A 144,179-nucleotide genomic window follows, 5' to 3' on the forward strand; every position below is an offset into this window, starting at 1 on the left:
ATGTATATATGCGTGTGTGTTTGTTTAGTCCGTGCCAGCAAGACTGCCTGTTTAGCATACCAGTTGGTCTGCTCAAGTTGAGTTGGTGAGACGGGTCAGCAGTGTTCAAACAATGGCCGGATGAGAATAAACAGCGCATGACCACTGGACGTATGGGAGGGAGATCGAGATGAAGTTCTAGTCCACATTTAAAAACTGACTCACTTTCTGCCTCCCAGACATGGGGGTGAATCATTCCAGATTAAGGGGCCATACAATTAAAGTCCCTGACACACATATTGGCTATTTTCTTTCCAGCCCATCCCTACAGCTTCTCGTCAAAAACAAACTCTCTTTTTCTTTCTTTCTCTGCCCACCACAAAATTAAACTCAGGGCTGATAACGTTTTACTGTACATTCGACCACCAACAATCTCAAGCAGTATTTTTCTGTTTCGTCTTACGTTGCCATGTGCACAGGGTTGTAAGCCAAATGAACACACACAGACAGATACAGTATACACACACACAGCACGCAGTACACACTCACACACACACACACCACACCACACACACACCCACACACACACACACACACACACACACACACACACACACACACACACACACACACACACACACACACACACACACACACACACACACACTCACAGACAGGGTTGAGCGCAAATTAAAATAAATGTAGAATTTATCTGTGGAATTTAAAGCTAACCCCTAACCCTTCCAATTCAAACTGGTTGTGATAGGAGTGAGTGGGAGTGAAGTAAAGTGTGGGCCGAAACATGCTGAAGCAATAATACTCTCTAACGTGTTCCATCTCTGATAAAGCACTGTACCTGGTGCCACTCTGGCTACCCCTCCACCTCATACAATCACACTGCTAGACTACAGCACTCTCCCAGACACACACAGTCACTCAATCCCCAAGCACATAGTCACTCCATCCCCCATATGCTGTACTCACCTCAAATACACAGCCACACATACAGTGCACTCAAATACATATTCACTCACCACACTGCAAACACACACAGAAAGAGACATAAGCACACTACACTGTTTCAGTTCTATGCCACACAATTACACTCACTCTAACAAACACACATAATCAAAGTCAAACATTTTATACCTTTATTTAACTACGCAAGTCAGTTAAGAACAAATTCTTATTTTCAATGACAGCCTAGGAACAGTGGGTTAACTGCCTTGTTCAGGGGCAGAACAACAGATTTGTACCTTGTCAGCGCAGGGATTCAATCTTGCAACCTTTCGGTTACTAGGCCAATGCTCTAACCACTAGGCTACGCTGTCACCCCAACATGAAATAGCCTACACATGCATGCAGACACAGCCTATTTATTGTACCACTTATGGTGCTGTACAAAGGTATGTTACACATTTTGTTCAAAGTGGTTCCTCGCTCTTTGTCGGTTCCTAATAATGGATGAAAAGACCTTAAGAGCGGTCGTATATCATTCATATAAAACGTTTTATATCTATAGAGAGGACCATATGATAATGAGGAATTCCCTCTCTCCCATCCAAGATAGGGCTGAGAGATGGAGATGAGTAGACAGGAGGTTTAAGTCAAAGACAGCTGGCCTGGCCTCTCCACTGCTGTGCGGTATGCTGCTGTGATGTGGCTATGAAAGGTTAGGCTTCTGGGCTGCAGAGGCTACCAAGAGGGGACGATTGGCGATTGGCCCCAACATTATACACTGGGTTAGGGCCAGGTAGGGTCTGTATTTTCATCAATAACTAGAGTACGGGCAGGGCTAGGGTATCACTAAATTGATCATTAACATTTTGAAGCTGAGCCATTTGCTCTTGCTCTGCTGCGTAGTACAGTCATATCTGACTAAGATCATAACATGGTGTATCAGAAGTGCTTCAACCATGTCAAATATGAGACAGGAGAGATTATTTAAAAGAAAATAATGATGTTCCTTGAGTTTTGTCTGAGTTTAGAGAGACAAAAAGTAGCTAACAGCTAACTGCTCTCTCATGTCTCTTCATTGAGCAGAGCAGCCCAAGTGGAGCTGTTGCTATAGATACTCACAGACTCTGAGCTCCATGAGCAGAGCGCATACAGAGTGAGCTGTGCGCAGGGAGCGAGTGACAGACAGAGAGTAGCAGCTAATGGATTTACTAATGGGGGAAGATATTTCGGGTTTCAGGCAGGGCTGGGCCTTTAAGCAATCCGGCCTGGGTAGGGTAGAGCCTGAACGTCGCGGGCATGGGCTTAAAATTCATGCCTGTGCAGGGCTCTACGTCAAGCCACAGTCAGAGAAAAAAGCTCCAGCGTAGCCTTCTTATGCAATACTCAATTAACCGACCCGTGGGATACCAATGTTCCGATATGGCTTTGATGCACATGATGATCGATGAAGAACACAAGGATGTAAGGGTTGTTGTAGCAATTTGTACAATATTTTACGGATTTTCAAAACATTATTGTTATGAATTCCAATTTTCTGTGGCTAACGTTACCTAAGTGGCTAACGTTAGCCACCCAAAAATGTATTTCATAAATTTTGAAGTCAGGCAGTAACACAACAACATGTGAAATAAGTCAATGGGGTATGAATACTTTCTGAAGGCACTGTATGGGGTTTAGCGTGTGTGTGTGTGGGGGGGGGTCTCTTTTATATCTTAGTTGTTTGTCGTGCTGATAGAGGCAAAGGCAGGTATAATGTTTGCCCTGCTTGTCTGTTTCACATTACCCTTCATGGTTGCTTAACTGTACTACATTTAAGACGGTATTTTATGTGCTTTTGACCCCGGGAAACCTTTTCTTCCGGGAGAATGCATTTTTTTCCTTCCCTAATTTGAAATGCTTGATCTTCAACACACCTGAAGCAGCAACGGGAGAGGCCTGCCTTTATAGTGGAAACATGCATGTTTTATGATTTCTATCTCACATCTTTGAAATCCATTTAAAGGGCTGCTCTCTGATACCATAATTGTATCCAACTGGGTGAGTTTGAAGTGTTTTTTACACTAGAAGCGAAGAGAAGTGCAAAGAAGATCAATGTTTCCCTGTAATTCAACATGACAGTATCTGAACCAGTGGTCCCACACAGCCTGGTCTCATAGACTAGACGTAACATAGTAAATGTAAATCCGGGACCCTCAGATTAGTAGTAATTAGTATGATATGTTACGTTTGTGATGGTTACATAAGACAGAAGGTTACTTAAGTCTAAAACAAAAGTAGGATGGCTGGCCGGGGTGGATGGGTAGGCATATAACGCAAACGTTCAAATCTCATCACGGACAATTTCAGCTAATTAGCAACTTTGCAACTACTTACTACTTTTTAGCTACTTTGCAACTACTTAGCATGTTAGCTAACCCTTCCCCTAACCCTTTAACCTAACACCTAATCTTAACCCTAACCTTAAACCCTAACCCCTAGCTTAGCTAATGTTAGCCACCTAGCTAACATTAGCCACAACAAATTGGAATTCGAAACATATTATGCATTTTGCAACTTTGTAAAATATTGTACGAATTGCAATTCGTAATATATTGTACAAATTGCAATTTGTAACATTTCACACAAATTATAATTCGTAACATGATATGAAATGGATAATGGACATCCACAAATTAATACATACCATACAAATCATTACATATCATACTAATTGCAGTGTACCGCATTTACATTTGCTATGCTACATCTACCCCTGAGTCCATGTTGTCCCACAAGGTTTGATCCATGAACTCACATATCCATTTATGAAAACAATAGTGTTTTAGTGGTCTCATTTGAACAGGAGTCCCCAAAGCTCTGTGCAGACCAGGCTGACTGGCCAGCCAACAAAACCCATCCACTGAGACACATGACCCTGGTCTGCATTATTACTGTATTATCAGAGGTACGCCAAAACAATCACCATGATGGAACAGATAATCATGGTCACTGGCTTAGTCACCACTATGGAGAATGACAAACTTCCCCCTCTCTGTCTAGCCATTTTGCCCCATGCCATAAGTCAATTCCTTAGACAAATTGAAACCATTTTACTGGTCTGGCAAGTTTAAGCCAGCGGGCCGACAGGGTATGTGCGTTGTTGGGAGGACAGGAGGTGAAAAAAAGAGAAAGAGATGGTGTTTCTTCCTCTTCATGGAGTTTGAGACACTGGCCTGTCTGGGGAATTCATTTCCTGCTGGGCTGCGATGTAGGTAAGAGGTGGGAGTTGGGTTTCCTGCTTTGTGCTGATGTAGGGGCGGGCCGTGGGGTGGAGGAGGCTGGCTGGAGGGCGGGGGTGTATTTGGGGAAATGTCTGAATCGGCTTCACAATTTGGTGAGAAGAATGATGTTTTGGAGGGGCGAGGGGGTTGCGCAAACATGGCTGCAGACCTTTTAGGACCTAATTTTGTCTCACTGATTTTCAGCACAATGATGACTGATTCTTGCCCCTTCGATCTCTCATATAGACAGGTAAACCAGGGATGGCTGGCTGGACAGACAGCATTTAGAGAGCTTCATAATGAAACACACACTGCCATTGTGAAGTGGCCTTGGACTTCTTTGGAGAAACCATAGACCTCTGAGTCTGAGGTCTGAGTCTATCCCCCCAATCTATGATGACTGGCCTGGATGTGTGGGAAGGTTGTGCTGCTTCAACTGAATCAGAATGTAGGTTAGATCAACAACATGGGGACTTTCACCACTATACAGCAATAATTTGCCAGACACACAGTGCCACCTGCTGGCCAAACACACTGTGTGAGTGCACACATGCGCACATACACACGTTTGTTTTCATTGAAAGCCTTAAAGACATGTTCCGGTACTTTAGCGACTAAGTAATTTTTAAACCTCCCACTTTGGGCTGGATGTGTCAATGTCTAGTTCATACTGCTGGAGCTGCAGGAGCTAGGAACACAAGCATTTAGCTACACCCGCAAAAACATCTGCTAAATATATGTATGCGACCAATAAAATTGGATTTGATTTGGTGTAGTTCATACATGTGTAACAGCTGTCCAGCGAAGACGAGATGACTGGTTTCGGCACCAGTAGTGTAACAGATGTGATCGTACTTCGTGACTCTCTTGCATTGTGTTTTTAAAGAAAGGACTGTCCAGCCAGCGATGCCAGTTGATTTGTGTTTATTCTGACTGTAGACACAAGGAAGCGCGTTAGATGTGCAGGACAACAATATGTTTATGGCTGTAGATTTCTTGATTTGTCACTTGCATGTCAATATTAGACTGGGTATTTTGTAATCAAACATCATAACAATGACAAAAATAGTACAAAATACAATAAATGTAAGTACCTGACAATAGACACAAGGAAGCACATTAGATGTGCAGGACAACAGTATGGCTGTAGATTCATGATTCGTCTGTTAGCATGGAAATAACTGTGAATTAGCAGGGAGCTGATGTGACCATTACAATTAGAGCATGCTAGCCAACTCGCTCTTACAGCAATAACATACAAAAGCAGATCCCAGGATTCCCCCAACATCTAACAGTTACCATACACATATACACTGTATATACAGTGCCTTGCAAAAGTTTTCACTCCCCCTGGGCATTTTTGCTATTTTGTTGCATTACAACCTGTAATTTAAATGTTTTTTTATTTGGATTTCATGTAATGGACATACACAAAATAGTCAAAATTGTTGAAGTGAAATGAAAAAGAAATGTTTTCATTAAAAACAGAAAAGTGGTGCGTGCATATGTATTCACCCCCTTTGCTATGAAGCCCCTAAATAAGATATGGTGCAACCAATTACCTTCAGAAGTCACATAATTAGTTAACTAAAGTCCACCTGAGTGCAATCTAAGTGTCACATGGTCTGTCACATGATCTCAGTATATATACACCTGTTCTGAAAGGCCCCAGAGTCTGCAACACCACAAAGCAAGGGGCACCACCAAGCAAGCGGCACTATGAAGACCAAGGAGCTCTCCAAACAGGTCAGGGACAAAGTTGTGGAGAAATACAGATCAGGGTTGGGTTATAAAAAAATATCAGAAACTTTGAACATCCCACGGAGCACCATTAAATCCATTATTCAAAAATGTAAAGAATATGGCACCACAACAAACTAGCCAAGAGAGGGCCGCCCACTAAAACTCACAGACCAGGCAAAGAGGGCATTAATCAGAGAGACAACAAAGAGACCAAAGATAACCCTGAAGGAGCTGCAAAGCTCCACAGCGGAGAATGGAGTATCTGTCCATAGGACCACTTTAAGCCGTACACTCCACAGAGCTGGGCTTTACGGAAGAGTGGCCAGAAAAAAGCCATTGCTTAAAGAAAAAAATAAGCATACACATTTGGTGTTCGCCAAAAGGCATATGGGAGAAGGTACTCTGGTCAGATGAGACTAAAATTGATATTTTTGGCCATCAAAGAAAACGTTATGTCTGACGCAAACCCAACACCTCTCATCACCCGAGAACAACATCCCCACAGTGAAGCATGGTGGTGGCAGCATCATGCTGTGGGGATGTTTTTCATCAACAGGGACTGGGAAATTGGTCAGAATTGAAGGAATGATGGATGGCGCTAAATACAAGGAAATTCTTGAGGGAAACCTGTTTCAGTCTTCCAGAGATTTGAGACTGGGATGGAGGTTCACCTTCCAGCAGGACAATGACCCTAAGCATACTGCTAATGCAACACTTGAGTGGTTTAAGGGGAAACATTTAAATGTCTTGGAAAAGCCTAGTCAAAGCCCAGACTTCAATTAAATTGAGAATCTGTGGTATGACTTAAAGATTGCTGTACACCAGTGGAACCCATCCAACTTGAAGGAGCTGAAGCAGTTTTGCCTTGAAGAATGGGCAAAAATCCCAGTGGCTAGATGTGCCAAGCTTATAGAGACATACCCCAAGAGACTTGCAGCTGTAATTGCTGCAAAAGGTGGATCTACAAAGTATTGACTTTGGGGGGTAAATAGTTATGCATGCTCAGGTTTTATGTTTTTTTTTGTCTTATTTGTTTGTTTCACAATAAAAAATATTTTGCATCTTCAAAGTGGTAGGCATGTGTAAATCAAATGATATAAACGCCCCAAAAATCGATTTTAATTCCAGGTTGTAAGGCAACAAAATAGGAAAAATGTGGGGTGAACGCAAGCCACTGTACACATCAGGCCATGTGCACAGTGAACTCTTACACATTATAAATATGGAAATAGAATACAGTATTTTAGAACGTGACTTACCACTTGAACGTCAATATCAGAGTGGGAAGAATTTAAATTTGCGATCTCCCCCTATCTGCAGGCATGACCAATAGCATAACACCTTATTGATATGTAAATTCAACCAAGCAGAATGTGTACATAAACATCAAATACATATTTCTGCTCTGTCAAGTAGAAACATAACCAACCCTGTTACACATTCATAATCAATGAGCAGAATGACTGTCTTACCACAATTAGCCACACAATCCCTAGTTTGAAAGCAACTGTTTTCTTGAAATTGTCCCGTGACATTTTCCTTACATTTCCCCTATATGTGACAGCCCCCTAGCAATTTGTGTTCTAGCCAATGAGCTTCAGCCCCTTGCATTTGAGTGACAGCTAGCAAGAGGCCTGCCCAGTGTTAGCATTTGAGGTTGCAGGCCAGGCCCAACGACTCAGTGTTCGGCAGGGAAAGCAATGAGGTGATACACATATCTGCACATAGTACGCAAATTTTCAGTTTTCCCCTCCCCACTCAGACCACTCCCAGACAGTCCTAACAAAAATCTTGCTTGAGAAATTGCTCTTTCCTAATTTTTGGTTCTTTTTTATAATTTTAATTGAAAATAATCACTGTAAGGTACTTAATTGTTACCCAGGAATGATTTGATATTGAAATAAAACCGGCTGCATTCGACCTTTAACAGGTATATTCTGCCTGCCGCTGTAACAGAAATTGAACAGAGGTAGAGAGCACACACTCCTTGAAGTTCTACCCATCAGTGATCAAAGGCCTTGATGTTGAGGAGGGAAAATTGGCAAGTCAATTTTGATCAAAAAAATTGTAATCCAACTGCTGGCTGGCTTAAGGCTAAAACCCCATCCAGTGTGTCGTGTATGCCAAAGCCAAACAATATTGCGGCCAACATGCCAGCAATGCAAGCCTCTCAAGGTTTCTTGCTTCCTAAAGAAGTGTTTTTGTTGTCACTGGCAAAGCACCTATAAAGGTTATGATGTGAACTGGTGGGACCAAACATTTAAAATGTCCCAGATTACAAAGTTCTTTATTCCACATGGTAGAGAATGTCCATTTATACCTCTAATTGTATCTCCACTATTTTCAACCTTGTGCCCTGTTATTATGCCCCTGGGTCATGTTCAATAAGGGCACACAACAGAAATCATTTTTAAAAAAAGTTTTGCAATGGGAAACTAAAATGTGCCTTTCTTATTGGATAAGTCCAGGTAGTCCCTCCCTGTTTTAGTCCGTCGTCTTCCATTTGGTGCTTAATGAACACGTCCCAGTGTATCACAGCAACCTTTCCATCTCTGCAACAACGCAAGTGCTTAGGCCAGGCATGTAGAGGGATGGTGGTGAGACTAGGGGCCCGAACCAAGCTGGTGGCATTATTTTAAAGAGTGTGAAGAAAGTGGAAGAGAAAATCATTAAAGCTCTTTAGCTGAAGGCCATTAAGCCTCGACAAAAGAGATTCCAATAAAATGTTTAATTGGTTGAAACAAACACAGATGAACTATACAGCTTGATGATAGTGTTAGTCAGCCATTTGAAACAAACCAAGCACTCTCCATGGTGCTTTGGTCTAGAACATGCAGAATGTTGAATGCCATGCTACAAAAGACCATACAATGCTGATATACAGTATGTAGACTCTGCAAGATACAGAAAATCATCACATACACTGGATCATAGCCTGCCTTATCTTTTATTTAGGAACATTATCGCTTTCTTCTATCTTAGCTAAGTAGTGTTAAATGACACGTGAGAGTGGCTAGAGCACTCAGGACCACCGCATTAATATGAATCAGTCGGTCTAGCTCTGACGAATCAGAGCAAGCCCTGGGCCCGGACTGAATGGTTGTACATAAACACATCTACTGAGCTGTGTGGAGCAGAAAAAGACCACTCTTCCACCTGTCAATCTGGTTTAATGACGATTAGAGATACTATACAGGAGCCTTCAGAGAAGAACTCAACTTGCCAGGTCTTTCAACATTGGAAATGGAGCTAAAGGGGAGTCCACAAACACAATTGATTTAGTTTATTCCTGAAGGTCATGATGCCCTGTTGCCTGGCCTGCTTTCCAGTCTGGGATGAACAATATTAGATAAAGCCATATGGTCTATGATGCCCACTAGTGGACAAAGCAGGAAAAACAGGCCTCAATGGAAACTGGTACAGAAAATCCATATGCAGAAATGTTATCCAACCAACTTGCTAAAATTACAAGTGTGTGTTTATGTATGTACAGGACAGATGGAGACTGACAGAGCAATGATTTACATTTTATATTTATAATTTTACATTTTCTTAAATATCTATGATAAAAAGGCCCCACCCCTTGCACATTCATGATGATGATAGAGCTGAAGCTGAGCCCTTAACTTCCCACCATGGTATAAAATCAAAAAGAAGATTGATTGATACAGATCAAGAAAAAAAATGAAATTCTTGAGTCTCGCAGAATTGGGGGTGGAAGGAGCACAGATGGTACACTGGGATGTCCTGAATCAGGGCTAGGGGGTGACAGGAAAGGATGGGGCATACAAATATTGGTTAAGGGTATAGTAATTGATATAGGGAATGTCGTTGGGTTGGGAGGGTTGAGTTAAGAGTGGGTAAATGGCTCTAGTAGATGTAGTCCAGGGTTGGGCAAGTGTGGTTAAAATGTTCCACGGTTTGGTAAGTGTGTTAAGATGGCTATAGGTAGGAGATGGATGCGTGTTCCAGGGCTGAGTTGCGTCAGGGGAGTTCTTCAGAGGTTGTGGTTGTTGAAGATGATTGTAGGGCGGTCTGGGATTCTTTCATTCTCCCTCCAATTAACATCCCCGTCAATGTCTAAATGAATCCTGGGAAGAGGTGCTGCAGGAGCAGGACAGCTCCCACCACCATGAGGCCACAGAAGAACAGCACCAACCAGATAGGGAAGGATCCTGGGATGGTGAAGATACAGGGAGAGAGAGAACGAAGGAGGGTGAAAGAAAAGACAATACTGCTCACAATGCTAAATCAATGCTACCAATTCAAACCACTTACTTCGGTTTCGTACAGTGTGCATCTGACAGCGGCTGTCCACAGCCACACTCAACATGGCTGCCTCGTTGTTCCCTTTGAGGCTCTGGCCTTTGAGAGTGTCAGGCAGGAAAGCCAGATCGGTCACCACAATGCCATGGGACTCCTGCACATAGTACAACTTCTACAGAGACAATGAGACAAGATAAATAGGGAGTTACACAGGGATAAGCTAAGGCAGCTAATTATTTGTGTGTGTGTTTGTCTACCTGTAGTGAAAAGGCGACATAGATTGCTACTGATCCCGTCACTGTCCCAAGGCCGAGAAAGGTTCCAGAGTCACTGTGGAACACAGCGAGAATAAAAAAGAGCCACTGACTCCTGGTTAACAGGGAAGAACAAATATCTACAACAATTACATTTATTCAGGGATAGGCGGTATACGGTATTTTCTATATACACCGGTATTGATGCACAGACCAGTTTGAGTTTTTACTTTACCTTCTGTAACGGTATTTCAATGTTTGGTTTGTTAAAATGTGATACGCCACACCGTTTTTTTTATAGTTTACTCCGCAACTTGAGTCGTCCCTCTCCCCAAGCTCTGCCCCGTCACTGAAGGAGCGCAGTTGCTGTTAGACCACGAGATCATTTGCCGACAGTTCACTGCATGGTCAATGCAGCAGATGCAACAATATGTTGATGACAGTGATGCTGCTTTCCACTTTGCTTCTTAATATAAGTGTTCTATAATTACACTATTAGTTTGTATCTTACTGTCTGCAAACAGCTAGTTTGTCTTTTCTTAGAAAGTTGTGGCTAAAATAATCGTGTTAGCCGTTAATGCGAATCGCTAGTTAGCTAATAAATGTACTGAGTTAGAGCAAATGTAGCTAGCTAATACAGCCTGACACCAGTGCTGGTGTCGGCCTAAATCAGCATGTTGTTTATGTAACAGTATTTTCTAAATCAGAGAGGAATAGGCAAAGCATGAATATATTAGCTAGCTACATGAAGTAAGAGAAACTTCTAATGTAGCCAAAGTTTATAGGGTTCCACTCCCATGGGAAACACTGACCAACACTTTGGTTCCTACCCTGTCACAATAACGCCTCCTATTAATATTGAAACTCTCCAGTGAGTGTAGAATAATAATTTCCATGATTCAAACAGTTCCAACACCCAAGTGTTTTGATCTAAATCGCAATTGCAATACTTAGTTAAAAATAAGGCCTTGATTTTTTGTGCATACTGTGCACACCTATGTGGCAGTGTGGAAATTGTCAAATTAGATCAACTTTTGGTTGAAGTTTGATTGTACAGAATAGAGAAAGCCCCTTTGAAAATCACTTAGAATGTATGTGTAGCCACCCTAGGATCATGCACAACTCATAGCTAATTTTAGAACTTTTACTATTCAAAAACATATCATAAATGTGAGAAATATTGTGATATGATATTTTGGCCGTATCAGCCCTACATTTATGACACAGTAACGTCACAGAGAAATACCTGCAATGCAGCAGTTACGCAACCTTATCAGAGATTAACAAATAAGGCTCTTTCTCAATTCATCTTTGCTCAATTCCTCGCATCCTTTCCGATTTGCCTTCTCAAAATGCATTGGAAAAGAAGGTCTGAGGGGAGGGACCTTCTCCAATTCAGAAGGGGGCAAGGAAAGATTAATTGAATCCTAGGTATCATTCTCCATCCTCTCTCACCTGACAGCCAGGGTGGAGATGACCTCAGTGCCGCAGGGGTTCGTCAGCATGGGTAGGAAATTCTGGCCGTCCCATTTAGAGAGGTAGCATTGTGGAGGTTTTCTGTCTCGTTTGTGGGGGATCTGGACGGTGTAGAGCCTTAGGGTGTCTTTCTGGTCCTCGACTTTTCCAAACCTAAACGGGAGAGCGAAAAAACATATGTGGTATGCTAGTGTGGCTATTGGATCAGAGCCATATGTCGGTGATGTAACAGGGTATATGAAAATTCGTAGGAGAAAGGGGTATGTGCTTGCCTGCAAGACATATAGCGGTATGACTTTGCTGCTATCTGAGGCATCTTCTCATGCCAACAGAGGCTCATGGCCAGCTGGTTGCCACTCCATATACTGCAGGCAAAGTCCCGGCCCACCGTCACAAGGTGCTACACAGAAACACAAAATAACAGACACAGGTCAGAAAACACTTACAGTTTAGCTTGCACATTATGTTAATAACCTCTTCATTACTGTGATTCCAACACAGACAGATATCGAGGTCATATACTTATTAGCTGTTTAGTACCTTGTTATTTGGACTGATGTCCAAGTCTTCAATTTCACCCTCGTGGGCTTTGAAGTCCAACTTCTCTTTTAAGGAGGGGTACTGGTGAGAGAGCAGAGGCATTACAGTCAAGCTAAAACCTGCACAGTAACAATTGGGGAGAAGTCGCAACATGGCGGCTATTTTGGCATAACTTAAACTCACCTCCCACACTCTGATGTGTCCGTCTGTCCCGCCAGTCAGTAGGAGGCTGAGATCGGAACTGAACCTCACACACTTCTGGAGGGGGTCCTGGGGGTTGAGGTCCGACTGCACCTCCCCAAACGTGTCAACAGAGATCTGGGTGGTGTTATCATTCATCTCAGACACATTGCCCCTAGCAGCAGCTCCCTCACTACCCTTACCCCCTTTCCCAGCTCTTCTCCTAGCTGTGCCCTGCTCACTTCCACCCCCTGCTGGAAAATAAGGGGCATAGTGATGTGTTAATGTAAGGCAGTGTTGCCCAATCATTCTCCTGGGGACCCAAAGGGGTGCACATTTTTGTTTTTTCCCCCTACCACAAACATACGTGACTTAAATAATCAAAGGCTTGATTATTTAAGATGAATCAGGTGTGTTAGTGCTAGGGCCAAAATAATAATGTGCAGCCCTTTGGGTCACCAGGACCAGGATTGAGAAACACTGATGTAAGAGATTAAATGTAAGATAGGAATGATACAGTAAATGTATCTGTAAAGATAATTTGAACTTTGTGTATGAAGAGGTTTATAAAAGTGAATGGCAGGTTTTTGGGGGTGTCCCTTCCTTACCGTCTTTGGTTGCGGCCTTGCCCCTGGGCTGGCGTTGTCTGAAGCGCATGAGGCTGCATCTGCCGTCCTGCCCTGCGGCGATCACATCCCCGCCTATTGCCAGGTTCATGGTGGCACGCGTGTCTGTGTCATGAGAGTGCACCAGGGTGGCACAGTGCTGGCCTCCTACCAACTCCAAACCCAGGAAGTGCTGAAAAGACAGTCCCAACTTAACTTAGCAAATACTGTACAACATTACTCAGATTTAATTAGATCAAAATCAATTCTGAATCACAATGTCTACAATGTTTCTGCATTTTCACACTTACAGAATACATGCAATGTAAAAGGGTGTGAAGACAGAGAAGCGACTAAAAATGGAGAGATTGTGCCTATAGAGCAAAACCATTACATGATCACCTAAACATTCAGTAGCTTACCACTGCATTCTTTATGCCTGTCTTGGAACCGCCTCCCCCTCCTGCAGTGATCACCCATCCTGTTTTGGGGTCCACTTTGATTGTGTAGAGGGGGAAGGGGGCCCTATACAGGTCTGGCATCCTCCGTTTGCCCATGGCTCTTGAAGGAATCAATCCACTTCAGGGCAAATTCCTTGTCTGTAGAAACAGATGCATGAAAACTCAAAATAGAAGACAAAACAATATAATTACACAATAGTAGCTAGATCCTTGCTTTTAGCAATGCTGGTGTATTTATATACACTAGTGTTGCTTTCAATTGTATTTGGTTGCACAAAACAGTCCGTGGGAAGCCAGAAGTTAAATACAATTTTCGGACAACTTAGGATGCTGCACACCCTTGGCTGAACACGGTTTGCAACATCCTAAATTGTCCGAAAATGGTGGTGGAAAATTGTGTATTAAGACAGTACACATATTTTTCCTGTTTTAGAAGATCCTGACCCTACCATTACAGGTGTTTACACTGAGCTGGGTACATTAAGACCCTATGGAGCCTGCGTGAGATTTGGGCCAGAAAACGTACCTCGATGCAGGGATGGGATATGCCACTGTACTCCAAATTGTACCTTTATCCACACTGCTCCATTGAGAAGATTGAAATACTGCTAGTTTTTCTGGGAAACTGCCCTTCTTGGCTTCATGCTAGCTGAGGATGAAAAGTATATCAATCTTCTCGATGGAGCAGTGTGGATAAATGTAACATTTGGAGTACAGTGGCATATCCCATCCCTGCAATTAAGCAGGTTTTCCGACCCATATCTCGCGCCGACTCCAAGGTGTGTTAATGTAACCATGATTCCGTTACGACCACAGGTGTAAACAAGAGTAACTGTAGGGATGGTATCTTCTACCTGTCAAGCCTAAGGCGCTTGCTGCATCGTTTGCTAACTAACTAGAACAGGTTTTGTTATTTTAATGTTAGCTCGCTAAACATCCCATCGCGAAAGTCTTGTTAGCTAGCTAGCTACATAACTTGAAATCTTAACAATTGTCACTGCACAATAAATCTGTACAAGACAGTTTAACTAGCTAGCTAACTCGCCATCTAAGCTTTTAGCATGCCAGCCAATCATTAACGTTAGCTAATTGAGCTTGAATGGTGCACTGGGTAGTGTATGCTAATGTATTTGAGGTCTTGCAAACTCTACCTGTGTAATCTGCTCCGATTTCTCTTCTGATGCCAATTATTTCAATTAGTTGGCTATTATTCCCATTGTGAGCTGTCACTGGCTGCACATATCTAATGAAAATAACGCTAAAGTTGCTAGCTAGCTAGGTAGCCAGCTTGCTACTTCCCTACATACACGTCAGCAGCGTGCAATCTGAGCGATTACGTCATTACGTACACTGTACGTACACTGTCAGAAAAAACATTTGAACGATCCCTAGATAGACCACACCCTGTCGTTTCCAATGGGCGAAAAGTAATCATAGTGGGCAGAACAAGCAAGGTGGGCAGAGCCAAGCACGAGCTAGCGAAATCCTATTGGTGCGTTCTAGCATGTATTTGCATATTTCCGTTAGGTAACGTCTACTCTGTGAAGTGTGCGTGTGCAATAACTCAATTTGTTCTTGCGCTACTAAACAACGCATTTTTATACATGTATTTTTAACTTTGGCAAAGGGTAAAGTCTACAAAACTTGGTCCACTCTGTTCATAACAGATTCTAGTTTGGGGAACAGAAAACTGTATTAAGATCAAAATCCAAAATCCATCTCACTCCACCTTCTCACACTGCCAGCCACTGGGCTTCCTCTCATAACCATATTTGGTGGTGAGTGGAAATGCCAACCGGAGGTTTCAGATTTATATATCCGGTGAAACATCTATCTCATTGTTCTGTGACACTGTATTGATTGAACTGTATTGTTGTTGTTTTTTCTAAACACAATAAACATTTTAATAGCATTGCAAAACAAGATACAAATATTTGCAAACAAATGTTTTACATAGATGTATTCTATTCTACATAGATCTAAAACCTTCTGTAGATTATGGACAGCAGAAAAGATTTACACAGGCCTTTATTGGCCAAACAATGTATTGATAATAACACTTTCCTCGTGCAAATAATCTGTTTCTTCTTTATCCTCTGTGGCCAATGCCATGGGAAACAATATGCACATCTGATGTTCTATTCTGATTCTGCCCAACAGGGTCATTCAAATAGTTACAGTGTATTGGAGTATTAATCACATAAGAGGGATGATGAAAAAAATGGTCTCTCTAAAACAGTGATACTGAGAGCATGATTGTGATATTGTTATAGGACAATGTTTATTTATGAATCCAGAGAAAACCCTCACATGATGAGAGACATGGTTAGACACAATAAACAGGATTCATTTGTCACTCCCTTCCCTTTCCCATTTCTACTAGGAAGAGATCATTCTGAAAACCGGACTTGTGTAATAAGCTTTAGCAAAGCAATCAATTGTTATGCCTCTGAATAAAATCATGACATTACATAATCATCTGTCAACTGTTAAACGATGTACCCTAATCCATTGCCTCCCATAATCTGTGTCTAATTTTGCACACCATCATCATCTGTCCTACCTCAGCCTTTGCTGGTGGTAAAAAGCACTGCTTAATAATTATTGTTGGCTGTTCTCTGGGGAAATCTGTCTCTCCACGGCAACATTAGTCTTGGAATCCAGCAATTAATGAATCACTTGTACAGAGTGTTACCTACAAGCCTCATATATTTGAATGGGCTGCATCACTCTAGGCACATATCGGTAGCGGTAGGTTAATTCTCCAAGGTAAAATCAAGGGGTGTGTTTATGGGGGGAGCATAGTGACAAGGGAGAGGACCTTGTGATATGGGGTATCACACACCTCAAACTATAGAGGATGAATACAGGGGGAAGTATGAATGTTCAATTTGGGCCTGAGAGGCAGGGAGATGTTGTTGATGAGTTTGTTTCCTGTAAAAAATAAAAAAAAAGGTCAATGGTCTGGGTATTGATCACACGTTCAATACAGGGTTTCAGTGGAATAATCAATACAGGTCTAATGGCAGTGTCAACGAAAGAAGCCGATCTCGGGCAGGTTCGGCACAGCCAGTAGCGTTTCTGGGACACAAACTAATGACCAGACACAACAACCTGAACGCATCTCATAGTCAAAAAATAATAATGAACAACGACGCCATATGGTGCATGAACAGCCCTGGAGCACCTAGACTAGACTCAGTTCCTGCTCCACACACACACACACACCACACTGTTTGGCATTTTACTGCATTGTTAGGCGCTAGTAACAAGCATTTCGCTGCATGATTTTGCTATATGATTTTTCTAAACTGTGTAAGTGACCTTTGATTTGAAATAGGGTGGGCGTGAGCAAAATAAACTGATGTTGTGTAACGGACTGCTGCTCTTGTTTGGATTGTTCAAGCCGATGCGGGAACAGCTGTCGATAAGTACGCTATCAATTGTTCCCTCCCAAAGACTGGTTCAAGTGACATGCATATTTCTTTTACGGTGTTTGTTGGATCCAGGGGTAGGCCCAGGCTTCGAACCTTTTTTTCTTCTTTTTTTAAACCTTTATTTACCTATAGAAGTAGATCATTTGATGTGATAATGGTCAGAGTCAATTAGTGCACTCAGACATTGTGGTGGTATGGCCAGGAGGCGGGAAAACATTACGCGAGCTTTAATGGCAATTAATCAATAAAATGAAATCAAGTGTCATATTAGTTCATCCAGTCATAATGAATAACCATATGCTATTTACATTTAGTTATCCTATTTGGAATTGTCTGTCCCTATTTCTGACTTTGTTCATGGGAGGCAAGGGAAGGGTGGGTGGGGGGGGGGGGGGGGGGGAATCTAAAGACTGGGACGGGCTTATCAGGGGTAGAAAGTGAAGATCGAGGGCGAAAAAGCAGAGCTGTTCCGTGTTTTCTGCAGAAGGCGAGAGTCCATTGTACTCTATTACTCGTCGAGAGGGACATGTTCATGTTATTCTTATAACAAACACCCCAAATGCACTGTTTTGATTACAAGTGACATCTAATCCTTAAAAGAGCGAGCACCACCTATAGGAGATCGAAAGTGGCTTTTTCATGGCTCTGTAAACGGATGCAACAATATGCGGATGGTTTTTACAGCATCTGGTACAAAATCTCTGTTCACATGCGGCATTTTAAAAGGGATAGATAGACAGGAGATGCCAAACGTCGAGTCACTGGAGAATGAAAACCTACATTGAAAGATCACGTTCATCTTTGGCCATCACCACATGTTAAATGGATACAGAATGGGTAAATAATGACGCTTATTATTTTCAGTCATTCGATCATTTAAGTGGGTATGAAAATAGCAGTCCTCTAGCACCTTTTCAAAATAGAAATGTAGCCACACGATTTAACCCTGAAATCACAGGCAACAAACTCATCAATATGTGTAATGAGGGCAAGAAATATGTAAATATGATGTCCTTATACTGTAGGCTTGAAAACTGGGTTGCTAAATAATACGGCAAAAAAAGACTGTTAAGTATTTTAAATGGATAGTCTTGATGGTGTCATTTTGGACATCCATTTTACAAGTTCTATCGTTTTTCTCTTTTTCATAGAGCGCAACATGTAGCCGATTTCCTGTGTGCACTGTAAAATCAGAAGTCCCGCATAGTGCTCCGGGGTTATTATCAACTGAGGACAGAGGCGCAGTTTTCTCAAGCTAAATATTGGAAGGTAACGACAGACATTGCTCTCGGTATCAGTCTGTCAACTGCAAAGAAGAAACAAATCTAGGCCTCTTTTGCACAACTTGCACAGGCTGTCCATATTTCCCAGTAATTTTCTTAAAAATCCCTGTTTTTCCCAACGTGGATTGCTAGTCAGGCGTTATCTCAGGTGGAGGGGCCACAATTCATGATCAAACAGCATCCCATATTCTTCACTTCTTTTGAGTTTTCACCATGGAAACCCCATGTGAACATTGGTGACGACCTTGATACAATGAATATGGAGAGAAGGGTGGCAATGTAAACAAAGTTTTGTATTCGAAAAGAAACAAAGCTATATTATCACCCCCACTTTATTCTTAGCGAATTTTCCATGGGCTCACTTGAGGAAAATTAACATGGTCCAGGAGACCCTTTAAATCTCCTTTTGCCTTAGGCCTACATTTGGAGAACATTGGATTGGTGAATCAACTGACACTGTCAGAGGCGTGTAACAAATATGTGAGCAAAGCTATTCCAAAGTGCAGATCCTGACAATCAAGACACTACGTGGGATTTAAAGGACATTTGTGACACCTCATGGCAAAGGGTTCAGTTTTACACACAGGAGAATAAAAGGGAACCCAATGAGAGAGCACGATGTAGGCCTACGCTTGAACCTTACAACAGTATTTTGAAGAATTTTACACCTCCTGCAGAACTACAAACAGATTTCCACTTTTTTACGACGAGGTCACAGGAAGAAGAATACAAAACGTAGTCATTATTCATGATGCCTCGCAACAGGGCCTTCTCAGAGCCGGAGTACTCAGCAGAGTATTCGGCGGACTGCTCTGTGACCCTACCATCGGACCCAGGCCATGCCGTGGGGCGCACGCACGAGGTAACAGTTCGCAGCCAAGGGTGCTGCCTCTGCCTCCCACGCTTCATGCGTCTCACCTTTGCACCCGACTCTCTGGAGAACCTCTATCAGACCTATTTCCGGCGGCAGCGACACGAAACCCTGCTGGTTCTGGTTGTGTTTGCTGCCCTGTTTGACAGCTACATCATTGTCATGTGCGCTGTGGTCTACACAGGCGAAAAGCTGGCCTCTGTGGTGGTGGCATCAGTGGGCCTGGCATCAGACATCCTACTCTATGTGTTGTGCCGCTACGGCCTGCTACCCGACCGCATCTCGCGACGTGTGGTGCCCTACGCCCTGTGGGTGCTCATAGCGGCCCAGATCTTCTGCTACCTGGGCCTGAACTATGCCCGCTTCCACCAGGCCAGTGACACAGTGGGCTGGCAGGCATTCTTTAGCTTCTCCTTCTTCCTGACACTGCCCTTGCGGCTCACGCCCATTGTGCTGATCACATCCGTGTCGTGCGGGGTCCACACCCTAGTGCTGGGGGTCACCATTGCTCAGCAGCAGCAGGAGGATATCCAGGGGGCTGCCCTCGGGAGACAGGTGAGAGTGGGGATGGGGCTGATGACACACCTTGGGTGGGGGATGAATTGCAGCGGGAGTGAGAGTGGGTGAGTTGTGATGGGGATTGAAGTTGCAGATAGAGTGGGAGACAGGTAAGAGTGGGGGCTGAGGACACATGCAGGATGGGAAGGAAGTTGCAGGTGGAGAGGGAGACGGGTGAGAGTAGTTCAGGAAACACCTGAGGTGGGTGGACACATAACGAGTTGGATGAAGTTGCAGGTGGAGTTGGAGACGGGCAGGTGTGTGTGTGTGGGGGGGGGGTACATTAGATTGTAGGGTGGCAGGTAGAGAGAGGTGAACAGATCTTGTGAAGTAGCTCATAAAATAACTAGGAACAGTGCAACATGCCGTACTTGCAACTCAAGGAATGATGAGCAATTATTATGGTATATACAGCAGATTTAAAAATAGGCTAGATATTGATTATAATGACAGTGCAGGTAAGTCATACTAGCTTTCCTGATCACATCAAATGGTGTGTTGAAATAATTTCATCATGCAGAAGATTAGCCTCCAGTACTATTTATGTCACATTATGCCCTGTAATTGTCTTACAGCATCTACAATGAATAGACATTACTGATGAGTCTGCAAACAGGCTGACTATATCAAATGTTTCGGTGACAGAGCAGAGGCTGAGGTTTCAGTGTCTCTTACCAACTAAAAGAGTCTGAGGTAGAATTATCAATGGCAAAAAAGCCTCTGTGGTTTTGTCATTTGTCTATATTTGTTATTTTAGAGGTCATTCTCTTGTTTGACATCAATACTGTTCTCAAATGGTCCACAGTTTTTGGTTCCCAGTATGCTCATGTCTTTATCATAATGTCACATTAATCCAATGGGAGTCAGGCAGCCCAATAAAAGGCCAACCACCCTATCAGAGCTTCAATCTGAGCGAATCAAAGTGTTATTCAATGACAAAACAGTGCAGTATCCAAACTTTGTTTGAAATTTAACTCATCAGTATCCACCTCACTGGAACCTATAAGAGTTTTGTAATGGTTTAGAATGCTGGTTTCTTTTTGCCTGTCTGCCACATTCATGGCTGCAGCAATTCAGTAAGATACCACTAGCCTAGATCATGATAAGGCTACACAAGAGTCCTCCCCACAGCGTTCAGAGTGTGTGTGCGTGCGTCCATATGTCAAATGAAATTTGTATTTGTCACATGCTTCGTAAACAACAGGTGTAGACTAACAGTGTAAGGCTTACTGTGCATGCCTGTTTGTGTGTTTGTTATAGTGCAGGTGTTGTGTGCATGCTTGTGTGTAAATGTGTGTGTCTAATGACTCTGGCGTTCTCCAGCTGCTGGCCAACATAGTGATCTATGTGTGTGCCATCACTGTGGGCGTCATGTCCTACTACATGGCAGACCGGAAACACCGCAAGGCCTTCCTGGAAGCACGGCAGTCCCTGGAGGTCAAACTCAATCTGGAGGAACAGAGCCAGCAACAGGTGAGATTGACAGACTGAGACAGGGAGGAAGTGTTGGTAAAAACATATGGCGGGAGGACAGAGGGGAATATACAATATAGGGCAGGAGACAACATGTGCAGAGAGATAAAAGTGACAGAGGTTGGTAGGTTTGAGAGTGGGGGGCAATGAGGAGCGTGTGGCAGTGCCAGAGTAGTGCCCTGGTTTGAATGTATGTGATTCTGATTCAGACTTGTTTTATTTATGTTGAAGCCAAAGGGAATTTAAACAAAATTCTTAGTATCTACAGCTCCATTTGATCTACTGTTACAGTACACTTCACTAAGCTAATTACATGTATGTGTGTGTGTGTGTGCGCGCAAACACGCACACAAGTGTCTGTGTGTGCTTGTACATGTTTTGTCTGTTTGAGTTAGCACTGTGTCAGCAGTCATTTCCCCTCCCTCCCCGTCTCACAGCTGTGGCCATTGGGCATTCTTGATTGCTACTATTTATGGAACAGACGGTCACTGCTATAGAGAGCTCAGAAAGAGGGAGAGCGCTGAGAGGAAAGGGGTGATTATGGAAGGGAGGGAGAGAGAAGGAGGGAGAGAGAGAGAGAGAGACTCTCCCAGAATACTAATGGAGAAGCATGGGCTGCTGGGATACAAGGGCCGCCAGCCAATCAAGGAGCATCCGGTCGCTGCAGGTTACTATGGCGACGGGCCTCCTGAGACGATGTCCGCAGTAATCACTGCTGACTCGCTTGCCCATTTTTTTTGTCTCTCTCTGTCAGGTTTTGATAAGAACTTTTGAAAAACCCTGCCACGTTATTTGTTTTCCTCCCTCCACGTGTGTGTGAACTCAAGGCTTTTGTTTGCCTGATGCGTTTGTGATTTCCAATGTTTATGTTTCTGGTCTTGGGTCATCAAGGGTGGAATCTGTTCAGATGGACTTACGTGGCGATGAGTGATAGTTTTAGGCCAATCAGATTTGTGTATAGGGACAGTGCTTTTAACAGGGAGAAAAGTTATAGGCCTATATGTCTATGTACTGTGTAATACGTGATTATATATCATGTTTGTCCATTGGATGTTTATTATTTTATCAGGGAGTCATACTGAGACCAAGGTCTCTTTTACAGATAAGCCCTGAATTACAGAAATGACAAAATACACACATCAAAATGCAAGCAGAAAGAAAAACATGGTCATAAAAAACAAACACATTCATCAGTAATAAGCCTTTGTCAGGTTAAAAAATAAAAAATAAGGTTCTCAATCAGCTTACTGAATTTCCCTAGAGGCACCCAGATATCAAATTTAAGAACATTTTGAAGATTATTCCATAAATAAGGTGCAATGAAACTAAAAGCTGATTTACCTAACTCAGTAGCAACCAAAGGAATTTCCAGAGTTAGCCATCCCTGAAACCGAGTGTGGTAACTCGTATGTCTAAAGTTAGTAAAGAAGTTAGGTACAGTGGGACTTTTTGTAAAAAGACTTTCTAAATAAAAACATAGCAATGTATGTGACATCAGAGGGCCAACCAACTGTCGGACCCCAGTAAGACTAGCTGTCGCTAATGGGGATCCTAATAAATCAAAAGAATGCAGTGGCGAGTACAAACATTTTAGCCCGTAATAAAGCGCAGTGCACTATGTTAAACTGCATCTAACAGCTTTAATGAAGTGACAGCTGACTTCATATTGATGATGTCGCCATAGTCTAGGACCGATAGGAACATCGACTGAACAATCTGCTTTCTACTATTTAGCGAGAGGCAGGACCTATTTCTATAGAAGACCATTTTTATTCGCAGCTTCTTAACTCATCAATATGCTTTTTAAAAGACAGCTTTAAATCTAACCAGATATTTGTAACCAGGGACACAATCAATATGGACACTATCCAAACGACATGCTTCAATCATCAGAGTTATTTTTATGTGCTCTAGAGAACAATCTACACGTAGTTTTACCTGCGTGCAATACTAATTCCAGGTCAATAAAGTTTTTCTATAATACAATGAAGGCAGACTGTAGTTCAGACAGAGCCTGGTCAACGTTGGGGGTAATAGCATACACAACACTATCATCGGCATACAAGTGCAGTTCTTTTTTAAACATGTCGATATTGTTAATGTTAAAAAGCACAGGACCAGAATCGACCCCTGTAGGACACCTTTCGTAATATCCAGGAAACCGTATTTAACACCATCAGTAGATATACACATTGAGTTTTATCTGTCAATACATTTGTTAAACCAGTTACATGCAATCTGGTCTAGGTCAATTGAGGAAAGGCTCTGAATTAGCCATGAGTGATCAAAAGTATCGAAAGCCTTTGACAGGCCAATGAAGAGGGCAGCACAATGTTGCCTTTTATCCATACAGTTAACTACATCATTTATAACTAGGGATCTAGTAGAGATAGTGCTATGACCTGGTCTAAAACCCGACTGATGTACATTTAGAATACATTTTAAAAATAGGAAAGATCTTACCTGAGAATTAGGTCTTCCCTGTGGCTCAGTTGGTAGAGCATGGTGTTTGCAACGCCAGCATGGTGAGTGCAACGCCAGGGTTGTGGGTTTGATTCCCACGGGGGGCCAGTACCAAAAATTTTTTTTACAAAATGCATGAAATGAAATGTATGCATTCACTACTGTAAGTCGCTCTGGATAAGAGTGTCTGCTAAATGACTAAAATGTAAAATTAATCAAAGATTCTAATATTTTAGCAAGGCAAGAAAGTTTAGAAATAGGGTGATTTAATTATTTAGATCACAAGGGTCTGCACGTTTGTGAAGGGGGAGTACATGGGCCGCCTTCCAAACCTTGGGGATAGTACCAGATATAATTGTCAGGTAAAAAATATGGGTTATTGATTCAGTAATCAGTGGGGCAGAGATCTGCAGCAAGAATGTATCAAGAATATCAGCCCCAGCGGATTTTTTTTTACCAGTCTTAAGCAAGGCATTTAGCACATCACATATAGTAAATTGTTGAAATGAAAACAAAGATTCACTAGAAGTTGAGGCTGGCAGAGGAAGAGCAGTTGATTGACTTACCAGGGTCAATTAAACCACAATTTCTCGCAAATAAAAAGCCTGCTTGGATAATATTATGATTAAAGGCATCGCTTATCCCATTCTTCTCAGTTATGATGCCAGAGTCAGACAGAACTTGCTTAGGCAGGGAAGAAGAGGAATTTGTACGCTTCAGTGCATTTACTGTTTTCCAAAATTTTGAAGGATCACCAGCAGTCGGATATAGAGCTTAAAAGGTAGTTTGATTTAGCTTTCTTAATCGAGATAGTACATCTGTTTCGCAATTGTCTGAAACATTTCCAGTCCTTTTTCCTTGCTTTGGCCCAGGCCTGATTTCGCATCTGAATGAGCTCAGATAGCTCTGAAGATCTAACCCTTGGTTTTCTATCTTTGACTCTGAATTGTTTAAAAGGGGCTTGTTTATATGCCAGAGGAATTACATAAGGAGGATACATTTTCTAGAGCCAACTCTGGGTCAGGAATACAGGAGACAGTGGCTAAATCAGAGTAGAACCATGTAAAGGATTAGTATTTTGCGGTTTCGTATCTCTAATACATACCATGGGATGTGATTATAACATGTACAATGAATTCGGAAAGTATTCAAACTCCTTGACTTTTTCCTAATTTTGTTACGCTACAGCCTTATTCTAAAATTGATTCAATTGTTGTTTTTTTCTCATTAATCTACACACAATACCCCATAATGACAAACCAAAAACAGTTGTTTTTTTTTGTTGCAAATTTAGAAAAAATGTAAATGTAAATATCACAAATATCACAAGTAAATGTGGACAATTCTTCCAATATCTTCAATATGCACCTAGGAATTGGATAAGGACGCGCGCAGTTGTATCCCCAATGTGTCTGTCTTCACTTGTAGCCTGTGAGAAAGACCCGATCACATAATGGAGCATGCAGCACTCCATCACAATGGCCACTTGGTGCAAAAGGCATAGATTTTTTTAGGGTGCATTACGGCCACAAACGGGATGCTGCTGTGAAATTCTAGGCATTATCAAGTGCTTATCAAATTGTGAATGGGTGACTGATGTAGTGTGTACAGCCTGCAAAAAAACAAAGCAGAGCTCATGCCTTTCAAGCAACCTTTTTCAAATCATCATTAGAGTCGCATCATGCAGCCTTACAATGTAAACTCTGAAAAAAAAGAAACGTCCTCTCACTGTCAACTGTGTTTACTTTGAGCAAACTTAACATGTGTAAATATTTGTATGAACATAACAAGATTCAATAACTGAGATATAACTGAACAAGTTCCACAGACATGTGACTAACATAAATAGAATGTGTCCTTAAAAAAGGGGGGGGGGGGGGTCAAAATCAAAAGTAACAGTCACTATCTGGTGTGGCCACTATTAAGTCCTGCAGTGCATCTCCTCCTCATGGACTGCACCAGATTTGCCAGTTCTTGCTGTGAGATGTTACCCCACTCTTCCACCAAGGCCCTTGCAAGTTCCCGGACATTTCTGGGGGGAATGGCCCTAGCCCTCACCCTCCGATCCAACAGGTCCCAGACGTGCTCAATTGAGATCCGGGCTCTTCACTGGCCATGGCAGAACACTGACATTCCCGTCTTGCAGGAAATCAAGCACAGAACAAGCAGTATGGCTGGTGGCATTGTCATGCTGGAGGGTCATGTCAGGATGAGCCTGCAGGAAGGGTACCACATGAGGGAGGAGGATGTCTTCCCAGCTTTGAGATTGCCTGCAATGACAACAAGCTCAGTCCGATGGTGCTGTGACACACCGCCCCAGACCATGACGGATCCTCCATCTTCAAATCGATCCCTCTCCAGAGTACAGGCCTCGGTGTAACACTCATTCCTTCGACAATAAACCCGGATCCGACCATCACCCCCGGTGAGACAAAACAGCGACTCATCAGTGAAGAGCACTTTTTGCCAGTCCTGTCTGGTCCAGCGACGATGGGTTTGTGCCCATAGGCGACGTTGTTGCCAGTGATGTCTGGTGAGGACCTGCCTTACAACAGGCCTACAAGCCCTCAGTCCAGCCTCTCTCAGCCTATTGGGGACAGTCTGAGCACTGATGAAGGGATTGTATGTTCCTGGTGTAACTCGGGCAGTTGTTGTTGCCATCCTGTACCTGACCTGCAGATGTGATGTTCAGATGTACCGAACCTGTGCAGGTGTTGTTACACGTGGTCTGCCACTGCGAGGATGATCAGCTGTCCATCCTGTCTCCCTGTAGCGCTGTCTTAGGCGTCTCACAGTACGGACATTGCAATTTATTGCCCTGGCCACATCTGCCGTCCTCATGCCTCCTTGCAGCATGCTTAAGGCATGTTCACGCAGATGAGCAGGGACCCTGGGCATCTTTCTTTTGGTGTTTTTCAGAGTCAGTAGAAAGGCCTAAGTTTTCATAACTGTGACCTTAATTGCCTACCCTCTGTAAGCTGTTAGTGTCTTAACGATCGTTCCACAGGTGCATGTTCGTTAATTGTTTATGGTTCATTGAACAAGCACGGGAAACAGTTTTGAAACCCTTTACAATTAAGATCTGTGAAGTTAATTCGTAAAAATCCAAATATCTTTGAAAGACAGGGTCCTGAAAAAGGGACATTTCTTTTTTTGCTGAGTTTATTAACAATCAAAACATATAGCCCAATGTTTGTATAACAACTCAATTTACAATATTAACTCTAAATTAAGCATATAGGAATACCTATTTCTTTGATAACAGCTCATCACAGAAGAGCCGCATCCGCACTCCCTCAAAGAAAATATCCTTTCTATTTTTTTCAGCTTTGTTCAATTGTATTCTTCATACTATAAAATAATGCCATGGAATTCAAAGCAAATCTTGTCTGCTGAATGGACTAGTGTGGCCCACAGCCATTTGGAATAGCCAGATCAGGACCTAACATAAGGAAAACTCAGAGTATGCTATTCTGTTCTTCTGAAATGTACTACATTTTCTAAAATAGATCATGGATTTATTGTGAAGGTGTAGGCTATATTACATGGATTTATTAAACTTTTTAAAATGTCGATGTTCCGAAGGTCAGCATCAGTGGCTTGTATGTGTGGAAGCCAGGAGATGCTAAATGTGTTTATGTTAATTAGCGGTCAATTACTGTGAGACTGACACTTATTTGCTTGAAAATCAGCTGCTGACAAAATTTTATGACCGCCACAGCCCTAGTCTCTCCAGAGATGTTCGATTGGGTTCAAGTCCAGGCAGGGCCACTCAAGGACATTCAGAGACTTGTCCCGAAGCCACTCCTGCGTTGTCTTGGTTGTGTGCTTAGGGTTGTTGTCCTGTTGGAAGTGAACCTTCGCCCCAGTCTGAGGTCCTGAGCGCTCTGGAGCAGGGTTTCATCAATGATCTCTCTGTACTTTGCTCTGTTCATCTTTCCCTTGATCCTGACTAGTCTCCCAGTCCCTGCCGCTATTAAAAATCCCCACAGCATGATGCTGCCACCACCATGCTTCACCGTAGGGAGAGTGCCAGGTTTCCTCCAGATGCGACGATTGGCATTCAGGCCAAAGAGTTCAATTGTAACGCGTGTCGTGTGTGGAGGACCAAGACGCAACAGGGAAGTGTATACTCATCTTCTCTTTTTAGAGAAACAAAATAAACACGTATACAATTAACAGAAACGACACTAACAGTTCTGTCAGGTGACAAGCACAAAACAGAATACAACTACCCACAATCCACAATACAAACACACCCCTAATTATAGGACCTTCAATCAGAGGCAACGATAGACAGCTGCCTCCAACTGAAGGCCCCAACACCAATTAACTAAACATAGAAATACAAATGACTAGACAGAACATAGAAATAAACTAACATAGAACAATAACCAAAACCCTGGACTAATAAATCAAATACCCCTCTCTACATGGACACATACACACAACCACCCTGAACCACATAAAACAAATACCCCCTGCCACGTCCTGACCAAACTAAACACTAACAAATAACACCTTTACAGGTCAGAACGTGACATCAATCTTGGTTTCATCAGACCAGATAATCTTGTTTCTCATGGTCTGAGTCCTTTAGGTGCCTTTTGGCAAACTCCAAGTGGGCTGTCATGTGCCTTTTTACTGAGGAGTGGCTTCCGTCTGGCCTCCCTACCATAAAAGCCTGATTGGTGGAGTGCTGCAGGGATGGTTGTCCTTCTGGAAGGTTTTCCCATCTCCACAGAGGAGCTTTAGAGCTCTGTCAGAGTGACAATCTGGTTCTTGGTTACCTCCCTGACCAAGGCCCTTCTCCCCTGATTGTTCAGTTTGTATGAGGGGCCAGCTCAAGGAAGTCTTGGTGGTTCCAAACTTCTTCCATTTAAGAATGATGGAGGTCACTGTGTTCTTGGGGACCTTCAATGCTGCAGAAATGTTTTGGTACCCTTCCCCAGATCTGTGCTTCAAGACAATCCTGTCTCGGAGCTCTATGGACAATTCGTTTGACCTCACGGCTTGGTTTTTTCTCTGACATGCACTGTCAGCTGTGGGAACTTATATAGATAGGTTTGTGCCTTTCCAAATCATGTCCAATCAATTGAATTTACCACAGGTGCACTCCAATCAAGTTGTAGAAACATCTTAAGGATGATCATTAGTAGCAGGATGCACCTGATCTCAATTTCGAATCTCATAGCAAAGGGTCTGAATACTTATGTAAATAAGGTATTTCGTTGTTTTTATTTTTAATACATTTGCAAAAATGTCAAAAAAACTGTTTTAGCTCTGTCATTATAAGGTATTGTGTGTAAATTGACGAGGGGAAACAATTATTTGTATCTATTTTAGAATAAGGCTGTAATTTAACAAAATGTTGAAAAAGTCAAGGGGTCTGAATACTTTCCAAATGCACTGTATGTACTGTTTGAGCACATCTATTGGTTGAAGGGTGATAGAAGTAGATATAAATGGAAGTGGAGGCTTTGGGATGGCAATGGACAGTTTCCTTTGTTATAGAAAGTGGTTTGATCAGGTCACTGAATTTTTATTGATTCTGATTGAGTCATTGATTGATTCTGCTGCCAATCACACAAAAGGAAGTGCCTTTATTGTAAGCTGTGCATGCGTCTATTGAGGCTCTTTAGAGTCTCCTCATATCGACTGAAACCTCACCACTCTCCCTGTCATCCACAGGAGCGTCTCTTGCTGTCCATCCTGCCCAAGCATATAGCAGACGAGATGTTACAGGACATGAAGAAGAAAGAAGCCAGTCAGACTGGACAGAAGGAGATGCAGCAGTTCAACACCATGTACATGTATCGCCACGAAAACGTCAGGTAAGACTATAGACCTATGGCTAGGAGAACATAACTTATAGAGTATACTATGTTGTATAACACAGTGGCAGGATATCCAATAGGATGATGTGATGACTGCATGTAATCCCCTTTCTCCTGCAGTATTTTGTTTGCAGACATTGTGGGATTCACTCAGCTATCATCATCATGCAGTGCCCATGAGCTGGTCAAGCTCCTCAATGAACTGTTTGCCCGCTTTGACAAGCTGGCTGCCGTGAGTCACTCACACACACACACACACACACACACACACACACACACACACACACACACACACACACACACACACACACACACACACACACACACACACACACACACACACACACACACAGGCATAAATATATTACTTACTGACTAAAAATGTATATTTGATGGCATGTATACTAATCTTTTAAACATACTTATTTATAGATTAAAGTTCATTTAAATGAATAGTCACATCATTTCACATACAGATGAAATCACTTATTTGAATGTTCCAGCCTCTCCACTACCTCACTGTGTGTGTGTGTGTGTGTGTGTGTGTGTGTGTGTGTGTGTGTGTGTGTGTGTGTGTGTGTGTGTGTGTGTGTGTGTGTGTGTGTGTGTGTGTGTGTGTGTGTGTGTGTGTGTGTGTGTGTGTGTGTGTTTTGTGTAGAAATACCACCAGTTGAGAATAAAGATCCTGGGCGACTGTTACTACTGCATCTGTGGCCTGCCAGACTACAGAGAGGACCACGCTGCCTGCTCCATCATGATGGGCCTGGCCATGGTGGAGGCCATTTCGTGAGTGAAAATGTGGATTGTAGAAACTTGGTTTGTGGTATAGGCTGCCTGTGTCAAAGGACATCCTATTCACCCACTTATGGTCAAAGGTAGTATACTACTGTAGAACCTATTACTTTCATGTGCTGAAAACAGGTCTGACATCTACAGTATCTGGATAAATGCTGAGAAAATAATACACAATTCATATTTTCTACAAAGGTTTGATGCGCTTTTAAATCCAAACCTTTCAGTATTCCGATTGACTTCCTTTTCAGACGTGTTCACATCTCAGAGGTCCTTCTGTACTTGCGGTGAATAGGGTGTCATTTGAGATTTGCACATAGAGTAGGAATAATGTGATGTGCTGGAGGCAAAACAAATGGTAGGAGAAAGACTGGCTAGGGTGGTTCTTCTTGGCTCTGTGTCACGGTGACTGTGTTGTCCTGTAGGTATGTTCGTGAGAAGACCGGGACAGATGTGGACATGCGTGTGGGGGTACACACTGGCACTGTCCTGGGGGGCGTCCTGGGACAGAAGCGGTGGCAGTATGACGTCTGGTCCACTGACGTCACCGTGGCCAATAAGATGGAGGCGGGAGGAATACCGGGGTAAGAAGGAACTGGTTAAACCCCTCTAAGTTATAACATTTTCCCTAACTCTATTTACAGATCTTTACTACAACCTTAGATGATGCACAGGCAAGATTCACCTGCCTCATGCACTCATATTTGTCAAATGTGTTTCTGCCCAATACAAACCCTGTATACCAATACAAAATTAATTATTGCTAGCAATAAGTTATGAAGTCTGTAAGGAAATGTTGATGTACTGTATATAAAATAAGAGGGTGACCGCAGGAATTATTCAAAGTTTGCAATAGGGAGGACATAGGGTCAGCCCCCACCTGCCCTGCCATTGATATGCCAGGCTCTCTGACCTATAACCTATAACCCCTGACCTTTGCGGCAGGCGTGTGCACATCTCCCAAGCCACAATGGAGTGTCTGCACGGGGAGTTTGATATGGAGCCGGGGAACGGGGGCGACCGCTGTGAGTACCTGAAGGAGAGGGGCATCGACTCCTACCTGGTGGTGGTGCCCAAGGGCCCCCTGGGAAAGAACGGCATCAACGGGGTGGTGAGTATTGCCTCAGCACCTAGTTTTATTCAACCTTTATTCTTACAGGTTCCTCTCACTGAGATAAAACCTCTGTAAAACTTTATTTTACAACCAGGTAGTAGTTACTAAGAAGTAACTTTTGTCTTTAACTTTGGTACCAGTCACCAATTTAGTTGAATTCTTTGAGGTAATTACCAGCATAGTTTCCTAGTTAATACCATGAAAATACCAGGTAAGTAACAGCTTACAACAGGCTGTAAAAGAAAGCGTTACAAAAAATGTCAATATTTTTTTTCTACAGATTCCTCCTGTCAACACACCACAGTCACTGTAACACACCTCACATTCTCTCTCTCTCTCCTCCTTCCTGTCTCTTCGTTTCCTATCAGAAGTTGTCTGTGATGTCATCCAATGGGAACTCTCCATTGTTGATCAACACCACTGAGTGTAATGGAAGTGTCCACACAACCTGCACCACACCAGACGAGCCAGAGGAGCTGGACACACGGGTAACATATGACCTTTACTGTAACCCCTAACACACAGGATTGCAACTCTGTGTCCTACAGGTGCACAGTGTGTGCAGGCCTTTGTTCCAGTTTAGGATTAGTACACCTATTCAAATGATTAACTAATTATTGTCTTATATTTAGACCTCGATTTGTAAATTTAGGGGTGTTAGTGCTGGCTAGTACAAAAACCTCCAAATACTTTGGCTGTCTCCAAGACAGGAGTTGCTCCAACGTGTGCTACCTTCTCCACTTCAAACCTGAATGAAGAGTGGCTACTTCCAGATTCTCCACCCTTCTCATTAAGTGTGCACTTGCACACTCCCAATCATGGATCTAAAAGCATTGAATTGGTGTAAGTATTGGCTGGAGAGAGTTTCGACCATTGTTAAATCCATAAGAGGGAGTGTGCAAGTGCACACTTTAGAAGAAGTGTGGAGAATCGGGGTACATCCAGTGGGTGGTGTAATGACAGAACAGGAATGCCACCTTCTTGTGACTCCAGGTGGTGAACCCTTCGTTCCCCAACCCTCGGCGGAGGCTAAGACTGCGGGACCTGGCCGAGAGGGTGATTGATGCCCAAGAGAACGAACAGGAGCTCAACAAACTGCTCAATGAGGCACTGCTGGAGAGAGAGACCGTACAAGCGTGAGTAGACAGAGAGTGAGAGTGAGGGTGTGTGTAGGGTTACAAAATTCCAGGAACTTTAAATAAATTCCCTGCTTTTCCTGAAATCCTGTTTGGCGGATTCTGGATATCATGCTTATTCCCTCCTGATTCCGGGAATCCCCCAACCAGGCATTTTGGGAAAACCAGGGAATTTATTTAAAATTCACAGAAGTTTGCCAGCCTGTGTGTATCTATGTATGCGCGTGTGTGTGATAGTCATAGAGAAACACCCAGTAGCAGAGGGTGTGTGAGTGAGCCATGTGCAGCCAGGTATGAATCCTCTGTTATGTGAGCAGACAGACCGCGTGAACCCTCCCTCTGCCCTGTCAGTTTGAAGGGAAAACGCACCAACCGCCTGTCCCTGCGCTTTGTGGACCCTGAGCTGGAGACCCGCTACTCTGTAGAAAAGGAGAAGCAGAGCGGAGCTGCCTTCAGCTGCTCCTGTGTAGTGCTCCTGTTCACGGCAGCCATGGAGGTCCTCATAGACCCTCGGTGAGTTCACCTAAACCCCTCTCTCTCTCTCTCTCTCTCTCTCTCTCTCTCTCTCTCTCTCTCTCTCTCTCTCTCTCTCTCTCTCTCGTGTTCCTTATGTTCTGTGTGTTCTTGCGGTTGACAGGATGATAGCAAACTACGTGACCCTAGCTGTGGGAGAGGTCCTGCTGCTCGTCCTAACTGTCTGCTCTCTGGCGGCCATCTTCCCTCGAGTGAGTGCCCCTTCCCCCCGCTCCACTATCACACCTTGCTCAACATCCAACCAGAGAGCAGCTAGCCTTTCAGAGCGAGCAACAGTTAACCCACAGCCAAATCATAATTTATCATAGAACATTTTCCACAACATAAGAAATCTGTAGATATGAAGATATTTGTTGTGGTATACTCTTGAGTAAAAATAACGTAGTTGTGATAGTGGATCAACATACCGTAGTTAAATAACTTAGATGTCTTAGCATCTCATGATGCTGTGCATTTGATGTTACGTCAGCTGAATGTGGTAAAGAATGTGTCTAATCAGCACCCCATACGTTCGTTCTTTTGTCACGCATCAACACTTTTGATCTAACATCATGAGCCAGGTCATGGAAAGTCAAATGTATTGACTGCTACAGACAGTTATGTAGCTACCACTATCGACTGCTACTGTCACCCTAACAGCAACACTCCTCCCCCATCCCCACATTGTCCACAAGGGTTTTGGACCCCATGCACTGTATCTGTGCACCGTGTGCGCACAGATACACACACACACACACACAGACACACACACACACATACAGTGAGTGCATTCAGAAAGTATTCAGACCCCTTGACTTATTCAACATTTTGTTAAGTTACAGCCTTATTCTAAAATGTATGAAAATGTTTCTCCTCATCAATCTGCACACAATACCCCATAATGACAAAGCAAAAACAAGTATTCAGATCCTTTACTCAGTACTTTGTTAAAGCACCTTTGGCAGTGATTACAGCCTCAAGTCTTCTTGGGTATGACGCTACAAGTTTAGCACACCTGTATTTGGGGAGTTTCACTCATTCTTTTCTGCAGATCCTCTCAAGCTCTCTCAGGTTGGATGGGGAGGGTCGATGCACAGCTATTTTCAGGTCTCTCCAGAGATGTTCGATCGGGTTCAAGTATGGGCTCTGGCTGGGCCACTCACGGACATTCAGAGACTTGTCCCGAAGCCACTCCTACGTTGTCTTGCCTGTGTGCTTAGGGTCTTTGTCCTGTTGGAAGGGGAACCTTCGCCCCAGTCTGAGGCCCTGAGCGCTCTGGAGCAGAGTTTCATCAAGGATCTCTCTGTACTTTGCTCCGTTCATCTTTCCCTTGATCCTGACTAGTCTCCCAGTCCCTGCCGCTTTTAAACATCCCCACAGCATGATGCTGCCACCACCATGCTTCACCGTAGGGATGGTGCCAGGTTTCCTCCAGATGTGACGCTTGACATTCAGGCCAAAGAGTTCAATTTTGGTTTCATCAGACCAGAGAATCTTGTTTCTCATGATCTGAGAGTCCTTTAGGTGCCTTTTGGAAAACTCCAAGCGGGCTGTCATGTGCCTTTTACTGAGAAGTGGCTTCCGTCTGGCCACTCTACCTTAAAGGCCTGATTGGTGGAGTGCTGCAGAGATGGTTGTCCTTCTGGAAGGGGTTCCCATCTCCACAGAGGAACTCTGGAGCCCTGTCAGAGTGACCATCTGGTTCTTGGTCATCTCCCTGACCAAGGCCCTTCTCCCCCGATTGCTCAGTTTGGGCGGCCGGTCAGCTTTGGGAAGAGTCTTGGTGGTTCCAAATTTCTTCCATTTAAGAATGCTGGAGGCCTCTGTGCTTTTGGGGACCATTGCTGCAGAAATGTTTTGGTACCCTTCTCCAGATCTGTGCCTTGACACAATCCTGTCTCGAAGCTCTACGGACAATTCCTTTGACCTTATGGCTTGGTTTTTGCTCTGACATGCACTGTCAACTGTGGGACATTATATAGACAGGTGTGTGCCTTTCCAAATCATGTCCAATCAATTGAATTTACCACAGGTGAACTCCAATAAAATTGTAGAAACATCTCAAGGATGATCAATGGAAACAGAATGCACCTGAGCTCTATTTCGTGTCTCATAGCAAAGGGTCGGAATACTTATGTAAATTAGCTCTCAAGTGGCGCAGCGGTCTAAGGCACTGCATCTCAGTGTTAGAGGCATCACTATAGACCTTGGTTCGATCCCGGGCTATATCATAACCGGATGTGATCGGGTGTCCCATAGGGCGGCACACAACTGGCCCAGCGTCGTCTTGTTTAGGGGAGGGTTTGGCCGGGGTAGGCAGTCATTGTAAATAACAATTTGTTCTTAACTGACTTGCCTAGTTAACAATCTTTTTAAAAATAAGGTATTTGTGTTTGTTTTTTTATATATTTACAAACATTTCTAAAAACCTGTTTTGCTTTGTCATTATGGGGTATTGTGTGTAGATTGATGAGGAAAAAATATTATATAAAAATATAAGGTCACAAAATGTGGAAAAAGGGGAAGGGGTCTGAATACTTTCCAAATGCATTGTACACACATAAACAAACAGATAAACAACTACTATATCGAGGGCGAAATGCATGTCCATGTCAACATGTCTGTGCCTGTCACAGTACAATGTCAACCACATGAACACCAGAAACCACACACACTCACATATACAATTCACCCCAGAGCCTATTAAAAAGAGCTTTCAGTGCTACATAATGAAATGCTTTTACTTTAAGCTATATGGACCAGATTATTGTTCAGCTGATGAGAGAATGTACTGTACCCAATGAGATCAGATCTAACCTTGGAGATCTGAGTCCCCTCGCGCGACAGTAGTTCCACTCCAGTGACTATTCTTTATCTATGGAAAATCAATCCCTGCTCATCATAGATGTTCATAGAGAAGCCCTCTGGTTGGACTGATGCATGACTCCTAATGGCATGATTGATGGTTCAATGAGGAAAACCAATATGTCTTGTCCTCGGTTTGTCACAGCTCATCTGAAATGACCGTTGACAGATACAGCACTATATAGTAGTATACTGTACTGTCACTAACATGAAAGTCACTATAGTACAGATGTATGATCTTAATTTGAACACCCTGTTTTAGTACACCTTTATTTAACTTGGCAAGTCAGTTAAGAACAAATTCTTATTTTCTATGACAGCCTACTGTTGCAGGAGAACTTTCCTGCAATGCAGGAATTGTACAACTTGTAGTGTATTTGAGGTTTAGAAAGGCTTCTGCAGTTTACCACTTTGACATTTCAGACTTGATTTTCTCTTATGAGAAATGCATCAACCCCAACAGAAATGTCCAATAACTATAATCCACATAATCATTTTATTTTTTAATGCTGTAGCAAACTGCCGCAAATTAATAATCTTCATCTGTACAAACTCACTCGGAGAAATACCCTGACCTCTGCTATGGTTTCCATCTGATGATGCATTTGAAAACTGAACATGATTATGATGATGTTTACAATTGTATTACTTTGTTGGTTACAGCGAGCAAAGACGACCGTCACCATCAATCATAGTTAAAACATTTTTAATGTTCCGCCATTGCCCCACATATACCACAGGTGTCATAAAAGAGTGTTGTAAAACATTACTCAAAACCACATCAATACAACAATGGTGGTGGTGGTGGTGGTGGTGATGATGATGATGATGATGATAGATATTATTGGTAGTTCACGTGACTGGTTAATGATATTACTGTTGATGACCAACATGTTATTTTTCCTCCTAGGTTTTCCCTAAGAGGCTAGTGTCTTTCTCCACATGGATCGACCACACCCGCTGGGCACGGAACACTTGGGCCATGGCAGCAATCTTCATCCTCACCATGGCCGACATTGTGGACATGGTGAGAAACGTTCATCGTTAGTCCAGTAGAAAAAAATCACAACACTGAGAACAATGGCTTTCTGGTGTTGAATTATGCAGTAGCATGCCAACACACAAGCCTTCCAAAGAACCTGGGTTTGACTTAAGGGTCTGTTTTTGGTATTGACATGCATGCATACCGTCCATATGGAACAGCACGCATTGCAGTTAAATGTTTTAAATTCATAATAAAGCAACAAGATGGGAGTGAAACCAAGGATTTTTTAACGGGGTCCATGTAAGCTTGGAGGAAGCACTAGAACTCGATTGAGTGGTGGCTCGGGTCTTGCGTTGACATTTGGCCTCTATCCCCTCTCTGTCCACGCCCTGTAGCTGAGCTGTCCCCGTCCCTCAGGAAACGCCACAATTGCCCCTCCTTCCTCTGTTGTCCAATCCGGGGCAGAGGGCTGTCTGGACAACCCCAAGTACTACAGCTACATCGCTGTGCTGGCACTCATGGCGACCACCATGCTGGTGCAGGTCAGCCACATGGTCAAGGTCACACTCATGCTCCTCATCACCATAGCGACGGGCATCGTCAACATCTACAGCTGGAGGGACATATTTGACCGCTACGATATGGCCCGCTTCCAGGACTACAGGTGGATGTGGTTGTGGTGTTATAAGCTGTAGAACAGGTGTGGGTGGTGGTCATCAGTTTATGGATGTGTGGTCATCATTTCTTTTCAATTAGTAAAACTGGAATTGGAATTTCAGTTGACTGAATTGAAATGAAATTGACCTCAACCCTGATTGTCATGTTTAGTGTGATATTGCTGTTCTGTAAACAATGTGAGCATGCCGGTGATTTCTGATTATCTCTGTGCTCTGTTTTTAGGTCTTACCTGGTTCCTTCCAAATATGCCATGACTGTGATGATCTTCATCATGATGATCAGCTTCTACTACTTTTCTCGACATGTAAGTTGCTGTGGCAGAAATCTACTAGTTATATACCTTCCAACCTCACTAAGTCATCACTACCTTCTCTATTTTACACATGTTCTGCTTCCTCGCCATTCTTGTTAACCTCTCCACCTCTATTTGAACCTATTTCCTGTCTCCTGCCACCATGTCCCTGACTTTAGGTGGAGAAGCTAGCCCGTACTCTGTTCTTGTGGAAGATTGAGGTCCATGAGCAGAAGGAGAAGGTGTATGAGATGAGGCGCTGGAACGAAGCGCTGGTCACTAACATGCTGCCAGAGCACGTAGCACGCCACTTCCTGGGCTCCAAGAAAAGGGATGAGGTGAGACAGCTTCACTACTGTAGATGCAGTACCTGGTTCCCCCTTCATGGTAAGCATGCAGTGCCACGAAAAAGTATTTACCCTTTCTAATTTTCTCTACTATTGCATATTTTTGATTCTGAATGTTATCAGATATTCAACCAAAACCTAATAATAGATAAATGGAACCTGAGTGAACAAATAACACAACAATTACATACTTATTTTATTTATGTCATAAATAAAGTTATGCAACACCCAATGCCCCTGTGTGAAAAAGTAATTCCCCCTCACACTCAGTAACTGCTTGTGCCACCTTTAGCAGCAATGACTCGAACCAAACACTTCCTGTAGTTGATTATCAGTCTCTTACGTCGCTGTGGAGGAATTTTGGGCCGCTCTTCCATGCAGATCTGCTGTAATTCAGCGACATTTGTGGGTTTTCAAGCATGAACTGCTTGTTTCAAGTCCTGCCACAACATCCCAATTGGGATTCAGTCTGGACTTTGACTAGGCCATTCAAAAATGTTGACTTGTTTGCCTTTTAGCCATTTTCATGTAGACTTTGTGTTTTTTGGATCGTCTTGCTGCATGACCCAGTTGCGCTTCAGCTCACAGACTGATGGCCCGACATTCTCCTGTAGAATGATCTGATACAGAGCAGAATTCATGTTTTTTTTTCTATTGAGGCAAGTCACCCAGGTCCTGAGGCAGCAAAGCATCCCCAAAGCATCACCTGTTTGACCTTTGTTATGAGGTTCTTACTGTGGAAGGCAGTGTTTGGTTGTCGCCAGGCATAATGGGACCCATGTCGTCCAAAAAGTTGACTAAAGTTATACTTTTCAGTCATCTGTCCATATAACATTCTCCCATGAGTCTTGCTGATCTTCCAGGTGTGTTTTGGCAAAGATGAATCAACTTTTTGGACGACATGGGTCCCATTATGCCTGGCGAAAACCAAACACTGCATTCCACAGTAAGAACCTCATACCAACAGTCAAGCATGGTGGTGCTAGTGTGATGGTTTGGGGTCGTATCCATTTTTTTGTTATTTGTAAACTCAGGTTCCCTTTATGTAATATTAGGTTTTGGTCTGATAACATTCAGTATAAAACAATTTGCAAAAATATAGAAAACCCAGAGCTCTAAATTACTTTTTTTTTTTTTTTTTAATCGATTGAGATATAGACTACTGTATTGGGCCTTGAAGTATTCTATCTACTTCTGAAGCACACTTTGTGCCCTTGAAACTAATATGTAACTCTGTAAATGCATTTAGGACCATATATGACCAAAATTGTTACACTTTATAGCCCTGACCGCACCTACCATGTTGCTACAATGTAAGTACAAGGGCTGAGACAGTAATGGAATTTTGGATGAAAGTTATTAGTCAGTCAAATAAACGTGTTCACCGTTACAACCGTTCGAATAGCAAAACAATTATAATACATGTACGAAACATGTGAACACTGAGTGTACAAAACATTAGGAACCGCTTCCTAATATTGAGTTGCACCCCCTTTTCCCCTTAGAACAGCCTGGACTCTACAAGGTGTCGAAGGTGTTCCACAGGGATGCTAGCCCATGTTGACTCCAATGCTTCCCACAGTTGTGTGAAGTTGGCTGGATGTCCTTTGGGTTGTGCACCATTCTTGATACACAAGGGAAATTGTTGAGCGTAAAAAACCCAGCAGTGTTGCAGTTCTTGACATACTCAAACCGGTGAGCCTGGCACCTACTACCATACCATGTTCAAAGGCACTTAAATATTTTGTCTTGCCCATTCACCCTCTGAATGGCAGACATACGCAAACCATGTCTCAAGGCTTAAAAATCCTTCTTTAACCTGTCTCCTACCCTTCATCTACACTGATTTGAAGTGGATTTAACTGGTGATATCAACAAGGGATCATAGCTTTCACCTGGATTCACCTGGTCAGTCTGTCATGGAGAGAGAAGGTGTCCCTAATGTTTTGTACACTCAGTGTATATATATTTTTTTAAAGCACATTTTCTCCTCTGCTCCTAACTGCATTGTGCTGCTGCTGCAGGGAGTGGGGTGTTGCCTAGGAAACCGAAGCCTTGTTTGCTACAACACCTTGCATGTTTCAGCAAGGAGCAACACAGTTTCATCACATTGTAGAGTCCATGTTACAGCAGAAACTGACTCAACAGCACGAATGGCCGGCCATCCTGTCTTCAGTCAGCTGGTCGTTCATGTACAGTACCAGTCAAAAGTTTGGACACACCTACTCATTCAAGGGTTTTTCTTTATTTTTTACTGTTTTCTACATTGTAGAATAATAGTGAAGACATCAAAACTATGAAATAACACATATGGAATCATGTAGTAAGCAAAAAAGTGTTAAACAAATCAAAATATAATTTATATTTGAAATTCTTCAAAGTAGCCACCCTTTGCCTTGATGACAGCTTTGCACACTCTTGGCATTCTCTCAACCAGCTTCATCGGGAATGTTTTCCAACAGTCTTGAAGGAGTTCCCACACATGCTGAGCATGTTTGGGAAGACTCATCCCAAACCATCTCAATTGGGTTGAGGTCGAGTGATTGTGGAGGCCAGGTCATCTGATGCAGCACTCCATCACTCTCCTTCTTGGTCAAATAGCCCTTACACAGCCTGTAGGTGTGTTGGGTCATTGTCCTGTTGAAAAACAAATGATAGTACCACTAAGCGCAAATCAGATGGGATGGCGTATCGCTGCAGAATGCTGTGGTAGCCATGCTGGTTAAGTGTGCCTTGAATTCTAAATAAATCACAGACAGTGTCACCAACAAAACACCATCACACCTCCTCCATGCTTCAAGGTGGAAACAACACATGCGGAGATCATCCGTTCACCAACTCTGCGTTTTACAGAGACACGGCGGCTAGAGCCAAAAATCTCTCATTTGTAATCATCAGACCAAAGGACAGATTTCCACCGGTCTAATGTTTATTACTCGTGTTTCTTGGCCCAAGCAAGTCTCTTATTATTGGTGTCTTTTAGTAGTGGTTTCTTTGCAGCAATTCGACCACGAAGGCCTGATTCACGCAGTCACCTCTGAACAGTTGTTGTTGAGATGTGTCTGTTACATTTATTTGGGCTGCAATATGCGGTGCAGTTAACTCTAATGAACTTATACTCTGCAGCAGAGGTAACTATGGGTCTTCCTTTCCTGTGGCGGTCCTCATGAGAGCCAGTTTCATCATAGCGCTTAATGGTTTTTGCGACTGCACTTGAAGAAACTTTGAAAGTTCTTGCAGTTTTCCGGATTGACTGACCTTCATGTCTTAAAGTAATGATGTACTGTTGTTTCTTGTTGCTTATTTGAGCTTATCTTGCCATAAAATTGGCTTGGTCTTTTACCAAGTAGGGCTATCTTCTGTATACCACCCCTAACTTGTCACAACACAACTGATTGGCTCAAACGCATTAAGGAAAGAAATTCAACAAATGAACTTTTAACAAGGCACACCTGTTAATTGAAATACATTCCAGGTGACTACCTCATGAAGCTGGTTGAGAGAATGCCAAGAATGTGCAAAGCTGTTATCAAGACAAAGGGTGGCTACTTTGAATAATATAAAATATATTTTGATTTGTTCAACACTTTTTTGCTTACTACATGATTCCATATGTGTTATTTCATAGTTTTGATGTCTTCACTATTATTCTACAATGTAGAAAATAGTAAAAATAAAGAAAAAACGTTCAATGAGTAGGTTGTGCCCAAACGTGTATATATTCATTTATTTAATGGATATGACAGTTATTTAATTGTCATGATGGTCTTCATCCATAACCATCGGTTATATGGTAATTGTGCCAGCCCTAGTAAATACATATAGTAAATACATAGGTTTTAAGGCAGTCAATGTGAAGTGGGACCAATACATGTATAGTTCCTGAAGTTGAGAAATAGGTATCAGCCACGGTCACTGTGTGCGGTGATCAGCCCCCATGTTATCACAGTGGTAATATCAAGGCACAAGGCGAGACCCAAATGCAGACACAGGAGGCAGATGGTTGGAGTCTTACAATGTTTATTAATCCAAAGGGGTAGGCAAGAGAATGGTCGTGGACAGGCAAAAAGGTAAAAACCAGATCAGAGTCCAGGAGGTACACAGTGGCAGACAGGCTTGTGGTCAAGGCAGGCAGAATGGTCAGGCAGGCGGGTACAAAGTCCAGAAACAAGCAAGGGTCAAATCCGGGAGGACTAGAAAAAGGAGAATGCAAAAAGCAGAACGGGAAAAACGCTGGTTGACTTGGAAACATACAAGACGAACTAGCACAGAGAGACAGGAAACACAGGGATAAATACACTGGGGAAAATAAGCAACACCTGGAGGGGGTGGAGACAATCACAAGGACAGGTGAAACAGATCAGGGCATGACAGGTAAGGTTTGTTTAGCTATATTGCAATGGTTACAGCTGGAGTTATACTCTTGAGTTATCTATGTCTGTACATCTGTTAATCTGAAACATATGCCCCTTCCAGGAGCTGTACAGCCAGTCATATGATGAGATTGGGGTGATGTTCGCCTCCATCCCCAACTTCTCGGACTTCTACACAGAGGAGAGCATCAACAACGGGGGGATTGAGTGCCTCAGGTTCCTAAACGAAATCATCTCCGATTTTGACAGTGTAAGAATCTCATGAATGCATAATTTGATTTTGTGACTTGTAACAGTCGTGCAAATGTTGGAACTAGCTTGTTATAACAATGGAAGTACTGTATGTTATTACTCCCTATTCCCGATGCATGCCACTGTATGGGAATTAAAGATGCTGCCTAACACTTTGAGACTTGACCTTTCAACCCGTGACCTTTAACCTCTGACAGCTCCTGGACGAGTCTCAGTTCCGCTGCATCACCAAAATCAAAACCATTGGCAGCACCTACATGGCAGCATCAGGTGTCACTCCCAACGTCAGCAACGGCTACGCCTGTCTGAAGGTCAGCTCATTACCATGGTCATCAGCCATTGGGTCTGGGTCAGGGGAGGCTTAGTTTAGAGCATCTTCGACTGTTTGTGGTAGCAGGTGTAGAAATGTGATCTAGAGTTTTAGTACTGATCTTTTACAGAGGATATGTTAATTTTATGGGTGATGATGATCATAGTGGTGGCGGTGATCAAATTATATTCACTTAACTTGATGATGGTGATGAAGTTGGTTAAGGTAGAGGGCTCTGTTGTGCAGAAAGAGGAGCTGACTGACAGAGAACGCTGGCAGCATTTGGCAGATCTGGCTGACTTTGCTCTGGCCATGAAGGTCACGCTCATGAACATCAACTACCAGTCCTTCAACAACTTTATGCTACGCATAGGTCAGTGCTAACCTTTCAGCCATATTTTTTAAGGTGAGAGGAGAATGGAGAGCGTGTCCTAGTTTTGTACTGCATGCATATCATGTATCCCATACTTCCTCCTCTCCCCAGGTTTGAATAAAGGGGGGGTGCTGGCAGGTGTGATTGGCGCCCGGAAGCCTCACTATGACATCTGGGGCAACACTGTGAATGTGGCCAGTCGCATGGAGTCCACAGGGGTCATGGGTAACATCCAGGTAAGGCCTCTCCATACAGGGTGCGACGAGATGCAGGATGTGATAAGTAGTGAGGTGACAACCAGACAATCAGTTATAGCTGTAGCGCATTGGCCCGTAAGGTTGTTGATGTACCTGATTTCTGGTGAGGACTGAGCAGGAGCACTTGATAGCCTACAATGATTGATACATTGCAGTCACCTGCATGATCTCAAAACCACATATAGCAATCTGATACCCGACTGCACAGTCGATGATGTGGCATGAAACCATTGGTTGACTGAAATGTAGTCTGCCTGGAATGCAGCCATTGTCTCACAGATGGCTATAATAACACAAGAATAATCCTACTTTGTTTGATTACTATTTAGATCGTGTGATTTGACATCAGGGAATATCTTTAAGTGTATTACCAAATCTGGGCTGAAAACACATGTGTTGGCTGGATCTGTATGCATACTGAGATTCATCACCTAAAATTCAATGTGATTCTGCTTCCCCCAGGTGGTGGAAGATTGCTACCACATCTTGAAGGAGTACGGATTCCGTTTTGTGAGGAGGGGACCCATCTTTGTGAAGGGGAAAGGAGAGCTGCTTACCTACTTTCTGAAGGGTAGAGAAAAACAGGGATCCTTCATCAACGGCTCCTCGGTCACCCTGCCACACCAAGTGGTGGACAACTCCTGACCTGCGTGTCAACGCTCACAGAAACACAAACACACACACATAATCAGAAATATACATTCTAAGGTATAAGTGAGATCTGAATTAATGCTTATACCAACACTCCATCTTTCAGAATTGCAAAGTATGTAAGAGGATATGAACATCTTGCAAAGAGAGAAGATTTGTCCCGCCTCCCCACCCTGCCTGTTCAAATACTTTTTTTGCAATACTACAAAGCTTTTCAAAATAGTGCTCAGCTACTTGCACTACAGACTTATGAACACATATCACGCTACTGTATAGTCACACATATTTACACACATTCTTAGACAAACACTCTTTAGACACACATCGTCTGACAAACACACATTCATGTATTCACTACAATGCCATCACTCAAGCCAGATGCAGCCAGGCTGTGACTAAATGCCTCATTTTGAATACTTTCCCCCTTTTACAAAATACTTTATATTTGGAAAATAATGGATTTCATTGTGTTTGTTACAGTATCTCCAAACTGCTTGGAGATGAAGATGACCTGAGATAAGATGGTAGTGTTTGAAGGTTAATGCAGAGTGTATGTGTGTGCGCTGAATCAGCTTGCAGTGAAAGTTTTCTTTCTCACGTTTTTTCCGATCCGGAATCAAGTAATGTTACCATGCCCTCTTTCTGTTTGCTATGAATTTGGAACACATGCCTTCTCAGTTCTCTGCTCTTCCCCCCTGGGCTTACATTGGCACATTTCACTTCTTTACGGCATCTGAGGCTATTCTGACAGTGGGTACAGGTGTGAGTCCTCAGGTGTGAATTTGGAGACAGGTTGAATGTTTTTGTGTTTTTGGGAGGCATTGCAGGTGTGTGCATGCATGTTGTAAAGCAAGAGTGATTCATGGTATTTTAGAGTTTGTGGTCACCAGGTCTTTGTGAGTAGCTGACACCTGTGGCCATTATGGGTATTCTGGTGGGTAGAAATGCAGTGCCCTGAAAATGTATTTGCCCCTTTTCGGATTTTCTCTATTTTTACATGTTTTTGATACTGAATTAGCAGATCTTCAACCAGAATCTAATATTAGATAAAGGGAACATCAGTTTACAAATAACAAAAAAAATGCATACTTATTTTATTTATTTAAATAACAAAGTTATGCAACTGTGTGAAAAATGAATTGCACCCTTACACTCAATAACTGGTTGTGCCACCTTTAGCTGCAATGACTACAACCAAATGCTTCCTCTAGTTGTTGATCAGTCTCTCACATGGCTGTGGAAGAATTTTCACCCACTCTTGCATATAGAACTGCTTTAACTCAGCGATATTTTGGTATTTTCAAGCATGAACTGCTTTTGTCAAGTCCTGCCACAACATCTCAATTGGGATTAGGTCTGGACTTTGACTAGGCTATTCCAAAACTTAAATTTTGTTGCTTTTTAGCCATTTTCAAGTAGACTGGACTGTTTTGGATTAGATTTGACTTGGCCTAGTCAAAGTCCAGACCTAATCCCAATTGAAATGTGGCAGGACTTTAAATGAGCAGTTCATGCTTGAAAACCCACAAATGTCGCTGAGTTAAAGCAGTTCTGCATGGAAGAGTGGGCCAAAATTCCTCCACAGCGATGTGAGAGATTGATCAACAACTCCAGGAAGCGTTTGGTTGGAGTCATTGAAGCTAAAGGTGGCACAAGCAGTTATTGAGTGTGAGGGGGGAATTACTTTTTCACACGGGCATTGGGTGTTGCATAACTTTGTTTATGAAATAAGTATGTAATTGTTGTGTTATTTGTTCACTCAGGTTCCCATTATCTAATATTAGGATTTGGTTGAAGATCTGATAATATTCAGTATAAAAAATATGCATAAGTAGAGAATTAAAAAGGGGCAAATACTTTTTCACAGCACTGTATGTTTGTTTGTTTGACTGTATGTAAGGTGGATATGTGAACAGTATTGCAGATGCGGGTGAGTTTCCTTTGCTCGTATTGTATCCCCATCAGTGTCTTTTGTCCGAAATTGGATGAAAGCGCAATAGTTTATTCTTCTACAACCCTCTGTCTTCACTTGCCCCTTACACAAATTAAAACATTGCTGGCCCTTTAATTAATATTTTTATAACTAAGTTTCATTCATGCTGAGATTCTATTTAAAGTGAAGGGATAAAGGACTAACGAGTCTGAGTTGTACATACAGTTTACTGTTCATTAAATTAATTTATTGCAGATGTCAGGGACAGATTTCCTTTTTTAAACCAATGTAAAAGTGCCAATGTTGAAGGAATGGCTTTGGTCCCTGAATATGTGGCCAAAATGCAGGTCTTTGCTGTTTCTCTATTTGTATTTTAAAGAACCTCAGGCTTGGGAATAAAATGGCACTTTGAATGGTCTGTAAACTATCTGGGTTTGAGTTTAAAGATAAGTTAATAATGTATTTCATTTAAATTATTTGTCATTTTCAAGTGTATTGATTAAAAAAAGAATTTAAACCATTGTCTCTAATACTTTCTTTATTCAGTGTGTTTTGGGTAGGTCTGTTGTCTCCTCTTTTGATAGCATAAAGTTGTCATGTATGTGTGAGAGTATGATGTCTGATCCATTGCTTGTAGAAGTTGCAGAACCTAATGAGCACAATATGTTGAAAAGACATTTCAACTAACTTTGCTTACTGAGAAGAGGTCCCCTTTTTGATGTAGCTTGAAAAAAACAGAGGGGCAACCTGCAATTGCAACTTCCATTTTTAGACTTAAATTCATGATATATACGGGTGTATATAATAATAATCCATTGATTATTGAAGAATATAACATATTGTCTCATGAGCTTAGGTCAATTGTCATACTCCACCAGAACTGAAAATATAAGCTGTTTTACTCCAATGTTTGTAAACAATGTAATTTGAAACAAAAGCTGTATAGCCTCAACTGGTTAATTCTATTATTTTGACGTCATGGATGGTCAGTCCTTGCATCCATAGCTCTGTCTATGAATTTGAGTGGTTGCGTTGTGGCGCTGTTATTGTTAGAACTGCAGATTTACCCTTTTATCGTAAACAAGTTATTCTTTTCCCGATAGATAATTAATCAATTAAAATATAAAACAAATACATATACATTTAAAAAAGGTATATTAACTTGTGAAACAAACAAAGTTCAGTATGAACTTCAAGGGCACCACCTATAGACTACCCGGACACAAGGGAGTGTCGGAATTTCCGGTGACGTCACTGCGTCTCAATATCCATAATGGGTCTGCAGCTGTCTGAAGAGCAACAATAACAAGAGAAGCTCAGCGACAAAACGAGTTATTGTCTCGTCTCTGACACCTTTGCTAGCCCCAACTTCACATCATTCTGTCACCAACACTCTTGGTGAATTAACTCTGGCCTCCGCTTCCTCTGACTCGGAAACCGGCGGAGCGTCGCCGCCACCGCGGAAGAAATACCGAGCTTCGGTGGCGGAGGGAGCAGGGGGGCTTGGGGCTTCAATTGGGTCAGCGGCCCTGTGTACAGTTGTGGGGATTTTAACTTTTCCCAATTCTCCCGTTGCTCCTGTCATTCGATTCAATCCGCACAGTGTAGCCCACATCAACATTAATAATATGCAAGCCAACGGGGCAGGACAGGGTCAAGATTCGGAGCTGTCCTGCCTAAACAACAGTGCGCAAAACGGAGAGTCGTCCTCCGCCGGGGAAGCTCACACTAACGTTAATGGACTATCCACAACAAACAATGGGAACTCTGTCAGTAACAACGACGGTATCCCAGCCCCAGCAGCATCCAACAACACCGTGTCTTCGGATGCAAACTCCGTGAAAAAGAAGAAACGTCTTTCTCAGTCAGAGGAAGATGTCATTAGACTTATAGGGCAACATTTACACGATTTAGGACTTAAGTAAGTAACGTTAGCCAACGTTTGCTTCCTAGCTAGCTGTCAGCTGATGCTAAATCATGTCCTTCATAATAACCGCGAATAAAGCAAGTCATCATGTTGACAGCGACTAGTTCGGTGAGATAAACAGAGGGGTTTTGTAGAGGTAAATGGAATACAGCACGGGTCCTTTAGAAAATTGATGAAGGGAGAAAGATGGCCCATTACACAATTTAGCTCGTCTTGGTAGGAAGCTAGCTAACGTTAACTGTTACTTTGGGGGTCCAGAAATGGAACTCCATGAAATGACAAGAACATGCAGTTTTCTGGTTAAGTAGCCTAAAGAAACACCAATTCCCGAATCATCAGCCATATGCATACTTATATATTTTTAAGTGTAATTAAAAATATGCTTATAATGACATTACTCTTGGGAGTTGCCAAGACCATGGAAACTGGAAAATCTAGTCCAGAATGCTTTGAGAATGTTTGGTTACGCGATAGTATTTGCATGTCAATCAAGCCACAAGGTCACGTGAAATCGATCTGTTTTCATTAAGAATTTTGAAAATTGAACGGTCACAACATTTGCCTCCAACGTTAAAGATATGTCTACATATTTGATACAGCACAAGTCGAATTGTTTAGGACTTTTGCAAGTCATTGATAAAGATACAATGATCAGGCATTGTGATGTACTTGACCAAGTAATAAGTTAGTAAACATGATTCAAATGAATAACTTTTTTATAACCTGGTCAGGGCTCTTGACAAAATAAGAAATTTAACAAACATTTTAGTGTTGAATGCCTGTACATAAAATAATGCTATTTGCAAATACTTTGTATTTCTCCTTTGCATGTGCTTACCCTCCCACTCTCATCTACAGTCAGACAGTGGACCTGTTGATGCAGGAGTCTGGCTGCAGACTGGAGCATCCCTCTGCCACAAAGTTCCGCAACCATGTGGTGGAAGGAGAGTGGGACAAGGTGATGAAACCATTTTAGATGTTTTTATTTTTAATCATGTAACCTTGGAGGTAAACAACACATCTGTTCTGCTTGTTGGCTTATTTTATTAATTTCCCTCAAACTTTTTAAACAACAATTTCGCTTATTAAGTTGAAATGTACAGTAGTTAGAAAACAGAAAATAACCAGTGTCTATTATTATTTTTTGATTATAGGCTGAAAGTGACCTGAATGAGCTGAAAGCATTGATGCATTCTCCAAGTGCTATTGTGGTAAGCCCAACAGTGCAACAGTTAGTGCTGAGTGATTGGTGCATTTTGAGGTCGGTTTTGATTATATATAAGAAAAGAAAAGAAATTTTTTCAATTCTTGTTTTTTAACATTAAATGTGCTATGCATTGTGGGTTGAATGCTGTAACACAGAATAAAACAATTAATTACTGCTTATCACTTATTAATCATAATCTATTCACATTTAATAAAATATTTAAGTTTTTCTGTATGTTACATTTGTTTTAGGCCTATTTGATTGCTATTATTTCATTCCACGTCATCATCTCTATAGAGCTGATGCTTATGCTGTCTGACAAAATCACTATTTTAGTAGTTCTTCACAGTAAATAAGGCATACTTTTATGACTGCTACCAACTATCAATCTTAGATTTTGTATTTTGAGGTAGCGATACCACACAAAGCAACTGCTCTCTATCCATCTTGATTGTGTGTTCTTCTGTCTCTTGATTATGGTCATTGTAGGTAATTACCATGTTTTCTGCACCAAACTATGTAGAATATTGGCCTGTTGGAAACTCCCTACAACATTGCGCAGTTCGGGCTTGATCTGATTTATCTCTAGAGAAATTGCACTCAGAAAAAAACCCTGAATAAAATGGAATTCAAATAATTGAACTGACATCGGTCAATTAGTTGTTTAAAAAGCGAAAAATAACTGACATTTCGGTTAATCACTAAGCACTAGCTACAGTAGAATGTGGACAAGACATTGACAACTATTGCTTGTCAGAGTAAAAGAGTAGGATGTGTAGGCTACATTTTCTTCATAGACAACCATTTTGATATGTTTTAAGATGCATGTGCTTAACTCATAATGCACTCATATTTTCCTCCCGTCTGTCTTATTTTCTCCTCTATAGCGGATGAAGTTCCTGCTCCTGCAGCAGAAGTACCTTGAGTATCTGGAGGATGCCAAGGTCTTGGAGGCGCTGCAAGTCCTGAGAGCTGAACTCACTCCCCTCAAGTACAACACAGAGCGCATCCACATCCTGAGCGGGTAGCTACCTCTGATCAACAGTCCTAATGCCCTACCACACCATTAAGAAATGGCCTAGATCACAGAGATATAGCTAAGCCTCTTTTGAAATTGAAACCGCTGTCACTTGTAGTGCCTTTTAAAACTAATTTGATGCACGTCCATTGCAATGTGGCAACTAACTATCAGTGAGGAGTGTTTGTGTTGGAGTACAGCCAAATCCTCATTCAGTATGGTCGAAGATATGGATTTGTTAAAGACACATTTTTTGCTTCTCTTTGAATTTTAGCTGATTTTGAGTTAGACAGGGAATCCCATTATTCTAGCTGACTGTCTCCGTGGTGCTGGGGGTGAGTCCTGCAGGGCAGCCTAATACTGATGTCGTCTATTTCCAAGGTACCTGATGTGCAGCCATGCAGAGGACCTGAGAGCAAAGGCAGAGTGGGAGGGCAAAGGCACTGCCTCCCGCACTAAACTCCTGGACAAGTTACAGAGTGAGTGCCATCTTACACGCACACATACTCACACACACATACCACATCCTCACATTCAGCCTTCCCCCTGGTTTTAAGATGAGTGCACCTTTATTATCAAATGAATTCCTCTTGTTGGGTTCTGAGAATATGAAATATACTTATTCATGTCACCGAGGGAGAGTGGGAAATGTAGAACGTTTACATTCTGTCCGGATATGTTATTGTTAGCCATCAAGGATCCTATGGGAGGAGAAAAGACAGTCTGGTACGAGTCAACATGACATCCGTGAGTTGGGAAGGAGTGAGCACTTTGGTGCGGAGGTCAGGTCAGATGAAGTGAGGAAAGAACGGATATCACTAAGGTTCTGTCTAGCAACCGCGATGCATTGACTGTTCAGATGTGTAGGAGGAGACTCAGCATAGGAGGAAGGGTTAAATATCAGATCTTGGGTGAAAATGTCTTACGCAGCTGTATTGACCTAATGGGTGAATTAACTTGGTTTGAGCTTTATTAAGCGTGCGTGAGTTTTAATAGGTTCGTTTAGAACCTAACACTCTCCAGATTAGAAACAGAACTGATGGTATTTAAACACATATTTTCTTCCTCTTCTTATCCGAGTGACATTTTAAGAATAGACTTTCTTTTAAACAATGTACAGTGGGGCAAAAAAGTATTTAGTCAGCCACCAATTGTGCAAGTTCTCCCACTTAAAAAGATGAGAGAGGCCTGTAATTTTCATCATAGGTACACGTCAACTATGACAGACAAAATGAGAAAAATAAATCCAGAAAATCACATTGTAGGATTTTTTATGAATTTATTTGCAAATGATGGTGGAAAATAAGTATTTAGTCACCTACAAACAAGCAAGATTTCTGGCTCTCACAGACCTGTAACTTCTTCTTTAAGAGGCTCCTCTGTCCTCCACTCATTACCTGTATTAATGGCACCTGTTTGAACTTGTTATCAGTATAAAAGACACCTGTCCACAACCTCAAACAGTCACACTCCAAACTCCACTATGGCCAAGACCAAAGAGCTGTCAAAGGACACCAGAAACAGAATTGTAGACCTGCACCAGGCTGGGAAGACTGAATCTGCAATAGGTAAGCAGCTTGGTTTGAAGAAATCAACTGTGGGAGCAATTATTAGGAAATGGAAGACATACAAGACCACTGATAATCTCCCTCGATCTGGGGCTCCACACAAGATCTCACCCCGTGGGGTCAAAATGATCACAAGAACGGTTAGCAAAAATCCCAGAAGCACACGGGGGTCCTAGTGAATGACCTGCAGAGAGCTGGGAGAAAAGTAACAAAGCCTACCTTCAGTAACACACTACGCCGCCAGGGACTCAAATCCTGCAGTGCCAGACGTGTCCCCCTGCTTAAGCCAGTATATGTCTAGGCCCGTCTGAAGTTTGCTAGAGAGCATTTGGATGATCCAGAAGAGGATTGGGAGAATGTCATATGGTCAGATATAACCAAAATATAACTTTTTTGGTAAAAACTCAACTTGTCGTGTTTGGAGGACAAAGAATGCTGAGTTGCATCCAAAGAACACCATACCTACTGTGAAGCATGGGGGTGGAAACATCATGCTTTGGGGCTGTTTTTCAGCAAAGGGACCAGGACGACTGATCCGTGTAAAGGAAAGAATGAATGGGGCCATGTATCGTGAGATTTTGAGTGAAAACCTCCTTCCATCAGCAAGGGCATTGAAGATGAAATGTGGCTAGGTCTTTCAGCATGACAATGATCCCAAACACACCGCCCGGGCAACGAAGGAGTGGCTTCGTAAGAAGCATTTCAAGGTCCTGGAGTGGCCTAGCCAGTCTCCAGATCTCAACCCCATAGAAAATCTTTGGAGGGAGTTGAAAGTCCGTGTTGCCCAGCGACAGCCCCAAAACATCACTGCTCTAGAGGAGATCTGCATGGAGGAATGGGCCAAAATACCAGCAACAGTGTGTGAAAACCTTGTGAAGACTTACAGAAAACGTTTGACCTGTGTCATTGCCAACAAAGTGTATATAACAAATTATTGAGATAAACTTTTGTTATTCACCAAATACTTATTTTCCACCATAATTTGCAAATAAATTCATAAAAAATCCTACAATGTGATTTTCTGGACTTTTTTTCTCATTTTGTCTGTCATAGTTGAAGTGTACCTATGATGAAAATTACAGGCCTCTCTCATCTTTTTAAGTGGGAGAACTTGCACAATTGGTGGCTGACTAAATACTTTTTTGCCCCACTGTATCTCTCCCTCTCTCTTTGTTCCCCTCATTCCTATCTTATCACACTGTGCCTCATTCCCTCCCTTCTCCTGTCTGTAGCGTACCTGCCTCCCTCTGTGATGCTGCCTCCGCGCCGGCTGCAGACCCTGCTGAGGCAGGCTGTGGAGCTGCAGAGAGAGCGTTGCCTCTACCACAACACCAAACTGGACAGTGGCCTGGACTCTGTGTCCCTCCTCCTGGACCACGCCTGCAGCCGGTAAGGCTCTTCACTCTATACTCTGTCTATATTTACAGTGGGGCAAAAAAGTATTTAGTCAGCCACCAATTGTGCAAGTTCTCCCACTTAAAAAGATGAGGCCTGTAATTTTCATCATAGGTACACTTCAACTATGACAGACAAAATGAGAAGAAAAAAAATCCAGAAAATCACATTGAAGGATTTTTTATGAATTTATTAGCAAATTATGGTGGAAAATAAGTATTTGGTCAATAACAAAAGTTTCTCAATACTTTGTTATATACCCTTTGTTGGCAATGACACAGCTCAAACGTTTTCTGTAAGTCTTCACAAGGTTTTCACACACTGTTGCTGGTATTTTGGCCCATTCCTCCATGCAGATTTCCTCTAGAGCAGTGATGTTTTGGGGCTGTTGCTGGGCAACACAGACTTTCAACTCCCTCCAAAGATTTTCTATGGGGTTGAGATCTGGAGACTGGCTAGGGCACTCCAGGACCTTGAAATGCTTCTTACGAAGCCACTCCTTCATTGCCCTGGCGGTGTGTTTGGGATCATTGTCATGCTGAAAGACCCAGCCACGTTTAATCTTCTGATGGATGGAAGGAGGTTTTCACTCAATCTCATGATACATGGCCCCATTCATTCTTTCCTTTACACGGATCAGTCGTCCTGGTCCCTTTGCAGAAAAACAGCCCCAAAGCATGATGTTTCCACCCCCATGCTTCACAGTATGTATGGTGTTCTTTGGATGCAACTCAGCATTCTTTGTCCTCCAAACACGACGAGTTGAGTTTTTACCAAAAAGTTATATTTTGGTTTCATCTGACCATATGACATTCTCCCAATCCTCTTCTGGATCATCCAAATGCTCTCTAGCAAACTTCAGACGGGCCTGGACATGTACTGTTTTAAGCAGGGGGACACGTCTGGCATTGGAGGATTTGAGTCCCTGGCGGCGTAGTGTGTTACTGATGGTAGGCTTTGTTACTTTGGTCCCAGCTCACTGCAGGTCATTCACTAGGTCCCCCCGTGTGGTTCTGGGATTTTTGCTCACCGTTCTTGTGATCATTTTGACCCCACGGGGTGAGATCTTGCGTGGAGCCCCAGATCGAGGGAGATTATCAGTGGTCTTGTATGTCTTCCATTTCCTAATAATTGCTCCCACAGTTGATTTCTTCAAACCAAGCTGCTTACCTATTGCAGATTCAGTCTTCCCAGCCTGGTGCAGGTCTACAATTTTGTTTCTGGTGTCCTTTGACAGCTCTTTGGTCTTGGCCATAGTGGAGTTTGGAGTGTGACTGTTTGAGGTTGTGGACAGGTGTCTTTTATACTGATAACAAGTTCAAACAGGTGCCATTAATACAGGTAACGAGTGGAGGACAGAGGAGCCTCTTAAAGAAGAAGTTACAGGTCTGTGAGAGCCAGAAGTCTTGCTTGTTTGTAGGTGACCAAATACTTATTTTCCACCATAATTTGCAAATAAATTCATTAAAAATCCTACAATGTGATGTTCTGGATTTTTTTTCTAATTTTGTCTGTCATAGTTGACGTGTACCTATGATGAAAATTACAGGCCTCTCTCATCTTTTTAAGTGGGAGAACTTGCACAATTGGTGGCTGACTAAATACTTTTTTGCCCCCCTGTATCTGTCCTTTCTGTGTTCATTCCCTTAATTTGGCCGTCAAAATTGCCTTGCCTTGGACCGTAGCTGTAATGGTCTTACTTCCCAGTAATAGTTTGTTTTGCTTCTATTGTGGTTATGTTACAAAATTGTATGTATAGATCATATGTATTCACGCGCCATTGACTAATGTTCGTTTTCTGACGTTCACATTTTCTAACTGGGAAGGAAATTAAGTGCTTCCTTTAAACCAATGCAAAACCTTAGCGCATTGTCATTATCTGCCCTTGTTTAAAAAATAAATATTAGGTACCCACACTAGCTGGGTAGAACGTTCAGGGTGATAAGGTCTATTCCTGGAATTAACAAAAACGTATTCTCTCCTATATGTCCTCTCTCCCTGACGTCTGAGTGTTGTTATCTGCAGGAAACAGTTCCCTTGCTACACCCAGCAGGTCCTCACCGAACACTGCAATGAAGTGTGGTTCTGCAAGTTCTCCAATGACGGCACCAAACTGGCCACGGGATCCAAAGACACCACAGTCATTGTGTGGCATGTCAACACAGTAGGAACCTTTCTCATTACAGATGAACCATTATCATGCTGATAAGTTTTAGTAAACAGAGCATAAGAGAGGGGGATTTCAAAGGGGTGGCGGAGGCGGGAAGATGTGAACTTTGGGGGAAATTATTAGCTGAGGTGATAACTGTGCTGCTGATTGACAGGAGAGTCACCAGTTGAAGCTGATGAAGACTCTAGAGGGCCACGCCTACGGTGTCTCATACCTGGCCTGGAGCCCTGATGACACTTACTTGATTGCCTGTGGCCCCGATGACTGCTCAGAGCTGTGGCTGTGGAATGTACAGGTAACGTGGATTTACTTTTTATCCAGAAAGCTTGCTGTTGGAAAGGTCAAAAAGTCCTCTGCAAAGTTCTATTCGTCAATGATTGTGTTGCGGGTAAATTACAAATTACTTCCACATCTTACTCTCACCAGGATGAAAATGGTAGTTGTTATTGTCATGTTATTACTAGGCATTACATTGTTTTTAAAGGTTTTTAAAATAGTCCTCCCTGCTCACTCACCCATGTCTCTTGTCATTGGCCAGACGGGTGAGTTGCGGACAAAAATGAGCCAATCACACGAGGACAGTCTGACCAGTGTGGCCTGGAATCCAGACGGCAAACGCTTCGTCACAGGAGGCCAGAGGGGCCAGTTCTACCAGTGTGTGAGTGTCTTCCATCAGCGTGTGACCTGTCTGTCTCAGCATAAGGGCTGATTGAGCTATTGTGTGTGTTGGGACTAATCAGTGCATTGAGGTTGATATAACCTTATCCCCAGGATCTGGATGGTAACCTGCTGGACTCGTGGGAAGGAGTAAGGGTTCAATGCCTGTGGTGCCTGGGTGACACTCGGACCGTCCTGGCATCAGACACACACCAGCGTATCCGTGGTTACAACTTTGAGGACCTTACGGACAGAAACATGTGAGTTAGTCCCATCCATTGTCATATCTAATCATTGTTTCTATATGTACGAGGCCCATCCTGTGCTTATGCAAGTTCTGTCATTTTAATTTTGTGTTTGTGCTGCACTTCCACAGAGTCCAGGAGGACCATCCAATCATGTCTTTCACAGTTTCAAAGAACGGGAGGTTAGCTCTGCTGAATGTGGCTACTCAGGTGAGTGGTTTGGCATTTCTTTGGGGGGGGGGGGGGGGGGGGGGTTGGTTAGAATTACGTCGAGCTGTCTGAGAATGCACCGGTCAATATTCTGTCTGTCTGTAGGGTGTGCACCTGTGGGACCTACATGACCGGGTGCTGGTGAGGAAGTATCAGGGTGTGACACAGGGCTTCTACACCATCCACTCCTGCTTTGGAGGACACAACGAAGACTTCATCGCCAGTGGGAGTGAGGGTAAGGCACCGTCCTCTTCTAGTTGATGTGTCCAAATTATGGTTTGACATTACTTTCAGTATTATAACCACACTAACTCACTCACACATCAGGGCTGTTTATTAGCTCATGCAACAGAAATCCTTTTCAAACAGTTTGCAAAGGAAAATGAACATTTATTTTTGTAAGGCCAGGTAGTCCCTCCCTGTTTGTCTGTTTTCTTCCATTTGTTGCCTAATGAACATGACCCAGGAAAAGGTAGAGGCGAATGTGTAGCACTCACATGGTCTGGTTTATACTGTGTGTCCTCCATCTACAGATCACAAAGTGTACATCTGGCACAGGCGCAGTGAGCTGCCCATCGCGGAGTTGACAGGTCATTCACGTACAGTGAACTGTGTGAGCTGGAATCCTGTAGTGCCCGGTCTCCTGGCCAGCGCCTCAGACGACGGCACCGTCCGAATCTGGGGGCCCGCCCCTTTCCTTGATGTCCAGGACGCTGAGGGGCTAAGCGGTACGGATTTATTTGACTGGTCATCATACTTTAACTAGTGGCCTAGAGCCCTCTTTATATCTGCCATATGTTTTTGGGTTCAGTGTCTATTATTACCATAGCCTCTACACTGTAATTATGAGACACAGTGGTGTAAAATACAATTTGTAGAACAATTTGAATGGTTTTTAAGTCTATTGTGTAGGGGTGAACCAAGAAGTTAAGGTAATATACATGCAAGTGCTCTTGTATAATTAACTCTACATACGGCATTGTTGGGAGATTGGGAAAGCCATAATCAATCAACAATATAATTGTACTTTGGGTAAAAATATGTATCTTTAACATACAATCTGTAGATCCTATAGGATTAGACAGGTTCAGAATTTATGTGAAACAGCACAGTTGAAAAATATATGGCACATGGAAATCATACAAGGGCAGTTTACAGCGATAAGTGGGATGGACTGCGAGTAGCTGAGGGGTGGTTTTAAAAGCTCATGTTTTATAATAGTTATGACTGACCGCAATGTATAATAAGTACTATTCTATATAGATGTATTGTATATAAAAATGTCAAATAATTTTATTCTTGCTATGTAACTACTGTAAAAAGAAAAAAAAAGTGGCATCTATGTAAAACGTGTGTAGACTACATGTAACAAGAAAATAAAAAACTAAGAACAATGTTTATTTTTGTCATCTGAAGAAGGGGATGGGCAAAAATAAATGTTCAAAAAATAAACAATAAATGAAAATGCTGTTCTGTTTCTCTCTCTCCCTGAAAGAATGTTGTAGCATGGACAGCTGATAGTAACCTTGGAGCAGAAGACACTACTTCTTGAATCCAGGAGAAAAACACTAGACTCTAACGAACGAAGCAGAGAAACTATTGCGTTTTGACAGCTGCTTTCTGAAGGTTTGGCTCTGGGGCTGTGCTCCAGCGGCAGGTGCTAACGTCACACACGCGGAGATGTCAGACAAATCACAAATTAACTGATTACCAAGCAGCCACCTTGACTGACCTCCCACCTCCTCTTACCTGCCTCTCACCTCTTACCTGTGTGGCTCACAGTGTCTGATGTCTTTTGCACCTCCTGTGTTCAGCCAGGCCCCATCCTCTTTCGTCTTGGAGCTAACCCCAGGACTGCCACCTTTCACCTGCCTCGTCGAGAGTTTATTATTTATTATTGATAATATTTATTGTCATGATTAGTACGTTGATATATAGAGAGAGGGCTGTAGTGGTGGACAGTGGTAAGGGTATATACAGTGCTGTGAAAAAGTATTTGCCCCTTTTTAATTCTCTACTTTTGCATATTTTTGATACTGAATGTTATCAGATCTTCAACCAAAACTGAATATTAGATAAAGGGAACCTGAGTGAACATATAACTCAACAATTACATACTTATTTCATAGCCAAAGTTATACAACACTCAATGCCCTGTGTGAAAAAGTAATTGCCCCCTTACACTCAGTAACTGGTTGTGCCACCTTTAGCTGCAATGACTCGAACCAAACGCTTCCTGTAGTTGTTGATCAGTCTCTCACGTCGCTGTGGTGGAATTTTGGCCCACTCTTCCATGCAGAACTGCTTTAACTCAGCGACATTTTGTGGGTTTTCAAGCATGAACTGCTCGTTTCAAGTCCTGCCACAACATCTCAGTTGGGATTAGGTCTGGACTTTGACTAGACCATTCCAAAACTTCAAATTTGTTGCTTTTTAGCCATTTTCATATAGACTTGATTGTGTGTTTTGGATCATGTCTTGCTGCATGACCCAGCTGCGCTTCAGCTCACAGACGGATAGCCTGACAATCTCCTGTAGAATTCTCTGATACAGAGCAGAATTCATGGTTTGTTCTATTAAGTCAAGTCACCTAGGTCCTAAGGCACCAAAGCATCCCCAAACTATCACACTACCACCATCATCCATTTGGAATGGATTAGTCAAAGTCCAGACCTAATCCCAATTGAGATGTTGTGGCAGGACTTGACAAAAGCAGTTCATGCAAGAGTGGGTGAAAATTCCTCCACAGCGATGTGAGAGTCAGATCAACAACTAGAGGAAGCATTTGGTTGAAGTCATTGCAGCTAAAGGTGGCACAACCAGTTATTGAGTGTAAGGGTGCAATTGCTTTTTCACACAGGGTAATTGGTTGTTGCATAACTTTGTTAATACATTTTTTGTAAACTCGGGTTCCCTTTATCTAATATTGGGTTTTGGTTGAAGATCTGATAACATTCAGTATCAACAATATGCCAAAATCACGAAAATCAGGAAGAGGGCAAATACTTTTCACGGCACTGTATATCTATGTTGTTCTTCCAACAGGAAAGTCATTTTTTATTGGTTTATTCATTGCCTCTAATAAACCTCTCAACGTATATGAGATTGGAGTTTTCACACGCTGAAAATAATGACGTATTTTATTTCACCTCAAACTTTTAGCTATTTTTAAATGACAGGACTTACAGGCATTTTAACTGAATCGGATGGATATAAAATCGACAAATCTAAGTGAATCTTGGAGATGCTTGTATGGTTATAATGATTTATGTTTGTTTAGTGTTTTTTAACACAGTAAAATACCCTTTTAAATTGGATGTAGCTTTGTTTCCCCAAAGGATGGGATGGTGAGGTTGATGTGCATGTTGCTTAGGCCTCACTGCTGCCAGAAGAAACCATTTTGACCACCTGTGGTTCATAGCTAAATAGCTTTTGATTATATGGTGGCTATGCTCTTACTCTTCAGATTCCATGCTAGACCTAGTGAAGCACGTGCTGAGGCTAACTTTCTAATGGGAATGTTTAGGAGGTTATAAACTGAGCAAAAAAAGAAACGTCTCACTGTCAACTGTGTTTATTTTCAGCAAACTTAACATGTGTAAATACTTGTATGAACATAAGATTCAACAACTGAGACAAACTGAACAAGTTCCACAGACATGTGACTAACAGAAATGGAATAATGTGTCCCTGAACAAAGGGGGGGTCAAAATCAAAAGTAACTGTCAGTATCTGGTGTGGCCACCAGCTGCATTAAGTACTGCAGTCCATCTCCTCCTCATGGACTGCACCAGATTTGCCAGTTCTTGCTGTGAGATGGTACCCCACTCTTCCACCAAGGCACCTGCAAGTTCCCGAACATTTCTGGGGGGAATGGCCCTAGCCTTCACCCTCCGATCCAACAGGTCGCAGACGTGCTCAATGGGATTGAGATCCGGGCTCTTCACTGGCCAAGGCAGAACACTGACATTCCTGTCTTGCAGGAAATCACGCACAGAACAAGCAGTATGGCTGGTGGCATTGTCATGCTGGAGGGTCATGTCAGGATGAGCCTGCAGGAAGGGTACCACATGAGGGAGGAGGATGTCTTCCCTGTAACGCTCAGCGTTGAGATTGCCTGCTATGACAACAAGCTCAGTCCGATAATGCTGTGACACACCGCCCCAGACCATGACGGACCCTCCATCTCCAAATCAATCCTGCTCCAGAGTACAGGCCTCGATGTAACGCTCATTCCTTTGACGATAAACGCGAATCCGACCATCACCCCTGGTGAGACAAAACAGCGACTCATCAGTGAAGAGCACTTTTTGCCATTCCTGTCTGGTCCAGCGACGGTGGGTTTGTGCCCATAGGCGACGTTGTTGCCGGTGATGTCTGGTGAGGACCTGCCTTACAACAGGCCTACAAGCCCTCAGTCCAGCCTCTCTCAGCCTATTGCGGACAGTCTGAGCACTGATAGAGGGATTGTGCATTCCTGGTGTAACTCGGGCAGTTGTTGCCATCCTGTACCTGTCCCGCAGGTGTGATGTTCGGATGTACCGATCCTGTGCAGGTGTTGTTACACGTGGTCTGCCACTGTGAGGAAAATCAGCTGTCCGTCCTGTCTCCTTGTAGCGCTGTCTTAGGCGTCTCACAGCACGGACATTGCAATTCATTGCCCTGCCCACATCTGCAGTCCTCATGCCTCCTTGCAGCATGCCTAAGGCATGTTCACGCAGATGAGCAGGGACCCTGGGCATCTTTCTTTTGGTGTTTTTCAGAGTCAGTAGAAAGGCCTCTTTAGTGTCCTAAGTTTTCATAACTGTGACCTTAATTGCCTACCGTCTGTAATCTGTTAGTGTCTTAACGATCGTTCCACAGGTGCATGGGAAACAGTGTTCAAACCCTTTACAATGAAGATCTGTGAAATTATTTGGATTTTTACAAATTATCTTTGAAAGACCGGGTCCTGAAAAAGGGATGTTTCTTTTTTTGCTGAGTTTAGTTGTGGAGAACTTAGGTTGTGGAGAGGTTAGGTAGTGGAGAAGGAATTGCTTAAACTTGCTGTTTGAACTGGGTTGTATCACCCTTAACAGCAATGGGGTTAACTGGGTTTTCCTTGACTTTGATCTCATTTGTGTGTCCACCATTGTGCTGTTTTCATTTTACCTCCATTTCCCTCATCTTTATCGCTTACATTTTTGGTATATCCACTTTTTCTCTAGCTGTGGTGAAATTAGCATTTATTTGCTGCTTTGTTTGTTTTTCCTTTTCCTGATTTATGTATTCAATACAGACTGACATGTCTTTTGTTACTATTGTTTTCATTTGTTTCTCATTTTCCCTGTACTATCATTGGCCTCTTCAACCATTTATTTTTCCACAATTTAACATGTATGTATAATGCATTTGTATCAGATAATTCTGAACATGTACAAATTGTTCCTGTTGGACGGTCAAGCAAAATAAGCTTTTCTGATGTGCTATATATCTGTTATGGCATGTATAATGAGTGTAAGAACAGCGTATAGGCTAAGCATTTTTCTATGACACAGATCGCGCCTGCCCACAGGTCATTACAGCCACCACCAGCTTGTTCTATTACAGAAGACTGATAGATATAAAAAAATGTAGCCACACACCTCAGTACAGATCAAACACAAACAATCACAGATGTGTTCTAGGTTCAGCTTATGCAAGTTGTTCTTTTGAGACGTACCTTATTTTGGGGCTTCTTATTTCCCTCTCCTTGCTGTAAACGTTTGGCGAGGTGAGAAGCCATTATTAGGTTTGGAAGAATCCGTTTTGCAGTTAAGTGTTATTACAAAAAGTGATTGTACTGTTATGTAACGTTATGTATGCATATTTTCAATAAAGCATTCAGGGTTTTAAGACCGTGATGGCTTTAATGATAAACAGCTTACGAAACAGTTATTCTCAGAACATGACTTTGGACTACAGTATTAGCCCTACCTCAATACAATCTCACAAGAAAAAAAGACACCAATTGTTCTCTTTCAAGTTTATTTAAGAAACCGCACAAATAAAAAGTAATTTTAGTTTGTTTAAATCAATCTGAACACACACCCTTCCCCATAGAGAAATACATTTGTCTGGAACATGGTCATTCTCAAACTGCACAAATAACATAGTGATGTGTAGTAAATGTGCTTTTGTCATACATAGTGAAATGTAATACAACTATGATACAGACAAGGGATTTGATTCAATCTGAAGCACTACACAAATTTAAATGCAATGTTACATGTCAGCTCAATTGGAAATTACCTTAAATGAAATCACGCTACAGCGTAGCTCTTCAGTGCTACGGATTGAATCAAGGTTATATTGCCCATTGATACACAGTCGAGTGATAAAAATAGGGTTGAAAAACATTTTCCAATCCAGGTGCATGTATTCCCGAGTACACTTTTTTATTTTATAATACCAATCAAATGTGTGCCTTTCAGCAGTCAGGGGATGTCAGATCTATGTTGATGTTAAGAGACTGCAAGAAAATATAATAGAAATAGATTGCCAAAACACAGGTTAGTATTCTGCAAAAGGATATTCAATTCAAGGATTTTCCAGCATGATGACAAGAGACAAAAAAATAAATATGACAATCAAATATGGCATTGACATATCAAAGATGATGTTCGGCAGGCTGCAAGAGGATGTGCTAGCTGTTGTGATTGGCTGAAAATGCGTTAGCCAATCGTATGCACCATCTAGCCTGTACGATTGTCATGTTTTCCATCTGCCCAGAGGAGCAGTGCACGGACAGCATTGTTGGACACAGGCTGAACAAAAGCACACGCACACACAATTCCAGGGCAGTTATGAGAACACAGAGGTATGTAATGGAGGGGAGGGGGGTCTGAGCATTGATTAGGTGTCCAGAGGAGTGTAATGTCAGGTGACTCCAGCTGAGCAGAGGACTGAGAACATATTGAACACCACATACTGAATAGTTTGTGATTCGGCCGATTGAATTAAAACGGCCATGGGCATCTCAATCGTTGATCAGTGCCAGGATCATGCTGTGGAGGAGAAAGGAAGCGTGTGACAAGTGAAGAAATTACTTTAATAACAAAACTTAAGCTCAGGCTAAACATAAAAGTTATCCTGTACTAAGCAATAAATAAATGAGCAGTAAGATTAGCTATGTTAGTACTGTAACATATGACAGCAGCTAGCATATAGAATCCCAGACAGCAAGGGACAATCTCTTACCTGTAAAGGTAGATGAAGAAGCAGAGCAGGTGGAAGCCGAGTTTGATCATGGACTCCTTCATGTGAGACTTTAGTTGTCCCCGGTTGTGGATCTCAGTGGGGTCAAACACCCCCATGTTTCCCATGGGCACCTTCCAAACCCTGTCAGATAAACAATAGGTAGACAACACACGAGACATTAGAACAACCATAGCATTGTAGGTAACAGCTTGGGTCTGGGCTATATCTCTAAGAACTGGGGAGTTTGTAAGGGGCTTACATGGGTTAGGGTAGTTATAGTATTACTTGTGGGTGCTAGACTTCCTGCTGAGCAGGGGGCAGCATGTCAAGTTCAACAACATCACTTCCTCTGTGTATATCTACCGGTTCCCAAAAAGGAACTGTCATCTCTACAGTGCTATTATTCATATGCACCAATGACCTGAAAGGCTCTGATGGGAACTGCTTGGCAGTGAAATATGCAGACACCACCAGGCATCCTCAGATGACACACTGCATTTCCAAACAGACGTAAACAGGGTTCATCACTGGTGCAATAACTACATCAAACGCAACAAAACTGCTTACTGATTTCATGGGGAAGGCAGACTCAGTGAGCCACCTAGTCCTGATTGGTGAAGAGATAGTGTTGAGTTGTAGGGACCTGGGAACCATCATGGACAGCACACCCTTTTAATGCCAACACTCAGAACATCAATAAAAAATACCAACCACGACTGTACCTCCTGCGCAGACAGACAACTGAACGTCAACACCTAGACACTCCACCTACTACACCTGCCATATAGAGAGAGTGCTGACTTTCTGTTTCCTGGCCTGGTACGGTGGGCAGTCAGTGGCTAATAAGGGTATTCTCAGGCGGACTGTGAACCTGGGGTCCAAGCTCTACGGGCTGCAATGCAGGGGTCTTCAGAGCCACTATGATAAACTGGCAAGGGACAAGGCCAAGAGCATCATAGAGGACCCCACACACAATCTTGCCCAATGATTTGAGCTGCTGCCCTCCAGAAGGAGATTAAGGGTCCCACTGTTCAGTAATAATAGGAGCAAGGCCTGTTAAACAGTGGGACATAGGACAGATGCAGGCCCAATACACTGTCGGACAGTATAATATGTGAAAATGTAAGTGGGTGAATCGTATACTAACTTTCCAGTTTTCAGTACCGCATGTAATACAGTTGAAGTCGGAAGTTTACATACACTTAGGTTGGAGTCATTAAAACTTGTTTTTCAACCACTCCACAAATTTCTTGTTAACAAACTATAGTTTTGGCAAGTCAGTTAGGACATCTACTTTGTGCATGACAAGTAATTTTTCCAACAATTGTTTACAGACAGATTATTTCACTTATAATTCACTGTATCACAATTCCAGTAGGTCAGAGGTTTACATTCACTAAGTTCACTGTGCCTTTAAACACATTGGAAAACTCCAGAAAATGATGTCATGGCTTTAGAAGCTTCTGATAGGCTAATTGACATCATTTGAGTCAATTGGAGGTGGACCTGTGGATGTATTTCAAGACCTACCTTCAAACTCAGTGCCTCTTTGCTTGACATGCTGGAGGAAACGGGCACAAAAGTATCTATTTCCACAGTAAAACGAGTCCTATATCGACATAACCTGAGAGAGGCTTGCAAGCTGAAGAACACCATCCCAACCGTGAAGCACAGGGGTGGCAGCATCATATTGTGGGGGGTTCTTTGCTGCAGGAGGGACTGGTGCATTTCACAAAATAGATGGCATCATGAGGCAGAAAAATTGTGTGGATATATTGAAGCAACATCTCAAGACACCAGCCAGGAAGTTAAAGCTTGGTCGCAAACGGGTCTTCCAAATAGACAATGACCCCAAGCATACTTCCAAAGTTGTGGCAAAATGACTTAAGGACAACAAAGTCAAGGTATTGGAGTGGCCATCACAAAGCCCTGACCTCAATCATATAGAAAATGTGTGGGCAGAACTGAAAAAGCGTGTGTGAGCAAGGAGGCCTACAAACCTGACTCAGTTACACCAGCTCTGTCAGGAGGAATGGGCCAAAATTCACCCAGTGTGTGGGAAGCTTGTGGAAGGCTAACCAAAATGTTTGACCCAAGTTAAACAATTTAAAGGCAATGCTACCAAATACTAATTGAGTGTATGTAAACTTCTGACCCACTGGGAATGTGATGAAAGAAATAAATCATTCTCTCTACTATTATTCTGACATTTCTTAAAATAAAGTGGTGATCCTAACTGACCTAAGAATTTTTACTGGCATTAAATATCAGGAATTGTGAAAAACTGAGTTTAAATGTATTTGCTAAGGTGTATGTAACTTCCCGACTTCAACTGTATATTGTGTTGTGTTCGTATGCTGACGTCGCGAAATGAATTTCAATGTAAAATGAAGTATATCTTATCGTAAGGTTTACAACACAGCCACTGATGACAGCTCTGAGCGGAACCCCTCACTCCTCAGACACAAAAGTGTCTTTAGTGCTCACATAGGAAAAGAAGATGCCGTTGGTCATTAACATTCAGTCGTCATAACAAACAACAGGTACAACGTACTTACCTGTACATGTTCCAGGCGGCCACAGGCAGGTTGAGTAGGAAGACAAACCAGTGCAGGGAGACAAGCATCAGCACTGTTGCCAGGGCCTGGCCTACCAGCTCTGGTACAACCCACTGCAGATGCACATTATGAAAAGTATATGAGCACAAGCATACAGGACACAACAAAAGACAATGGGCCACAGAGGTATAAGTCAGGAAGCTGAAAGTTACATGTAGGGTAAATCCATTTGAATTCAATAACTTTTTGACTGCACACCTTTTGATTTGAACGAAACCTTCCATACATAGGCCTATTTAACCATTGGAGAAGTGCTCAGAAAGTGACTTTAGGGACCTGAATTCCAAAACATTCATGAGATAAAGGTGCTCAAAGTTAACCCATTTTGCATACCCCACCATACCATGTCGTCGTCACTGGAAAAGATAAAACAGTTGAGATTTATATAATTTAAAACCTTACAAAACAGGGTTGTCAAATTGTTGGACAATTTCTAGATTTATTTTTATAATGTCCTTTAACCTATTGGGGCTAGGGGGCAGTATTTGCACGGCCGGATAAAAAACGTACCCGATTTAAACTGGTTACTACTCTTGCCCAGAAACGAGAATATGCATATAATTAGTAGAATTGGATAGAAAACACTAAAGTTTCTAAAACTGTTTGAATGGTGTCTGAGTATAACAGAACTCATATGGCAGGTCAAAACCTGAGAAGATTCCATACAGGAAGTGCCCTGTCTGACAATTTGTTGTCCTTCTGTTGCATCTCTATCGAAAATACAGCATCTGTGCTGTAACGTGACATTTTCTAAGGCTTCCATTGGCTCTCAGAAGGCGCCAGAAAGTGGAATGGGGTGTCTGCTGTCTCTGGGCAAAGAACAGCAGCAGAATTTGTGAGTGGTCAGCCTGGGGACAGTGACACTGAGATGCGCGTTCACGAGACTACTCAATTTTTTTCTTTCAGCCTTTGAATGAATACAACGTTGCCCGGTTGGAATATTATCGCTATTTTACAAGAAAAATAGCATAAAAATTGATTTTAAACAGCGTTTGACATGCTTCGAAGTACGGTAATGGAATATTTTGAATTTTTTTGTCACGAAATGCGCTCGCGCGTCACCCTTCGGATAGTGACCTGAACGCACGAACAAAACGGAGCTATTTGAATATAACTATGGATTATTTGTAACCAAAACAACATTTGTTGTTGAAGTAGAAGTCCTGGGAGTGCATTCTGATGAAGAACAGCAAAGGTAATCCAATTTTTCTAATAGTAATTCTGAGTTTAGGTTGTCCCAAACTTGGTGGGTGTCAAAATAGCTAGCCGTGATGGCCGAGCTATGTACTCAGAATATTGCAAAATGTGCTTTTGCCGAAAAGCTATTTTAAAATCTGACACCGCGATTGCATGAAGGAGTTCTGTATCTATAATTCTTACAATAATTGTTATGTATTTTGTGAACGTTTATCATGAGTAATTTAGTAAATTCACCGGAAGTTTTCACTGGGTATGCTAGTTCTGAACATCACATGCTAATGTAAAAAGCAGTTTTTTGATATAAATATGAACAAAACATGCATGTATTGTATAACATAATGTCCTAGGAGGTTAGTGCTGCATTTAGCTGTGGTTTTGGTTTTTGTGACATATATGCTTGCTTTGAAAATGGCTGTGTGATTATTTTTGGCAGGGTACTCTCCTGACATAATCTAATGTTTTGCTTTCGCTGTAAAGCCTTTTTGAAATCGGACAATGTAGTTAGATTAACTAGAGTCTTGTCTTTAAAATGGTGTAAAAATAGTCATATGTTTGAGAAATTGAAGTTATAGCATTTTTGAGGTATTTGTATTTTGCGCCACGCGATTCCACTGGCTGTTGACTAGGGTGGGACTTAATTATCTAAAAACTCTAATCGCATATATTGTACCTTAGACCCTATTTTACATAGTCTAAGATGTTTGTGTTGTGTCATCGGTTAAGACAACATGCTCTTGAATACAAGGTGGGTGTCCTGTTTTGGCTGATAAATGTTCAAATATGGGAATAAAATTGAAATGTCAAATTTTGAATGGTACCACAAAGATGGTTGGAGGTCCACACATCAGAGAATGTTGACTTGAATGGGAATATCTGTTGTTTTAAATTATACTGTCAATCATCCATAGGAAACCTATTGAAATCATAGAAATATAGATAATAGAATAGACATGACTAAGTTGACAGTCGACGATGGGCGGTCACAAATTTCAATTCATTTTAAATGTCAATAGCTAAAAAAAAAAAAATCTATCTTGCGACTTGTGACGGCCGGCCGCCCAACAACCTGCCCGCTTGACCCTATCCCCTCCTCTCTTCTCCAGACCCTTTCCGGAGACCTTCTCCCCTACCTCAACTCAACTCATCCTTGACCGCTGGCTACATCCCTTCCGTCTTCAAGAGAGCGAGAGTTGCACCCCTTCTCAAAAAACCTACACTCGATCCCTCCGATGTCAACAACTACAGACCAGTATCCCTTCTTTCTTTTCTCTCCAAAACTTGAGCATGCCGTCCTTGGCCAGCTCTCTTGCTATCTCTCTCAGAATGACCTTCTTGATCCAAATCAGTCAGGTTTCAAGACTGGTCATTCAACTGAGACTGCTCTTCTCTGTGTCACGGAGGCTCTCCGCACTGCTAAAGCTAACTCTCTCTCCTCAGCTCTCATCCTTCTAGACCTTTCTGCTGCCTTTGATACTGTGAACCATCAGATCCTCCTCTCCACCCTCTCCGGGTTGGGCATCTCCGGCGCGGCTCACTCTTGGATTGCGTCCTACCTTACAGGTCGCTCCTACCAGGTGGCGTGGCGAGAATCCGTCTCCGCACCACGTGCTCTCACCACTGGTGTCCCCCAGGGCTCAGTTCTAGGCCCTCTCCTATTCTCGCTATACACCAAGTCACTTGGCTTTGTCATATCCTCACATGGTCTCTCCTATCATTGCTACGCAGACGACACACAATTAATCTTCTCCTTTCCCCCTTCTGATAACCAGGTGGCGAATCGCATCTCTGCATGTCTGGCAGACATATCAGTGTGGATGACTGCTGAACCTCGGCAAGACGGAGCTGCTCTTCCTCCCGGGGAAGGACTGCCCGTTCCATGATCTCGCCATCACGGTTGACAACTCCATTGTGTCCTCCTCCCAGAGTGCTAAGAGCCTTGGCGTGACCCTGGACAACACCCTGTCGTTCTCCGCTAACATCAAGGCGGTGACCCGATCCTGTAGGTTCATGCTCTACAACATTCGCAGAGTACGACCCTGCCTTACACAGGAAGCGGCGCAGGTCCTAATCCAGGCACTTGTCATCTCCCGTCTGGATTACTGCAACTCGCTGCTGGCGGGGCTCCCTGCCTGTGCCATTAAACCCCTACAACTCATCCAGAACACCGCAGCCCGTCTGGTGTTCAACCTTCCCAAGTTCTCTCACGTCACCCCGCTCCTCCGCACACTCCACTGGCTTCCAGTTGAAGCTCGCATCTGCTACAAGACCATGGTGCTTGCCTACGGAGCTGTGAGGGGAACGGCACTTCCGTATCTTCAGGCTCTGATCAGTCCCTACACCCAAAGAAGGGCACTGCGTTCATCCAGCTCTGGCCTGCTCGCCTCCCTACCTCTGTGGAAGCACAGTTCCCGCTCAGCCCAGTCAAAACTGTTCGCTGCTCTGGCACCCCAATGGTGGAACAAGCTCCCTCACGACGCCAGGACAGCGGAGTCAATCACCACCTTCCGGAGACACCTGAAACCCCACCTCTTTAAGGAATACCTGGGATAGGATAAAGTAATCCTTCTAACCCCCCCCCCCAAAAAAAGATAGATGTACTATTGTTAAGTGGTTGTTCCACTGGATATCATAAGGTGAATGCACCAATTTGTAAGTCGCTCTGGATAAGAGTGTCTGCTAAATGACGTAAATGTAAATTACAGTGGTCTGAAGGGTTGATTCCATTCTATGAATAATATTTCTATGATTGAAATGACAACCACCCTGTATTCAAGAGCATGTTGCGTCTCAACCAATGGTGGGCACAACACAAAAACCTCAGATGATGCGAAATATGATATATGAGAATATGAAGAAAACTTATTTTTACACTTTTTTGGATAATTGATGTTCAAGGTTTCAAAATGACATTTTTAATTCCAAAAATATTTGTCCAATAAATAAAATAGTTTAACACTGTTTGTAAGCTTTTAAAATGATATCACACTGAACTATCTTTTCCAGTGAAGAAGACATGGATGTCTCATGGTATGGTGGGGTATGCATAATTGGTCAACTCTTAGCACCTTTATCTCCTGAACCTTTTGCCAATCAGGTCCAAAAAGTCACTTTCCGACCACTTTCTCCATGGGCAAACATGTATGGAAAGTTTTACTTCAATCAAAAGGGATCCTGCCAAAAAGTGATTTGAATTCAAATGGATTTAGGGATGGATCGACATTTATAGAACTGTTACCTGGAGGAAAATGGGGGAGGGTTATGCTTTTTCAATTAGTCAAGTGGAGGGTTTAGTATTTTATTAATCTAGTCCAGAGGAGGGTCATGTAATTTGTAATTGATTGAAATGTCAATATTCCTCAGTGTTTTAGAAGTAGTTGCTTATTAGGCTATAAATCCATGTGTGCCTGATGCCGCCCCTCATCTCGGTTTCTCCCCTGGGCACTCAATATCAAGTGCGCCTATAGGCTATTTAGTGTGTTCTCAATTAAACGATCAATAGCCTATAGGCTACGAAGTGCATGCTCAAAAAACACAGAGCAAAGTTATATTTCTAAGATAGCTGCTGGGATGGTGTAAATGAAACTAGGCTGCATTACACACTGCAATGGATAATCCAAACCTGAGCCCTGGCCTGCTCTGCTCTTGCTAATCAAAAACATTTTTGTGTGCAGTTTAACCAATGGCTGTGCTGTGTAGGACTATGGGGGCAGTTCAGGAGAGTCAAAGTTGCCATCTACTTTATGTTTTTATTATTTTGGGTACAGGGGAGGGTTGATTTTTTAAAAACTTTTTTTGAAGCGTTCAGGGAGGGTTTTTGTAAAATATATTTTACTGAAGGTAGGGCCATCCATTTTCATTTCAGAGAGGTCCGATTTTCTCCATGTAAACCTTATTTGAAATATCGTTCACTCCCTTAACCTATACCAACATTAACAAAATATGACATTCTTTCTCATGTCTGCTCTGTACTCAGGTGCACAGCTTGTACTTATCATGAGTCCTATAGAATACCACAGTATGAGTCATAATACCCATGAAACCTAGCAGTCGAACAGGGAAACAGTTCCAATAATTTTTCCACCATTCATTTTTCCCCATAGGGAATTTTAGAAACACTTCAAATAAAGGCTGTTTCTTATGTAGGCTTACCCTTGAGTGACTTCTTGATAACTGTGTAAATCTCTCTAGGACAGGCCTGGGCAATTATTTTCCATGGAGGGCCACATTAGAATATATTTTTGCCATCGTGGGCCAGAATCATATTACAGGATTATACATCATGTGTATGACTGTGTTGACAGATATCTACTGTAAATCACATCCAGATATGCTACTTATTTTACTTTTTTAAAATGCACAGAAATAAACCACATCCATGTTCTCCTTTTGGTAGGTATTTCCATTAATAAACATGCAATGCACTACAGGAAACTGAACATTCAGCGCCACAGACAGAACTCTTGTTAACGGGTATGTACAAAAACACAAGAGAGAGCTCAACATTCCATTTCAACTACCGTAATTTCCGGACTATTAAGCGCGCCTGAATATAACCCGCAGCCACTGAATTAAAAAATATATATTATTTTGAACATAAATAAGCCGCAGGTGCCTACCGGTACATTGAAACAAATGAATTTTACACAGGCTTTAACGAAACACGGCTTGTAACAAAAAATAAAACATTAGCAGTAAGCTTTAGTTGTCTTTTTGCACTGAGTCAATTCCTCACGCTGCTGTTTCCAACGTCTTATCATCGACTCATTAAGACCAAGCTCCCGTGCAGCAGCTCTATTTCCTTTTCCAACAGCCAGATCAATCGCCTTCAACTTGAAAGCTGCATCATATGCATTTCTCCGTGTCTTTGCCATGATGAGGGTGACAAAATGACTACCGTAATCAGAATGATGGGAAGTTTGAGAGCGCTCGATTTAATCTAAACAGTAAACAAAAACGTTGTTTGACCTTAACCCGTTCGCCAATTTCATTGGTCTAATGAAAGCTTCATGCCGCCAAAAAACTGAGCACGTCACAGAATGTGTTTAAAAAAAAAAAAAATCCATATATTAGCCGCGTCATTGTTTAAGCCGCGAGGTTCAAAGCCTGGGAAAAAAGTTGCGGCTTATAGTCCGGAATTTACGGTACTCAATCAGTGTGGAGTGAAGTCTCTGATGGGCATTGACGAGAGCAGTGCAGTCAGGTTAAGTTTCTGACGTCGCTATGCGCAGGATTTCTGAGAGGTGCGAGTCAGTAAGAGATGATCTGTGCCTTCACTTGTTATATTTCATCACTGAAAATGTCTGTTCACATACATAGGTTGACCCAAACAGTGCAAACATCTTCTGAGCATCACTCCTAATCTTTGGAAAGTTTTGTTCATCGAGAGATGCATAGAACCTCGTCAGGGACATTGTTCTGAATAGTTCCCCAATCACTGCATCAGACTGAAGATTGATAAGCTCAAGTTGCAGGTCAGTGGGAGCGTTATCCACATTGAAGTTGAAAGGAAACCAACAGCATGTCATTTTCCAACATCTGAAATACTCAAAACGACGAGAAAACTCACCGTTCAAAGTACGCAGCAGCGATGTATACTTCTCCCGCTGGTCATCTGATAGGGAACAGACTAGTAGTCGGAAGGTGGGTGAGATTGTTGGTTTCTACGTGGCAGGTCAGGAAGAGTAACTTTCCCTTGAAGGCTTTGACAAGGCTGTACATCTGATGTGCAAAAAGGCCCTTCCCTTGTAGTTTGGAATTCAGTTCATTCATGAGGGCCATGATGTCCACAGTGAAGGCAAAAATCAGCCAACCATTCTTTATCTTGCAGTTGATGGAAATCCACATATTTTCCTTTTAATTTGCAAATACTCAGCAATCTCCGACTTCAGGTCCCACACCCTTTTAAGCACCTTTCCCTAACTGAGCCATCTCACGTTTGTGTATAAGGGGAAATCTGCATGATCCGACTGTCTCTTCCAACAGTGAGAAACTGCCTGTGGTTTAAATATTTTGCTCTTACGAAGTTTACCACTTTAGTGACTGTATCCACAACATGGCTCATTTTCAGAACACATTTACAGAGCACCTGCTGATGAATAATGCAATGCAATGCAAGAAAAGAATGTTCTGATCTGGTTCAGCTCAGCTACTTGATCTTGTATCATTTTCAAAAGGCCAACGTTTTTTCCTGTGAAGTTTGGGCACCCATCAGTGGTCACACTGGTTAACTTTTCTAAACTCAGTCCCAGCTTTGCCACACACTTATTAACCTCCTCCAATGAATATTTCACTGTGGTTGTGCTCTTCATTGACTGCACCGAAGTAAGCTCCTCTGCAATTACAAAGTCTGGGGTTATGCCTCATAAGAATATCAACAACTGCGGCGTGTCACATGCATCACTGCTCTCATCCAGGGCCAAGGAGAAATAGGTGAAATCCTTTACCTTGTCTTTCAACTGTTGTTCCATATTCTTTGTGATGTCCTCAATATGCCGTGTCACCGTTCGTCTTGACAGGGAAACATTTTTAAATAGCTTTCTTGTCGGGGCAAAGTATTGCTGCAGAGTCTATGAAACATTCTTTAATGAATTCATCCTCAGCGAATGGCTTGCTATGTTTAGCAATTGTGTAGGACAGTACTTAGCTAGCACTCGCAATTCCGTCGTTTGCTGAATGCAGTTTTGTGAGAAGTACTTTCTGTTTTTGCAACTGAGAAAGCAACTATTTCGATGCACTTGCCCTCTGCTCAGAAGACATATTCCTATATTTCTCTGCATGCTTCGTCTGGAAGTGTCGGGACAAGTTGTAGTCTTTCAAGACAGCGATGCTCTCCTTGCACACAGCTTTCCCTGATACCTCAATAAAGAAATATTTCGAAGTTCACTCTTGCTGGAACACCCTACATTCATTGTCTATTTTCCTTTGGAAAAACTCATTTTAGCGCAATTTCTAGCTAGCTACTATTTGTTATGTGTGTGTCAGCCTGTCAGTCACTGCCTGTCCTCGTGCAGTTGTTACTTATACGTGCGTTCAAAATAAATGTCCCACAAGCGGTCGGAGTTAAATCATTACACAAAGGCGAGTATTCATTATGCTTTTAATTTGAATAGCAAGTACTTTACTATCGCAAATTCTTTATGTGATCTGAGCATGAGTCCGCGGGCCATATTGAATCAGGTCGCAGGTCGGCCTTTGACACGCCTGCTCTAGGATAAAAAGTTACTTTTATCAATATATTTGCCTGTATTTACCCCCCAAAAAATGAAAGGCTAGTTTGCTGCTAATGTGGCTATCATAAAGAACTACAAATGCCATGATGATCTGGACGAGACTGCCGAATCAAGGCAAAATGTAGGATCTCTAGATTAACTATCTAATGTTAGGTAAATGCACTGCACCTGTACATAGCCCATCTATAATTTAGCCCAAACAACTACCTCTTCCACTACTGTATTTATTTATTTTATTTTGCTCCTTTGCACCCCATTATCTCTATTTCTACTTTGCACTTTCTTCTACTACAAATCTACCATTCAAGTGTTTGACTTGCTATATTGTATTTACTTTGCCACCATGGACTTTTTTTGCCTTTACCTCCCTTATCTCACCTCATTTGCTCACATTGTACATAGACTTATTTTTCTACTGTATTATTGACTGTATATTTGTTTTACTCCATGTGTAACTCTGTGTTGTTGTATGTTGTCGAACTGCTTTGCTTTATTTTGGCCAGGTCGCAATTGTAAATGAGAACTTGTTCTCAACTTGCCTACCTGGTTAAATAAAGGTGAAATAAAAAAAATAAAAAATGTAGTAATGAATAAATTGGCTTAACTTCTTTAAATGGACAATTCTGTGAACTGTCTCGTGCAAGTTTTAAATTGACACAGTACCTGTTAGCGAAGGTGTCAGCTTGCGGTGGTCTGCAGGTGCTTGCAGGGATTTGTAGTTTTGCATGATGTCTACTTTGATCTTAATTAGCATTTTCGAATCAGAGTTAATGGAACAGAATATATTGATAAATCACCTTGTCCGAGATAGAACATGGTTATGAAAACATCACGCCAGGGTAAGCCTACACGAAACACAGCACTTATTTTAAGTGTTTCATTTTTCCCATAGGGGATTTTTAGATTGGTGGAAAACGATTGGAACCACTTTCCTGTTTGACCTTTAGGTTTTGGGTATTATGACACCTCCACTGTTGGGCTCTATGGCATTCCACGTCCTTTTTGCAGTGGGAAATGTCCTTACCATACCCAAATGCTCTGTCTAAACATAAATACGCCTCACTTGCGATAGGGTTTTGGAAATGTTTGGAACTTAATAAAAATGTCAGTTTCTGACAAAACAGCAAGTTTAGTGTAGAGAATCATTGTACCATCTAAACAGCTGTGAAATATCTTCCATAACCAAAAATATTGTAATTTCATTTGTTTGAATGAAAATGGTGTACAAAACCTAAAGTAAAGACGCAAAAACGAAACGGAAGCACAGAATTCGCACATAACACATAATCTACCTCTTCTTAGACTTGCTTTCAATGAGAATGACAGATCTATAACACACATTTATGGGAATTTGACCCAGTGACCAAAAAGTTACATATTGCAGCTAACTTTCATATCAACGACGAAAAAAACTAAAAAAAAATACACTTACTGTACACAGTTTATCAAAGTTAGACCCTGCTGTGTAAAAAAAAAAAAAAAAAATCCAATGGAGGGAGTTCGATTTAGGTAGGGGTGTTTATCCGTGTAAAAAATGATTGCATTCGTTTTGACCACAGGCTGCCTCCCGGCTTTGTGGAGTGGGTAACAAGGTGGGATATCTCGCTTTATTAGCTGGGTGCTCTGCCTTATAACAATTACTTAAAACGAATCCGAAATTCAAGAACATTGGGAAACGTCGGTACACGAAAATGTGGCCCGGTGATGCTCGATTTGCGATTCACAAATGTATCTTTTGGAATTTGAAATATTATTTATTGCTGATGTGAAAGTTAAGTCCCAAATGTTTCCAAAACCTTATTGCAAACGAGATTTGATGTTTCGAACCGTTAAAACAGTGTCGGGATTATAGTTTACAGTGAGCCAGTTGGGGTCTACACCTTTAACCGAAAGCCCTAAAGGGAAGCTATGTTCTTGAGAGCTAGCTAGCTGTGTGTACATGCAAAAAAATATATTTGAAAGGAAATTACCCATGACAACTGTGCTTACTCTGTTTAACTTCGAACAGCAGGCTCGTGCATTGATGTAGTCACATTCTAGATCGGAGAGGGTAATTACCTATTCATGAAGTTAAGGTATGTAAACTGTCTGGACAGAGATGTATAAGGCTAACGTTTAGCTATACTGTAACAGTTTCTCTATATTCTGAATGTCAGCTAACGCAAGCGAGGAAGCCATTGAATACTTGGGAATGTGTGAGTAACTAGGACTGGCAGTCTGTTTAACCACTGAACTTTTGCTAGGAAAAAACAAGCAGCAGACACTGCATCTAAAATATGTCAACACTGCTGTTGACGCCAGAAGATCGACATTTTAAAGTGCAAAGGACGAACAGGGCGTTGGCTAACTGGCCCTTGCTGGCTAGTTCGCTAACGTCCGTTTATCAAGACACAGCAGTAGGGATTGGATTGATACGTTTGATCATGGTTAAATCACCGCCACCGTTAACTAGCACTTGTCTGCCACAGACAGGTACCCACAAAGCACGAGCGCTAAAACGTATTGATTGTAACAAAGATAGTAATAGAGATCCAGTACACAACGTATTAGCTAATGTTCAAGAAAAGGATACGAAGTACACCGCCAGAAAAATCAAAGCACAGCAGTCGACTAGCGATAGAATGAACACAGCCGCCTCCATCTTTCGTCTTCCGCATTCACTGCTATTTCCGGGTATTTTGACATTTGTGCAAAGGGTCAGGTTTTACCTATACTGCCACCTCTCGTACTGTAGTAGATAGTTTGGAAGGGAGTGGAGCACCGCAAGTTTAAGACCATAACTTAGTCCTTGTTCTCCCTCTTTACGTCTGGTCTTAACAAGAGATGGGTCACCTTTGTTTGATACTGTTTTCCTTGATTTATTTGGCGTGGGCTACGGCCAAACAGTAGCCTGTGATGAGTTTGGTTAATAAATCGTGAATTCGTAAACGCAATCCTGTCTGGACATTTGTTCATTTAGGATCTAGCCAGGTCATTACAATATTTTTACTCACCAGAATATAACGTTTTTTTTCTGACCACCATACGACCAGTTGGTCATAATTGTGACCACTATATTATGCAGCCTACTGGTCATAGTTAAGATCTCATCATAACCTGGAAATGACCACCTTGCTACGGCTTATAACCTACACTTTTTTTCTAAAAGGTTCCGAAAGGGTTCTTCAACTGTCCCCATAGGAGCAGTGGCTGTTCTAGACCATTTCAACTGGGGGGGACAAGCTGGGGCCAGTTGTACTGTTAGAGGGGCCAGTTACATTTGACGTTATTGTTGTCATATCGTTTTGCATGTGGTACGATACTGTTGTGTTCCGCCTAAAGCCGTCCCTCTAGAAAATGTGTGGGTTAAATTAGTGTCCCGCTTTGCCACTGTCTAATAACGGATGTAAAAAAAGAACGATAGCAAAAATGAGTTATGTAAAAAAATATTTCATACTCCACATTTAGGGGGGCCACAAGGGGGTCCAAAATTGTTGTCACAGGGACACTGCTCACCCAGAACCGCTAGTGAATAGGAGAACCCTTTTTGGTGCCAGGAAGAAGCCTTTTTGGTTCCACGTAGAACCCTCTGTGGAAAGGGTCCTACATAGAACCCCAAAAGGTTCTACCTGCAACCAAAAAGGGTTCTTCAAAGGGTTTTCCTATGGGGACAGCTGAATAAACCTGTTAGGTTCTAGATGGCACCTTTTTTTCTAAGAGTGTACTGTAAAATGCATTGCTGAGGATAAAGTTGGATATTGAAAACATTGTTCATTACATTTATATTTGTTTCCATAGTCACCAATTAAAGTTAATCTGCAACATATTCTTACATTTTAAATAGATCAAGCAATGGCAAAAACAAATCTACATCACCATTTTTTGTTACATCTGCATATAGTAATTGTTTCAAAATTCACCCACAGACATTACATGAATAGAAAGACTGGGATACATAGTATATAAAGGCCCATTGTCTTATTTGATTAATGATTAATAAGCATGGTTTGATGGGGCAGAGCCTCACAAGGTCCTCTGAGCACAGAAGGCGATCTGGATCATAGTGGCTCTCGAAGAGTCGTGTGATGTGTCAGATCTGCAATGAAGAGAATCAGCACATTACATTTATATCAATTTTAGATTTTAAAAGAAAACTAGAAAAGGACATTCTTGAAGAAACTTTGTGGAATCAGCTGCCTACAGGCATTTCCATGGTGCTAGTTGACACATTTTGTGGCACTTATAGCTTAAAGATGTCTTTAAAAAAGAGCAAGGTGCTCATATACATAGTTTGCATCCTTCTACACCACTGCAGTCAAGGGCATATTTTAGTACTTTCCAGAGGGTCCGCAACAGATCAACCTACTGAGTTTTCTGGCTTTTCATGGCACTTACTGTAAGCATAAAAAGAGAAGAAAATAAATTAATGATAGGCATAATGTGGGCATGCAGGACATTGTCGTGACTTTACCTTCAGTAATCTGATTATTTATTTATTTATTTATTTAATCCACTAACTATGTTGAATTGTTACCTGGTTAAATTAATCATGTAACAATTAACTCATTAGGATTTGGGGCACCATGGAATAAGTTGTTTAAAGAGTTACCATCTCCCGATTAAAACTCTATAAAGGTACAGTTGAAGGTGGAAGTTTACATACACTTAGGTTGGAGTCATTAAAACTCGTTTTTCAACCACTCCACACATTTCTTGTTAACAAATTACAGTTTTGGCAAGTCGGTTAGGACAGCTACTTTGTACATGACAAGTAATTTTTCCAACAATAGTTTACAGACAGATTATTTCACTTATAATTCACTGTATCACAATTCCAGTGGGTCAGAAGTTTACATACACTAAGTTGACTGTGCCTTTAAACAGCTTGGAAAATTCCAGAAAATTATATCATGGCATTAGAAGCTTCTGATAGGCTAATTGACATCATTTGAGTCAATTGGAGGTGTACCTGTGGGTGTATTTCAAGGCCTACCTTCAAACTAAGTGCCTCTTTGCTTGACATCATGAGAAAATCAAAATAAATCAGCCAAGACCCCAGAAAAAACAATGTAGACCTCCACAAGTCTGGTTCATCCTTGGGAGCAATTTCCAAATGCCTGAAGGTACCACTTTCATCTGCACAAACAATAGTACGCAAGTATAAACCCCATGGGACCACGCAGCCATCATACCGCTCAGGAAGGAGACACGTTCTGTCTCCTAGAGATGAACGTACTTTGGTGTGAAATGTGCAAATCAATCCCAGAACAACAGCAAAGGACCTTGTGAAGATGCTGGAGGAAACAGGCACAAAAGTATCTATATCCACAGTAAAACGAGTACTATATCGACAACCTGAAAGGCCGCTCAGCAAGGAAGAAGCCACTTATCCAAAACAGCCATAAAAAAGCTAGACTACGGTTTGTAACTGCACATGGGGACAAAGATTGTATTTTTTGGAGAAATGTCCTCTGGTCTGATGAATCAAAAATAGAACTGTTTGGCCATAATGACCATCGTTATATTTGGAGGAAAAAGGGGGAGGCTTGCAAGCAAAAGAACACCATCCCAACCGTGAAGCACGGGGATGGCAGCAGCATATTGTGGGGGTGCTTTGCTGCAGGAGGGACTGGTGCACTTCACAAAATAGATGGCATCATGAGGAAGAAAAATAATGTGGATATATTGAAGCAACATCTCAAGACATCAGTCAGGAAGTTAAAGCTTGTTCGCAAATGGGTCTTCCAAATGGACAATGACCCCAAGCATACTTCCAAAGTTGTGGCAAAATGGCTTAAAGACAACAAAGTCAAGGTATTGGAGTGGCCATCACAAAGCCCTGACCTCAATCCCATAGAACATTTGTGGGCAGAACTGAAAAACCGTGTGCGAGCAAGGAGGCCTACAAACCTGACTCAGTTACATCAGCTCTGTCAGGAGGAATGTGCCAAAATTCACCCAACTTCTTGTGGGAAGCTTGTGGAAGGCTACCAAATACGTTTGACTCAAGTTAAACAATTTAAAGGCAATGCTACCAAATATTAATTGAGTGCATGTAAACTTCTGACCCACTGGGAATGTGATGAAAGAAATAAAAGCTTAAATAAATCATTCTCTCACTATAATTCTGACATTTCACATTCTTAAAATAAAGTGGTGATCCTAACTGACCTAAGACAGGGAATTTTTACCAGGATTAAATGTCAGGAATTGTGAAAATCTGAGTTTAAATGTATTTGGCTAAGGTGTATGTAAACTTCTGACTTCAACTGTATATATATATTTAATCGATAAACAGTCACCTTATTAATCATTACCTCTTATCATATTCATCATTCTGAACCTCCTCCTCGTGTTGATTATTCAGGGATCAGGATTCCGACCACTATGGACATGAGCTGCAGCTCTTCGTCTCTGGTCTAAAGGAAGAGGAGTTTATTTCTTCACCTCGTGTTGAGGTTCAAAGTTCCAACCATTTCAGAAGTGTAGCGATTGCTCCACACTTTTCTGGTCTAATGTGAATTTCATTACCAAGACTTGTTAAGCACTCTGGCCAAAGGGACGGCTCCTTCCGTCTGACACGCTCTTCTGACCTCACTCAGGGTGTGGCTACTTAATGTGCAAAGGGTATGATTAGAACTTATCTCTTATGACTCCTAAAATCAAATCCCTATCTTAACAAAAATACTTTCATCATTGTTCATATCCTATGCACAACGTATTGGATGGAAACTTGACAGATAAAGGGGGTTTCCTTTTCAAGTTACAGAATTTCGTCCATACAGTTTTTAATGACATCACACAATGAAAAACAATATGACATTCGTTTTCTACATTTCCCCACTGACCATACCCAACATTCTTTATGTTAGAATTATTGTTCCATTATCCACTTTTTGGACGTTAGAGTTTTGGGTGGGCAAAAGTCTCTGGAGACAAAGGGACATTCCTTTAGCCAATACTGGAGGGTAGAGAGAGAGCCCTCTCCTGCTTAATTTACGACCGGGTGTGGAGGTATCATCAAAACACCCACACCAGTTCCATCCTCCCCTCTGCGAGTGGGAGAAGGTCTGGTTATTGTCAGCCATTTCCAAGCTGATCTGACCCATTGTGATCCTCACAAGACAGTCATGACAACACGACAGAACAGTAACGCACAGTAAAATATCTTTAACAGAATCGACAAAAAGTCATAGCAAAGGCATGTTTGCTCCTCTGTCCCTTCATATTGAAGTGGGAATTTAATGAATTAGTCATCAATCTGAAACATTTTAAGAAAGAGGATATCAACATTAGACAAAAGTTGGATAATGACAATTTTTAACCCATTTTAAATGGTAATGTTTTGCTTAATCCTAATACATGTTGTGATATTCATACAACTTTTTAGAAACACACACTCCATAATCCTGAGGACATTGTCCCTGACAGAGGTTCTCCCAATTGAGGACAGCTTGGTAGTCTTAAAAAAAGAAAGCTACATGTAGAAATGTAAGTATGTGTAAAGAGGCAATAACATATCTTGTTCAAAAGTTGTCTGGCATATCATTTCTGCAACAAACATTGTTAGAAATGGGTGTTATTGGCAAATCTCTTCCTCTTCTCTGCAACTGCGCACGTATGTGAGTTTGAGTGAGCGACAGGGAGAATGAGCAAGAGAGAAAAGGAAGAAACTTTACATGACTCACCAAGGTCTGTTGAATCAATACAAGGGTTTTGCACCTGAAAAAAACTGGCGAGATAAAATAGGATTTTATTTGCTTTACAAAGTTATTCTATTAGAAGCGGTGCTATATCAATTGGATCTACCTACACTACACTGTTACCGTAATTTCCGGACTATAAGCCGCAACTTTTTTCCTACGCTTTGAACGTCGCGGCTTAAACAATGACGCGGCTAATATATGGATTTTTCCCGCTTTCAATTTTTTTCTCTCCAAAAAAAACACATTCTGTGACGTGCTCAGTTTTTTGGCGGCATGAAGCTTTCATTAGACCAATGAAATTGCCAAACGGGTAAAGGTCAAACATATTTTTTGTTTACTGTTTAGATTAAATCGAGCGCTCTCAAACTTCCCATCATTCTGATTACGGTAGTCATTTTGTCACCCTGATTCCTGGGGGTACAACAAAGTATTTGCAGCCACTCGACATCAGTGTAAATCGTGCATTTAAGGTGGCGGTCCGTGTTCAGCAGGAGGCTTGGATGACAAGTGGGGAGAAATCCTTCACTAAAACGGGTCGCATGCGAAGAGCAACTTATGGTCAAGTCTGCCAGTGGGTCCTGACAGCGTGGAGCATTGTCAAAAAATCCACTATCATCAACGGGTTTCGAAAGGCTGGACTGCTGCGTGTTGAAGAGGGCTCAGCGGGGGATTTGCCTCCGGATGAAAGTGACGAGAGCGACAATGAAAACGATCCAATATCGGATTAAGCAATTCTGAGGCTATTCAACTCCGACACCGAAGGAGATGACTTCAGTGGTTTCAGTGCACAGGAGAAGGAAGATGGTGACCAATAACTTTCTTGGTAGGCTACTGTTTACTGCAAATGTTTTATTTTTTGTTACAAGCCGTGTTTCGTTAAACCCTATTTATTTTTGTTACAAGCCGTGCTTCTTGAAGCCTATTTATTTTTGTTACAAGCCGTGTTTCGTTAAAGCCTGTGTAAAGTTCATTTGTTTCAATGTACCGGTAGGCACCTGCGGCTTATAGACATGTGCGGCTTATTTATGTTCAAAATATATATATTTTTTAAATTCAATGGGTGCGGCTTATATTCAGGTGCGCTTAATAGTCCGGAAATTACGGTAGTGTTCCAAAAGGGTTCTTCGGCTGTCCCCAAAGGTGCACCCTTTGAAGAACCCTTTTTGGTTCCAGGTAGAACCCTTTGGGGTTCCATGTAGACGCCTCTGCGGAAAGGGTTCTACATGGAACCAAAAGGTTCTATCTGGAACCAAAAAGGGGTTTTCAAAGGGTTATCCTATGGGGACAGCCAATGAACTCTTTTAGGTTCGAGATGCAATTTTTTTTTTTTTTAAAGGTGGTAAATCAACTCAGCCAAATCTCAGTTCTATTTAACCAGGTCAGCAACTCGGTTGCTTTGCAACAACACAACTGCTATTATTAACATTATTAGCTAGCTAGCTTGCTTGTCCAAAGTCCAGCAGCTAACCTCTGTAGCTAGCTAACACCAGTCAGCTAGCTAGCTAACGAAAAAGCAAAGAAAGGGAGTTAGCTATATTTGTTTATGGAAGGTTTGTTACACAAATAACTTCAGCCATTAGCTAGCTAGCTAGAACCAAACAACAACTGCTGACCTTGACACAGAAGCTAGCTAACGTTAGTTTACATCCAAATGCCAGTCCTACATTTTTGTAACACTACTAGTAGCTAGTTACTCCATAGTCCAAGTTACAGTAAGAGCTAGCTAACTTAGCCACATTTCACTGTCAGACAGGACACTACTCAAACTGCTGAGAAAACAAATTGCTTGCTAATGATATTAACAGCGCCTCTGGCTCTGTTGCACACTGACTGTAGTGTGCAAATGCGTGTTTGGTAGCATCAAAAAACTCACCAGTTTAACATCCATAACATCCGTCTTAGCTCTTATTGCAGGACTTTGACTGTAGGAAATCACCTTTCCAATCAGTCTATTGTGTGTATTGACCGTTCATACTGCTCTCTGCAGCCTAATCTATGAATTGTGCACCCGTGAAATGGGGTATCCGCCTACTTAGTGACTCTCACAGAACACAACTGTGTAGAGTTTACCACAAATATTAACGTCTTAGCTCTTATTGTGCTGAAAAACACAAATTAGTATAACAAAGAGAAACAAAATAATCATAGCAGAGTGTCCACAACATAAACACATGAAGAGTAAGAAATATGTACTCACATTTCTGAAAGACGCACACTGGCCTTGGCAAAAACAAAGAATGCTAACTAAAGGAAATAACCGGAGATGACTGGAACTTGTAACTTTTGTCAAGTTACTTCCTTCTCCTCGGAGCTGGAGATCGCTCAACATGCTCTGCTCCACTTTTCTACAAGTAAGGTGACACAGTGGGAGGGACATTTTTAGAGAAAGTGGATCCCTGCCGTTTGGCTTTAGTCTCAGGCTGGGTAGAAAATGATTTGGGTACTGTTAAATCTGTAAAGGTAGTTCGAAGTGGACTTGTGATGTTTTTCTGTGCAGAGGGAGTGGATGTCTTGCTTCATGTGACTAGGGACAAGACCTGTGACTTGCTTTGCTTTTCGGAGCAGGAAGCCTTTGAAAGGAGTGATTACTGGGGTGGCGTTGAGGTGGAGCAACTGAAATGGAAAATTCTCTGTGTCTGTGACGCTCTCTGATTGGTACGACGCAGACCCGGTGGTGAAACTGAGAAGACATTGTCTGTCCTTTTGAGTTTTGAAGCAGAATCTTTACCTGATAAAGTCATGTTAGAATATGTCAGTTATCCAGTCAGTCCAAATAACTTGTGCCGAACCCACTAAGGTGCCAAGCTTATGGTCATGTTGCAGCAGTGTGTAGGAGGGAGATTAGGAAATGTGAGAAGTGTGCATGAGGGCATTGGACAAACTAATTTGTTGTATCGGCGTAAAAAACTGTGTCAATTGTGGGGATGCCCATGTTGCTGGGGATCAGAAGTGCCCAGTGTGAGAGAGAGAAAGGTTGAGGTTGCCAGGGTCAGATTAGAACAGAAGGTGTCGTATACGGAGGCAGTGAAGAGAGTTGAGGATGATTGGTCAAGGGTGAGTAGTAGGCCTAGGTCAATACAGTGTGATACAAATTTGTTCATCAGTAAGTTTTGCTTCTTAGCGTTCATTGCCATGGTTATCAGCTGCAGAGAAGTACTTGGGTGTACAAGGTTTTACTGCAGAAGAGTTTCGAGGTGTGTTGAACGAGAGTCCCTTTCTCCCAGTCCGTTGGCCTGGTGTAGGATCAGTTAGGGACAAAGTAGTGGAATGTGGTGGGGATTTAGATTTGTATTAAATAGTGGTGTATATACAGTACCTGTCAAAAGTTTGGACACCTACTCATTCAAGGATTTTTCTTTATTTTTACTGTTTTCTAAATTGTAGACATCAAAATTACACAAAGGGAATCATGTGGTAACCAAAAAAGTGTTAAACATGTTATAGTTTAGATTCTTCAAAGTAGCAACCCTTTGTCTTGATGACAGCTTTGCACACGCTTGGCATTTTCTCAACAGCTTCATGAGGTAGTCACCTGGATTTATTTTCTAACAGTCTTGAAGGAGTTCCCACATATGCTGAGCACTTGTTGGTTGCTTTTCCTTCACTCTGCGGTCCTACTTATCCCAAACCATCTCAATTGCGTTGAGGTCGGGTGATCTGATGCAGCACTCCATCACTCTACTTCTTGGTCAAATAGCCCTTACACAGCCTGGAGGTGTGCTTTGGGTTGAAAAACAAATGATAGTCCCACTAAGCGCAAAACAGATGGGATGGTGTATCACTGCAGAATGCTGTGGTAGCCATGCTGGTTAAGTGTGCCTTGAATTCTAAATAAAGCAAAGCACGCCCACACCATCACACATCCTCCTCCATGCTTCACAGTGGGAACTACACATGCAGAGATCATCCGTTTACCAACTCTGCATCTCACAAAGACATGGCGGTTGGAACCAAAAATCTCAAATTTGGACTCATCAGACCAAAGGACAGATTTCCACCGGTCTAATGTCCATTGCTCGTGTTTCTTGGCCCAAGCAAGTCTCTTCTTATTATTGGTGTCCTGAGTCACACAGTCTCCTCTGAACAGAGATGTGTCTGTTTCTTGAACTCTGAAGCATTTATTTGGGCTGCAATTTGAGGTGCAGTTAATTGCTAATTTCTGAAGCTGGTAACTCTAATGAACTTATCCTCTGCAGCAGAGGTAACTCTGGATCATCCTTTCCTGTGGCGGTCCTCATGAGAGCCAGTCATAGCGCTTGATGGTTTTAGCGACTGCACTTGAAAAACTTTCAAAGTTCTTGACATTTTCCAGATTGACTGACCTTCATGCCTTAAAGTAATGATGGACTTTCATTTCTCTTTGCTTATTTGAGCTGTCCTTGCCATAATATGGACTTGGTCTTTTACTAAATAGGGCTATCTTCTGTATACCAACCCTACCTTGTCACAAGACAACTGATTGGCTCAAACGCATTAAGAAAGAAAGAATTTATGGAATTTCTTTAACTTAACAAGGCACACCTGTTAATTGAAATGCATTCCAGGTGACTACCTCATGAAGCTGGTTGACTGGTACTGTGCGTGTAGGGTTAGTTGGTGGTGCAGTATTTTCCTTTCCCCCTTTCTTTTTTATTGTTTTATCACAAAATGTAAGTGATTGACCACACAACTACAGTAGGTGGCGGTATGCACAATCAAAATGTGCGAACGCCATGATAGCAAAGAAGAAGAAGCACACCTAAGGCTTTGCATTTAGTCCAAAAAGTGTATTCCTATGCTGTGTTTTTTTGCATATTACTTTAGTGCCTTGTTGCATACATATGCATCTTTTTTCTTTTCTTTTCACTCTGTTAAGTCAGTATTGTAGAGTCACTATAATGTTGTTTATCAGTTCTCAGTTTTCTCCCATCACAGCCATTGAACTCAACAATAAAATCACCAATGGTCTCATGGTGAAGCTGTTTCCTTCCTGTCCTGCAGCTGAGATCAGAAGGACGACTGCATCTTTGATGTGTCTGGGTGGTTTAATACATCATCCACAGCATAATTATTAACTTCACCATGCATAAAGATATGTTCAATGTCTGATTTGTTATTCTTACCCATCAACAAATCACTGCCGTTCTTTATGAGGCTTTCGAAAAGCTCCTTTGTCTTTGTAGTTGAATCTTTGCTTGAAATTCAATACTTGACTGAGCGAACTTACAGATGTTGTATGTTTGGGGGACAGAGGGAGGGGTAGTTATTAAAAAATCATGTCAACCCCTATTATTTCATACAGAGTGCGTCTATATAACGTATGTGATTTGTTAAGCCAAATATTACTTCTGAAATCATTTAGGCTTGCCTAAAGAAATGGTGATAAATACTTATGAAATGACTATATTTTAGTTATTTAATTTGTAGAATTTGTAGAATTTTCTTTTCACTTTGACATTATGGAGTATTTTGTGTAGATTAATGACAAAAAATGCAATTAAATCTGTTTCAATCCCACTATGTAACTCACATTTTTGTTTTTTTGTTCAAGGGGGTGTAGACTTTCTATAAGCACTGTATGTATGTATATACACTACCGTTCAAAAGTTTGGGGTCATTTAGAAATGTCCTTGTTTTTGAAAGAAAAGCACATTTTTTGTCCATTAAAATATCATCAAATTGATCAGAAATAGACATTGTAGACATTGTTAATATTGTAAATGACTATTGTAGCTGGAAATGTCAGATATTTTTATGGAATATCTACATAGGTGTACAGAGGACCATCATCAGCAACCATCACTCCTGTGTTCCAATGGCACGTTGTGTTAGCTAATCCAAGTTGATCATTTTAAAAGGCTAATTGATCATTAGAAAACCTTTTGCAATTATCTTAGCACAGCTGAAAACTGTTGTCCTGATTAAAGAAGCAATAAAACTGGCCTTCTTTAGATTAGTTGAGAATCTAGAGCATCAGCACAGGCTCAAAATGGCCAGAAACAAAGAACTTCCTTCTGAAACTCGTCAGTTTAGTTTTGTTCTGCGAAATGAAGGCTATTCCATGCGGGAAATTGCCAAGAAACTGAAGATCTCGTACAATGCTGTGTACTACTCCCTTCACAGAACAGCGTAAACTGGCTCTAACAAGAATAGAAAGAGGAGTGGGAGGCCCCGGTGCACAACTGAGCAAGAGGACAGGTATATTAGTGTCTAGTTTGAGAAACAGAAGTCCTCAACTGGTGGCTTCATTAAATAGTACCTGCAAAACACCAGTCAATATAGTTTCGGCTTTGTGAACAAGGAGAGACAGAGTTTGCTCTCTGAAAGGTTTCTTCAGTCATTGCCTGTATATCGGTCTCAAAACACAGGTTGGTCAAGCAATCTTTCTATTTCCCACACTCTATCTAGACAGGCATATTGTTTGGCTACTTTTCACTCTCATATGCATCACAAATGCCATCGTAACATTTATATGAATAAATACCTGTCGCAGTAGTACAAATATTAGACTGTGATTGCATTGTTTGATTAAATGTTTTTATTAGTAAAGTGAACAGTGAAATTTCCTGCCACCACACCCATTCTCCATTACTCTTAGTGTATTTTGGAGGTCAGAGATTCCATTGCAGAGCAGTACGCAGCCTTGCTTGAGTTACAAAGTAAATGTACCTTGAGAATAGAAATGACACATGGCGGTGCCAAAGTTGCAGGTATTGGTACTGCTTTGTTTATTGCTGGCAACTATAAGCATACTGGGATATAATGTCCAGCTAGAGGCCAATGAAGCTATGGCCTTTGCTCTGGGCTCATTCAACCAAAAATCTAATGAGGAGTATCTCTACAAAGTTTTTAACTTCAAGTACAAACTGATTCAGGTGAGCTCGCCAGAGTTTCCCCTAAAATTGGGAGTGTATGCTGAGCACACTTTTTGGTTGTATGGTTATAGAAATTGTGTAAGGTTCTGCTGTTTATATTTTCAATTGGTCATGCTGTAATGATAATGGTTGTCAGGGATAGCTGTAGCCTACTGTATGTTGTTGTCTAATGTATGATTGTTACTGAACCAATGAACTTTTTCTTGCCATTAATGCAGATTATGATTGGAAAGGAATTCATCTTGAATGCACGGATCGGACTAACCAAGTGCAGAAAGATAGTTTTTACCATTGCCAGAGGGACTAAGGTAAAGTGTTTATCACTGCAAAGATTACTCAATTATAATAGCACCAGACCAACAACAGTAATAAACTATAGGACAACATAAATAACAATAACAACTTTACTTGACACCCAGCATCATAACACGTTATGACACGGTCATAACCATGTCATAATATGTCATAACAGCTGACATAACTTGTCATAATATGGCCATAACACTGTCATGACACATATATTTAAACCTGTTGTGACAATATTGGGTTGTTTTATGGATGGTTATGACACCTACATAAGAGTGTCAAACCCCATAAAACATACCATGGTAGTTAGTTTATGGCTGCTTATGACACCTACATAAGAGTGTCAAAACTCACAAAACCTACCACACAAGACAAACCTTTCCATTTCCATTTTACATTTGAGTCATTTAGCAGACGCTGTTATCCAGAGGCGACTTCCATTATATCATAGCCTACTTGTCAACATTATGTTTGTTATATAACATTTACTGAAATTACCATATTAAATTATTAATTGTAATTATGCCTAAATTGATGTCAGACATGCACCTACCCCAATGCTCTTTTGCTGGGATGAATGCAGGAGCAGATTTCAGAAGCAGGACAAGACACCCTTTTTTTGACTGATGACTGACATAAGGGCATGTACGTGATAGGCCTATATGATTATGATGGTCATAATGCTTCTTGACAGTGTCATAAAGCGTATTTTCTTAGTCCAAGTAAAGTGACATCGGATGGTCATAAAGCTTCTTGACAGTATCATAAAGTGCATTTTCTTAGTCCAAGTGAAGTGGCACAGGATGGTCATAATGCTTCATGACAGTGTATTTTCTACAAGTTATTTAAAATATGATGAAAAAAACATGACTGTAAAGAATTCCTTACAACAAGAACAACAAAGGACTTAAGAAACACATTTTCAAACAAAAGGAAACTTCTTGGCAGGGAAAAATACATTTGAATAAATGTGGGTTTTGACACTCTTATGTAGGTGTCATAACCAAACATAAAATAACGCAATATATGTCACAACAGGTGTAAATATATGGGTCATGACAGTGTTATGACCATAATATGACAAGTTATGTCAGCTATTATGACAGGGTTATGACTGTCATAACATGTTATGAAGCTGGGTGCCAAGGAAAGTGTTACCTAACAATGGGCTAATTAGTATAAAAGAATTATGTTGTAATGCATGTGTTGTGCAGTTGAACATTATGTCATTCTTTCTAAGGAAACCTATTTCTTCTGTTTCAGATGTTTGGATGCTGCTTTGTAGTGTTGCTATACAAGAGCAAAATGGTGTTGGCTCAGAATCTTTGCAAACCAATGTAAAATTAGTCCCTGAAGCATCAAAATGTCTAGTCATTCTCTGGTGACTGGTCTGAATTTGACTGGAGCCTAGCTTATCTACTATTATTGTGTAAATGTCATTAAATTCCATAGTTTGTGTCTTAGGACCACAAATTATTTAATGTTCTAGATTATTGAAAATAATGTGTCAAAGGGTCATTTTGTGAGAGGGAAGCCCGGACTGAAAGTAACCCCTGGCTCCATTTTCCTTTGACCTTAGTGTTCAGTGATTGCAGATCTGTAAAACCCAGAAGGGTGTAAGCAATAAGGCGTATGCTCCCCGAATGTTGTTATATTACCATATTGCTTGCACCTATCCTGTTTTTATAGATCTGCAAACACCAAGAAGTTAAGACCTTGGAGGTGGCGAAAAATAGTTTTAGGACCGGTCCACAGAGACACAGCTCCCACTGGAGGATGCTGTGTCCTGACATTCCATCGCCGCAGACATCATTCATCAGAGGCACATAGGGTGTTTCGCGCGGCAGCCATGGCGGTGTCCCTTGCGCATTTCGATGATGAGTGGCACGATTTTAAGGAATTTGAGCCGATTTCAGAGCAGGGGACTCGGATGGACCGAGTAAACTTGGTTGTCGAGCAGGTGACAGGCGTGCTGAAGGTCCTTCCAGAGCTCAACAACAGCTTTTCGGGCGAAATAGGCAGCTTAAAGTCCATGGAAGATCTGGTGAACAATTTCGACGATAAATTGACAGTGTGTTTCCGAAATTTCAACACCAAAACTGAGAACATTGCCCCTGTAAACATTATCACCGAGGATACAACACTGAGGAACGACGAGTGAGTATGCGAAGTGACTCGTGGCCGAAGTTAGTTCGTCCTTTGCAACATACTATCACATTTCAATGTCTCGCTCTGCATAATTGCGTTCCTCTCATACATGCAGTCACGTGTATTGATAGTTGATGCAAGCTGCCAACATTCAACATTGTAGTAGATAGGCGTATATCATATATACACCTGTTCGAGAATATTGCTATAGGCTTACAGTATTGCTACATACATTTCACAGCAGTTTACGTTTATAAGTATGCTTTTCATGCATTATTGTTGCGATGCACACTGTCAGTTATGCTGATGACTTGTCAATAAGCAATGTTATCAGTGGTCATGTGACTTCTCCGTCAAACTAGATTTTAGAACTCACATAATGTCAGTTGAAAACATGTCTGTGCATGGTGTCCCAAATATGCCTAACAAAGACATCCCACTAAACTCTGGATTAGAATGTTGACCCAAATACCCTTCCCAGGAGTTCGAATAAATAGGACAATTCACATTTATCCCCTCCTAAAAGATGAAAGATTTGGATAATTTCTTGGGTAGAGATAGTTGATCCCACTGATCTGTTTGTGGTTAATAAATAGTTAGCCTAATACTATGCTGTTTATAAATGATACATGAGTTATTAATGTCTCACCCTTCCCCTTTTCACTATTCATCATACTGTCTTAAAGCAGTGCGGCTGTAGCATTATCAACAGCCCAAACATATCGCACAGCTGGAGGATTAGTCCTCATTTTACTGCTTCCAATGTATGTTTTTGATTGAAAATGTACAGTATCATCTGGGTAAATCTTTTGTAAGATGTTTGTGACCTTTGTGGCATCTGTCACTTGGTAACCAATATTTGGCTACATGCACAGTGCAGTGTCATTATCACAAATATAACCACTGTTGACCATTATTAGAAGTTAGTTATCACTTCTCTACATGAGCTTTGGACCTACACACGTTTATGTGTCTCTCATCTCATTTCCCCCACAGGATCTGGAATGCTCTTGCAGATAATTATGGTAATGTCATGGCAGTGGACTGGAAACAGTCTAGAACGCGCTCCCTCCATCTCCCCAGTCTAAACCTCGAAAACAAACCAGTGAGTCAAGTTCTTGCTTCATAGAGGGCTCTCTCTTTGCCCCTTTCCTTCCACCCCTACTCTCTCTCTTTTTCCCTATATCCCTACCACTCCCCCTCTCCCTGCCCCTACCTTCCTGTTCAATCTGTTTATCGCTCCAATCTAAAAATCAGATTTCATTGTGCCAGGATTTAGTTTTGATTAAATCCCCTCCCCCTGACCCGTCAGAGGGTGGATGATGTAACACTGGAGCTGTCCGACGATGAGGAGCTGAGGGAACAGATGGACATGCACACCATCATCGTCTCCTGCCTCAATGACGAACCCCTCTTCACCGCAGAACAGGTAGGGCTACCCACCAATTTACCAACCTACCAACCCACAGCTCTGCCTAGAATAGACCAAGACTGACCTGCACTTTATCAAAGATAGAATTCAGTGGAGCAGAGCTGGGTATGGGGCTTGTGCCTGTTGCTTGAATGTGCTTCACATAAACAGATGACAGGTGGACTGAGCCAGTGTTTGTGTGATAACCAGAGTTGGGGTCTATTCTATTGACATTTCCAGTCAATTCAGGAATAAAATGTCATTCCAAGGAATGGAATAGCACTACATGGAGAAATTATATGTCCAGTGCAACAGACAGGAATAGAAATGGAATTGATCCCAAATGTGTGGTGTTACCGTGTGTATTGTAGGTTATTGAGGAGATAGAGGAGATGATGCAGGACTCTCCTGACCTGGAGGCAGAGCAGAACCACCCCTCTCAGTCAGACGTCTCCATGCTCTCTCTAGACATCCAGCGCTCCAGAACAAACCACAGCTATGAAGAGCGTGAGTATATCTCTGTCAGTTAGGTGTGTGCGTGTGTAAATGGTGTGAGGGAGGTTGAAAGTGTGTTTGCATTCTTATGCTACATTTCTGTGTGTGTGCAGGAGAGAAAACTCTGTGTGTATCAGAGCTGAATGAGCGGCTAGAGGAGGTGGAGACGGCCATCAGACGTTACAGTGAGGAGCTGATTCAACACCTGGCCCTCAGGGACGAACTGGACTTTGAAAAAGAGGTGAAGAACAGCTTCATCTCTATCCTGATAGATGTGCAGAACAGACAAAAGGAACACAAGGAACTACTGAAGAAAAAGAAAAAACTCAAGAGTGGTGCCGGGGCCCCGCAGGGCCGACCAGAGAGAACACAAGCACTAGGATCAGTGAGTGACACCATCCATGCTGTGCGTGCACACACACACAAACACACACACAATGCCTACTGATCCACTGTTTTATGGCATTGCTTACATTCAAAGTGGACAGTTTTAGTAACCTTTTGAAATGTATTCAAACCTTATACAACTTATTTCTTGCTTGTGCAGATGTCCCCCCTTATTACTATCTTGATACCTTATTACTTGGCTCTTTTTACAAACTAAGTTACTGGTTCCTTGTTTTGGGGATATTGACCTTTTAAACCTTGCATATGGTTCCTTCTCTCTTCACCTGCTTGTTTCCTGTTTGTGTGCCTCTTACTTCCCGTTTCTCTGCATCACTTCCTTCCTCTCTAGCGCTTCAGCATGGAGGGGCTCTCCTCTGCCATTCAAAATGGCTTCCGGCAAACTTTTGGGAGTGGTGGCATTGAAAGACAGGTGCCTATATTTCTCTCTTTCTCTCTGTCTGTTGCCCTCTTCATTAGTGCTGTGTGTGTTTTTGTTGGTCAACTAGATGGTAATTGTACATGAAGTACAATTGGTGGGACTTGCTTTAACTCTTTAAAAGTCTTTTTGTGTTAGTGGTAGAAGTTTAAAACGTTTTACTTTACTATTTAAAGCAACACAGTTGCATATAGCCAAAGTTTATTGTAGTAAAATAATTACTTTGATAAACTACTACATCAACCATATTAATTTGGATTGTAGGGCAGTTAGATCACAAAAATGTCTCAACTACAGTTGCTGCATGTGAAAACTAAAAGAAGAAACATATAGAACAAAACATTCTTTTGTTAGAAGATGGGAATTAAAAGCAGGATCATGTGGACAACACTCTTAGGAAAGCAAAGAAACTCTGAATCAATCATGCTGTGGGTTTCAGATAAATAGATGCACGATTTACATTTGAAGTTTGATTTTAGGTGAATGATGATGTAATGATTAGAAAGTTGTAAGCTATTATTTTGGGAGAGAAATATCTAGTGGTGACAACTCTTTAAAAGTATTTGTGGTAGTTGAAGAACTACAGTGCCTTCAGAACATATTCATACCCCTTGACTTTTTCCATATTTTGTTGTGTTACAGCCTGAATTTTAAATGGATTAAATTGAGATTTCGTGTCACTGGCCCACAATACTAGTTACTCCACAATATTAACCTAAATGACAGAGAATAAAGAAGGAAGCCTGTACAGAATACAAACATTCCAAAACATGCATCCTGTTTGCAATAAGGCACTATATTAAAACTGCAAAAAATGTGGCAAAGAAATTAACTTCAAGAAATTAACTTCATGTCCTCAAACACAACACATCATTTTTAAGCATGGGGGTGGCTGCATCATGTAATGGGTATGCTTGTCATCAGCAAGGACTAGGGAGTGTTTTAGGATAAAAAGAAACGGAACAGAGCTAAGCACAGTCAAAATCCTACTAGAAAACCTGGTTCAGTCTGCTTTCCTACAGACACTGGGAGACAAATTCACCTTTCAGCAGGACAATAACCTAAAACACAAGGACAAATCTACACTGGAGATGCTTACCAAGATGACATTGAATGTTCCTGAGTGGCCTAGTTACAGCTTTGACTTAAATCGTCTTGAAAACCTATGGCAAGACTTGAAAATGGCTGTCTAGCAATGTTCAACAACCAACTTGACAGAGCTTGAAGAATTTTAAAAAGAATAACATGCAAATATTGTACAATCCAGGTGTGCAAAGCTCTTAGAGACTTACCCAGATAGACTCACAGCTGTAATTGCTGCCAAAGAGGATTCTAACGTGTATTGACTCAGGGGTGTTAATACTTATTTATGTAAATTAGATATTTCTGTATATAATAAAAACATGTTTTCACTTTGTTGTTATGGGGTATTGTGTGTGTAGATGGGTGAGAAAAATAAATATTTAATTCATTTTGAATTCAGGCTGTAACACAACATAATGTGGAATAAGTCAAGGGGTATGAATACTTTCTGAAAGCACTGTATTAAGGCTGACCCCAATTAGTCGACTGGTCGATTGTTTGGTTGATAGGCTGTTGGTCGACCGAGATTTATTTAGTCGAGCAGTGGCAAATATACACTACATGACCAAAAGTATGTGGATACCTGCTCATCGAACATCTCAATTCAAAAATCATGGGCATTAATATGGAGTTGGTCCCCCCCTTTGCTGCTATAATAGCCTGCACACTTCTGGGAAGGCTTTCCACTAAGGCTGGGCGATATGGCCTAAAACTCAAATCTCGATTTTCTCAAATATATATCTACATTTAAAAAAAATGTTTTCTCTAAATAAGCTTTGTTGTACAATGTAAAGGTAAAATACACTGTATTCTAAACAGTCAGCAATAATCTAATGAATTCAGAGCTTGTGAAGTTATACCTAGGCTGAATATATGCCTTCAACAACCATAAGACCCACTAATAATTTAATTATTTTATCAGAATAGTTGTACCTTCTTTTTTTGTAATAATCACTGATCTGGCTTTCAGGTCTGTCTATAAAAATGCCAATTTTGATTAAAATTTAACCAGAACCATGCATAATGCACATCAACTAATAATGTATCAGGCATTGTTGAAAATGAACACCGGTCTCATAAACAATCTCTCAAGCACAAGCCCACGTGTTAGTAATTAGCCAGCTAATATTTATATTTAAAGTTTAGCCAAATTGGATCTAGGTATAATTTCACACGCTCTGAATTCAGCTGACAAGGCAAAACAGTTGAATTGTTACGAATACAACCTTCTGTCCGTCTCCAACTATTTGAACAGATGTTCAACATTAATTAAACATTAATTCGATATATAGCCCAGCCCTATTTTCCACTAGATGTTGGAACATTGCTGCAGGGACTTGCTTCCATTCAGCCACAAGAGCATTAGTGAGGTCGGCACTGATGTTGGGCGGTTAGGCCTGGCTCGCAGTCTGCATTCCAATTCATCCCAAAGGTGTTCGATGGGGTTGAGGTCAGGGCTCTGTGCAGGCCAGTCAAGTTATTCCAAACCAATTTCGACCGACCATTTCTGTATGGACCTCGGTTTGTGTACGGGGTCATTGTCATGCTGAAACAGGAAAGGGCCATGCCCAAACTGTTGCCACAAAGTTGGAAGCACAGAATCATCTTGAATGTTATTGTATGCTGTAGCATTAAGATTTCCCTTCACTGGAACTAAGGGGCCATGAAAAACAGCCCCAGACCATTATTCCTCCTCCACTGAACTTTACAGTTGGCACTATACATTCGGGCAGGTAGCGTTCTCCTGGGATCAGTCAAACCCAGATTCGTCTGTCGAACTGCCAGATGATGAAGCATGATTCATCACTCCAGAGAACGCAATTCCACTGCTGCAGAGTCCAATGGTAGCGAGCTTTACACCACTCCAGCCGACGCATGTCATTGCACATGGGGATCTTAAGCTTGTGTGCGACTGCTCGGCCATGGAAACCCATTACATGAAGCTCCCGACGGACAGTTCTGGTGCTGAAGTTGCTTCCAGAGGCAGTTTGGAACTCGGCAGTGAGTGTTGCAACCGAAGACGGAGGATTTCTACGCGCTACACACTTCAGCACTTAGCTGAGCCTTTGTTCGCGACTGAGCCGTTGTTGCTCCTAGATGTTTCCACTTCACAATAACAGCACTTACAGTTGACCGGGGCAGCTCTAGCAGGGCAGAAATTTGATGAACTGACTTGTTGGAAATGTGGCATCCTATAACGGTGCCATTGTTGAAAGTCACTGAGCTCTTCATTCTACTGCCAATGTTTGTCTATGGAGATTGCATGGCTATGTGTTCGGTTTTATACACCTGTCAGCAACGGGTGTGGCTGAAATAGCTAAATCCACTAATTTGAAGGGGTGTCCACATACTTTTGGCCATGTAGAGTATATAAACAAATTATTATTACCAGTAGTACATTTACTGTTAAGTCCCATAATTTCTAATCTACAATGTTTGTTTGGCTACGGTAATTACTGTTAATGCACTCAATATATTATTATTATTATTACAGTCTTACCGTTGTCATTGTAGGAGTGGACACATTGTTTGCAGAGTGCACAACTTAGGCGGTGACAAAAAAAACGTTATGGTTTATTTCATTCCATTTATGAGTTGTCAATTTATTAATTGTCTTTTGTTTGGAGCACTCCTGTCAATCTTGAGTAAGGGACACACAACTGATTACGCATATAGAAGTAGGAGTAGTCTACTTGGTCTGCGAGCAAATGTAGGTCTATAATTATTCCCATTTGAGGATCTAATACTGTTTATGATTGTCTTAACTCACCATCACTGTGGAATTTCTGAAAGTAATTTTTTCTTCGCATCAAGCAGCAAGTAGACAAAGTCTGTTTTTACATCCATTGAAAATGACAGTTGTTCCTCAACACAGCCTATTTGAAACATCTTTCCAGCTCACTCCCTTTCGATTACCGCTCAGCATGAAAGGGGAAGAAATGTCATGCTCTGATCCGGTGGAAGCGTCATAAAATAGGTCTACCTGATTACTTCTTATCCCTTGTGCAAAATAGCCTGCAGCTGTGTCTGTCTGTCTAGAGTTCACTGGAGCTGGAAACTCTGAGGACCCAGAATATTTTATACAATGTTGCAAGTTTGCTAGCAGGAGCTTCAGGCCAGACCAAGTTAATATAGCTGACACAATACAAGTTCCTTGCAGACAGGTCATGCATAGCCAATGTGATTTAGATTATATTTATTTTTATCAGGATATTTTCTACCTGCAGGTTGCAATGTTTTTATTTGTTGTCTTTATGTAGGCTATTTTTACATATTGGCAATGAAAATAAAAGTTACTTTTAGATTTGTGCCATTTTCATTTAGGTATAATTTAGATTTACCACATAACATTAATTTTGAGATATGAAGACTATTATAAAGTACATTAAATTAAAGTTCCATGTAAATGTGCATATAAAAATTATAACTGGCATGTAGATCACTAGAAATGGTATGATAACTTGGCACTCCAAATGGAAAAGGTTGCCGACCGCTGGTGTAGCCCATTACCGGCAACTTCAGGAGCTTAACAGCAGAGACAGAATCTGAGAAAGCCAGCAACAACGGGAGGAGGAAGGTCAGGAACAGGTGTTTTTCTTCTGGGTGGCTATATTGATCTCTGGCTCTCTCTTTAGTAATTTATGTCTTAATTTTTAATCGCAGTGCTTAAAGCATCAGACAAGCTCAGTAGCCTACGTATAGTTGATTTTATTCAAACAAAGGATGTGGAAAAATACAATTTTTTTTGTTGTTGTTGACCAATCAGACGACTCTTGGTCAACTAACTTTTGTTTTAGTCTGGGACAGCCCTACACTGCATGTAGAATAGATTTGTATGTAGACCTACTGATAGCTAGCTGTAATTCTAGCTAATAAATCATTTTCATGCTAAAAGTACATTTCCTGAAGTAAACGTGGTGTGTTTGCTAACTTGTTTTATAGTGTGTATGGTTTTGAAATATGTTATAGTAGTTGTAGTGGTTGTAGTAGTAATGGTGGTGACTGGTTATAGTTGAAAAAGTAGGTAGATGAAAAGCTAGGATAGTCTGAACATATGAAAGTTGGTTTGGTGTATCTAGCTTGAACGGTTCAGAAGTTGCTGTTGGTGGGTTCTTTTATGGAAATGTATGCAATTGTATATACTGTAGTTATAAATTAGGAAAGCCTGAACATGTGAAAGTTGGTGGTAGTGTTTGCAGTAGTAATGGTGATGACTGGTTATAGTTCAAAAGGTAGGTAGATGAAAATGTTGTTTGATTGGTTAGTTGGGAGGTTAGGATAGCCTGAACTTGTGAAAGCTGGTTTGGTGTCTCTAGCTTGAACGGTTCAAGAGTTACAACTATTGTTGGTGGGTATTATATGCTAATTTATGCTAATTTAAGTGTTTATAATTTATAGTGCAGACCAGAGCTAGTGCGAACCAGAGCTAGTGTCACGGTTGTCGTAGGACGGAGCAGACCAAAGTGCAGTGTGTGTGTCATTCCACATTTTATTTTCACTGTGAAACTAAGCAATACATATACATAACTAAAGAACAAAAACAACAAACCGTGACGCAGAGGTGAAACATACACTAACTCAAAATCAATCTCTCACAAACCCAGGTGGGAAAAACACCAACTTAAGTATGATCTCCAATTAGAGACAACGATGACCAGCTGCCTCTAATTGGAGATCATCCCAAACAAAAACCCAACATAGAAATACAAAACTAGAACATCACAACATAGAAAATCTAAACTAGAAAAAAAACCTGTCATGCCCTGACCTACTCTACCATAGAAAATAACAGCTTTCTATGGTCAGGACGTGACAGCTAGCTAGCTACACCCAGGACCAGAGCTGGACCAGCGCTAGTGCAGACAAGAGCAATAGTTGTGTGGTTGTGGTCAGTAGTTGTGTGGTTAGTAGTTGTGTGGTTGTGGTCAATAGTTGTGTGGTTGTGGTCAGTAGTTGTGTAGTTGTGGTCAGTGTCTAAACTACAGTTGTTGCATGTGAAAACTGAAAGAAGTGAAATGAGAAGCAGGGTTGCCAGGTCAAGCTATAATTTCTAGCCCAATGACCACTCAAAACCCGCCCAAATGACCTGAAAACTAGCCCCAATTTTTTTTTTTCAGCAAAAGAGTTGCCATATCTAGACAATAAACCCTTTTTCCATAACGTTATTGAGACAATTAAGGAGGAATATCATACTAACTTGTAAAATTCAGATTTCCTCAAAATAATAATGCAGCATGACAGCATAAAGGAATAGTAATATGTGACAAGAGAAAATATAATTCCATTAGCCGTGGTATAGTGGCCATATACCACAAACCCCCGGGGTGCCTTGTTGCTATTATAAACTGGTTATCAACGTAATTAGAACAGTAAAAAGTAATGTTTTGTCATACCTGTTGTATATGGCCTGATATACCACCGCTTTCAGACAATCAGCATTCAGGGCTCGAACCAGGTGTCACGCCCTGATCTATTTCACATGTCCTTGTGCTGGTTTCCACCCCTTCCAGGTGTCACTTATTTTCCCCGGTGTATTTATCCCTGTGTTTCCTGTCTCTCTGTGCCAGTTTGTCTTGTTTGTCAAGTCAACCAGCGTTTTTGTGCCTCAGCTCCTGCTTTCCCAGTCCCTCTTTTTCTCGCCCTCCTGGTTTTGACCCTTGCTTGTCCTGACTCTGAGCCCGCCTGCCTGACCACTCTGCCTGCCCCTGACCTCAAGCCTACCTATCGTCTTGTACCGTTTGGACTCTGACCTGGTTACTAAACCCCTGCTGTCCTGTTTATGACCCCGCGCCTGTACCCGACCTGCCTTTTGCCTACCCCTTTGTTATAATACATATCGGAGCTCAACCATCTGCCTCCTGTGTCTGCATTTGGGTCTCGCCTTGTGCCCTTTATACCAGGTTTATAATTGTAAGTAAATAAATCCCCTTTGTGTATGTGCATAACTATAGATAAATCCTACAGGAGTTTGAGTGATGAAAGTTGAATAGAGGATCTCGAAATCTCTGAGCAAGAAACACTTGGATGAACATAAAAAAAATGAATGTTAGGCTCCTTTCTATTGTGCTGTTATCATGTGCCAGATGTTAAGACTACAAACCACCATTGACTTGTCATTTCAATAGGCATAGGCTTCAGACTAAAATCTGGGTTTTTGATTCTAATTCAATTTTACCACAGTTTGCTCAGATAAAGCCCCTGATAGGCCTATATCTAATTTCAGATAGTCTACAGTATCCTAGACAAGATGTAGGCAAGATGTAAACTGAACGATTTAGCAGCTTGCTTCGTTCAAATTCAGACTAATTTATTCAACATTAATAGTGAACAGTGGCAGTTGTTTTCCAAGGCAATTTCGCAATAAGAAGTGCTTCTTTCCCCAATAGTCTGCTGGAATAGGCTACAGAGAATGGGGTCATAATTTCAATCACTGAATTAAATATTAATAATAGATATATGAACTTAATGTGCTTGTCAACAACAGCCAGAGTTTATTTTTTTGAATGTGTTTCACCTGTAGCCTAATATGACTACTGTTCATAATAACACAAGGCTACAACAAAGTTATAGGCTATTTATTAAATTGGTTCGCCAGCTCCAGATGGGCTACACAGGTTGCACAAATTGATTTGCAATGACTCCAGTGATATCGTCATTTCAACATATTTACTGTATAAAATGGTAGCCTACAATGGCATATATATATTACTAGGTTTACTTGATGGCCAACAGAGGCAAATGTATAATTCTCCACATTTAGCCTAATGTCAGTTTCATTGAGGATTTTTCCCATAAAAAGAACCAGGCGAGGAAGTTCCATAACTACCATTAAAAATGTCCACTCGGGCAGCCCCCGAGACACATGAACTGAGCATGCATAAAGCACTTTGCTTGATACCTAAGCAGTCAACTTTAGAATGCAGTTTAAACCAAGCGGATTTATGTCATTTGTTTCCAGTGCTTTGTCTCCATTATTTGTTGATGTGCATCAGTTCTAGAGTATGGACATATTTTTTGGAAACAGGTTTGGAAATAGGTGGCTCCATAATGACAATCTAAATAGCCTACCTACAACTGGTAAAAAGTTGTCACAACGTACGCGCGTGCTGCTCTCGTTCCTCTCGCTCACCTGACTCAGCCAATACCTGTAGTGCTCTCTCAGCACACACACCCCTCCTGATCTTTCAATCACTCAGCAACAGCATGACTCACTGCCTGACAGTCAGGAGCAGGTCACAGTGAAATATATATGTTTGAAGAAAAATGCCATGGCGGCTGCGGTGCAATTTAGAAATATCCCAAAAACCAGAAACCCGCGACCAGTACATTTTCACCCGTGACATCGTTTTCCAAGTAGCCCAAATTGGCAAGGAAACCGCGAACATGGCAACACTGATGAGAAGTGGGAGAAGAAAAAAAATGATGAGAAGTGATTGGGTGAAATATGAAGAGTGAACAGTGGCAGTTGTTTTCCAAGGCAATTGTTTCTAGGCAACAGTTGCCTTGGCAGGCCTGCTCCCTCCATGGCGAAAGCCAGTGTGAAAAACATGCTAACAAACATTTGTGCTTTGAAACGAAATAAATACCGCACCCTGACCCACACAACTTATTTGCTAGATTCATGATAGTGTTGTTAGACAAAGCAAGGAAAGTGAACTTCAAAGCGTGATTGAGTTTTAATGGAATATGCAGCTGTTGGTAAGTAATGAACCTGCTAGCTTCTGACATGACTAACTGCATCTTTAAAGAGATCACTTGATGGGTTACTAAAAAGCTCTATCTATTGATTGGTAGAAGCTATTCCTAATCCGTTGCCAGATTTGAATAGCAGAGAAATAGACAAAGATGTCATACCCATAACCCTTTGTCTAAAGTGGTACAAATTTCAGTTGTTTATAAAAGGTTTCAGAAAATGTTGTTGATGCAGTTACTAAAACAGCTGTAACTTTGTATCAGAATAAGATATTTTTGTTTTGCATTCAGATTTGAAAAGCAGAGAAGTAGATTAAGATTTCATATGCTCTAACATTTTGTAATAGTTGACTAAATGGTTAAATTACATGATTTGTGTAAAAAGTTGCATTGATTCATTTACAGTGAATGGAATGTTGGAATTGATGATGTCACAATGGGGCCTTTAGAATGTTGAGGAAATTGCCATGAAAGTGGATGGAGGACAAAAAGAAGGTCAAAAAAATTTGCAATTTTTCAAAAGTATAAAATGTATTTTAAAAAAAGTATTAATTAAATATATATATATTTTAAAGTTGTATGTAAGCACACTGGTTCTGACCAGTCTACATGTAATGTTTCAACGACGTTTCTAGCTTGAATAGTGTAAGTGGAGTAGCGTGCTAAATAATAATAATAATAAAATGTCAGAAGTATGACGAAGATTTAAAGTCTGGACTTTTGCTTCGCAAGTCCCACCTAAAAATGCTGATCCACCCAGCGTCACATTTCCATAAACTGAACATGAATTACTCGCTGTCTCACCTCTCTGCTGTATTTAAGAAGGAGTCTTAAAAAAACATCACTAATTGCCTTTCTACATTGGAGCAGCAATTGAACAATTGTATTTAGCATGTACAGTGCCTTGTGAAAGTCTTCACACCCCTTGCACAGTTTTCACATGTTTCTGCCTTAAAATTACACGTAAAAAGGGATTCAATTAGATTTTTTTCCCCCGACCAATCTGCACAGCCTACTACACAATTTCAATGTAAAGGAAAATTATAGAAAATGTTCTTAATTAAATAGAACAAAAAACAAAGATGCCTTGATTGCGTTTGTCTTCACACACCATAGTTAATACTTGGTGGAAGAACTTTTGGCAGCCATTACAGCTGTGAGAGGAACATTTGTGTAAAGCAGAGAAGTAGATTAAGATTTCATATGCTCTAACAAGTTGGTAGGATCTCATTCAAAATGATTCACAGCTGTAATGCCTGCCGATGGTGGTTCCACCAAGTATTAACTCTGGGGTGTGAAGACATATGCAAAGACTTGTTTTTTTATTTGTATTAATTTGGAAAATGTTCTATAATTCTTTCACTTTGAAAATGTGGGATAGGTTGTGTAGATCAGTTGGAAAACAATATAATGTGTAATTGAATTTTTAAGGCAGAACATTTTGAAAAGTGTACAAGGGGTGTTTACACTTCCACTAGGCACTGTACTTATTCTCTCTTTTTCTGTATTGTTTCTACCCCATGGTCTATCTTAGTATCTGACCACAGTCATCCCATATGAGAAGAAAGGAGGTCCTCCATCGGTGGAAGATCTTCAGATCCTGACCCAAAGTAAGTGGCACCTTAGTAAGTGGTACCTGTAAGGTGCAGAGCATTTATCCCCCACCCATCTCATGAATCTTAAATAAATAAAAACATTTGTGCTACTTGAAGTACAGGGTACAGTTGTTTATCTAGTGTTATAGTTGGTTGACATACCCTGGTCAAATACATTCCTGGAATAAATACATTTTTCTGATTGGTTTGTGTTTCTGTTGCAGTCCTGCAAGCTATGAGAGATGACAGTGACAAGGTGCCCAGCCTTCTGACAGACTACATTCTCAAAGGTGAATATACTCAGCCTCTCTCTATGTACATTTTAACATTAGTAGGCTATATTACAGTGAGTTATGTGTTGTTGGCATACGGTTGTCTCTGCATTTTTGTATAGTTGTTGTCTCTGCATTTTTGTAGAATTCAAGAACATAACGTTTATTGATAACTCATGATTTTCACATTAGGCTATTTTAAGCTAGGCTTTTCTACTGTTTAAGTTGTTGTGCTTTTTCTTTTGTGTGTATGGTACAGGGCAATTTACAGTTGAGTGATCTCCTTTTTCCTTCATTCATTTCTTTAAAAACAATTCTCTCCATTCTTAATTTTCTGTTCAATGTCTCGCTGCATTGTACTTGCTAGCTCTGGTGTGAGAGCCATGGACAGAGAGGTTTGTGACACACATTCAGACACTGTACTGTGTGGTGTAGCTCACTCATTGCGTGAGAGCACCCCTAGTGGCCACTGAGCTTTAGTGTAATGTAACCATACCCTGCCGTTGTGTCCTGTCACTGCCCTGCCCCACCCCACCCCTCACTGTCACACTACTGCTGTTTAGGGTATGGTAGACCCCGTTGCTGCTCCCGTTGGTGTCACAAAGTTATCCCTGACCCACGATCTTGCTTTGCCTAACCCTTCACATCCTCAAGTGATCCCAAATGGACCTTACGGGTTCTACTAAAACGCTCCCTGGGAATCACTACTTTTACAACCATTGGAACCGATTTCTCTTTCTGGACTCACTGAATACTAAATGGCTGTATTGGCATATTGTGTATTGTTGCCGTATCTATTTCAAGTGTGTTTGGATTCCTTAACTGTTTTCCTGATCAAACCTAGATACAGGTACTTGGTTATTTTATTTCTCCTGTTTTACTATTTCATTCCTTTTTCTCCACCCAAGCCTGTTCTATTTCTTACTTTGTATTTTCCCGTAGTAGCCTAACTGGCATTCACACCTAGTCCCAGCCATACTCATTAATGTGTTTTTTCCACAGTGCTTTGCCCAACATAGACTGGAAGGACGATAACTGACATTTTGATAACGAGGTGAGGGATCTGGTTTCAATGTCAACAAGCAAAATGAAGAGGACTTGCTCAGAGTATAAAAAATAAAAACATGAGCACACTTAATTTATTCTTAATGATGCATGGTATTTTACCTCAAGTTGCTCCTTTTTATGTAACACCCATAGATGTTTTATAGCTCATTCAGTTTTATTTTCTCCGTGTTGAGCATGGTGATTTCACAAACCTTGTGTATTTGACTACTTCAAGTATTTTTTTTAATTGTTTTTACTTTAAGTACAGTGTAAAATTCAGTACCCAAAGTCATAAGAAAGATACTCATACATTCTAGATGCTAGCATCTAGACTGTATGTGGCTGATATCAACAGCCTTTTGGATGATAGGGAGCCTTACATTTTTGCCCTGAAGTAAGATCGAAGCTACTCATATCCAAAGGTTTGTGTCTTAATTGGATTAACCTAATCTGAAGGTCTCAGAAACAACTGAGCTACACTCCACAGCACTTGTAATATCAGGGATATGAAACATTTTAGGTTAGTTTAAAAGTGCTTAAATACATTTCATTAATAAAATAAACCTTGAACTAAATACTAACATTTTTCTACACAACTCAGTCCACCATTTGGCCTCCCTAAAAGCACTGCACATATATTTTTTAGTCATAGCTAAATACTGTAGTAGTACCATTATTGTCATACTTAGAAGGAATTGCAAAGGTATGTGAACAGAACTGTAATTAATTACAGAGCACTGATGTGACTACTAGCTATGCATTTGAGTAAATAATGACTCACTGAAGCCCTGAATCAGAGGCACCATGCAGCCCAGACCTGGCCAGTCTGTGAAGGCTGTGCACATAAGCTGGGCATTATTATATTTCTATACACAAGAAATTAAGATGCCTTTGTATTTGCCAGAATTTTTTGTACATTGACTTATTTTTAACCAAATGTTATACTAAGCTACTTATCTGCTAAACTATTAATTTATTTTGTAAATATTTTATTTCGAATAAATGTATAAAGTCAATGAATAACCCAATTTAATCTGGTTTTGTTTCATTACTGAGTCAACTCCATTTTTTTCTCCTTGCTCATACAGCATACTCCAGCTATTCATCAATGACAATGATATGGAACAACATAGAAAACTTATTTAGTTATGCAAACTCAACCTTGCTTTTAGCCAATACCCTAGGCCAATACTTTTAATATTGTAACAGGGAGCCATGCTCTTTCAATGCCGCTGTAGTCTAATCCTCATTGGAACATGGGAAATCATAAAGCTGGTGTTATATTGAACACAAAACATTGACAGTTAACACATTTTTCCAACTCCAACTAGGAGAAAAACATTGGAAAGAGGAACAACAAATGGTTTGTGCAAATGTGAGAGAGATGGCTCCTTTGGTACCAGTGTCTTTCACCTCAGCAGTAGGCTTCTTGATACTTGAGGATAAGAGTAACTCACACGTGCATATAATACACGTGAAATACAAAAACACACTCCAAAACACACTGTTGTTTCATTATCAGCTGGCCATGTGTCAGCCGAACCATATCCAGCTAGCTGAGAGGAACTAGATGAAATAAATAAATGAAAGGATATTTTGGCAGCTAGGTCAAGCTAGTAGGTAGCTACCGGTGGGAACATGATTGCATGATGAGTGGGATGATATATACCAAATTAGGCCATGTGACAACTAAACCAACACATGGCACCCCATGAAGAACTTAAAGATACCACAAGAATATCACTATTGTTTGGAATGAGAATGAAACACAAAGATCATGTCTAGAGATAATATCACTGCTTCATATTATATCCAAATGGAGTTACATTTCAAGATAGGAAACTGATATATCTAAGATCAAATTTTCATCATGGTAAACTGAGATAAACTCATTCACTATTGCTAAATGGAGCATATGAATGGAGACATGTCATGACAGAATATCTCATGTTTAATAGAGGCCTCATCTGCAAAAAAACATGAAGAGTTTCATACCAAAATGATATATGATTTACCATATATACATGTCGGTAAATTAACTTTTATTGTTTAAAGAAATTAAAAGAGATTGGTGTGTTTTTCACTATCTAATCATGGCATGGTGTGGTTCAATGACAGACATGTATTTGTTAAAAATCTATCACTTGATGATTTCATTTCAGAGACAAATAGTCATGTTTTTTTTTTGCAAAATGCTGTACATTCACCTCACTCAGTGAAATAAGTAGTACTGCTAGGTTTTACATAGTCAAATGTAATAAATAACATTTTTTTCTCCCCAATTTCATGTTATTCAATTGGTAGTAGTTACAGTCTTGTCTCATTGCTGCAACTCCTGTATGGACTCAGGAGAGGCGAAGGTCAAGAGCCATGCATCCTCCAAAATACGACCCAACCCACACTGCTTCTTGACACAATGCACATCCAACCCGGAAGCCAGCCACACCAATGTGTCAGAGGAAACACCGTACACCTGGCGACCTGGTCAGCATGCACTGCGCCCGGAACACCACAGGAGTTGCTAGTGAGACAAGGATATCCCTGCCAGCCAAACCCTCCCTAACCCGGACGACGCTGGGCCAATTGTGCGCCGCCCCATGGGCCTCCCTGTCACGGCCAGCTCCGACAGAGCCTGGGCTCGAACCCAGAATCTCTGGTGACACAGCTAGCACTGCGATGCAGTGCCTTAGACCACTGCGCCATCCGGGAGGCCATAACTCAGTTTTTAATAAAGAAATGTACAAATTATACATTTGTGACAGCTACACTACATATACAAAAGTATGTGGCCATCCCTTCAAATGAATGGATTTGGCTATTTCAGCCACACCCGTTGCTGACAGGTGTATAAAATCGAGCACACAGCCATGCAATCTCCATATTCAAACATTGGCAGTAGAATATCATTACTGAAGAGCTCAGTGACTTTCAACGTGACACCGTCATAGGATGCTAACTTTCCAACAAGTCAGTTCGTCAAATTTCTGCCCTGCTAGTGCTGCCCCGGTCAACTGTAAGTGCTTTTATTGTGAAGTGGAAACATCTAGGAGCAACAATGGCTCAGCCGCGAAGTGGTAGGCCACACAAGTGCTGAAGCACATAGCGCGTAAAAATCATCTGTCCTCAGTTGCAACACTCACAGCCGAGTTCCAAACGGCCTCTGGAAGCAAGTGTTTGTCGGGAGCTTCATAAAATGGGCAGCAGCACACAAGCCTAAGATCACCATGCGCAATGCCAAGCGATGGCTCGAGTGGTATAAAGCTCGCCGTCATTGGACTCTGGAGCAGTGGAAACGCTTTCTCAGCAGTGATGAATCCCGCTTCACCATCTGGCAGTCCGACGGACGAACCTAGGTTTAGCGGATACCAGGAGAATGCTACCTGCCCGAATGCATAGTGCCAACTGTAAAGTTTGGTGGAGGAGGAATAGTGGTGTGGGGCTGTTTTTCATGGGCTAGACTCCTTAGTTCCAGTTACATTTTTTATTATCGGGGGGGGGGGGGGGGTAGATCAGCTTTAAAATTGCGGATAGATTGCAGCTTCCGTCAATGTAATTGTCTGCATAATTTCCAATCCCCCATATATTTTTGGGGTAAATAATTATATATATATGTGGGTATATATACACTGCTCAAAAAAATAAAGGGAACACTAAAATAACACATCCTAGATCTGAATGAATGAAATAATCTTATTAAATACTTTTTTCTTTACATAGTTGAATGTGCAAAATCACACAAAAATAATCAATGGAAATCCAATTTATCAACCCATGGAGGTCTGGATTTGGAGTCACACTGAAAATTAAAGTGGAAAACCACACTACAGGCTGATCCAACTTTGATGTAATGTCCTTAAAACAAGTCAAAATGAGGCTCAGTAGTGTGTGTGGCCTCCACGTGCCTGTATGACCTCCCTACAACGCCTGGGCATGCTCCTGATGAGGTGGCGGATGGTCTCCAGAGGGATCTCCTCCCAGACCTGGACTAAAGCATCCGCCAACTCCTGGACAGTCTGTGGTGCAACGTGGCGTTGGTGGATGGAGCGAGACATGATGTCCCAGATGTGCTCAATTGGATTCAGGTCTGGGGAATGGGCGGGCCAGTCCATAGCATCAATGCCTTCCTCTTGCAGGAACTGCTGACACACTCCAGCCACATGAGGTCTAGCATTGTCTTGCATTAGGAGGAACCCAGGGCCAACCGCACCAGCATATGGTCTCACAAGGGGTCTGAGGATCTCATCTCGGTACCTAATGGCAGTCAGGCTACCTCTGGTGAGCACATGGAGGGCTGTGCGGCCCCCCAAAGAAATGCCACCCCATACCATGACTGACCCTCCGCCAAACCGGTCATGCTGGAGGATGTTGCAGGCAGCAGAACGTTCTCCACGGCGTCTCCAGACTCTGTCACGTCTGTCATATGTGCTCAGTGGGAACCTGCTTCCATCTGTGAAGAGCACAGGGCGCCAGTGGCGAATTTGCCAATCTTGGTGTTCTCTGGCAAATGCCAAACGTCCTGCATGGTGTTGGGCTGTAAGCACAACCCCCACCTGTGGACGTCGGGCCCTCATACCACCCTCATGGAGTCTGTTTCTGACCGTTTGAGCAGACACATGCACATTTGTGGCCTGCTGGAGGTCATTTTGCAGGGCTCTGGCAGTGCTCCTCCTGCTCCTCCTTGCACAAAGGCGGAGGTAGCGGTCCTGCTGCTGGGTTGTTACCCTCCTACGGCCTCCTCCACGTCTCCTGATGTACTGGCCTGTCTCCTGGTAGCGCCTCCATGCTCTGGACACTACGCTGACAGACACAGCAAACTTTCTTGCCACAGCTCGCATTGATGTGCCATCCTGGATGAGCTGCGCTACCTGAGCCACTTGTGTGGGTTGTAGACTCCGTCTCATGCTACCACTAGAGTGAAAGCACCGCCAGCATTCAAAAGTGACCAAAACATCAGCCAGGAAGCATAAGAACTGAGAAGTGGTCTGTGGTCCCCACCTGCAGAACCACTCCTTTATTGGGGGTGTCTTGCTAATTGCCTATAATTTCCACCTGTTGTCTATTCCATTTGCACAACAGCATGTGAAATTTATTGTCAATCAGGGTTGCTTCCTAAGTGGACAGTTTGATTTCACAGAAGTGTGATTGACTTGGAGTTACATTGTGTTGCTTAAGTGTTCCCTTTATTTTTGTTGAGCAGTATATATATATATATACCCACATACTGTACATACCCATACATATACATACATAAACATTCATACATATACACATATATACATACATACATACATACACATACCTACTTAGATATGCATACTTATTTTAGAATACACCTTTATTATTCCCCGCAAACCACCCTTCCCCCAATTGGAGTAAACTAATAAACAATAACACTTAGGCTTCTACCTACAGTTTATACATATTATAGACATTTTACAGACACAATCTATTTTACGATAGTTATATTTTGTTTGTTTTTAGTCCTTCCTCTATTTCTGATGTCCATACAGGTTGATTTCTATCTGTAACTGTGCTATTTCACAAAATTTCTGAACCTATATACATTTTACAGACCCCGTGTGTTTTACATTGGCTATCTTGTTATTAGTCCCACCCTTTCATCTCCATTCAACCCCTCCCATCTATCTCTTAAACCTGTTAGGGACAGACGTTCCGCTAGCGGAACGCCTCACCAATATCCAATAGTATAGCGTGGCGCGAAATACAAACACCTAAAAAATGCTATAACTTCAATTTCTCAAACATATGACTATTTTACACCATTTTAAAGATAAGACTCTCGTTAATCTAACTACACAGTCTGATTTCAAAAAGGCTTCACAGCGAAAGCAAAACATTAGATTATGTCAGGAGAGTACCCTCCCAAAAATATGTCACAAAAACCAAAACCACAGCTAAATGCAGCACTAACCTTTGATGATCTTCCTCAGATGACACTCCTAGGACATTATGTTATACAATACATGCATGTTTTGTTCAATCAAATTCATATTTATATAAAAAAACAGATTTTTTACATTAGCATGTGATGCTCAGAACTAGCATACCCACCGAAAACTTCCAGTGAATTTACTAAATTACTCACGATAAACGTTGACAAAAAACATAACAATTATTTTAAGAATTATAGGTACAGAACTCCTTTATGCAATCGCGGTGTCCGATTTTAAAATTGCTTTTCGGTGAAAGCACATTTTGCAATATTCTGAGTACGTAGCCCGGCCATCACGGCTAGCTATTTTGACACCCACCAATTTTGGCACTCACCAAACTCAGATTTACTATAAGAAAAATTGGATTACCTTTGCTGTTCTTCGTCAGAATGCACTCCCAGGACTTCTACTTCAACAACAAATGTTGTTTTGGTTCGAAATAATCCATAGTTATATTGAAATAGCTCCGGTTTGTTCGTTCGTTCAGGTAACTATCCGAAGGGTGACGCGCCGGCGCATTTCGTGACAAAATATTCCATTACCGTACTTCGAAGCATGTCAAACGCTGTTTAAAATAAATTTTTATGCGATTTTTCTCGTAAAATAGCGATAATATTCCAACCGGGAGACGTTGTATCCGTTCAAACAGTGAATGAAAAAAATGGACTCGTCTCGTGCACGCGTGCGCCAGTGTCATTGTTCCCAGAAGGACCACTAACAAAAACCCCTGCTGTTTTTCGCCCAGAGACTGCAGAGCTATCATTCCACTTTCTGCCGCCTTCTGAGAGCCAATGGAAGCCTTAGAAAATGTCACGTTACAGCAGAGATGCTGTATTTTTGATAGAGAGTCTACAGAAGGACAAGAAATGGTCAGACAGGGCACTTCCTGTATAGAATCTTCTCAGGTTTTGGCCTGCCATATGAGTTCTGTTATACTCACAGACACCATTCAAACAGTTTTAGAAACTTTAGAGTGTTTTCTATCCAAATATAGTAATTATATGCATATTCTAGTTTATGGGCAGGAGTAGTAACCAGATTAAATCGGGTACGTTTTTTTCCGGACGTGAAAATACTGCCCCCTATCCCTAACAGGTTTTAACACCATCCATTTTGGATTTATATTTGCCATATATGTTTCAACTGCGCTGTGATGTATCACAAAAGTATCTACAGATTGTAAATTAAATAAACATTTTTGCTAAAACAATTATTATATTATTGATTGATTGACTATGGCTTTTCAAATCACCCAGTATTGCTATCTGCAGCGTTAGTTCTAGGCAAATGTTGCAATTCTTCAGCCATTGCTGGACCTATGACCAAAAACAAGCTACATGTGGACAGTACCAAAATAAATGATCTAATGACTCTGCCTCCTCACAGCAAAATCTGCAAAGCTGGGAAGATTGTATCCCCCAAAATTCTAACATTCTATTGGTTTCAAGAATTTTGCGTAGTAATTTAAATGGAAAAATTCCAAGTTTTGAAACCCTCGTTGTTTTGCGCCTCAATTCATAAACCATGTGCCATGGAATGGCTACATCGAAAATATCTTCCCAACTATTTTGCAATTTATATGGCACAGCTGTCAATATTTTGGTCCTTAAATGATATTGGTATATGTTTTTATTTACCACACTTTTCTGTAAACATTTATGTTCTTTAATGCAGGGCCAACAGACAAGTTCCTTACTTTTTCCCCTTCTACTTACTTACCTCTTCCATTTTTGTGGTAATGCTGCAATTAGTTGGTTGTAATTTTGGGTAGAGCAGACATTTCCATATGTCTGTGTTAGCTGCATGTGTGACATAACTCCACCAGTCCTATTTATGATATCATTCAGTAAAATTATACCTTTTACATTTCATCGAAAAATTATTTAATGGACCAAAAATGTGCTTTTCTTTCAAAAACAAGGACATTTCTAAGTGACCCCAAACTTTTGAATGGTAGTGTATATATATATATATATATATATATATATATATATATATATATATATATATATATATATATATATATAAAATAAATAATTAAATACAGTAATATGAGATCTGTATATGAAACATTTAGCAGATGCGCTTATCCTGAGCGACTAAGTGCATTCATATTAAGACAGCTTGGTGAGACAACCACATATCACAGTCAAATATACAGAAAACAAATATTCCATTCCACCGAAACAATGGATATACAGCGCCTTCAGAAAGTGTTCATACCCCTTGACTTATTCCAAATTTTTTTGTGTTACAGCTTAAATAAAATATGTATCAAATCTTTTTTTAAATCTCACCAATCTACATACAATACCCCATAGTAACAAAGTAAAAACAGCTTTTTAGAAGTGTTTGCAAATGTATTGAATAAAATACAGAAATGTCTCATTTACATAAGTATTCAAATCCCTGAGTCAATAGTTTGTAGAAGCACCTTTGGTAGTGATTACAGCTGAGTCTCTCGGTAAGTCTCTAAGAGTTTTCCACACCTGGATTGTAAAATATTTGCCCATTATTATTTTCAAAATTCTTCAAGCTCTGTCAAATTGGTTGTTGGTCATTGCTAGACAACCATTTTCAAGTCTTGCCATAGATTTTCAAGTAGTGTAAGTCAAAACTGTAACTCAGCCACTCAGGAATATTCACTGTCTTCTTGGTAAGCAACTCCAGTGTAGATTTGAATTCATCTCCCAGTGTATCGTGGAAAGCAGACTGAACAAGGTTTTCCTCTAGGATTTTGCCTGTGCTTAGCTCCATTATGTTTCTTTTTTATCCTGAAAAACTCTCCAGTCCTTAACGATTACAAGCATAGCCATAACATGATGCAGCCACCACTATGCTTGCAAATATGGAGAGTGGTACACGGTAATGTGTTGTATTGGATTTGCCCCAAACATAACACTTTGTATTTTTGACAAAATGTGAATTGCTTTGCTTTATTTTTGCAGTATTACTTTAGTGCCTTGTTGCAAACAGGATGCATGTTTTGGAATATTTGTATTCTGTGCAGGCTTCATTATTTTTACTATGTCATTTAGGTTAGTATTGTGGAGTAACTACAATGTTGTTGATCCATTCTCTGTTTTCTGCTCTCACAGCCATTTAACTCTGTAACTGTTTTAAAGTCACCATTGGCCTCATGGTAAAATCCCTGAGCAATTTCCTTCCTCTCCGGCAACTGAGTTAGGAAGGACACCTGTAACTTTGTAGTGACTGTCCAAAGTGTAATTAATAACTTCACCATGCTCAAAGTGATATTCAATGTCAATTTTTTTAACCCATCTACCAGTAGGTGCCTTTCTTTGCAACGCATCAGGAAATCCTCCCTGGTCTTTGTTGTTGAATCTTTTTTTGAAATGCACTGCTCAACTGAGGGCCCTTACAGATAATTGTTTGTGTGGAGTCCCGAGATAAGGTAGTCATTCAAAAATAATGTTAAACACTATTATTGCACATAGAGTGAGTCCATGCAACTTATTATGTGACTTGTTAAGCCAATTTATACTCCTGAACTTATTTTGGCTTGCCATAACAAAGGGGTTGAATACTTATTGACTCAAGACATTTCAGCTTTTCATTTTTTATTCATTTGTAAAGATTTCTAAAAACATAGTACCACTTTGGCATTATGTGTAAGGTGTGCATACTGGCGGCAGAGAAGTCAGATGCAGGAGAGCAAAAACTGTGTTTCCAACGACACAGTTTAATAATAAAAACCACCGGAAAACAGAACAATCAATAAATGGGTACAAAACCCGATGCCCACCAGACATAACATGCACAAGCACTTACAATAAACAATACTGGACAAGGACATGGGGGGGAACAGAGGGTTAAATACACAACATGTAATTGATGGAATTGAAACCAGGTATGTGGGAAGAGAAGACAAAACAAATGGAAAATGAAAGGTGGATCGGCGATGGCTAGAAGACCTGTGACGTCGACCGCTGAATGTCGCCCGAACAAGGAGAGGGACTGACTTCGGAGGAAGTCATGACATTATGGGGTATTGTGTGTAGGCCAGTGCAAAAAATCTAAATTTAATCCATTTTAAATTCAGGCTGTAACACAACAAAATGTGGAAAAAGTCAAGGCGTGTGAATACTGCAGGCACCGTATAGCGTTTTGCAAAGCATTTTTTTTAAAAATCTATTAATAACAAATCTGAGAGCAGTAATATTTTACACACACACGAAGGTACCATAAGTAATCATTTCTGATGAAAAAACACAAATGTGAAAAATGTGTTGATAGCGTTTTGGAAATAAACTCTTCTTATACTCCCCACAGCAATGAAGTGTGAGATATATTTGCATTTTGGCGTGGCCACAAGTTTGAGACAATGGGAATCTGTGGTCTGTGCATGTGAAATACAAAAACAAACACACACTCCAAAGCACACTCTTTTTTCATGGTGTAAGGCTGCCACGTGTCAGAAAAAAACTTGTCCAGCTAGCTGAGAACAACCAGATGCAGGGTCGATGGAGCTCCCAATCCACCCAACCCATAGACCATTGGAGCCCCTGGAACAAAGGAAACATACTCCCTGGACCTCAGCCAGTATTCTACTACAATTATAACAGATGTCTATAAAGAGTGCCTGTTTACTAATACGACTTTGTCACATTTTGTTATGGTAATAAATGCATAGGCTAACAGTTATAGGCCTAATGTTTACACAAGATTATACTAATGCTGCTTTGATCATTTAATTCTAATAGCCCGACAACTTGTTGTTCAATTTAGAATACAAGGTGCAGGGGAAATACATAGGCCAATGGTAAAATAGAAAATGGCCTTTAAATGTTTTATTATGGCAACCGAAAAGGAAGCACATGGGTAACCTATGTTAACACAAAGAACTAATGTCACTCCCGCCTCAACAGGGTTAGAAAGTCATCAATGAACATCCTGCGCCACCCCTTATAAAAATAAAAAGGGAATAGAAGAACAAACGCCAGTTTGACATCTGTAAAACATTTGTTCTCTCAAAGTTGAGATTTCCTCTGTCAACTCCCACAGTGCCAATTCTCGAAACATATTTTTCCTGGCTAGTAGTGGAAATATAAACAGTCATTTACACATCACAGCAGTGGAAATATAGTCTACTAAGATATACACCATGCGTGTCAGTGGTGTGCGTTTGTTGTTTTGCCTTCTCCTCCTCGGGCAATCCACATTCCAACAGACCTCATCTAAGAAAAAGGGCGGAAAGAAAGGTAGGACACATATTTTATCTCTATGTGGAAAGAATAATATTTTTTTTTATAAATGCTCAATATGTTTGAGTCAATGTTAGTTTATCATTTACTTTGGGTAGATAAGAGGTTGAGCACAATACTGCACAACCATGAACCATCCTCCTTGCTACAGTTTTAGTTGTAAAACTTTGTTGATTCTTCTCCAATTTCTTCAACATAGATGCTGAAAATAATGCTGCCATTGAGGAGCTGAAGAAACAGATTGATAACATAGTGCTGGAGTTGAATCTATTGAAAGAGCAGCAAGCCTTGCAATCAGGTAAGGGATATGTTACTGTTGATATTGAAAATGTACTCTAATCTCAGTGAAGCATGAGTGATCTGGTTGTCCTATTATATTGTGGTGCCCTAAAGTGATCTTAGAGACCACTTCACATGACAGGGAGCACCTGTGCCCTGCAACAGGGAATGTATTGCATTGGTCAAGGGAAGTTGTTTAGTCTGCATTCAATTTGGGGTGTTGCCTTAACATGAATATTTAAAGTACTAACAGAAGAATATGTTATGTTCAAACAGTTGGTCTCGATTATAAAGTATGCCCATAAAGCATGCATGTATTGATATGTACAGTGCCTTCAGAAAGTATTCATACCCTTTGACTTGTTCCACATTTTGTTGTGTTACAGCCTGAATTTGTTTGTTTGTTCTCATCCATCTACACACAAGACCCCATAATGACAAAATTATGGTTTTAGAGATTTTATCACATTTATTGAAAATTAAATACAGACATATCTAATTTACATCAGTATTCATACCCCTGAGTAAAACATGTTAGAATCCCCTTTGGCAGCGATTACAGCTGTGAGTCTTTCTGGGTAAGTCTCTAAGAGCTTTGCACACCTGGATTGTACAATATTTGTGTCACGGATCCCCCCGGTACTGCTGCTCATTCCGTTCACCAGCTCCGGAGGTCTACGTCACCGGCAATCTAAGCGTCACTGAACGGGATTCATTACCACCAACCCCGGACTGTCTTGTGTGTGTATATATATATACACACACACACACAGAGGGCACATATATATATGTGCCCTCTGTTCTCCATTGTCCTTGTCGGTTATTGTTACCATGTCCGTTGGTCTTGTGAGCACCTGTGCTGTTGCACTTGTTTTACGGGTCTCGTCCCGTGTATTATTTAGGTTTACACCTCGCTCTTTTGTTTGGGGCGAGAAAATTAAACCCCCTATTATTTAAATTCAGGCTGTAACACAACAAAATGTAGAAAAAGTCAAGGAGTGTGAATACTTTCTGAAGGCATTGCATGACAGTACAATACATATGAACGGATCTGAGAGCCACAGTCTCTGCTATTATCTTGTATTTTAATCCAACGTGTTGTGGATATTGGGCTGTAAAAAGAATCCAACTATGATATACATTTTCTTACAGTTTGCCTGAAAGGCATCAAGATTATTGGCAAGTGTTTCCTGGCTGACACCGCTAAGAAGATCTACCACACAGCCTACGATGACTGCATTGCTAAAGGGGGCACAATCAGCACCCCTTTGACAGGGGATGAGAACGATCAGCTCGTCGACTACGTCCGCCGGAGCATTGGCCCTGAGGAACACATTTGGCTGGGCATCAATGACATGGTGACCGAGGGGGAATGGCTCGACCAGGCGGGCACCAACCTGCGCTTTAAGAACTGGGAGACTGACATTACCAACCAACCAGACGGTGGACGTACCCACAACTGTGCCATCCTTTCCACCACTGCCAATGGAAAGTGGTTTGATGAGAGCTGTCGTGTTGAGAAGGCGTCTGTTTGCGAGTTCAATATCGTCTGAGAGCCAACCACTTTTGTTCAGTTGTATCAGTCTTAACATCTACACTATATGGAAATATAATGCATGCACAATAATCTTTGTAATATCTGGATTATAACCTGTCTCAGCACTGAAATGTGGAAATGTGGAACCAACATGATTAAAAGAAACCTATATTACACAAAAAAAATCCATTGCTGCAAGGTATGCTGCACTGTTTATACGTTAATATTTTGTGTATTTTATTAGGATCCCCGATGGCGACAGCTAGTCTTACTGGGGTCCGACAAAAAAACGAAAAAGACATTACAGAAAAAATACTTTACAATTTACATACATGTAAAAAATATTAACATGTAGTGTGCGTGTGTGATTGCATCTATCATTTACACATACATGTCAGTACATACACAACAAGTAGGTCACATGGGGGATAGGCGTTGTGAGGTGTTGATTTATTCAGGTTTTTTTAAACCAGGTTTGCTGTTCACTTGTGCTATATGAGATGAAAGGCAGTTCCATGCAATCATGGCTCTTTATAATACTGTACATTTCCTTGAATTTGTTCTTTACATGGGGACTGTGAAAATAACCCTGGTGGCATGTCTGGTGGGGTAAGTGTGTGTGTCAGTGCTGTGTGGAAGTTGACTATGCAAACTAATTGGAATTTCCAACATATGAATGTTACTTATAAAAACAAGAAGCGATGCAGTCCTTACTCAACTCTTAGCCTAGAGAGACTGGCATGCATATTATTGATGTTAGCACTCTGATTACAATGAAGAACAAAACGTGCCGCTCTGTTCTGTGCTAGCTGCAACTTAACTAGGTCCTACTTTGCAGCACTTGACCATCTGACTGGGCAATAATCAAGATAAGATAAAACTAAAGCCTGCAGGACTTGCTTTGTGGAGTCTGGTGTCAAAAAAGCAGAGCATCTCTTTATCACAGACAGACCTCTCCCCATCTTTACAACCATTGAATCAATATGTTTTGACCATGAAAGTTTACAGTCTATGGTAACACTAATTAATTTAGTCTGCTCAACTTGCTCAACAGCCACACCATTCACTACCAGATTCAGCTGAGGTCTAGAACTTAGGGAATGATTTGAACCAAATACAATGCTCTTAGTTTAAGAGATGTTCAGGACCAGTTTATTACTGGCCACCCATTTTAAAACTGTCTGTAACTCTTTGTTTAGGGTTGCAGTTATTTCACCATTTGTTGTTGTTGACGCCTATAGGGTTGAATCATCAGCATACATCGATGCACAGGCTTTGTTTTTAAAATAATACCCTCTCTGTTCTATTAGATAGATAGCTCTGAATCCACGATATGGCAGAGGTTTAAAAGCCATAACACATACGTTTTTTCAACAACAGGCTATGGTCAATCATATCAAAGGCTGCACTGAAATCTAACAGTACAGCTCTCACAATCTTCTTAATATCAATTTCTTTCAATCAATCATCAGTCACTTGTGCCAGTGCAGTAAATGTTGAGTCCCCTTCTCTATACGCATGCTGAAAGTCTATTGTTAATTTGTTTACATAGACATTTGCTAAGAGCTGGCAGCAAGCTGACACAGTAGATTGACTGTTAGAACCAGTAAAGGCCACTTTACCGTTCTTGGGTAGCAGAATGACTTTGGCTTCCTTCCAGGCCTGAGGACAAACATTTTCCTCTAGGCTCAGATTAAAAATATGACATATAGGCGTGGCTATAGAGTCAGCTACTATTCTCATAGCTTTTCCATCTAAGTGGTCAATGCCAGGAGGTTTATAATTATTGATAGATAACAATAATTTTTCCACCTCTCCCTCACTAACTTTACAAAATTCAATCTTACAATGCTTTTCTTTCATTATTAGTTTTTTATGCATGAATACGATGGCTCACTGTTTGTTGTTGGCATTTTCTGCCTAAGTTTGTCCATTTTGCCAATGAAGTAATCTGTCACGCCTGCTCCCGCTCTTCCCCCCCTGGCGCTCGAGGGCGCCAGGCTCCCCAGCATTACGCACTCCTGGCACCATCATTACGCACACCTGCCTTCCCCCGTCACGAGCATTAGCGATTATTGGACTCACCTGGACTCAATCACCTCTGTCAGTACCTCCCCTATATCTGTCTGTTCCCCCACTCTGTTCCCCGCTTCAGCATTGATTGTCATATGTCCTTGTATACCTGTGTGCTGACGCTGTTCCTGTCTTGTTCCATGTCTGTTCCGATTAAATGTTTGACTCCCCGTACCTGCTTCTGTACTCCAGCGTCGGTCCTTACAGTAATCATTCAAATAACTGGCAACATCAAATGGTTTTGTGATGAATGAGCCATCTGATTCAATTAAAAATGTAGTTGAATTTGTCTTTCTGCCCATAATTTCATTTAATAAAGTACTCCAAAGTTTTTTTTTCTCCATAATTCTTTATATTATTGATCTTGCAACTACTCTTCCCGGGGTCCAGCAAAATTAAGGCAGTTTATATAATATTATAAACATTACAATACATTCACAGATTTCACAACACACTGTGTGCCCTCAGACCCCTACTCCACCACTACCACAAATCTACAGTACTTAATCCATGTGTATGTGTGGGTGTATAGTGCGTATGTTATTGTGTGTGTGTGTGTGTGCAGGTGTCAGTGCCTATGTTTGTGTTGCTTCACAGTCCCCAATAAGGTGTTTTTTAAATCTGTTTTTTAAATCTAATTTTACTGCTTGCATCAGTTACTTGATGTGGAATAGAGTTCCATGTAGTCATGTCTCTATGTAATACTGTGTGCCTCCCATAGTCTGTTCTCTTGTGGGGTATGCATGGGTGTCCGAGCTGTGTGCCAGTAGTTTAGACAGACAGCTCTGTGCATTCAACATGTCAATACCTCTCTTAAATACAAGTAGTGATGAAGTCAATCTCTCCTCCACTTTGAGCCAGGAGAGATTGACTTGCATATTATTAATATTAGTTCTCTGTGTACATCCAAGGGCCAGCCGTGCTACCTTGTTCTGAGCCAATTGCAAGTCCTTTTTTGTGGCACCTGACCACACGACTGAACAGTAGTCAAGGTGCGACAAAACTAGGGCCTGTAGGACCTGTCTTGTTGACAGTGTTGTTAAGAAGGAAGAGCAACGCCTTATTATGGACATACTTCTCCCCATCTTAGCTACTATTGTATCAATATGTTTTGACCATGACAGTTTACAATCTAGGGTTACTCCAAGCAGTTTAGTCATCTCAACTTCCTCAATTTCTACATTATTTATTACAAGATTTAGTTGAATCATATCAAATGTTATTTGTCACATGCGCCGTAGACAACAAGTGTAGAGCTTACAGTGAAATACTTACTTACAAGCCTTTAACCAACAATGCTTTAAGAAGTTTTAAGAAAAAATAATAATAAGTGTTAAGTAAAAAATAGATAAGTAGAAAATAGAAACAAATAATTAAACAGCAGCAGTAAAATAACAAGCCAGGCTATATACAGGGGGTACCGGTATAGAGTGAATGTGTGTGGCCACCGGTTAGTCGAGGTAATTGATGTAATATGTACATGTAGGTAGAGTTAAAGAAACTATGCATAGATTATTAACAGAGAGTAGCAGAAGCATAAAAGAGGGGTCTGGGTAGCCCTTTGATTAGCTGTTGAGGAGTCTTATGGCTTGGGGGTAGAACCTGTTATGAAGCCTTTTGGACCTAGACTTGGCGCTACCAATACCACTTGCCGTGCGGTAGCAGAGAGAACAGTCTATGATCAGGGTGGCTGGAGTCTGACAATTTTTAGGGCCTTCCTCTGACACCACCTGGTATAGAGCTCATCTGTAGTGCCTTGCGGTCGGAGGCCAAGCAGTTGCCATACCAGGCAGTGATGCAACCAGTCAGGATGCTCTCGATGGTGCAGCTGTAGAAACTTTTGAGGATCTGAGGACCCATGACAAATCTTTTCAGTCTCTGTTGTGGAATAGGCTTTGTCGTGCTAGTTTGTTGGTGATGTAGACACCAAGGAACTTGAAGCTCTCAACCTGTTCCACTACAGTCCGTCGATGAGAATGGGGGCATGCTCGTTCCTCCTTTTCCTGTTGACCACAATCATCTCCTTTGTCTTGATCACGTTGAGGGAGAGGTTGTTGTCCTGGCACCACATGGCCAGGTCTCTGACCTCCTCCCTATAGGCTGTCTCATCGTTGTCGGTGATCAGGTAGTAAAGGAGAGGACTGAGCACGCACCCTGAGGGGCCCCCATGTTGAGGATCAGCGTGGCGGATGTGTTATTCCCTACACTTACCACCTGGGGGCAGCACGTCAGGAAGTCCAGGATCCAGTTGCAGAGGGAGGTGTTTAGTCCCAGGGTCCTTAGCTTAGTGATGAGCTATGAAGGGCACTACGGTGTTGAACGCTGAGCTGTGGTCAATTAATAGCATTCTCATGAATAGCATTTTGTCCAGGTGGGAAAGGGCAGTGTTGAATGCAATAGAGATTGCATCATCTGTGGTTCTGTTGGGGCGTTATGCAAATTGGAGTGGGTCTAGGGTTTCTGGGATAATGGTGTTGATGTGCACTATGACCAGCCTTTCAAAGCACTTCATGGCTACAGACATGAGTGCTATGGGTCGGTAGTCATTTAGCCAGGTTACCTTTGTGTTCTTGGGCACAGGGACTATGGTGGTCTGCTTGAAACATGTTGGTATTACAGACTCAGTCAGGGACTGGTTGAAAATGTCAGTGAAGACACTTGCCAGTTGGTTAGTGCTCGGAGTACACGTCCTGGTAATCCATCTGGCCCTGGGGCCTTGTGAATGTTGACCTGTTTAAAGGTCTTACTCACATTGGCTACGGAGAGCGTGATCACACAGCTGGTGCTCTCATGCATGTTTCAGTGTTACTTGCCTCAACGCGAGCATAGAGGTTATTTAGCTCGTCTGGTAGGTTCGTGTCACTGGGCAGCTCGCGGCTGTGCTTCCCTTTGTATTCTGTAACAGTTTGCAAGCCCTGCCACATCCGACGAGCTTCGGAGCCAGTGTAGTACGAATTATGGTCAGATTTGCCAAATGGAAGGCGAGGGAGAGATTTGTATGCGTCTCTGTGTGTGAAGTAAAGGTGATCTAGAGTTTTTTTTCCCTCTGATTGCACATTTAACATGCTGGTAGAGATTAGGTAGAATGGATTTGAGTTTCCCTGCATTAAAGTCCATGGCTACTAGGAGCGTTTTCCAGTTTGCTTATGGCCGTCTACAGCTCATTGAGTGCGGTCTTAGTGCCAGCATTGGTCTGCGGTGGTATATAGACAGCTACGAAAAATATAGATGTAAACTCTCTTGGTAAATAGGGTGGTCTACAGCTTATCATGTGATACTTTACCTCAGGCGAGCAAAACCTTGAGACTTCCAAAGATTTTGTGCACCAGCTGTTGTTTACAAATATACAAAGGCCGCCACCCCTTGTCTTACCAGAGGTATGTTAGCTGTATATTAATCATGTCGTTATTCAGCCACGACTCGGTGAAACATAATATATTACAGTTTTGAATGTCCTGTTGGTAGGATATACATGCTCGTAGTTTGTCTATTTTATTATCGATTGATTGTACATTGGCTAATAGGACCGATGGTAAAGGTAGATTACCCTCTCATTACCCTCTCGGCGATGGATCCTTACAAGGCACCCGGACCAGCTTCCACGATATCTCCGTCTTTTCCTCCTGCGAATGACGGAGATGAGGGCCCTGTCGGGCGTCCGAAGTAAATCCTTCATGTCCGACTCGTTGAAGAAGAAGAGTTCCTCCAGTATGGGGTGAATAATCGCTGCCCTGATATCAAAAAGCTCTTTCGGTCATAAGACACGTTGGCAGAAACATTATTTACAAAATTAGCTACAAATAATGTGAAAAAACATACACAATAGCACAATTAGTTACGGGATTGTAAAAACCGGCAGTCATCTCCTTCGGTGCCATTATTATTAAGGTTTAGGGTTTAGTGAATGATTTGTCCAAAATACAATGCTTTTCGTTTTAGAAATATTTAGGGCTAACTTATTCCTTGCCACCCACTCTGAAACTAACTGCAAATCTTTGTTAAGTGTTGCAGTCATTTCAGTCGCTGTAGTAGCTGACGTGTATAGTGTTGAGTCATCCTCATACATAGACACTCTGGCTTTACTCAAAGTGAGTGACATGTTGTTAGTAAAAATTGGAAAAAGCAAGGGGCCTAAACTGCTACCCTGGGGAATTCCTGATTCTTCCTGGATTTTGTTTGAGAGGCTTCCATTAAGGACCACCCTCTGTGTTTTGTTGGACAAGTAATTCTTTATCCACATTATAACAGGGGGTGTTAAGCCAAAACACATTTGTTTTTCCAGCAGCAGACTATGATCAATAATGTCAAAAGCTGCACTGAAGTCTAACAAGACAGCCCCCACAATCATTTTATCATCAATTTCTCTCAGCCAATCATCAGTCATTTGTGTAAGTGCTGTGCTTGTTGAGTGTCCTTCCCTATAAGCGTGCTGAAAGTCTGTTGTCAGTTTGTTTACTGTGAAATAGAATTGTATCTGGTCAAACAATTTTTTCCAGAAGTTTACTAAGGGTTGGTAACAGGCTGATTGGTCGGCTATATGAGCCAGTAAAGGGGGCTTCACTATTCTTGAGTAGCGGAATTACTTTAGCTTCCCTCCAGGCCTGAGGGCAGTCACTTTCTAGTAGGCTTAAATTGAAGATGTGGCAAATTGGAGTGGCAATATTGTCTGCTGTTATCCTCAGTAATTTTCCATCCAGATTGTCAGACCTCAGTGGCTGGTCATTGTTGATAGACAGTAATACTTTTTTCACCTCTTCCACACTGACTTTACAGAATTCAAAAGTACAATTCTTGTCTTTCATAATTTGGTCCGATATACTTGGATGTGTAGTGTCAGTGTTTGTTGCTGGCATGTCATCCCTAAGTTTGCGTATCTTGCAATTGAAAAAGTAATTAAAGTAGTTGACAATATCAGTGGGCTTTATGATGAATGAGCCATCTGATTCAATGAATGATGGAGCCGAGTTGGCTTTTTTCCCAAAATGTAATTTAAGGTGCCCCAAAGCTTTTTACTATCATTCTTTATATAATTTCTTTGTTTCATAGTATAGTTTATTTTTATTTTTATTTAGTTTAGTCACATAATTTCTTCATTTGCAGTACGTTCACCAATCAGTTGGGAAGTCTTATTTGCCAGATCTTTTGTCTCATCCCTCTCAACCATACAATTTTTCAATTTCTCATCAATCCAAGAGGATTTAACAGTTTTTACAGTCATTTTCTTAATTGGTGCGCGCTTATTAGTAACTGGAATAAGTAATTGTGTAAATATGTCAAGTGCAGCGTCTGGTTGCTCCTCATTACACACCACAGTCCAGCAAATATTCTTTACATCATCAACATATGAATCACTACAAAACTTATTGTATGACCTCTATACGCTATATTAGGCCCAGCCTTTGGAACTTTGGCTTTCCTAGATATGGCTATTATATTGTGATCACTACATCCTATGGATTTAGATACTGCTTTAAAGCAAATTTCTGCAGCGTTAGTAAAGATGTGATCAATAAATGTTCATGATTTAATTCCTGTGCTGTTTGTGACTACCCTGGTAGGTTGACTGAAAACCTGAACAGGTTGCAAGCACTGGTTACAGTTTGACGTTTTTTCTTGAGGGGCAGCTTGATGATAGCCAGTCAATATTTAAATCACCCAGAAAATATGCTTCTCTGTTGATATCACATACATTATCAAGCATTTCACACATATTATCCAGATAATACAGTTTCATAATACAGTTTCTTCTTCTTTTTGTTGAGTTTAGTCACAGAATTTTTCAATTGGCAGTAAGTCAGCCAGTCAGATATGCAGACAGACTTATTAGCCACTCCTTTTGCCCCATCTCTTTCAACCATTCCATTTTTCAATTCCTCATCAATCCATGGAGCTTTAACAAATCTAACAGGCAGTTTCTTAACAGGTGCATGTTTATCATTATTGGAAGAAGCAATTTCATAAATGTATCAAGTGCAGCGACTGGATGCTCCTTTTAAATCATATCAGATATTTTTAACATCATCCACAGCTAAATATTTTAGGCCCAGCTTTTGGGACCTTGGCTTTCCTGGATATAGCCACTATATTGTGATCACTGCATCCAATGGGTACCGATACAGCTTTAGAACAAAGTTCAACAGTATTAGTCACATTTTTCTCAATATATGTGGATGATATAGTTCCTGTAGTGTTTGTAAACAGCCTGTTAGGTTGATTAATAACCTGAGCCAGATTACAGGTATTGGTTACAATGAGAAGCTTCCTCTTGAGTAGAGAGCTTGATGAAAAACAGTCAATATTCAGGTCCCCACGAAAGTACACCTCTCTGTTTACATCACATACACTATCAAGCATTTCACACTTATTAGAATAGAGCAAATACGGACTGTTAGCCCCTATAGCAACCTATAGCAACACCCTAAAAGAATTGGCTTTAGATGAGGCAGGTGAACCTGCAATCACAACACTTCAATAACACTTGACGTAAGATTTTCTCTAAGCATTACAGGGGATATGGCTCTGAATATATACAGCAACACCAGTGGAGGCTGGTGCCCTGAACAATTGAGGAGGATGGGAGACCCACGGTATAGGCGTGGAACGCACGGAGATGACAAAGTGTGTTTCAAAAATCGTCAAAGACTTATTATTTAACCTGTTGGGGATCTTATCCCGGTATAGGGATTCATTGTCAAGAGACCATGGCGGGAAATTCAAAACTGCAAGAATCTAATAATTTCAATTTCTCAAACAATCAACTATTTCTCACAATTTGAAAGATAAACATCTCCTAAATCCAACCAAATTGTCCGATTTCAAAGAGGCTTTACGGCGAAAGCATAAAGTTAGGTTATGTTAGGAGAGTACATTGAAAATAGCTGTGTGTAATGTTTTGTCAATTCAAAGACAGGCGTCACCAAAAGCGGATAACCAGCTAGAATTATGCACTAACCTTTGACAATCTGCCTCAGATGACACTCCTAAGACATTATGTTATACAATACATGCATTTTTTGTTCCATCAAGTTCATATTTATATCCAAAAACAGCATTTTACAGTAGCAGTGAAATTCAGATTTTTTTTCTTCTCTCAAATGCTTCCGGTGAACAACGTTACAAATTACAAAATTACTATTTGATAACATTGGTAAATTATAATATTGTCATTCTAATATTCATAGTTTAACATTTCGTAAATGCTACTGCATTGCCAGATTTCAAAATAACTTTACTGGGAAATCACAATTTGCAATAAACCGGGTGCTGTGCTAAGAACAATAGGCTAGGCTATACAGGTTAGCACCATCTTGTAACCATGTAATATCAAAATTACTATTGTCAATATTCCCTTACCTTTGATTATCTTCATCCATTGGCACTTCCAGGAATCCCATGTTCACAACAAATGTGGTTTCTTTCAACAAAGTTCATAATTGATGTCCAAATAACTCCAAGTTGTTAGCGCTTCGGTAGGCTACTAAAAAGTAGCGCGGGGGGGGGGGGAAGTCACGGCGAAAAGTAAAAAAAATTATCTATTTACGTTCGTTCAAACATGTCAAACGTTGTTTAGCATCAATCTTTAGAGCCATTTTTAACGTGAAACATCAGTAATGTTTCAACCCGACCTCTCATGTGTCTTGAAATACGTATTTGAAAAAAGTATCGTATCACATGATTGCGCAGGTGCAGCAAATAATGAAGTGATGACATCCCAGGGAGGTCAACTTCTCTTCCTTGTCATCCGGTCTCTGTTCATCATAGACGCTTCAAACAACTTTATAAAGATCGTTGACATCTAGTGGAAGCCGTAGGAAGTGCGAAATGAATCCTTTCTCACTGTGGTATCTAATAACAATGACAAAAAAAAAATTGTACAGCCACAAATGTTTTTTTTTTTCTCAGGTTTTTGCCTGCCATATGAGTTTTGTTATACTTACAGACACCATTCAAACAGTTTTAGAAAATTCAGAGTGTTTTCTATCCAAATCTGGTAATAATATGCATATCCTAGCTTCTGAGTTGGTGTAGGAGGCAGTTAAAAATGGGCACATATTTTTTTCAAAATTCTCAATACTGCCCCCTAGCCCCAACAGGTTTTAACCTAAAGCATTTAAAAAGACATTTATAGTACAATATTATGGGGAATGGGAATGAGAGGGCTACTTACAACGTGTTGGAAAGGGATCACAGCAGTGATTGAATGAAGGTATGAGTTGAGGTGTTCAGAGGCTTGACCAGTGCAAGACAGGATTTGACTGGGAAGACAAAAAACAATAACAAAACACACTACACAGTTAGATTACATTGATGTCTAATAATGTGATTGTGTATGCGATTGACTCTACATACAGTAATAGGGGTACACAGGGTACACAGTACTTGGAGGGGAAACATTCAATGTGCCAATGGATGAGCGGGCACATGAGAAGTGGCTTCAGTTCATGTCAGGAGAAAGTTGACAAAGGTAGTGGAGTGGAGTAGTCATCACCTCTTAATCAGGGAACAGGAGGGGACTTAGCTGTAAATACAAATAGCAGATACATTCCATTACAGCTGCGCCATCGTAGGTTTTGGATAAGTCTCTCTATCAACTTAAACTCAGACATCTTGAAGTTCATAAAGTCAAACACAGACTGCACATCTCGCCCACTTGACACATCAATCTATCCCAAGAAACATTCCTGAATAAAGCCCTGATCATCCACATACCTGACGATTGCTGACAACTGCAAGCAGACTGGTGCCACCATAGGTCCCAGAGCAGTGGGGCAATATTTACCCCCTGGGACCTGGAGTTTTTCCTTATATGTTAACCTAACTAGGAAAACTCTGGACCTTACAAGGAATGACAATGATTAATCAGTTGTAAGAAGGTTTTATATGGGGATGATATATATGATTTTTAAAAACCTCTGAAAAAAACCCTGTCAAACTGCAGCTACCTTATATTTGTTCATATAAATTATATTTAGACTAGATTAGGAGGGGATTTCCTCTACCCAGACACATAGACAACAACTGATAGACAATAGAACTCACAGGACTGAGCTTGCTTTATGCATGCTTGCATCATGCAGGCCTATGCAATTGTAGGCCTTACAAAACATTTACTCACATCTGTCATCACTATTATGTTGATTCATTAATTCCAGTTAATCATTTTGGATTAAAAACATATAGGCAGCCTAGCCAGCCCAATTTTGAATATAAACAAAATTTGATCACGTTCACATTTTCTCCTGACACACAAATGGACTATAATATATACATAACGTTACCAATTAGTTTACCTTGACCAGATGGACAGCGCACATAGGCTGTATGCAGCTGTTCTTATTAGTAGCCTACAGTTGATCAGACTGAAAAATAGTCTTGTTTGGATCCCATACAACACCTCCCCCATAGGCATTCCTGTCTCTTCTGTAGATGTTACAGCGCCTTCAGAAAGTATTCATACCCCTTGACTTATTCCACATTTTGTTTGGTTAAAACCTGAATTCAAAATGGATTAAATAGATTGTTTCTCTCACCTATCTACACGCAATACCCCAAAATGACAAAGTCATTGACAAAATACAATGTTGTTGATCCATCCTCCGTTTTCGCCTACCACAGCCTTTTAACTCTGTAACTGTTTTAAAGTCACCATGGTGAAATACCTGAGCGGTTTCCTTCCACTCTGGCACTTGAGTTAGGAAGGACACCTCTCTATTTGTAGTGACTGGGTGTATTGATACACCACCCACATTGTAATTAATAACTTCACCATGCTCAAAGGGATATTCAATGTCTGCTTTTTTTTACCCATCTACCAATATGTGCCCTTCTTTTTGAGGCATTGGCAAACCTCCCTGGTCTTTGTAGTTGAACCTGTTAGAAATTCACTGCTCGACTGAGGGACCTTACAGATCATTGTATGTGTGGGGTACAGAGATGAGGTAGTCATTAAAAAATCATGTTTTACACTATTATTGCATACATAGCAAATGTTACCACTGAACTTATTTAAGCTTGCCATAACAAAGGGGTTGAATACTTACTTATGGACTCAAGACATTCCAGCTTTACATTTTTTATTAATTTGTAAAACATTTTAAAAACATAATTCCACTTTGACATTATGGGTTATTGTGTGTAGGCCAGTGACAAAACATCTCAAGTTAGTCCATTTTAAATTCAGGCTGTAACACAACAAAATGTGGAAAAAGTCAAGGGGTGTGAATACTTTCTGAAGGCACTATATATCCTTGTATTGCTGCTATAAGAATGATCTAAGTGAGTCTCAGAAATGGCTAATATATTAATGTTATCTGATGTAAGTATTTTATTGATTTCATGAACCTTATTTCTTAGGCGACATATATTAATATGTGCTATTTTTAGCCCTTTCCTGGGTAGCTTATCAGAGAAAGACATAATAAGGAAAATAACAAATAAGGCAAAAACAAAACAAAAAAAACGTTATTCAGCAGTCCATTAATAAGTTGTTGTGTGTGTGTGCTCTGGCAGATTTCAAGGCTGGGATAAGTTTTGGTTAGATGTTTACTTCTGTTGGATTTATGAGGGAAACACTTTCTGATGTCTTGTCTTTATTATTTGTTTGTATTTTAACAAAAACTCTGGCCTGATAAAGCCTACTCTAGCTTCTGCTGATCTATTAAATAAAACTGTTGAAACAACACCTATGTTTTTTGTCTGTATTGTCACTCAAAATTGTATATTTGCTGAAATGCTTTAGATTCCAGGATCTCAGGTTCAAGTTATGTCAAGTTTTGAATGAAAATTAGGATTAACTAGCACTTTCTAAAGGATTCTGTTAAAACTATTGAGCTTGGATGCATGGCTGCTGAGCTGTGCTGACCTCACCACAGTATATGAGTAACACCCTGAATGAACATGTCTTAGAGGGAGTAATATTTTGGAGTTCAGTTGAATAGCACAATCAGTGCAAACAATCAGTCTGCCAGCATTAATAATAGCCCTCCAAGGCTACGTTTACACAGGCAGCCCAATTCTGATCTTTTTTTCACTAATTGGTCTTTTGACCAATCAGATCAGCTCTGAAAAAGATTTGATGTGAAAAGATCTGATGTGATTGGTCAAAAGAGAAATTAGTAGAAAAAAGATCAGAATTTGTCTGCCTTTGTAAACGCAGCCTGTTTGTGAGTTGTCTCAGTCATGTTCACCATGAATAGGGGTGTGTCAGTGCCGCAGCATAGCTCCACCCTTTGGCCTGATCAAAGTTAATGTTTTTCCTTGGAAATGAAATGTTCCCCTTCTAAAGATTTTGATTTAATTTCAACTCACTGAGGTAATTTTGTGAAGTGATGAGCATTTCTACGTAGTGTGTAGCCTAACCTGGGTGGTAACTTAATATTAGGGCACAAACACATTCTAACACAAATTCGAATATATATCTCTATTAAAAATGATATTGTGATTCAATGAATAAATTCTTTGATCAATCAAATTGTACTGTGAATAGGAGCAGAGAGAAGTCTTGATCTCGTGGTCTTGGTCTTGAGACCACTCTAGACCACATAAATGCAGTCTGGTCTGTGTACTTAAGGTCTAGCCTGAAGCTGGGATAACAACCCCTAATTTTCTCACATTTAACCCACAGCTTTTGTATGCTTGTTTGGACAATACCTATCCCAAAATTACACACCATCAAAGTGCTGTTTCGCTTTTGCTGTCATTACACAGCGTGGTGCTTAAGTTGTCAGAATGTGTAAACATTTTAAGAAGTTTGCAAGCCAGAATTTTGTCATGCATCTCTATGAAAAAAAGATTAGTATAGGCTAACAAGTGTAACCACTGTAGTACAGTTCAAACAAACGTGTTCTGTTTTTGAAACACCACTAGGGGGCGTGCTCATATTTCAATTGGGAGGTTAGATTCAAACGGCGTCCAAAATGATTTGATATTAAAATTAAAACAGCTACATTGGACCTTTAACAAAAGGAACATATCAATAGGTGTTCCAGGTGCCTCATGACTAGGGTTGCAAAAGTCAGTGAACTTTCAATAAATTCCATGGTTTTCCAGAAATCCTGGTTGGAGAATTGAAGTTTTCGGTTGTGTCTAAAAAACACAATTTTGCTCAAAACGTATTTTTTTCTCCTTTAATGTGTGTACTTTATTGTATTTCTACTTGGAATATCCCTTACAACAGGAAAGTAAAAATATTGTCTTTAAGTGTGTGTACATTGATTTATAACCACAGAGAGTTACCGCAAGTCAGCACAAAAGAAAACAGGAGCACTGCCTCCGTTTTTCAAGCATCCTTTCAACACATTTCAACATCACCAATCAACTAAATGCTTTGTCTAATACAGTGACAACTTAAAGATACCAAAAACAATTTAGTGCAATCAACGTAAACTAAATATCATGTGGCTGGCCATGGTACTGACTTCTCTCTGTGTGTGTGTGTGTGTGTGTGTGTGTGTGTGTGTGTGTGTGTGTGTGTGTGTGTGTGTGTGTGTGTGTGTGTGTGTGTGTGTGTGTGTGTGTGTGTGTGTGTGTGTGTGTGTGTTTGTGTGTGTGTGTATGTATGTGTGTGTGTGTACTGTACGTGCTCGCTAAGTAGTAAAATATATTTGCTCACCCTACTTGTAGACTAGACGAACGCCAATGTCACCCTCCTCTCTTTCATGTTGGCAAAACGGTCTATGACTCTTTCCAGCCTGGTCTCGGAGCAAAACCTCATACAGTATATTATACACATAAAGTTTTTGTTGTCCTAGACTGGCTAAAATGTTTTCTAGCCTAACTTCCTCGCATGGACAACAATGAGCCAGCTAAATTAACTGTTAACGTGAGCCTACTAAATCTACATACTGAACTTAAATTGTCTCACGCCAGTGGCAAAATGTATGAATGTATGGTAAGATCAGAATCACTGTTATAATCATGTCCATGGCTGCGGATCCGACTTTTCCCTGACCCTTTTTTTCTGGCACTAAAGGTCCCAAAGCTTCTACGCAGATCACATTCTGCACGTGTTTCTTTACCTCTACTTAACACACACATTTGTGTGGTCTACTTCCCTTCACATTTCTCACTGTCAATCGCCACCATATGCACAATTGGCCCAGCGTCGTCTGGGTTTGGCCGGGGTAGGCCATCATTGTAAATAAGAATTTGTTCTTAATTTACTTGCCTAGTTAAAAAAAGGTTAAATAAATAAAAAAATATCCCCAGGAAACTGATTGAGATATACATTTAGAATCTTTTTGAATTACACGGTAATGATTCGAAGGAGCCTACATGCTGTTTTGAATGATGTGCAGTGAGCGATGTTTTTTGCAGATGGCATTAACAAACTGCAGCATAGCCTACCTGTGTATTTTGCCTTGTGGCGTGCGCTGTTGAGTCTTATCCACACGAGAGAAAAATGTAGTGGTGTTTTTGTCTTACGGTGATGTTATACTGTTCTATTAGTTTTGGTTGTGTTATGTACAATACTATCATTACGAGTACTGCAGAGACATAGAGTGAAGACTAAACAAATGTGCAGAACGTGGTCTGCACATGTGCAGAAGCTTCGGGCCCTTTAGTGCGAGGAAATAATTGTCTGGGAAAAGACGGATCCGCAGACACTCTTAGAAGAAAAAGATGCTAAGTAGAACCATATAGGGTTCTTCGGTTTGCCCCATAGGGGAACCCTTTTTGGTGCTAGGTAGAGCCCTCTGCAAACCTTCATGTATGGTTCTTCATTGAACTCCCTGTATATGGATTTATCATCTAAAGTTTCTTCCTAGAACCCTCTATGAATGGTTCCACCAGCCGTATTAGCCTTTAAAATGTAAGGATTTATGACAAAACATGATATATATAATAAGAAAGCCGTGGATAGATTGCAGCATTCACGCAAAACTGAAAGTGTGAACCACCTAATTTAACCATGGCAACAGGACTGGGAATATGGCAGAATACAAACAGTGTAGTTATTCCCTCCGCAAGGCAATCAAACAGGAAAAACGTCAGTATAGAGACAAAGTGGAGCCACAATTCTACTGCTCAGACACGAGACGTATGTGGCAGGGTCTACAGACAATCACGGACTACAAAAGGAAAACCAGCCACATCGTGGACACTGACTTCTTGCTTCCAGACAAGCTAAACACCTTTTTTTCCCGCTTTGAGGATAACACAGTGCCACTGACGCGGCCAGCTACCAAGGACTGTGGGCTCTCTTTCTCTGTGGCCAATGTGAGTAAGACATTTAAGTGTGTTAACCCTCGCAAGGCTGCCGGCCCTGACGGCATCCCTAGCCGCGTCCTCAGAGCATGCGCAGACCAGCTGGCTGGTGTGTTTATGGACATATTCAAGATGTTCCTGTACCCAAAAAAGCAAAGGTAACTGAACTAAATGACTATCGCCCCATAGCACTCACTGCTGTCATCATGAAGTGCTTTGAGAGACTAGTGAAGGATCATATCACCTCTACCTTACCTGTCACCTTAGACCCACTTCAATTTGCTTACCGCCCCAATAGATCCACAAACGATGCAATCGCCATCACACTGCACACTGCACACTGCCCTATCCCATCTAGACAAGAGGAATACATATGTAATAATGCTGTACATTAAATATAGCTCAGCATTCAACAGCATAGTACCCTCCAAGCTCATCATTAAGCTCAAGGCCCTGGGACTGAACCCTGCCATGTGCAACTGGGTCCTGGACTTCCTGACGGGCTGCCCCCAGGTGGTGAAGGTAGGAAACAACACCTCCACTTCGCTGATCCTCAACACTGGGGCCCCATAAGGGTGCGTACTCAGTCCCCTCCTGTACTCCCTGTTCACCCATGACTGCGTGGCCAAGCACGCCTCCAACTCAATCATCAAGTTTGCAGACGACACAACAGTAGTAGGCTTGATTACCAACAATGACGAGACAGCCTACAGGGGGGAGATGAGGACTCTGGGAGTGTGGTGCCAGGAAAGTAACCTCTCACTCAACGTCAGCAAAACAAAGGAGATGATCGTGGACTTCAGGAAACAGCAGAGGGAGCACCCCCTTATCCACATCGATGGGACCACAGTGGAGAAGGTGGAAAGCTTCAAGTTCCTCGGCGTACACATCACTGACAAACTGAAGTGGCCCACTCACACAGACAGTGTGGTGAAGAAGACACAACAGGGCTCAGGAGGATGAAGAAAGTTGGCTTGTCATCTAAAACCCACACAAACTTTTACAGATGCACAATTGAGAGCATCTTGTCTGGCTGTATCACCACTTCGTACAGCAACTGCTCCACCCGCAACCACAGGGCTCTCCAGAGGGTGGTGTGCGGTCTGTCGAACGCATTACCGGGGGCAAACTATCTGCCCGCCAGGACACCTACAGCACCCAATGTCACAGGAAGGCAAAAAAATCATCAAGGACAATAACCACCCGAGCCACTGCTTGTTTACCCCTCTATCACCCAGAAAGTGAGGTCTGTACAGCTGCTTCAAAGCTGGGACTGAGAGATTGAAAAACAGCTTCTACCTCAAGGCCATCATACAGTTAAATAGCCATCACTTGCACATAGAGGCTGCTGCCTATATACATAGACTTGAAATCACAGGCCACTTTATTAAATGGAGCACTAGTCACTTTAATAATGTCTACATATCTTGCATAACCCATCTCCTATGTATATACTGTATCCTATACTATTCTACTGTATCTTATTCTGTGCCGCTCCATCCATATACACTGCTCAAAAAAATAAAGGGAACACTTAAACAACACAATGTAACTCCAAGTCAATCACACTTCTGTGAAATCAAACTGTCCACTTAGGAAGCAACACTGATTGACAATAAATTTCACATGCTGTTGTGCAAATGGAATAGACAACAGGTGGAAATTATAGGCAATTAGCAAGACACCCCCAATAAAGGAGTGGTTCGGCAGGTGGTGACCACAGACCACTTCTCAGTTCCTATGCTTCCTGGCTGATGTTTTGGTCACTTTTGAATGCTGGCGGTGCTTTCACTCTAGTGGTAGCATGAGACAAAGTCTACAACCCACACAAGTGGCTCAGGTAGTGCAGCTCATCCAGGATGGCACATCAATGCGAGCTGTGGCAAGAAGGTTTGCTGTGTCTGTCAGCGTAGTGTCCAGAGCATGGAGGCGCTACCAGGAGACAGGCCAGTACATCAGGAGACGTGGAGGACAACAACCCAGCAGCAGGGCCGCTACCTCTGCCTTTGTGCAAGGAGGAGCAGGAGGAGCACTGCCAGAGCCCTGCAAAATGACCTCCAGCGGGCCACAAATGTGCATGTGTCTGCTCAAATGGTCAGAAACAGACTCCATGAGGGTGGTATGAGGGCCCGACGTCCACAGGTGGGGGTTGTGCTTACAGCCCAACACCGTGCAGGACGTTTGGCATTTGCCAGAGAACACCAAGATTGGCAAATTCGCCACTGGCGCCCTGTGCTCTTCACAGATGAAAGCAGGTTCACACTGAGCACGTGACAGACGTGACAGAGTCTGGAGAAGCCATGGAGAACGTTCTGCTGCCTGCAACATCCTCCAGCATGACCGGTTTGGCGGTGGGTCAGTCATGGTATGGGGTGGCATTTCTTTGGGGGGCCGTGCTCAGCCCTCCATGTGCTCACCAGAGGTAGCCTGACTGCCATTAGGTACCGAGATGAGATCCTCAGACCCCTTGTGAGACCATATGCTGGTGCGGTTGGCCCTGGGTTCCTCCTAACGCAAGACAATGCTAGACCTCATGTGGCTGGAGTGTGTCAGCAGTTCCTGCAAGAGGAAGGCATTGATGCTATGGACTGGCCTGCCCATTCCCCAGACCTGAATCCAATTGAGCACATCTGGGACATCATGTCTCGCTCCATCCACCAACGCCACGTTGCACCACAGACTGTCCAGGAGTTGGCGGATGCTTTAGTCCAGGTCTGGGAGGAGATCCCTCAGGAGACCATCCGCCACCTCATCAGGAGCATGCCCAGGCGTTGTAGGGAGGTCATACAGGCACGTGGAGGCCACACACACTACTGAGCCTCATTTTGACTTGTTTTAAGGACATTACATCAAAGTTGGATCAGCCTGTAGTGTGGTTTTCCACTTTAATTTTGAGTGTGACTCCAAATCCAGACCTCCATGGGTTGATAAATTGGATTTCCATTGATTATTTTTGTGTGATTTTGTTGTCAGCACATTCAACTATGTAAAGAAAAAAGTATTTAATAAGATGATTTCTTTCATTCAGATCTAGGATGTGTTATTTAAGTGTTCCCTTTATTTTTTTGAGCAGCATATTTATAGTTTCTTTCCTTTACTTAGGTTTGTGTGTATTGAGTATATGCTGTGTAATTGTTAGATATTACTCGTTAGATATTACTATAAGGGCACAAGGCGAGACCCAAATGCAGACACAGAGGGCAGATGGCTGAGCTCCGATATTTATTATAACAAAAGCGGTAGGCAAAAGGCAGGTCGGGGACAGGCGAGAGTTCATAAACCAGGTCAGAGTCCAACAGTACCAGGCGATAGGCAGGCTTGAGGTCAGGACAGGCAGGGTTCAGTGATCAGGTCTGAGTCCAAACAGTACAAGGGGATAGGCAGGCTCGAGGTCAGAACAGGCAGAGAGATCAGGCAGGCGGGTTCAGCGTCAAGACAGGCAAGGGTCGAAACCAGGAGGGGCTAGGAAAAAACATAGACTGGGAAAAATAGAAGCTAGGAAAAACGCTGGTTGACTTGGCAAAACAAGACGAACTGGCACAGAGAGACAGGAAACACAGGGATAAATACACAGGAGATAATAAGCGACACATGAAAGGGGGTGGAGACAAGCAGAAGGACAGGTGAAACAGATGAGGGGGGTGACAATTACTGCACTGTCAGAGCTAGAAGCACAAGCATTTCATTACACCCGCAATAACATCTGCTAAACACGTGTATGTGACCAATAAAATTTGATTTGAAGGCCTAGTTATACAGTACCAGTCAAAAGTTTGAACACACCTACTAATTCAAGGGTTTTTCTTTATTTTCACTATTTTCTACATTGTAGAATAATAGATCAGAAGCAGTAGGGATGACCAGATATGAATTCTTGATAAGTGCTTGAATTTGACCATTTTCCTGTCCACCTAAGCATTGAAAGTGTAACAACATATACTTTTGGATGTCAGGGAAAATGAATGGATTAAAAAGTATATCATTTTCTTTGGGAATGCAGTGAAGTAAAATCCACTGAACAGCTAGTATACAGTATAATACTGCCAAAAAGCTTCAGGTCTTTACCTCTTTAAATTAAGAGAACTACTAACAATTTTGTAGCAGTATCAGTATGGCTTTTAAGTGAAAATTGATTTGTGTAACTTACGTTCAGCTTTTATAGTACAGCTCTTTAATGAAATAGATTTTTGTGACTTACATTTAGCTTGTATACAGTGCATTTGGAAAGTAGACCCTTTCGCTTTTTCTGCATTTTGTTACATTACAGCCGAATTCTAAAATGGATTAAATAAAAAAATGTCCTCATCAATCTACTCACAGTACCTCATAATGACAAAACAAAAACAGATCTTTTGACATTTTTGCAAATGTATGAAAAATAAAAACAGAAAAATCGTGTTTACATAAGTATTCAGACCCTTTGCTATGAGACTCGAAAATGAGCTCAGGCGCATCCTGTTACCATTGATCATCCTTGAGATGTTTCTACAACTTGATTGGAGTCCACCTGTGGTAAACTCAATTGATTGGACATGATTTGGAAAGGCACACACCTGTCTATATAAGGTTCCACAGTTGACAGTGCATGTCAGAGCAAAAACCAAGCCATAAGGTCAAAGGAATTGTCCGTAGAGCTCCGAGACAGGATTGTGTTGAGGAAGGGAAGGGTACCAAAACATGTCTGCAACATTGAAGGTCCCCAAGAACACGTGGAAACCTGGCACCATCCCTACGGTGAAGCATGATGGTGGCAGCATCGTGCTGTGGGGATGTTTTTCAGTGGCAGGGACTGGGAGACAAGTCAGGATCAAGGGAAAGATGAACAGGGCAAAGTACAGAGAGATCCTTGATGAAAACCTGCTCCAGAGCGCCCAGGACCTCAGACTGGAGCAAAGGTTCACCTTCCAACAGGACAACAACCCTGAGCCCACAGCCAAGAAAATGCAGGAGTGGTTTCGGGACAAGTCTCTAAATTGCCTTGAGTGGCCCAGCCAGAATGCGGACTTGAACCCAACCGAACATCTCTGGAGAGATCTGAAAATAGCTGTGCAGCGACACTCCCCATCCAACCTGACAGAGCTTGAGAGGATCTTCAGAGAATGGGAGAAACTCCCCAAATACAGGTGTGCCAAGCTTGTAGCGTCATACCCAAGAAGACTCGAGGCTGTAATCGCCGCCAAAGGTGCTTCAACAAAGTACTGAGTGAATGGTCTGAATACTTATGTAAAAGTGAAAAAAAAAAAATGCTAACATTTCTAAAAACCTGTTTTTCTTTGTCATTGTGTGCAGATTGATGAGGAAAAAAACTTTGAATCCATTTTTTAATAAGGCTGTAACGTAACAAAATGTGGAAAAGGTCAAGGGGTCTGAATACTTTCCGAATGCACTCTATACAGTACCTTGTATGCATTTGTATCTGTCATGTGTGAATGTTGCTGTTTATATGTTTACTACAGTATATATCTTTATCTTATCCGACTTGCCACAACTGAAGTTCCTTCTGTAGAAGTAAAGTAATTCAATTCAATACCTGTGTTTACACAGCACATTCAAGATAGGAAGCTATGTTGAATCCAGATATGCCTCTCTTGGCTGGGTCCATATCCAGATCTTGATCTGCTGAAAATGTCACATGTGCTTCTGCAACGCCCTCTACTGCTCATCATATGTCTCCTTGTCCTCCCGCCACTCTCCCAGTACTCTCTCCCTCTCCCTCTCTCTCTGTGTGTGTGTGATTGTGTGGGCGGAGACAGGTGTGCTGGAGTCAGAGCAGATCCCCACCAGCTGCAACCTGTTCCATAATCAAGACCTCTACAAATACTCAGCCCTGCCACTTCCATGCGGCCGGATCATATTCTCTGCTCAGTCAGTCCATATTCTAGCCATTTGTTACTGTTCAGATCCTGCTATCCTGTTGTGCCTGTTTTCCTTGCCTGACGCTGTTTTCCTCTCCGCTACAGTTCTGCCCGCTCTGACTCTGGTCCCTGTCTCCTGTCCCAAGTCTCGTCATCGTGCTCCTCTGTCCTGGATTCCCCACTCTACTACCCCTTTGGATTCCCCTCCGGACCTGCTTACCCTGTCTCAACCCCTCTCACCTCAGCCTCCGCACCTGGTTTCCAGCGACCCGCCCAAGCTTCCCCTGACTTGCACTCCATCTCCTCCTGGGGTTCAATAAATACCTTGGTTACTTCATCCCAGTCTCCTCATCTGAGTCTGCTCTTGGGTTCCCCTGTTCCACCCCGCGTAACAGAAAATAAGGACGATTTCTGATGCATTTGACATATGAAATCAATTTTATCTTAATTCACAAATAATTTTGGATTCCCTCCGATATCATATATAAAATATACAGCACTAGTCAAAAGTTTGCATACACCTACTCATTCAAGGGTTTTTCTTTATTTGTACTATTTTCTACATTGTAGAATAACAGCGTAGACATCAAAACTATGAAATAACACATATGGAGTCATGTAGTAACCAAAAAAGTGTTAAACAAATCAAAATATATTTTATCTGAGGTTCATCAAAGTAGCTACTCTTTGCCTTGATGACAGCTTTGCACCTAAGCAGGCAATTATTTTAGGCCTACACCTTGTTCAGTGTTCTAGCTAACAACCTGGTAACTTACACTCAATAGGAAAATAGTGCTTTTACACCACGTACAAACCTAATATTCCACAAATGCCTTTGTAATTTCAATGACAGGTATTTGTATCAACATTAGCTTTTTGTAATGAACAAATGTCTTAACAGGGTTAGATATTAATTTCTAGGCCACGTGATTCAGAAGTAGCTGGAATTCATATTGGCCCAATATAGGCAATAAAGTATCCCAGTCGATTTTGACCCTGAATTTTATATTATGCTCCTAACCTTTTTAAGTTGGGAGCATTAGTACTTAAGGATTTAGTTTTATTTAGAGCCCTGCCTATAAGTGACATGAAACCAAATATGGAGTTGACTTCAGTTGATTTGGCCATTAAAAAAATACATGATCCAATCCCTTTATCACTTCCATTGACTGCTAGCTTGTGGTGGATAAAGTTAGACAACGTTTGTAGTGGCTGTTTAATTAAAGAAAACTGAACCACAGAGCTACACTGAGTGTACAAAACATTAAGGACACCTGCTCTTTCCATGACCTAGACCGACCAGGTGAATCCAGCTGAAAGCTATAATCTCTTATTGATGTCACTTGTTAAAACCACTTCAATCAGTGTAGATGAAGGGGAGCAGACAGGTTAAAGAATGATTTTTAAGCCTTGAGACAATTGAGACATGGATTGTGTATGTGTGTGTCATTCAGAGGGTTAATGGGCAAGTCACAAGATTTAAGTGCTTTTGAACGGGGTATGTAATAGGTGCCAGGCAAACCGGTTTGCTGCTGGGATGCTGCTGGGATTTTCATGCTCAACAGTTTCCTGTGTATATCAAGAATGGTCCACCACCCAAAGGACATCCAGCCAACTTGATACAACTGTGGGAAAGCATTAGAGTCAAGACGAGCCGTTATCCTTGTGGAACACTTGCGACACCTTGTAGAGTCCATGCCCCAATGAATTGAGGCTGTTCTGAGGACAAAAGGGGCAGTATAACTCACTATTAGGAAGGTGTCCTTAATGTTTTGTACACTCAGTGTATAGCTACTTTTCTGATTTTCTTTTTATAAAGTAGCCTTCTGACCTTCCAAGACTGAGGAAACAAAGCAGTCAAAGGTTATGTAAGATATCCATGACATATATAGAGCTGAGATGAGAGGCACTTGATCCCTGAGGCCCTCGGTTGTCTGAGAAGGCAGGTCTAAACACGTACACCTACAATGTCTCAAAGTATTCACACCTTTGCTTTTCCCACATTTGTTGGGTTACAACCTGAATTTAAAATGGCGCCGGAAGAAATGGCAGCAGTTTTACGGGCGCCCAACGAGAGCTTCAAGTTCCTTGGTGTCCACATCAACAACAAACTAGAATGCTCCAAACACACCAAGACAGTTGTGAAGAGGGCACGACAAAGCCTATTCCCCCTCAGGAAACTAAAAAGATTTGGCATGGGTCCTGAGATCCTCAAAAGGTTTTACAGCTGCAACATCGAGAGCATCCTGACTGGTTGCATCACTGCCTGGTACGGCAATTGCTCGGCCTCTGACCGCAAGACACTACAGAGGGTAGTGCGTACGGCCCAGTACATCTGGGGATAAGCTGCCTGCCATCCAGGACCTCTACACCAGGCAGTGTCAGAGGAAGGCCCTAAAAATTGTCAAGGACCCCAGCCACCCCAGTCATAGACTGTTCTCTTTACTACCGCATGGCAAGC

At 41.5% G+C, this 144,179-nt stretch overlaps 6 protein-coding genes and 1 long non-coding RNA gene across 24 annotated transcripts; 4 read left to right on the forward strand and 3 right to left on the reverse strand.

The window, feature by feature from the left end:
* Window positions 1–9,459: 9,459 nt before the first annotated feature.
* Window positions 9,460–15,060, reverse strand: LOC106605034 (guanine nucleotide-exchange factor SEC12). Of its 3 annotated transcripts, XM_014200265.3 has the most exons (11): window positions 14,876–15,060; window positions 14,251–14,373; window positions 13,686–13,862; window positions 13,267–13,456; window positions 12,662–12,912; window positions 12,479–12,559; window positions 12,211–12,338; window positions 11,918–12,091; window positions 10,466–10,538; window positions 10,221–10,380; window positions 9,460–10,117 (listed from the first exon to the last, which is right to left on the reverse strand). In XM_014200265.3, the coding sequence occupies exons 3-11, from the start codon at window positions 13,818–13,820 to the stop codon at window positions 10,023–10,025; spliced, it is 1,287 nt and encodes a 428-aa protein (XP_014055740.1). In that variant the 5' UTR covers window positions 13,821–13,862; window positions 14,251–14,373; window positions 14,876–15,060; the 3' UTR covers window positions 9,460–10,022. The 3 variants fall into 3 exon arrangements, with proteins under 3 accessions (XP_014055740.1, XP_014055741.1, XP_014055739.1); XM_014200266.3 differs by lacking the exon at window positions 14,251–14,373 and having other exon boundaries at window positions 12,662–12,909; window positions 14,876–15,052; XM_014200264.3 differs by lacking the exon at window positions 14,251–14,373 and having other exon boundaries at window positions 14,876–15,052.
* Window positions 15,061–17,580: 2,520 nt separating this feature from the next.
* LOC106605024 (adenylate cyclase type 3) lies at window positions 17,581–47,034 on the forward strand. 3 transcript variants are annotated; one of them, XM_014200241.3, is made up of 21 exons: window positions 17,581–17,998; window positions 18,313–19,870; window positions 21,197–21,346; window positions 29,501–29,643; window positions 29,767–29,878; window positions 30,305–30,432; window positions 30,864–31,022; window positions 31,384–31,549; window positions 31,921–32,040; window positions 32,546–32,688; window positions 33,040–33,201; window positions 33,326–33,413; window positions 36,977–37,093; window positions 37,447–37,715; window positions 37,952–38,033; window positions 38,201–38,359; window positions 42,845–42,991; window positions 43,191–43,304; window positions 43,550–43,676; window positions 43,788–43,912; window positions 44,396–47,034. In XM_014200241.3, exons 2-21 carry the CDS (start codon window positions 19,193–19,195, stop codon window positions 44,576–44,578), a joined length of 3,372 nt encoding a protein of 1,123 aa, XP_014055716.1. In that variant the 5' UTR covers window positions 17,581–17,998; window positions 18,313–19,192; the 3' UTR covers window positions 44,579–47,034. The 3 variants fall into 3 exon arrangements, with proteins under 3 accessions (XP_014055716.1, XP_045574263.1, XP_014055715.1); XM_045718307.2 differs by having other exon boundaries at window positions 31,924–32,040; XM_014200240.3 differs by having other exon boundaries at window positions 17,581–19,870.
* Window positions 47,035–47,747: 713 nt separating this feature from the next.
* On the forward strand, window positions 47,748–62,788 carry LOC106605031 (WD repeat-containing protein 26). Of its 2 annotated transcripts, XM_014200260.3 has the most exons (14): window positions 47,748–48,438; window positions 49,303–49,402; window positions 49,599–49,655; window positions 50,539–50,675; window positions 51,051–51,148; window positions 53,470–53,626; window positions 55,658–55,796; window positions 55,957–56,097; window positions 56,341–56,460; window positions 56,574–56,719; window positions 56,836–56,914; window positions 57,020–57,149; window positions 57,448–57,642; window positions 58,410–62,788. In XM_014200260.3, the coding sequence occupies exons 1-14, from the start codon at window positions 48,146–48,148 to the stop codon at window positions 58,430–58,432; spliced, it is 1,815 nt and encodes a 604-aa protein (XP_014055735.1). In that variant the 5' UTR covers window positions 47,748–48,145; the 3' UTR covers window positions 58,433–62,788. The 2 variants fall into 2 exon arrangements, with proteins under 2 accessions (XP_014055735.1, XP_045574264.1); XM_045718308.2 differs by lacking the exon at window positions 58,410–62,788 and having other exon boundaries at window positions 57,448–58,308.
* A 115-nt stretch (window positions 62,789–62,903) lies between these two features.
* LOC100195842 (cornichon homolog 4) lies at window positions 62,904–78,449 on the reverse strand. 6 transcript variants are annotated; one of them, XM_014200176.3, is made up of 5 exons: window positions 77,752–77,871; window positions 73,517–73,610; window positions 66,691–66,803; window positions 64,133–64,273; window positions 62,904–63,939 (listed from the first exon to the last, which is right to left on the reverse strand). In XM_014200176.3, exons 3-5 carry the CDS (start codon window positions 66,756–66,758, stop codon window positions 63,912–63,914), a joined length of 237 nt encoding a protein of 78 aa, XP_014055651.1. In that variant the 5' UTR covers window positions 66,759–66,803; window positions 73,517–73,610; window positions 77,752–77,871; the 3' UTR covers window positions 62,904–63,911.
* Window positions 78,450–78,853: 404 nt separating this feature from the next.
* Window positions 78,854–85,325, reverse strand: LOC106605041 (uncharacterized). Of its 4 annotated transcripts, none has more exons than XR_014392338.1 (4): window positions 85,062–85,325; window positions 82,847–82,890; window positions 81,476–81,577; window positions 78,854–79,254 (listed from the first exon to the last, which is right to left on the reverse strand). It is a non-coding gene; the product is annotated as an uncharacterized LOC106605041 (long non-coding RNA). The 4 variants fall into 4 exon arrangements; XR_006769890.2 differs by lacking the exon at window positions 85,062–85,325 and adding an exon at window positions 84,738–85,041; XR_006769895.2 differs by lacking the exon at window positions 78,854–79,254 and adding an exon at window positions 79,452–79,552.
* A 6,430-nt stretch (window positions 85,326–91,755) lies between these two features.
* On the forward strand, window positions 91,756–107,623 carry LOC106605036 (fasciculation and elongation protein zeta-2). Of its 5 annotated transcripts, XM_014200271.3 has the most exons (10): window positions 91,756–92,181; window positions 93,169–93,277; window positions 93,485–93,601; window positions 93,955–94,090; window positions 94,192–94,463; window positions 94,815–94,895; window positions 105,211–105,286; window positions 105,496–105,561; window positions 105,911–105,938; window positions 106,546–107,623. In XM_014200271.3, the coding sequence occupies exons 1-9, from the start codon at window positions 91,874–91,876 to the stop codon at window positions 105,919–105,921; spliced, it is 1,176 nt and encodes a 391-aa protein (XP_014055746.1). In that variant the 5' UTR covers window positions 91,756–91,873; the 3' UTR covers window positions 105,922–105,938; window positions 106,546–107,623. The 5 variants fall into 5 exon arrangements, with proteins under 5 accessions (XP_014055746.1, XP_014055745.1, XP_014055744.1 ...); XM_014200270.3 differs by having other exon boundaries at window positions 105,911–107,623; XM_014200269.3 differs by lacking the exon at window positions 105,911–105,938 and having other exon boundaries at window positions 91,757–92,181.
* A 9,983-nt stretch (window positions 107,624–117,606) lies between these two features.
* clec3ba (C-type lectin domain family 3, member Ba) lies at window positions 117,607–119,762 on the forward strand. Its single transcript, NM_001141272.2, has 3 exons — window positions 117,607–117,766; window positions 117,969–118,067; window positions 119,201–119,762. The coding sequence occupies exons 1-3, from the start codon at window positions 117,670–117,672 to the stop codon at window positions 119,599–119,601; spliced, it is 597 nt and encodes a 198-aa protein (NP_001134744.1). The 5' UTR covers window positions 117,607–117,669; the 3' UTR covers window positions 119,602–119,762.
* The last annotated feature ends 24,417 nt before the right edge of the window (window positions 119,763–144,179 follow it).

This window comes from Salmo salar, chromosome 05 (assembly GCF_965601325.2).
Source record: "Salmo salar chromosome 05, fSalSal1, whole genome shotgun sequence".
Taxonomy (NCBI): domain Eukaryota; kingdom Metazoa; phylum Chordata; class Actinopteri; order Salmoniformes; family Salmonidae; genus Salmo; species Salmo salar.

Bases quoted from the DNA above. Each gene is read 5' to 3' on its own strand.
- LOC106605034 (XM_014200265.3), bottom strand. From the start codon at position 13,820: ATGGGCAAACGGAGGATGCCAGACCTGTATAGGGCCCCCTTCCCCCTC. The intron at 12,339-12,478 runs GTACTAAACAGC...GTTTCTGTGTAG, and splicing joins ACATCAGTCCAAATAACAAG to CACCTTGTGACGGTGGGCCG. The intron at 10,539-11,917 runs GTGAGAGAGGAT...TGTGTTCCACAG, and splicing joins ATCTCCACCCTGGCTGTCAG to TGACTCTGGAACCTTTCTCG.
- LOC106605024 (XM_014200240.3), top strand. From the start codon at position 19,193: ATGATGCCTCGCAACAGGGCCTTCTCAGAGCCGGAGTACTCAGCAGAG. The intron at 31,550-31,920 runs GTGAGTATTGCC...GTTTCCTATCAG, and splicing joins AGAACGGCATCAACGGGGTG to AAGTTGTCTGTGATGTCATC. The intron at 38,034-38,200 runs GTAAGTTGCTGT...CCCTGACTTTAG, and splicing joins TCTACTACTTTTCTCGACAT to GTGGAGAAGCTAGCCCGTAC.
- LOC106605031 (XM_045718308.2), top strand. From the start codon at position 48,146: ATGCAAGCCAACGGGGCAGGACAGGGTCAAGATTCGGAGCTGTCCTGC. The intron at 56,098-56,340 runs GTAACGTGGATT...GTCATTGGCCAG, and splicing joins TGTGGCTGTGGAATGTACAG to ACGGGTGAGTTGCGGACAAA. The intron at 56,720-56,835 runs GTGAGTTAGTCC...GCACTTCCACAG, and splicing joins GACCTTACGGACAGAAACAT to AGTCCAGGAGGACCATCCAA.
- LOC100195842 (XM_014200175.3), bottom strand. From the start codon at position 74,417: ATGGAACAACAGTTGAAAGACAAG. The intron at 66,804-74,393 runs GTAAAGGATTTC...GTGCATCTGCAG, and splicing joins AACAACAGTTGAAAGACAAG to TGGGTTGTACCAGAGCTGGT. The intron at 63,940-64,132 runs GTAAGAGATTGT...TCTCCTCCACAG, and splicing joins TTCTTCATCTACCTTTACAG to CATGATCCTGGCACTGATCA.
- LOC106605036 (XM_014200269.3), top strand. From the start codon at position 91,874: ATGGCGGTGTCCCTTGCGCATTTCGATGATGAGTGGCACGATTTTAAG. The intron at 94,464-94,814 runs GTGAGTGACACC...CTTCCTCTCTAG, and splicing joins GAACACAAGCACTAGGATCA to CGCTTCAGCATGGAGGGGCT. The intron at 94,896-105,210 runs GTGCCTATATTT...GGTCTATCTTAG, and splicing joins GTGGTGGCATTGAAAGACAG to TATCTGACCACAGTCATCCC.
- clec3ba (NM_001141272.2), top strand. From the start codon at position 117,670: ATGCGTGTCAGTGGTGTGCGTTTGTTGTTTTGCCTTCTCCTCCTCGGG. The intron at 117,767-117,968 runs GTAGGACACATA...TCTTCAACATAG, and splicing joins GAAAAAGGGCGGAAAGAAAG to ATGCTGAAAATAATGCTGCC. The intron at 118,068-119,200 runs GTAAGGGATATG...ATTTTCTTACAG, and splicing joins GCAGCAAGCCTTGCAATCAG to TTTGCCTGAAAGGCATCAAG.